General features: G+C 37.3%; 1 protein-coding gene across 1 annotated transcript; it reads left to right on the top strand.

The window, feature by feature from the left end:
* Nucleotides 1-24,903: 24,903 nt before the first annotated feature.
* Nucleotides 24,904-137,834, top strand: LOC145680283 (putative inorganic phosphate cotransporter). The gene is made up of 9 exons (XM_081750641.1): nucleotides 24,904-25,433; nucleotides 61,552-61,748; nucleotides 75,202-75,462; nucleotides 114,624-114,711; nucleotides 118,835-119,064; nucleotides 121,549-121,698; nucleotides 132,139-132,271; nucleotides 133,947-134,188; nucleotides 137,121-137,834. Exons 1-9 carry the CDS (start codon nucleotides 25,295-25,297, stop codon nucleotides 137,223-137,225), a joined length of 1,545 nt encoding a protein of 514 aa, XP_081606767.1. The 5' UTR covers nucleotides 24,904-25,294; the 3' UTR covers nucleotides 137,226-137,834.
* Nucleotides 137,835-144,179: the final 6,345 nt, after the last annotated feature.

Here is a 144,179-nt window from a genome sequence, read left to right as displayed (position 1 = left end):
ATGTGCATGCTCTCGAACATGCATTGGAGCATGATATTCATATGATTTGCCTTCTCCCACATGCTACACACAATGCAGTCCTTTGATGTTGCATTTTTTAAACCGCTTAAGCAGTATTACAATGATGCATCTAAGCTGTTCGTACATGCTCATCCAGGAAAACCATTTTTTTTAAAAAAATGGACATCTTTTCAACAAAACTTAGTCCAAAGCTGCGTGTGTTTGTACTGGTGTGAGTGGATTCGAATCAACAGGAATTTACCCACTAGATCCATTCAAAATTACAGATAGTGACCTTTCGCCATCGGTACCTCGTTCATTAAATGACAATCTTCAAAGAGACACCGTTGAAGGACAAGGACGCCGTGTTCCTTCAATTTCACAGGCAACTCCGTCTATTACTTTCTATGACTTGACCCGTACACCTACAAAAAACAATGACTCGTATCAAAGGAAAAAGGCAGCAAAAATAGGTTTAAATCAGGTGGAACAATAGTCACGTCACCAGAGTATATGGATGGTCTTCGAAAAATACAATCGCGCCCTAAGGCTAACCAGAGGAGCAATCGAACGTTTTATTTTCTAGACCGAGCTAACGAATCTTCGAAGCACCCCAATCCTTGCACAAACGCAATGACAACTACGTTTGTCCCATATGTAAGGTTGAATGCAACGAGAACCCTAACTGTGGGGACTGGGTACAATGTGTGGGTCGCAGTACCTGGTATCATGAACTACCGATAATGCCGATGACCCTTATTTTATATGTGACGATTGTCTGTCAAGTGATTAAAACAGATCCAGAAAGAGCAAACTTTTGTTTGAATTTTATTTGTATCCTTCCGATTAAAAAAAAAAAAACAACGTAAAAATGGCATAGCATACTTGTATTATTTTACTGTAAATTGTTACTTTTTCGTATACATTAAGATTATTTCATATGCTGCCTGTATTACATTAAAACTAAACTTTCTAAGCTATCGGTGTGGGTAACTTCGCCATGTTGCGTGGTTTATTTTATATTTTTTCGTCACAGTTGTGGGTGTGATACATGTACGGTTAACCTGTCATCCATTTGTTAAATAATGTACTTCAACTGCAAGTATAAAACACTGTTGTAAAGAATTGCACTTTTCTGTTTTTGCCAATACATCACTTACCATCTCGGAGTTCCCCACAATTCCCTTATATATATATATATATATATATCGTATGTTCCTCAGATCTTATTTTCATTGTTCGTCCTGTTTGTTCAATGTATGGATATGCTCAATCGACCTGTATATCTTTCATTTGAATTTCTCTATCGATGTAAAAATTATTCGATCACATATCCACTACATACATACCTAGTAACAGTCAGTGTTGGATCTATAGTTCTACAATAGGGAAGTCACATTGCCAGTGGCGGTCAAACTGGCTTTGCATTCCCCTCCCTCCCACGTTGTCACAAAATCGTCTCCTGGCTTTGGAACCATCAGTAATGTTTTACTTTGAAGACACTCTTTAAATTCTTTGAAAATTTTGTCAGGGTGGCTCAGTGGTAGAGCGTTCACCTCTTCTGCATGGGGTCCTTGGTTCGATTCCAGCTCGCACCAAGTGAGCTTTATGGTGGATAAACACCGTGTACGTTGGTTTTCTCGGGATTCTCCCGTTTCCTCTCACTTTCTTCATTCCACCATTTCATTCATTTCTCAACATCACCGTCTCCTTTAGCCTATCTTGCATAACAATGGAAAGTAAAACTTAAAGATTTCATTTCAGTTCATTTCATGAAAAGTTTGTTAATGTTCTATATCCAATATATCTTACTACATAATTATTTAACTTCACACACTTTACGCTTACTCAGCACAGATATTTCAAGTTATTCAAGAAGCGAAAAACAATTGATGCCGCCAACACTACTTAACTTATTTCTTGAAAGGAATTGTCTCAATCAATTCTGTGGATAAAACGAAATTTCTGATTTTATATCCTATGGTACTGCTTTTTATGCTAAAGGGAGACGGTTGAATTATAGAATGTGCATTATGAAATAATATGTAAGGTGAGAGTGTGGAAGAAAAGGGCGAAAAACGCGAGAAAACCCACGGACACGATGTTGACCAACATAAACTCCCATAGCCGTGACCCTTCACACCAGAGATAAGCACTCTACCACTGAACTACCGTGCTCCAGCCTCAATCCATTCTGTAAAAATCATTCCGTTACACACCCACTAACATATATGACACATACATAATCAAGAGTGTAATTTGATTATGAAAAAAAAAAATAAAAAACTACCGAGTGAAAAATTGAATAGCTTCGTTTCTCATATATTGATATTTATTAACTTGTGAAATAATGACTCAATATTATTTGCATGATGCATTTAAATGAGTATGGATTCCATTCAGATCGTTTCTGAAGCAAATAGAAAAATCATTTGGTCATTCGTTTTCAGCATTAAGGCATAGACATTTTGTTTAATGTGGAATCTTAATCGCATGCCAATTCTCAGTATTACCACTTTCAAAATTATATTTGCAGAAGGTATTAATATATGTTAAAAAAGAACAGAAACAAATGGGAAGTAATAAAACATGCGTATATAACCAGAAATGTGACAAACAAAAATTTAGAAATTTGAGCAACGACTAAATCTATAACTCAATACCAAACATATTACAGAGCATCGAAGATCTATAATGAACTCCCACTCCGAATCAAAGATGAAAGTAATTTCAAAACATATAAAAGGTTAATTTTACAATGGTTAAAAGAATTAAAAAGTGTTTAAAAAAACTATTGTTAGTTAAAAGTAAGAATAAACATCATATGTTACGATAAGAAAATAAATAAAACACGAGAATCAGGCTCACACACAAGCATTTGCTTATGTGAGCCATTTTCTTTTTTATTCTTTGCATAAAAAAATACAAAAAAATTCGCAATATTGAAATAAGTGCATTGAATTAAGTTACCCGACACTGGGAGATAGACATGACTTCTGAAAGTCCGAAGTCCTGTCATCTCTGAATACCGTGTACGTTAAATTCTACCAATAAAGGGAATCTAGCAAGTCCGATTTCCTTTAGAGAAGTAATAGCACTTATAAGTAGAAAATTTATTTGTTAATTTCTGTAGCAGTTATTTTTCTTATTCTTTTATTTTATTTCATTAATATTTTGTATATTGTTATTTTATAATTTAATATGTTTATGTATTTTTATGTATATTCTTTAATATATTGGATACATCCAATATATTAATTTTCTTCTTTAAAGAAATAAAATAAAATAAATAAATAAATAAATAAAATGTGGTTCTACCAAAAATTGAACTCTTTTATTCCACTCCGGTATCCGTTCAAAACAGCGCAAGGACAAAAACAGCACATGTACAGAAACCGCGCAAGGACAAAAACAAGGCATGCACATAACGCATGGACAAAAACAGCGCATGAAAATACCGCGTGGACAAAACAGCGCATGGACAAAAAAGAGCATACAAATACCGCGTGGACAAAAACAGCGTAAGAACAAAAACCGCGCAAGGACAAAAACAGCGCATGCAAATACCGCATGGACAAAAACAGCGTATGAACAAAAACCGCGCAAGGACAAAAACAGCGCATGCAAATACCGCGCGAGTGAAAACAGCCCATGGAAAAAAAAGATGAACATATTGGACTAGGTTCGGTCGCGCTCGAGCTCACTTCTTTCAACTGGGCTCGCGCTCATTCGTGCTCGTGATCACTTACCTCAATTGCGCTCTTGCTTCCGGTCACTTGGACTCGCGGTCACTTGTCTGAACTAAGCTCGCGCTCACTCGGACTCGCAGTCACTTCTCTCGACTGGGATCACCCTTACTTTTCTCAACTGAGCAGGCACTCGCTCGGGCTCGTGCTCACTTCCCTCAACCGGAATCGACCTCGCGATCACTTCTCTCAACTGGACTCGCGATCACTTCAACAAACCGGGCTTGCGATCACACGGGCTCACACTCAATTCCCTCGAATGGGCTCGCGCTCACTAATTCTAAGTGGGCTTGCGTTCACTCGAACTCGAGCTCACTTTTCTCGACTGAGCTCGCGCTAGTGACTACTTCTCTCAACTGGAATCGCGCTCACTCGAGCTCGCGATCACTTTCCCAAACAGCGTTCGCGCTCGCACTTTCATCTCTTGACTGGTGGAATGTTTAAAGCACAGTGGTGGCGAAAAGAACGTTTGATAGTTAACTTGACTGGAAGGTGATCGCTGCCAAGAGGGTCTAAGACTTCGATATGGCATTTGCCGGCAAGGGTAGTTGAGGTGATGACAACATCCAGTGTGGTATCTGAGAGAGGGCGTGTTGATTTTAGAAGTTTATGCAGAGTGCAAGGTATGCGTGTTGTAACGAAGTCCTGGTATAGAGCCTTCTGGCAAGCGGGTCTACTATGAATGTTAATATCGGCCATGATAATGAAGTGGAGAAAATTGTTTGCGATATACTGAAGAAAGGAGTATGGTATTGCATGGCCGGGGCGAACGTAGATGGTCGCCAAGGTGATGTATAAAGTCTTGAAATAGACGGTTGTGGTAAAATATTCTGGAAGGTTGGAAATAGGAGCTTGGAAAGCACGATAAGGTAACTGAGAAGCAAATCCAATGAGTACGCCGCCATTGGCGCGGAGGCTGGTGTTTGGTTGTCGTCTCGAAAGATCTGGTACCCTGAGAACTTAAGACATGCGAGATGTGAGATGCCTTTCGTTTAGTAGAAACGCTGATGCATGTTCTTCCAGAAGAAGTTGTGCGAAGAGAAGTTTATGTTGATTGAGGGAACTGATGTTGAGAAAGTTAATAACGATATTTATAAAGACATTCATAATCTTAAATGTGAAAGTGAAAGTGAACTCGTTGGCCTGTGTAGGTGGCATTGAAGGTAACGTTGAATATGCAGCGGGCAGCATACTGTACTTGTTGTAGTACATGCGGCCATAGAAAAGGTTGCACGTTTTGTAGCGTTAATGTAATGAACTGAAGAAGTTGAGATACTGTAACAGGCTGAGAATCAGGTGGTACATTGGAGGAAGGAGTGAAGTCGGTCGTTGGTTCACTTTGAGTGCGAAGTGGTGCCACTAAGTGAGGTGTATCCGGTGAAGGTGCGGGTCGAGCATGACACTTAAAGCTATAAGTCGGATGTTGTTCAGGACAAGCGGAGCACTGCGGTGGACGCTGCAGATTCAGACAGGTAAGTGTGGAATGGAGTCCAGCACAGTATCCACATTTTAAGTTATTCCTGCAGTTGGCGGTGGTGTGTGTGTTATATTCTTGACAACGCTCGCAACGGATTGGTACTGGTCGTGCAGTGCGTGGTGGCTCGACACGATGCCATTTGCGATATATATAAGCTCCGTTATCAAGTAGCTGGTTGATGGTGTCCTGCATTTGAGATAACAGTCGGACCATGTAAGTGGGACCTAGGTCGTTTCGAATACGGATGAACTTGGAAACTTTGTGCCCTTCTTTTGTGAGTTATTGTAGAATCTCATCGTCCGTAAGGTCAGGATTTATATCTCGTATGACCACGGAGAAAGCAGGCGTGTGAGGTGGCGGAGGCGGCTGTTTGATTCTTCGGTCAGTAAGTTTAGTGAGCTGTGCATTCTTGCCAAAAGTTTCATAACTGAACTTGTTACGAATAGTGGTAGCCAGATGCTGATCAGGAGATTTGATGATCGTGCCATTGCTGGGAGCAACAATTTGTGAGATTTGAGCTCGCCGATAATATTTAGTGTGCTGAAGATAGATGTGCTTTTTGTTCTGATATTTCGCGTCGAAATTTGAAGTAAGAATGAATAGATTGGTTCTTTTGTACTGTCAGATAGCGAAGGAAACTCCGTGTCGTCGATTCTAAGTCGCTCACTATCAGAGTCTGAGATGCTATGTCGGCGATGACGTTTCGGAGATGGTGTGTGATGGTGACCTATAACTGGAGATCGTGATCTTTCTGGGCTATTGTCGGTACAGTGTGAATCTCTGTGCCTACGTCTGATATCCGAATCTGCAGAGGATACGGTAGGACAAGCTATTACCGTAGGAAGTCCGACATGTCCTCCGGGCGCCAAATCAGGTCAACCAGTGATGGGCCCCAGGTCTACTGGTCGAAATGAGTGATGGGCAACAATGAGATGTGAGATGAGAAAATAAGATGAGTGTAATGAAGTTCAAAAGACAAGGAACCCTTCGAAAGCGATAACTTTCGTCTATCCTGAAGTGCAGTGTGTGTGTTATGCTCTCAGATACGTACTGCCCCAGACAGCACAATGCACGTACAGTATCCGTATAGCACATGTACAATTGCACGGATGCAACATGTGCATCATCTGTATAAATGCACGCCTGTACATGTGATGCACATATACATGCCAGGTCCTATTCAACATCTTCACGTGCACAGAACATGTGCAACGTACACGTCCTGCACAAGTGATTTACACCTACCGCGCAGGTGATTTACAAGTAGCACGTATTCGATTTACATGTAGTTCACAGGTGATTTACATGTAGAACAGCGGTGATTTACACGTAGCGCACAGGTGATTTACATGTAGCACACAGGTGATTTACATGTAGGACAGAGATGATTTACACGTAACACACAGGTGATTTACACGAAGTACCCAGGTGATTTACATGTAGGACAGAGGTGATTTACACGCAGTACCCAGATGATTTACATGTAGGACAGAGATGATTTACACGTAACACACAGGTGATTTACATGTAGGACAGGGGTGATTTACTCGAAGAACCCAGATGATTTACATGTAAAATAGAGGTATTTTAAACAGTACCCAGATGACTTACATGTAGTGCACAGGTGATTTCCTCGTAGTACAGAGGTGATGTAAAAGCAAATTCGAGATGCAACGAAAAAAAAAGAAGTTTATATATTTGGTGTCTTATGCAGTAACACAATCTATAACTGCAAAGACAACACCTTCAGAGTATATAACAAGTAACTAATAATTGTCAGTGAGAATTTTAGTTTTGGAGTTTATTATTTGCAACGAGCAAAGCTTTAGGTAGTATCTTTGACATGTTTGCCAAGCAACAAATAACGCAACATATTCTACTGTAATCGGTCACGAAAATAATTTTGTAAACCTATGAGCTGTCTGACAGTAGTTACATCAGTACAATGCTGCCACCTGTTGATATTGTATCCTAGCTCAGTGGACGTTATGGAGTTTTTACAATCATTCAGCTGTTATTCGTCGAAAAGTATCTATAACACCGCCTGGAGGAAAAACGACACCTACCAAAAATGGAGGTTACTTTCTGTTGATGAGAATGAGAGTAAAAGAATGAAAGTAAAAGTATACACTTGCACGGTATTATGGACGTCTCATACACACGTGCGGTAGCCGTGCAAATACCCATGTGCACACAACGGCTTAAGCACCGGTAATTTAAATGTGCTTCATCCACGCAAATGCACATGTCCAAATCCACTGCTCAAGCATGGGTTATGCACATGCGCTGCATCCGCGCAAAAGCACATGTGTACATAACGGCTACAGCACGAATTATATAAATGTGTGCTTCATCCATGCAAATGCACATGTGCACATAACGGCTTAAGCACGGGTTACGTACGTGCGCTGCATCCATGCAAATGCACATGTGCACATCCACTGCTCAAGCATGGGTTACGTACATGCGCTGCATCCATGCAAATGCACATGCGTACATAACGGCTTAAGCACGGGTTATATAAATATGTGCTTCATCCATGCAAATCCACATGTGCACATAACGGCTTAAGTACGGGTTCCGTACGTGCGCTGCATCCACGCAAATGCACATGTGTACATAACGGCAACAGCACGGGTTATATAAATATGTGCTTCATCCATGCAAATCCACATGTGCACATAACGGCTGAAGTACGGGTTCCGTACGTGCGCTGCATCCCCGCAAATGCACATGTGTACATAACGGCTTAAGCACGGGTTACGTGCGTGCGCTGCATCCACACAAATGCACATGTTTATATAACGGCTACAGCACGGGTTATATAAATGTGTACTTCATCCATGCAAATGCACATGTGCAAATAGCGACTTTAAGCACGGGCTCTGTACTTGTGCTTCATCCACACAAATGCACATGTGTATGTAACGGCTTAGGCACGGGTTATGTAAATGTGTAGTTTATCCATGCAAATGCACATGTGCACATGCACGACTTAATCACTGATTATGTACGTGTGCATAACCCACGTAAATGCACATGTGCACATACACAGGTTATGTATGTGTGCTTCATCCACGCAAATTCACGTGTACGGGTTATGTATGTGTTCATCATCCACACAAATGCACATGTGCAAATGTACGGCTTATGCATGGATAGTGCACATGTGTCGTACACGTACGTGTTGTCTGGGGCAATACCTGGTCCTCGCTGACACACTAACAAACACAAGACAGGCTAGATTTCTTGATGAGGTAAGTATGAAAACACCAAGCACATTGACTTCAGAGCATATCAGAAATACCTCGTTACTGGCTGTGAGTATTTGCATTGTTTTTTATTGTTTGGTATGAGCAATGCTTTGCGAAATATATTTCGCATTTATGGCAAGTAACTGATAACATTCTATGTTTTCTGTAATCAGTCACAATAATATTGTTGTAAACCTGTGAATCATCTGACAACAGTTACACAGATAACAGTGCTTCCATCTGTTTTGTTTATCTGTTATTCTTGTGTCTTAACACGTATGAACAGAAGACGGTAGAACTGTTGGCTATGTAACTTTTGCCAGACGATTTACAGGTTTACAACAATATTACTATCACAGATTATAGAAAACATAAAACATTATTCATTACTTGTCAAATATATTTCGCAAAGCTTTGCCCATATTAAACGATAAATACCAATGCAAATTTTCCCAGGTAGTAACGAGTTATTTCTGATATGCTCGGAAGGAGATGTACTTGGTGCTGGATTAACACACAAGCACCACGCTTAGTGATGGGCAAACCGATTCACCTCTGAGATCGCCGCTCAATAGTTCGCCCACTAAAATGAATCGATTCATTTGAACGACTCAGTGACTTATATTTTTTACAGCGGGGAGAGGGGGGAGTTAAAAACTAAAATTGTATTATCAGACTAAAAGCATAACATAAAATGAATTTAAAAGGTATAACTCCAATTTTGGATTACAAGCATACTGCTATTAACAAATTTAACTTGAAAAAATCACAGGAAGTTACACTTTTAGACTAATGCAAATTACAATTAACAGATCTAAAACACAAAAATGAAATTCAGATACAAAATACACGTGCAAATTAATGTAAATAAAATTACTATTAATAAGTGTGAAAATACATCACAAATGCAAAAAAGTTATATGTAAATTACAACCTAAACGAATCAAAATACGCAATGCAAACTATTACAACTTTAGACTTAATGCTATAGCAATACAATTTTAGAATTACTGCAAAAGTGTTACAACTTTAAATTCAATGCCAACAATATTATAATTGTATTACAACATCGTGAGAAACTAAATTTTTCCTAAAAATGTTGGCCACCACATCCCCCTTCGAATACACATTTTAATGAAAGTAACGAGTTCCCCCGTCGCTAAGCGGATAGCGTACGCGCCTTTGGCGTGGGAGATCCGGCGTTCGATTCCCGGTGGGAGCTCATGTGGTTCGGGATTCACGTTTTCAGTAGGTCCACGTCTCATATAGCCCCGCTGCCGAAATAAAATGAAATATTTTAGTTTAATGGCAAACGATTAAGCCCTGTAGGCTAAGGAAGACGATGATTAAAGCAACTGAATGATGATGGAAGAATTGATGGAATGAGAAAGTGGGAGGAAATGGAGTACTTGAGAAAACCCACGGACATGATGTCCACCACGAACTTACTTGGATGGGATCGAACCAGGAACCCCACGCACCAGAGGTAAGCGCTTTACCACTGAGCTACAGTGCCTCACCACTGAAAAGGACGCTAGACTCAAAACCAAATCAAATCGGCCCGTAGCCAGCCCAAAAATGTAGGGGGGCTCGGTGGATGCTAGGGAGGGCGATCCAACCATATTATAGTTTATCACCATATTATATAGGTCATTTGCAAGCCTACCGTCAAAATTTTAGGGAAGACAGTAAAAATTTAGAAGTGGCCCGGCCCCCGTGTCCCCCGTGGATACTGACCTGAATCAAATCAAGGTAACATGATAAAAACTGAATTCGAAGTAGGTGTTAATAACTATATCAAAACAATAATGTTTTCCCTTTTCGTGATTACAAGATTCTTGTCATTTTTATATAATAGACGTACTGTGTCGATAACATAATTAAGAACTTTTCTAAGTACAGAAAACCTTAACAAGGGGCATCGGTCCCACGCATCCCAACCCTGTGCTTCCATAAAATTCAGTTATGTTGTAGGTACAACTTACGGAAAATACGTTTTTAATTTTGTACATCACAGTCTTAAGAATTTCCATATAGGCCTATATTATAAAAGTATCTTAAAATACCCTTAAGTAGACCTTCGTTATTAAAGCTGAAATTACCTTTTGCAAAGAAAATAATGAACTAAGACAGTCAGGATCAATTCTTTCTATTATAAAATATATTTATAATTTACTGTAATTATTACGAATTTATTTGAATTACATATGCTCATTTTAACATACCATTTTCCTAGAGAATTGTAACACACATACTTTTGTTTAAAACTAACAGTTGCACAATATTGATGTACGAACAAACGCAGAGTGACTAATCAGTTCTTATCTCTACTGCTGGTGCGATGTGCGCTCTCGTTTCCATTAATTTCTCAACGGAATATTCAATTGTCTATGTGCGATTGCAGTAGCGGATCCAGGGAACAGGAAAGAACCGGCTCTTTTGGGCTTTTACGTACTTGACCTTCTCCTCCATTCTGCAGATTCGATTTTAATTGATAGTTAAAAGTTTACGCTTTATATGTAAAATATCAATGTAAGTCAAACTGCCACATCAAAGTGCTAAACATTTACATTGTTGGTACTCTTTTTAATTTATTCATGCCAGAGGTACACATACATTAAGGCAATGCACATTTGCCGAACTCGACTGAAAAGGCGCTCGCCATAATGAGAACCAGCGAAACTACCCCTCCAAAACAGCAACTGACTGAACCAACTAACAAGATTAAACAGCAAGAGGGCGTTTCGCGAGTGAGCGACGTACAAGATTCACGTTCTCCAAACATTATCACTCCTAAAGAATCGTCCCTTCCAGAGAACAGTGGTTCAAAAAGAACCATGATTCCTGAAGAACCACGACTCCCGAAGAACAATGACGGACCACGACTCCCGAAGAATCATGATTCCCGAAGAACCACGACTCCCAAAGAACAACGAGTCCCGAAGAACAACGATAGTCATTTTGTGGTGGTCATTTTGTGTTGTTTCAACACCTCATTTTTTACAGTGCAGAATAAACTCTGGTTGTTTTCCAACACACACTCCTGGAGGGGGAGCCTGGGAATTCTCGCCCGGGGCGCTTACAATTCACGCGAAGGCCCTGGCTATAATAATTATAATTTCACAACACTCATTAAACTGACACATCCATCACTCAAGTATAACTGAGACATGAACCAAACTTCCATAAATAATTATTAGTCCTAGAAATTTCGATACTACATTTGAACACTTCAATTATATATAACCCTGTAAGATTATTACTAGCACTAGCACTAGCACTAGCGGATTGTCCTGATTTAGTTTCTTTATTGAATTTTCATGTCCCCACATTAAAAGTACGTAGAATCACTGGTCTTTATTACTGCAGACAATCAAGAACTAATATAATGATGAAATCACTAATCTGGAGGACAACAGCTTTGTATAATAGAATGTGTAAAAATAACAATGAATTTGATATATGTGATATGTCGCCTAAGACATTCAGAAATGCCATTATCATGAGTTATCAAGAGTTGTGAACTCATGTTATGTTATCAAGAGTTATGGACATATAATTGCGTAATTTACAACACTGTAATTGGGCTACAGCCTGTTGTGTTGACAATAATTAAATAAATAAATAAACAAATAAATAAACCGCGGGGAGGATGAGGGGGACTGTCCCTCCTCAGTAATCCGATTGGAAATGTTTTTTTTTGGGGGGGGGAGAAATGTGATTATTTGTGTCCGATTATGTGGCACATGCTTAAAGTTGGAAGTCGAGAGTCAAGACTATTACAAGGAAAGCAGAAACACACATGCTCCCAAATCATTGGCCTCATAATGGTGAAATACAACAAAGTCACTCTGGTAAATATTCTTCACACACATGGAATTGTCACAACTCAAACAAGGTTGTGCCATATGCGAAGAACTGTAACTTCATTACTGTCTTTGGTTTGGATAAAGTCATCTAGGGTACTTCTGATAAAACTGATGGCTGATTTTGGAATCTTTGATGGTGGGCCAACATGGTTCCGTCGTCACGCCTTCCTGTTCCATCATCATACGTCACAACTCAAGCCAAACAAAATTCTTTGAGTTATCTTTGACAGAAAGGTTAACATCGGTTTGAGAGGGAGAAGACTTCGATTTTCAACTAACGATACTTATATCCGTGTGTGGAACATAAACTTAGATTTACATTGAACATGGAGTAAGTGTACGAGAAAACAACAATTAGATATTAGTTGCAATTTCCCTTTAATCTCTTATACCTGAACCAGCAGCTGCTGTCAACTTTGCAAAAGGAAATATGTTGAGTTCCATGAATTTATTATTGGATTAACAGTAGAGGATGAAGCTATAATTGTAAATATAAGTAAAGCAGAATTTACCATGACACACCTAGGGTGAAGGAAATCTATAGCTGCAATTAAAAAAAAAAAAAGTCCGAGAGACAAGATAATAGCTGCTAGCCTAAGGTTTATTTCCATTAATTTACAAAGGAAGCATTTGCTTTCGTTAATCAAAATGTAATTGCAATGTCGTTCCTGAAACTCATGGATTGTGACATAGGTGTAAATAATTAATGTAAATATCTTGGAAGGGTCGATGGCCATCTTGGTTGTCGGTGACAGCAAATGAGAAAGTGGGAGTTCTTCACAACCGGCAAACGAGGCTCCTCTTGTCCTAAATCCCAAGGATAGACATGCAACATTTATGTTTTTTCTTCCTTATAAACAGAACATTAGAGACAAGAAGTGTCAAGTATATTCATCGTTAGACATACAAATGTGAAGCTACCGTAATTACTGCCGATAATAGCACTTACCACTTGGTAGAACCTAGGCAGTAATAGCTTATTGATGAGACAGAAGTTCTATGAGAAAAGACATTCACGAGGTTACGCTGCTTTGAGCTTCTGTCAACACTGAATGCTTTATCTGTGAAGTCATTCAATCACATCATACAGATGATCTTCACGCCTTGTAAACGCCATCTGTTGAGTACTCGTAAAATTATGCGTAAACTATAAATCAGTATTTTCCTGATGTTTAGCGTCTCTTTTCAGGAATGCACCAATACATTTCTGCAGCCTTTATATGTGTTGTTCCAAATTAGGAATGATTTTTCTTAACCTGTTTAAACAACCTGTTTTTTTCCCTATTACGTAAATTACAACTCTTTTTAATATGAACAAAGAGAAATACTTGTAGCGCTTAAAATTCAGTTTACGCGTTTAATTTATAAATCACACATCAGTTTTATTTATCTGTGCGTAGGAGAATGAAACATTTTCTACACAAAGTTCCACCACTAAAAATAACATAAATCGTTGTAACAATAAAAGCAAATAAATAACTCAAATGATTAATTATATAAACATAAAAATAAGACAATTTCGAACATAAACATATGATACGTCAATGTATTTTCTATTATGAAACGATCTAGTTTTTACTTTAAATTGCAAAAATATACTCATATGCAGTGATGATTTCACACTTCCTCCAGATGTGCAGGAGCAAAAAATAACCACCTGCAAGATTTTGCCAGAGGAGGGGAAGCTAAAGATGGACACGGAAGCGAAGTTGGGTTGATTTCTATAGTACTTTACGTAAAATAACTTTTTTTATGAATATTTCATAACGTTATTAACTACAGTAAATATATGAAATATGTACTGTAGTGTGTAAGTAAGGAAATCAATATGTTATGAGAAGTATTACGAAGAACTGAACTTCTTTCGAAAATCCAGAGGGGGCAGCTGCGGATGGCTATGGCCAGGTGATGAAAATAGTATGGAGCAAAAATGTTGGTAGGCCTAACCCATGTTTTTTTTTTTTTTTAACGAACTTAAAAAGTTCGTTACTAATTCTCTATGTCTGTGTGTATTTGTGTGTAAAAAAAAAAATATGTCTTGCGAATTTTTCAAACACGTGGAAAAATTGTTAATACTCAAGGAAATTATAAATGGGTAAATATATTACAAGAATTGTTTAATGAGTATAATAGTGAAGTACGTAGAACAATCGTTATAAAGCTTGTAGAAGTTAATAAGAAAAGTCAATTTTTTAAAGTTTGTTCTGGCAATGCTCTTGGAGCATTCTTAACTTTGTTGTTGTTGTTGTTTTGTTTTTGTTCTTAAAGCTTAAGCCCCACTGTTGTGCTTCGAGGTTGAGGTAGATAGTGGTTATGATAATGAACAAGATTGTAAAATAAGGAATGTAATTAGAAGAAAATGTGCAAACTCCGAGAAAACTCACTGACACGGTGTTTGTCCACCACAAAAGCAATCTTCGTGGGAGCTGGAACCGAACCATTTAAATCTACGTTGAGAACGATTGGAGATATGCTCCTGGAGGAGATTTTTAGCTCTGGGAGAGGTATTCTCCCCGGACCAACAACTAAAATCATCACTGGCTACGTGGTAAAGAGTAAATGAGCCATTACTTATCTAATTGATCAACTGGACCCTTGGACCTTTCGAAAACCGATTCAATAAATATAGCTTGAACTTTGTTTTAATCTCTACCGCCGTTTAAAAAGAAACAGAACACCCCAGAATGAGACATAAAATAAACGGTAGATCTTTTTGATCTTTAAAAAAATCATAAGTGTGAATGTAAATCCTTTGCGTGAATGTAAATCCTTTGAATGTAAATCCGAGAAAAGCTATTTTAGTAAGCCTAAAACTTGATATGTATGATTACCTCGCGACCTATTAAGATGAAATGGATGAAATGAAACATTTTAGTTTAACGGCCCACGATTATGCTCTTTAGGATAAGAGAGATGTTAATTACGGCAAGTTTTTGATTTGATTTGAGTTTAGCGTCCCTTTCATACGGAATCGAAGCCTGGTATGGAAACTTAAGTGCTGAGTTTAAATATAAGCTCCTTGTTCTTCAAAAGAAAGTAATAAGATTAATAAAAAATGAACATTTTCTTGCACATACAGAACCGTTATTCCATGAACTGAACATATTAAAATTAGACCAACGTTATCTTTACAGGTTAAATTGTCTAATGTACAGAATCCTCAAGAAAGATGCAATATTTTCAACACAATTTGTTGAAATAAAACACTCAGTTAGTACACGTGCAAAGACAAACAAAGAACTTGTGAAACCAAAACCACGATTAAATTATGGCATCAAAAGAATCAGATACCAACGTATTAAGGCCTGGAATGCCCTTCCCCTAGGTATCAGAGAACTACAAACTTTTAGCAAATTTAAAAAACAGCTGAACGAGAATTTAAAAAAATGAGACAATACCATGTTAATGTGTCATTATTATTACTATTATTTTTACTATGAACTAATTAAGTATTCATAACCTCATGTAACTTTGTGTTATCTACATATATTAAGTATTTACCCGCCATCCTATAATATGTAAATAAATTCTGAAAGGGAGAACCACAAACAGCACAAGCTTGGCCTCTCCCTGAATCGCTATAAAGATTGTTAAGTAACTACTCATATACATATTAATAAATTCTAATTCTAAATTCTAAATTTCAGCAGCGAGGCTATATGAGACGCGGAACTACTGCTTAATGTCGGATCCGAACCACATGAGGTCCCACCGGAAATCGAACACGGGCTATCCACGACAAACGCGAGTACGCGAACCACATAGCCACAAGGAAGCTCAATTACGGCAAGTGAATGTTGATGGAAGAATTGGTGGAATGTCAAAGTGGGAGTAAACGGGAGTACACCAAGAAAATCACGGAACCGTTTCCTCTCCCACCTCATTCCACCATTTCATTCATTCTCATTGTCACCGCCTCATTTAGGATACACACGGCTAGGGATGGGCACGAACAAGTTCCAGCGAGTTTTCTTTGAAACTCGACTCGACTCGAAACAGGCATCTTTGAGCTCGAATCGAGAACTCGGCTTGAAAAATTTTTTCCAAGTCAACTCGAATTTGGGTCGGGTGTCGAGTCGAGTCGAGCCAAATCCTGTGTATAGTTTCAAGTATTCTCTATGTATCCTACAGAGACAACATATTTTTCTAATTATCAATGATACTACTACTACTACAAAATAATAAATATAATAATAATAATAATAATAATAATAATAATAATAATAATAATAATAATAATAATAATAATAATAATTGTTATTATTATTATTATTATTATTATTATTATTATTATTATTATTATTATTATTATTATTATTATTATTATTATTATTATTATACCACATAGAAAAATGAAAGATGGCGGTTTGTTTCTGAATACTAAAAACTAATTGACTGCCGACCTTTCTAGACGTGAAGTCTACGAGGCAAAGACGTCGTTCACGAGGTTCTTAGTTTGAGTTCCGGAGGAGCAAGTATTCGGGCTTGAGCTATAAATTGTTGAAAGTTATAGGGCGCCGGCTAAACATGTTAAAATCTGCTCGGCCCGGATTTAGGACTGTCAACAGCTCGAGTGGCTCGGCTCACAGCTCATTCACTATCGAGCCGAACCGAGAAGTGTGATCACCCAATCCTGACTGCCCGAGTCCTCACTTCAGTCCAATCGAGTTGATGGCTCGTCCCAATCGCGTCGGCTGGAGCCAAACCGAACCGAGCTCCTGGCTCTCACCAACCGAGCCGGCTAGAGCCATCGGCCTAGTTGAGCCGAGTCGCACCGAACCGATGGACTTGTTTCAACCGAGTAGGCTCGAGCCGATGGCTCACCTGAGCCGAGTCCAACCCAGTCGGTGGCTCATTCCAACCGAGCCGGCTCGACCCATCGGCACAATTTAGCCGAGTCAATGCTCATTCTAACCGAGCCGAATCGATGGCTCATTCCAACCGAGCTGGCTCGTGCTGTTCGTTCAGTTGAACCGAACCGAGCCGGTTGATATCACTACCCGGGTTGGGCTTCTGCTTGGGCTCAAAAATTAGACCGTGCAGGTCTCAGCCTTGAGGGTAAGAACTTTAGTATATACATGTACTGGTGCTCAGAACATTTGAGGCTGCCTCGTTATAAAACACTATTGTCGTCTCGTTATCAATAAGAGACGAGACGCGAGCAGTGTACCCTCTTATGAGCAACACTAAAAGTATTCCACGCTACTGTTTACATTTCTCATGGCTTTCGTTTTCCAGTCTAATCAGGCCATGATTTCAAAACGAGTTGAACGAGCGAACCATTCATCAAACTCGACTCGACTCGAAACTCGACCTCAAAAACAATGACTCGGCTCAGAACTCGACTCGAGGAAATTAACTTTGACTCAACTCGTACACAGAGAAAAATCCGTTCTCCGGACAGCGGTATATTGTACAAATATACGGAATACTCTTGCTTACTATAGAAATCAGCACGGAGCATATGTTATTCGTATGCTACATAGGCACTGCCCTTAGATGTTACATCATGCCGTTGCAGAATGTCTGACATCTAACAGTTTTCCGTATATCACATGCATATACTTATGTTACCTTCGCCAGCTATATGTTATATACGTCCATTTGTATGTGAGATCCTGACCGCCTACATTGTTTCATACGGAAAGTACGTACAGATGGAACACTTTTACGGAACGTATTATAAAACATGCGTTTTCAGTTATACGTCTGCTGTACGTTAAGTCCAAAAACTACAGGAATTACGCATGTAACCTATCTTTTTAAGTACGCCACCTACATTTTTTTTCTCAGTGTAGCTTGACTCGAATTCGAGTCGAGTCAAGTTTTAGCACGACTCTTGCCCATCGCTACACACAGCACAACCTCGGGGGTGTTAAATAATAATTTCATTTATATCTTATTAACCAGTATGTCTTGCTGGTATCATAATGAAAAGCTTAATTTACTGGTATCTATACTCCAGTAGCAATTTCATCTAGGACTTCACGGTGGCTCAGCGGTAGAACGCTTACCGCTGTTGCATGAGGTCCTTGGTTCGATCTCCGCAAAAGTAAATTTCTGATGTACAACATCGTGTCCGTGGTTTTTCCCCAGGTATTCCCGTTTCCTTTCACATTCTCATTTCACTAATTAGTCTTCCCTTATCATTCAATTGCTTTTATCATTGCCTCTCATAGACTAAATGGCATAATCGTGGGACGTTAAACTAAAAATTTCATTTTTCATTTTTATTTACCTAAGAAGCAAGGGCGCCGATTTCTCTGTAAATTCGGGAGGGCCCATTCAGATGCAGAAAGCATATATATATGAGGATTTTTAGGACAAATTGCATTCAAATTATACCAAATGTTGTATATTCTTAAATACAATAAGGGGGCCCACATGAGCTTTGGGGGGCCTGGGCCCCCTCGGCACCTCCAGGATCGGCGCCCTTGCTAAGAAGGGCATATACGTGAGCGTAAAATTAGAAATTTGATTTCATTTCATATTTCTCGAAGAAGACTTGAAAGAGTTAACATAATTATTTTGCAAAAGTACATTGAAAATGTAACATCTGGAAGGAAATGCAACTCCCTTGCTCAATAAATGAGGCCTTATTATGATCATAAACACACCGCATTTGGTTTTTATTTATTTATCTACATATTTTTATTTACGTCGCATTTCCATCCCTAAGATTAGCCTTTAGTGTCTGTGCTTTCGGTATCTATGGCCATAATATCTCATCACGTTTGAGAAATGATGTCCCTCGGTCATCAGACTGTCCGAGGAATGGGAAAAGAAGAAAGGAATGGGAAAAGAAGGAAGGGGCCTGAGACCAGGATGTTAGATACTATCGAATGATGTGAATGAGGAAAACGTTATTCAGGATGACTGATCTGGGAAAGCTTTCACATATTTTTCGACAGATTATCCTAATCGGGAATCGAACCTTGAGACCGCTCGTACCAAAAATGTGAGCTTTAGCGACTGCGCTACACGGAGTCACATTTTCTACCAGTTTGTGTTTCAATCTATGCAAAATTATTTTTAGTAAACGCTGTTATAAATAAGTTGGAAATTATGCTTGAAGAATTTTCTTTAGAACCATAAACTCTTTTATTAATACGCTAGGACTAATTGAAAAAAAAAATCTTTCACATCTATAGTCTGTAAAATTATACCCAAAGTACATAATTTATTTTGCAGCAAGCTATTCACTTGCTAGATTTCTCGTTATTCATCCTAAGCTAACACGACATTAAATTCTGGTGTGTGGGGTCCCTGGTTTGATGACTGGCATGGCCAAGTAAGTTTGTGGTGGAAAACATCGTGCCCCTCGGTTTTCTCAGAGTACCCCCGTTTCCTGCCACTTTCTAATTGAATCAAATCTTCCATAATCATTTACTTCCTTTAATCATCGCGTCCCGTATAGGGATGCGCACGAGGCAAGATTTATGGCTGTCTCGTCTCGAAAATGTGCTGTGAATGTGATGTCTCGACTCGAAAAAATGTATATTTCTCTATTGGACGAGTCGTGTCTCGACTCGAATTTTGTCAGGAAAATCCTGTCTCGACTCGTCTCGTGCGCATCCCTAGTCGCGTAGCCTGAAAGGCATAATCGGGGGACGTTAAACTGAAAGATTTCATTTCATTTTTGTTTTTACGACTTTCCATTTAAATATCTGACACACCCCAAAACAACACTGTTTTCAATAGAATTTCTATAATACATGCCCTAAAAGAGCATGTTCAGAATATTTACTATATTACTTCTGGTGTGATAGAACCTTTGATTCGATCTTGAGTCATTTAATATCTCATAGACAACAAAGGGTTCGTGAGTCATAATCGAACAACTCTCATTTGCAGTCACTCTTTTAACTGCGTCACGAGTCACCGGTGGCTCGTGCGATATTTCATTTCTGTGCGGTGTCGTTTTATGCATTGTACGTATTACCGCTGTACGTTTGTGGTATTTTCGTTTGTACAGATTCTTAACATTACCTAGCATCCACGTGCTAACCTTCAACGAGACACACGGTGACTTGTATAACACTGAGATCCAAACTCAGTTTTACACTGCCGTAGCGAATGTGTTAGCTAATTTTTCTCTCATCTTTTGTTTGTACTTTTGTGTATTTATAAGTTCCTCTTTAATATGCAGGGTATAACCACAGAACCAGGAATGGAAAATGAACCGGTTATTGTAATAACGCTCCGGGCAGGCTCCTATTTTTAGCATGGGTTCTTGGCGCCTGAACCGGTTCAAAAGCGGGTCAGAACCGGTTCTTTTCCTATCCCTGCACAGAACATTAAAATAACACATAGTTGCAGAATACAAACACTTTTGTAACACATATGGACAAACGGAACTGGTAGCACTAACTTAATTGTATTCAGTGATGTGATGCTTGAATTTTTGGTAGATATACACTCGACTTTTTTTCAAGAACATATCATATATGCACCCTCGTATGCGATCGTTCTTTTGTAAATTTATAGTGACTATGAAAACATCAGGTGGATATCTATACGAGGGTCACATACCTGGTTGTATTACGATGCTTAATTACAGTTTGCAAATAAATAAGTAACTAAATAAATAAATAAATAAACAAGCAAGGCTACTGAGGAGGTTACGAATTCGAATCTGCTGGTTGAATAACAATCCTGATCAATGTCTGGGCTTTTCGCATCTATGGCCATGTTAGCCCGATTTTGTGGTGGGCAAACACCGTGTGCGTGGGTTTTCTCGGGGTTCTCCCGTTTCCTCCCACTTTCTTCATTCCACCATTTCATTCATCTCTCATCATCACCGTCTCCTTTAGCCTAACCGGCATAACCGTGGGACGTAAAACTCAAAGATTTCATTTCATTTCCGACATGTATTCGTGATAACGTAACTCGGTGATCGCACTATCCGAGAAAAGGGAAGGAAGGGAGAGGCCTGGGAACTATATGCTACGTACCATCATTTGCCTGGTGGGAATAAGTAAAACCCAGGAAAACCTCACTCAGGATCGCTGGCCAAAAACAAGCTTTTACACTTTTTCGACCGAGTGTCTATTTTCAAATTTATTTCCGTCAGTATCACACTAGGAAATGCCAGAATGATAGCTTAAAATATAATTTAATTTCATTTTATGTTTCAACATCCGTTTCAGCAGCGAGGCCATGGGCGGCGATTAGGGGGGGCAAAGGGGGGCAGTTGCCCCCGCACTTTTTTGAAGTAACCCGTTAATGTATATAGTTTCATTTGGAAATGTAAAGTTTTTTGTATGTATTACGGGCTAATAGAAAAAAATGGTGCCATATAATATTTGCCGCTGCGTCAGTACGTTTTGGTTGTCTTTCCGTGGAGTTAAGGAAACTACAGAAATTGCGTTTTAATTGCCACAGAAAATATCCCCAGAAATTATCCTATTGGAGCACAACAATTCCAGCATATTTGCACTTCTTCTTACAAGGGCTCGATATGTTAGTCAGCCGCTTTGGATCTAATTGAGAGAACATTTCGCAGGAAAAAAAAAATCACAAATTATTCTTTAATTGCACAAAAATTGACAGTTCCTAAAATGTATTTTCTTCTTTCTAAAGTAAGGCATATTAATTAAAAAGAGAGTAATAAGAAACAACTTCTACCTTTTCCATTGTTTTGTAGTGTAATATACGAGTGAAGTGGTGTGTTTAAGGGTGTACGAGTGTATATACAATTAAATTTAGTGAATTCAATATTATTCTAGGTATTAGGATTATTTTGTATAACTGGAGTGTGGAGTGAATGTGTTAAAAGAAAGTGAAAACTACACCTAATGACAACGAACATGTTTCGGGAAGTTTCAAAAGCAAATATTTCTTTAAATGTCGTAGCATATGCTTGTAGTATTTACTGTCTTTCATTTTCTAAGAGTAATAACATACATTTAATAGCATGTGTGTAATTAAAAATTAAGTTGTTCATTAATCGTTAGTTTCAATATAACTTGCAGAACAAACATCATTATTCATTACTATGATTAATATTATCCTTTCTATTTATTTGTTTTGCTAATTTGTTATTAAATAATCTGATCACACAATTTTCCAGACAGAATTTTAAGATGTTCATGAGCAAGAAATCAAATCTCTTCTTACACTTTCGTTGTTTAAGAGTACAAATGGCTAGTACTTACTTGCGTTGCTCTTGTCAATTTATGAAACATGTGTCAAATATATGTCAAAATATGAAATACGAAATACGGTATTTTAACTGAAAAAGATAGTATCCTATTACTTATACAACCTTTCGTCAAAGTTTTAAAATTAACCAGGAAACTAACATTTACATACAAATATTCAGATCATGTCTTCCCCCCCACTTTTAACGTCCCACCGCCGCCACTGAGCGAGGCTATATGAGATGTAGAGCTACAGCTTAACTGGTATCCCGCCGGGAATTGAACAAGGGTCTACCATGCCAAAGGCACGCATGTTAACCCGTTAACCACGAGGACCTCGCCTTAAAATTTGGGTTTTGGCCGATTTTCGCTTCCTTTTCCCATTGTTATGGTTGTAACTAACTGTAATGACATCATTGTAAATTGGTATGGAAGACTGTATTTGATAGATCTATATATATAAAAGAGAACGCACAAATCCTTTGTGAACTCATCACGCTAATACGGCTGAACCAATTTCTTTCATTTTTGGGGGGTTATTAGGATTTGGACCCTAGATGGTTTTTATCATATCACTTTAATTTTTAATTACCAGTGTCTTGAGATAATTGACCATTCAAGTGTCCATACGTACAAATCCTTTGTTATTAGTTCATCATAGGTAAAAATAAACGTATTTATATGCAACCCGCATGACCATGTGACTCGGCGGGTTAACATAAATGACAGGCGATATAATTTTAACATTTACTGCAATTTGAAAGCGAAAAAGTAAAAATTATCTAAGTAACAAAGTTTATTGCGTTCCGGGGTGACCGCAGCGAAGCGGGGTGAACGCTGCTAGTATGTATAAATAAATAAATAATAAAACGTTTACACTCTCTTTTGTACACTCAATAAATACAATGTATTTGCTATTGAATGTGTAGTCTGGAATTTCACTTGCAGTGGAAATCCAGTACTAGCACCCAGGAAAATATCAATGCACGTGGCTGTAAAACGACGTAAACAGATATTTTAAACCGGTGATTTCAAAACATTTTGTTTCAGTGTCTGCTTAAACGTGTATTATACTAAACATTACAAGGAAATAAGATAAACGGTGTTCAAGGTTGAAATGTTGTCACAAAATAAATTCTGATATAAAATTCCGAACATTTAAAACGAACGTACATCTTTTGTCCAGTGATCTTAGATTCAGTTTATGGCAGCGTTTCCCAACCAGTGTACCGCGGTACACTGATGTGCTGCGAGGAAATCGTAACAAAATTATTAATTTTATAGTAATCAAATTACAAAATGTACGGAAAAATGTATATTTCTATTTTACATTACTGTAAACCTCTACTATGAATCTGCAATTTTAAGTTTCGTGCTGTGTTACTTTTCTGTACATTTTTAATGTTGAAAAAAGTATTTATCATTGTTATGACCATTATTGCTTTATTGTTGCAGACTATTTCGTAACTTGGAAATTGAAAATGTCATTCAATCTCTTCGACAAAGCAAACATGCATAAAAATTACCTACATTTGTGTTTTAAAAGTAAAAGAGATTTGTTTGTTCGTTCGTTATTTAGTGACCTTCCTTCTTAGTAAAAGGTTGGATACCGTTTCCGAAAACGAAAGCGTATTTTTAAAAACCCGAGTCCAATATTTCATTGCAATTGTCTTTTATTTTTAAATTAGAATGAAAACCAGCAATCGAGCTTTCTTCTCTGTGAGGTCAATAATCACAAAAAAAAAAAAATAATAATAATAATAATAAAATAAAATAAATAAATAAATAAATAAATAAACTGTATTTTATATTTACAAATAATAATATCTATAAGTGTGCCGCGAGAATTGAAGTTACACCCGTAGTGTGCCACAAGGTGAAAAAGGTTGGGAAACGCTGAGCTTACGGGCTTGAGCAAAATTTTTAGTTTTAGTACCTTTTTATTTGTTTGACCATTGCAAGAATAGCTTTCAGTCCCTGTTATAACATAACATCAATCATTACACCTGTGACATTGAGAAGACTAGCTACAGTTGAAGGTTTGTCACGCCAAAATGAAAAATGAGTTTCAGAAGAAAGGGGGAGAGGGATGAAGACGTGTAACAGCAAACACGAGTCAGAGAGTTCAATTATATAAACGGCTACGATGGACTTCCGGTCTTTCAAAGATAAACATGTTAGATAAACAACAAGTTCTCAAGCAATTTTATTATTCTTTGAATGACCATTATAATAATAACAATCAACGTTAACGCATCTTCTGGAGAAACCTATACGCACTCGTTTTGCGTTTGCAAACAACATTATCTTCTCCTTTTTGCTTCTTCGACTGTCTTTTGTTTTCAGTTCGCCATTTTATATATACATTCAACATATTGGTCACATTATACACAGTCGATAACGTATTAGTTTTTGTTGCATATGTCAACAGTATAATGTGTACCATAGAAAACATGAGTAAGTGTAACCAAATACATTGTGTTGGCGATAAAAAGCAGTTGAAAATTAACTGTTTGAGTCAGCTCTGATAGATTCAAACACAATATAACCAGACCTCATTGGCAACGAACAATAGCAAAAGAAAGAAAGAAAGAAAGAAAAAAAAACATTACTGCATTCAAGTTGACATGAGCCAATCCATATGACGTCTTCAAGTGTACCGATTATGTTTTTTTACTGTGTATGCCAGTTCAGCTGAGGACGTGAGTTGAGTCCTGTTAAAGAGGAAGCACTTGGAAGAAATCCTCTCGAAAAGACAACCTCTCTCTCGAATGACCACGAAAAAAAGATTGACTTTATTTTCAAAATGGTTGGACGGAAATTCAGTGCTAGCTTACCTATAGGGAGTGCTACGGGTCCTGACGAGCCTCAACAAAATGGGTCCAAAAGACCCAGCGCCGCTGAATTGGAAGAAATTCCGCAAGAAGAAGTTGAGAAACCTCAAGGTAAGTTACATTTCAGTATCTATATAGGTTATTTATGTTGTGGTTTGCTCAAAAAATGATTCACGGGACAATTAGTAGCAATAATAAACACAAGTTTTCCTCTTCCTGATAAAGGCTTGACTATGCACGGCCGAGATAATAGTTTCTAACAGCCCATGGCGATTTCCTTCCACGTTCTTTAAGAATATCCAATGGAATACCAAAATAAAAAAAGGAATTTGAGACTCCCTGTGATTGACTACCGGAATAATTGATTGAATTGAAATTGAGCGTCCATTTTCCGCACAGAGGCTAGCCTATATGAGAGATGGACCTACAGTTTAACGTGGAATTCGAACCACATGAGGTCCTACCGGGAATCGAACCTGCATATCGCGCTACAAAGACACATGCGGTAACCATACAGCCACTAAGTACAGTGGCTCTTCACTGTCCAGTTTCTACATTGTGATATTTTACTTCCTCACACACAGTTGCGTTTTTTAGGGGCTACCGGGCTGAACTCCCGCCCCTGCTTCCAAATAAAATTGTTAGTTTTTCACATTCCTCGTATAGCAATAATTCTTTTTTTCTTACCATTTCTACGAATTTCATTACCTTTCTTTTTTCTTTCTTTCGTCCATTTTACTCTTCTGTTTCTTTTCTTCGTTGTTACTTTCTTTCATTTCTCCTATCATACTTTCGACCGTTGTTAGTTGTGTTTCAAGTCTGCCGTCGTCAGTAACACCACACCTAAGAGGAGCTGATAAGCGAAACTGTTGTTCCACACCAACTTGTACGGATATCAACATAACGGGACTTTAGTTATTATAGCAAAAGAATATTTATCGTTTAGTTATAAAGAAAGGTAAATGTTTGAATTAAATAAAATCAAGAGAGAGGAATAGAGTAGCCTGGAAAGGTAGGTAGGCCAAAAAGATGCTTCCTTTTTCTTCTATGAATAGAATAAAAGGTTAAATTCTCTGCTAAATTTTTGTGCGTATCATATCACGTAAGATTCACCAGTCTGCAATTCTTGCCACTAGAACTGCAAGCAGTATATCTACTTCAACTTCAACTTGTCTCAATATTTTGTTTCAGGTTAAAACGCACATAAATAAAACTGAATATTTCAATTTTTTTTTTTTTTTTTTTTTTTTTTTGGTTCTAAAATGAAATCAGCTAAGTTGAAATGAGATTACAAATATTCCACGTGTGTTTGCAGGAGCGTCATTTCAGATTTGCCTGGAAGGTAAGATCCTCCACCGAAATACGAGTTTCACGTTTTTTCCCAGTATATTAGTAGACAATTGATTAAAATATATTTAATTCTTAAACTCAGGTGGGCAATTGCTTCCCCTGCTTCCCCGTGTTGAGCACAGCCCCCCGAAACAAAACAAAATCCTAAATACGCCACTACTCACACAGTATGGAATATGGAATATTACAGTGCGTAGTTGTTACATTTAATCAGAAACTTAATGAGTAACATGTATCTTTTGTTAAATAGTTTCATTAATTAATCTTAGATGACGCAAACAATTTGAACTTTGGATTTAAACATATGAGTATCGTAAAACTTTTTTTTTTTTAAATCACATTTTCGAATCAAGAAATATTACTCATAATAGGCTAAGTGATTTATTATAGATAATTCTTGATTTAGTACAAACTAATATTCTCTAGAGAATCGTTCAAATTCTCAATGTATATTGTTTTATATGGTTTTTATATTACTCATCTAAACTGTGACTGGCTGAAAAATCATACTAATGGGAGAAAAGGCATCATGACTTGTATTTTCACTTTTGTTTGAATTTCGGCTCTGGGATACTTCATTGCGATAGCGGACTCTAGCAACAAAGAGAGTCAATCGGTTCTCGGCAGTGATGCCCACCCGTGCGAAAAATCCCATTTTGTGGGATTTTTTGACATTTATTTCTCGAAGAGAGGGGGAGGAGGCAATCGGGGCGATCGCCCCTCCCAGAAGAGGAAGCTTTCTTATTTTATATATATAAATAAAACCCATCCCAAAGTTTGGAGCCCTTAAAAGTAGCAGTATGACAACCCACCGCCCCCCCAGAAGTCGGTCCTGGATCCGCCCCTGCTCGAAGAGAGATAAACGGAATTTTCGTCGAGATTGGCAACATACATATGAGATTTCTCACACTTGATGCTCAGCAATAACATTTTCTATTGTCAAGAAGTAGACTAAATGCAGTGCAGAAGTAACTTGTGATTCTCAGCAAACAAGCTCAAAAAACTCAAATTGTGCTGTAGTATTTCACTACTAAAATTTTAAAAAAGTAATGAATGGATGAATTAAAATACGAAATGAGAAACAACCACCATAGAAAATGTTCCACAAAAACTGACTGTAGAATAAAGTTCTTAGAATATCGTTACATTCATTAAAAGGTAATCTCACAGAAGCATAATCTAATAATAAACGCTGGCAAAAATGTACTTGCTCTCGTCCATATTTTCAATTTTCTCTTTTAATTAAGTAAAATACTTATTTATAAGCTATTTGTAAATGCAGAGATCGAAATTTACGAATAGGCTAGTTTACTTATATTTTGACGAAAGGAAGTAATATGCAATATTTTCCACTTATATATTCATTCTGTAATTAGTTTAACATGGGAAATTTAAAAGCAAAATGGGATTTTCTGCCTCTCTAGATTTTGGGATTTTGAACCATTTCAGGTTGGCATCACTGGTTCTCGGTCGACATACAGAATTACCAGCTTCACTTTCTACAAATCCAAACACTTCGCGTGCACGAACTACACACATTATACACATTGGACTTTCCAACTGCACTCGACACTTTTCTTGGGAGAGAGAACCAATAGCGACCGCATCTAAACTTAGAGGTAGGCATTCATCTACTGAATCCACGTAATCTCCTGAACGTGTTCGGTCACGTTCCCCTTTGACATCAATGGACATTGAGAATAATCCACAGAATACGAATACTACTGCGGGGCCTCAGGATCCTCTCTATCCTTTCACACTAACAGATTATAATAAAAATTCATAAATCCTAAAATGATATTTCGGCAATTCATGTAATACATTCCTATGGTATGGGATGCTCTCGTCCAAATAGATCCTACTAGGAATGGGTACTTTCTGAAATCAAATGATCCAAATTTCGGAATTAGCATTCGCAATAAAGCTTCCCGATGAAATCGGGAAGAGCAATAAACTCACAAAATTGACAGAAGTGCGCCAGAAGTAACCTCCACCAACTCGGCAACTACCATTTCTCTCTGTGGGTGTCTCCTCCGAACTAACTGACGCGGAAATTCACGAGGAATTAGCACAAGAAGGGATCTCAGTTGATAAATGCCTTTGCATTCATAATAATAATAATAATGGTCCTACATACATGGTATGCGTTCTTTGTATACGACATTACACTATTGGCCACTTCTTACGATTTGGCGCACCCATCTATAAGAAAATTCACAGAGGCGAGCCATGAAAAACTCAAGGACCATTGCCAATTTGTTGCGAAAAATGCCAGGTATACAAGGACCACGCTACCTCTAAGTGTTCAAATCCATCTAAATGTGGATACTGCTTGGGGCTACACGAAACCACAGTTTGTCCGAATCTTCGAGGACCACCTAAATGCAACACTTATGATAATGAGCTTCATCCCACCTGCAGCTATCGCTGCAAAGTCAAACGTGCACCAACTCCTGAGCATCCAGAACTAATTGTACAACAGAAAACGGCCGATACAACAACTCAACCGACTCAATCCATATTGCCTCCGCTAACCGTCGAAGATCTCCGCTATATCAATTTAGTGTTACAAAATATATATTTCCATTCCAGCGAACTCATATCTTACACCATTTGAGGAATACATTAATATCTTTAAATTTAACGAAACCTCTTTAAGACCGAATATGTTAGCCCACATTTCTGGTTATCAACTACAGCGTCAGAATTGTCACGATCATATGGCATAGGCTCAAGGCGGAGTTGCAATAGATTATTCTGCGAAATATCCAATTACAGCATACACTCCTAAAATTTTAGATGATCTCCGGAATACTTACTTTTCTCTTTATACTTTTCAACATTAATAGCTATATTCGACCACGCCAACCTATGCAACTAAAAGATTTTCGATGCTTAACCTATAACTTTCGTAATATATCATCATGGCGGATATTAATATCCATAGCCGTTGTGCTCGCAGAAAAGCAAATTTTCAGCCATATTTAACTGACAGACAATCTTCAGCTGCATCTTCATTTCCTTCCTACGGACACCAGATCAATCAGTTAGACTACACTGGGTGTTGTCATCACTTCCATGAATCTCCTTAATGACTGCCAGCTTGAAGTTCTAGATTCGATTGGCAGCGATCACCATCCAGTAAACTAACATTAACGCGAGGACAACCTCCACAACCTTAATTGCAGCATGACGTGTTCCTAGATTTGACAAAGCGAATTGGCTTCATTTGCGGCAGAAGATCCACCACTGTCTTTCTACTATAATACCTCCTGCTACCGAGCCAGAGTTGACTTCCCATCTTACTTCTCTCACTGAGACAATACAAACTAATGCTAATCACAACATTCCAACTGCTCAAGTGATTCTCCACAAACTAAAATTACTACCGACGTATGTCACTCTCATACAAAACGCTCGATAACATCTCTGTGAATGTCATCGAACAGGGAATGATGCGAATCTTCATCAACAACGCCAATGGCAAAAGCGGTTCGTAACTATCTTGTTGCGTGTAAACGTCGCGATTGGATTAGGACTTGCAACATTTTATCCGAGGAAGCGCATCCAAAGCGATTTAATCAACTAGTCGACAAGAACACCACGAAAACTTATCCTCTAATCGCAAATGACACTTTTCTCTTCTCAGATGAAGACAAAATCAATGCTTTTGCTACTTACAAGCGAAGTTCGGGAGAAAGCACTCGCCTCCAGATAAACTAAGCATACCATTTGAAAGACCAATTCGTGCTGATTACAACAAGCTAATAAAATTCCTATACGGTTGAGAACTTTTTGAGAGATTCAGCTTGGAATTTTATATGAAAAATGTGTATATATGCATTTAAACGCTTTAAGTACAACTTTATCAGCAACGAATATTAACATGATGGTTTGAACTTGCTAATGCTTGATCACTGGGGTCCATGCACAGACAAATTGTCCATTGCAAGATGGATGACGGATGACAAAGACGTAATGGTTGAAAATATTCTAAAGAACTGCACACGATTTGTACAACCATTTGATTTGTTTGGATTCCGACCAATCTAAGATTATGGCAGAAGATTTGTACATAATACGGAACTTCTTCATAGTGTAATGTCCTAACGAGACATTCAAATAAAGTCCGTGTCCATGCTAATGAATCAGTTCCGATCACAGCGATACATTGGATTGCTTCCGTTTGCGTTCCACAAGGCAGGTTAAGGAACACATTATAAACTTTTTGAATCATCTGCCGAATTTGATTTTCGCTTTTGTTATGCGAACTGTTCCCTTGACGGATGCAACGCAATTGCACATACAAAATGTTCATGGTGCAAGGAAGTCTTTTGCCTGAGTCATTTCTTCATAGAACATAAGAACAACAGTTATTAATTTTCATCTTTAACCTATCATTATTGTGAACAGTATGATGACTAATTTTAACTAACAAACCCGTTAGTTATTGAAAAACAGTTTTTTCTGTTACCTCCAATAGATTTCAACTTGTATGTTAATATTCATTGCTAATAATGTTCTACTTATGTGTTTAAATGATCATATACTCATTTTCTCATATAAACTTTCAAGTTGAATCTCTCGAACAGTTTTCAACCATACAGGAATTTTATTAACTTGTTGTAATCAGCATGGATTGGTCTTTCAAATGGCATGCTTAGTTTTCTTGCAGGCGAGTGCTTTCTCTCGAACTTCCCTTGTTAGATACGATCAATTTTTACCCCAACAGCTGCCTCTAAGCTCTCTGAACGAACAGATATTTCTTGCACCCTTGGTTAACAACTTTCCCCATGTCATTGATGCGGAACATCCACTCACTGCACCTATTACTAACGGTGAACTCCATACTGCCCTAAAGTGAGAAAAGAACATATTGTCCCTGGGATTGATAACATCCTACCGACATATTTAAGAAGCCCCTTATCAGTTCTACTACTTCTTGTAGCGATATACAACTTCATTCTGAGAATTGGTTTCTATCCTGCTGACTGAAACGTCTGAAAAATATGTTTCATAAACCAAAGAAGTCTGTACGTTCTGTTTGCTCTTACAGACCTATTCAACTCAAGTCAGTATTTAGTAAAATACTGGAGAAAATTCTTGTCTACCGATTTCATAAGTATCTTGCGACAACTATTCTGCTGCTCGTCCATTAAGCAGGTTTTCGGCCTATATTCTCAATAAATGACCAGCTACTTTGACTCAAAACTATAATTACTAATTAGTATAATAAAGCATTCCATGCTTGCCTCGTTGTCATGCATTTAGAAAAGGCATTCGTTAAAATTTGTCATTCTATCATTCAAGTTCCCATTTTACTATTTGAGACTAGTCTATTCTTTCCTTACAAATCGCATTGCTTATGTCACAGTTGGTAATGCTCTATCTTGACCTATTTTTCCGCTTACTGGAGTTCTTCAGGGTTCAGCTCTCAGCCCTTTATTATATATGATTTGCATTTCAGACACCCCTTCAGTTCCACGCATCTTTTTTTTCACATTTCAATATGCTGACGACACAGCTCTTGATAAAAATATCCAACAACTTAATACTCTTTTACAAAACACTCTCGATAATTACATCAAGTGGTACTAGAGATGGCATTTAACAATTAATACAGAAAAGACGCAAGCAATCGCATTCTCACCTCCGAACAGACGTTCCAGACTTTACAGAAATACAAATCTCTTGCAAGTAAGTGTTGATGGATACCGTGTACGCCCTACCCCTACTGCTACCTACCTAGGCGTGATTTTCAATTCAAAGCTCAGCTTGAGTGCCCACCTAAAAAACTAACAGCTAAGGCTGACATTCGTTTAAATCTATTGCGTAGTCTCACAGGCACAACTTGGGGTCTGAAACCTGAAGTGTTACTTCATACCTATATGGCGTTCTTCTGACCCTTCCTTACTTTTGGACATATCACCTGGAGCAATGTTTCTGCCTCATATTACGAAAAACTCTGTATATTGGAGTGACAGACCATTCGAGTAGGCCATTGGAGTGACAGGCCATCACACTAAACTTCCGTATCCCACATGAATATACGGAATATACGGACAGAGATTTTTCCTCTCGTGGGCAACGATATGTAGAGCTAATGTTAAGAAAAATGTACCAGCGAATCTTTTCCCCTAGGAATACTTAACCATATTTATTTAATAGATAAGAGGACATGGAAATAATTTAAATCATGTAGACACCATACAATATAGTATATAATAGATAACATGACAAATTGAAATAGAACGTATCCTATATACAGGAGTATATGTTACGTACTCCCTTCCTGTTTACCGTTCTTGTGAGATTTCCTCTAATTTTGAATTGACTTGATTTTAGAGTTTAATTTTTCCTTAGGCTATATGAGACGTGGACCTACTGATTAACATGACCTCCCGCCGGAAACCGAACCCAGGTCTCCCACGCCAAAGGTGCGTACGCTAACCGATCTTTAATTTTCAAGCACTAACATAATTTGAGATTTTACCAAGGAGGGAGAGGGGGCAGATTATCCATCAACATAAAAGTTTCATGTTTCTTTCTTATCTTAAGTTAGTGAGGAGTATGGTGGCTCAGTAGTTGAGAGCTTACCTCTGGTGTGTGTGTGGCCCCTGGTTTGATCCCCAACCAAGTAATCCGTAACTTTTCTTGTGGTACTCCCGTTTCGTCCCATATGCTCATTCCACAATGATTCACTTACCTTAATCATCTTCCTTAGCTTAACGAGTATAATGGAGGGGGCGTTAAACTGAAATATAAGTATTAGTATTTTAGTGTACAATTTACTAAAACAATGCGTTTCTCAAACTCAGGGGGGTCAATTCAGAGGCGGATCTTGAAGGCAAAAAATGGGAAGGGGAGCCAGAACTCAGATTATGATAAATACATCAGGGGTTTACTGTAAACTATCAAAAAAATATATAAATCATAGCTTAAATTATTTTTGTCACTCAAAAGCTGGGGAGGTATAGACCACCTCGGCCCCGGGCTAGTGTCAGTTGTTCCTCCATGTTCTCCCCAAATGACTAAATTGTATTAATAACAATAACAGTAAACAACTTCATCAATACACATTGAAGTCGGGCTTTTTAAAATCCCAGCAGAGCAACGTCAGGACGAGGACATTTTCTCTGAAATCAGAACTACTCCTAGAAAATCGGGACGTGTGGTAATCCCACAAATAAGAGACGGAAAAAATGAAATCTTTAAGTTTTACGTCCCACCGTTATGCTGGCTAGGCTAAAGGAGACCGTGATAATGAGAAATGAATGAAATTAAGAAAGTAGGAGGTAACGGGAGAACCCCGAGGAAACCCACACACACGGTGTTTGTCCACCACAAATTTCACTTAGTCCGAGCTGTGATCGAACCAAAGACCTATCACTTCTATCATTTTTACTAACTGATTCACCGAACGTGCCTCATTAACTTGCTTATCTACTTATTACTATAGTGCTGCCCAAATGTCTTGAGCCGTGGCAAAAATGCGGACTAAAGCATACTCTCGACACCCACGCGTTGAGCCAATAAGGGTTCAGCTGTTGCTCAGCAAGACAGCCTTGCAAGCGTCTACGCCAAAGAGAGTGGAATTCCTTCAGCCAATAGCAGCGCTTGGAACGGATGACTAGGTGTCAAGTCAATATGGTATATCTGTACTTTCTACTTAATTTTACTCGCTTTTTACTTGTGTAGCTCGCTTTACCAGTAACCTAGAACGACATTGACAAGAAGAGAGAAACATCGAGGACAGTTAAAACTGCAAAGGCTCTCCCATCGGAAATCGAACCCGGGACTCCGCACACCAAAGGTTAACGTGCTAGCCACTAGAGCAGCATGGAGGACTACCACTGAGCCACCACGACCCCCATGAATAAGAGAAGGATTTTTCACTCTAACTTTTGAGAACACTTTCTGATTTTCATAAAACGATTTATTCATCCCTATTTCATGAGGTTAACATTCGTGAATGCTGGAATGTATTTATCCTTACTTACATAGAAAAGAGAAAAATGTACTTTCAATGTGCATCGCAACATTAGCTAATAATAGCTGAGAAACAGCGCGTAGCTTTATTTTCTCCTTTTACAAAAAAAAAAAAGTACGTATATAAATTCTTTTAAGTATTGTGAAATAACCTGGATTTTTATGAAGCAAAACGGCTCAAAAAAAAAAGTATGAAATGGAATCGTAAGGAATTCATATCTTTTATACGGAACTGTAATTCAAAAGAAACATTATTCTCACAACTTTGATATGAATGAAAAAGAAACGTCCTTGAGGTACCGTGCATCGTACAATCGTTAAAACCAATTTAAAGAGAGACAAAGTTACTGATAAGCACAAAACATAGCATTATGTTACACAACAAAGAAAAAAAATCACAAGGGAAGTTCTCAACACAACACACATTTATTTATGTTATACCAGATATGTTTAATTCATTATTTTTTCTTCCTTAGAAGGAAGAGTTAAATTAAGTTCTGATGTAATTTAATTAATGGTCATTTTCAAGAAGGTGTCATTACACGTGGTTCTGATGCTATTTATGTGTATACGTCGACTTTTTTTTTTTTACTTTTATTTATTTAGTTATTTATTTATTGCATGGATGTCAATGACGACATCAGCTTTAATTTTTGGGAAGGAATCGGGGAGGCAAAGACAGTCTTTTGAAGGAAAGCCTTTTTTTTTTTTTTGTACACCGGAAATAATAGTGTTATAATCTTTGACCTACAATACTATACAACAGTGGTCGTCAAACTTATGAAAATTCTGAGCTACCGTAGCGTTTTAAAATCCTACTGTAAACTACCAACCAAAAGAATTACCAACATTTTTTTTAAAATCTTACATTAGTTTATTCCTATGAACATACATTTCTAGTAGTAAGTATGAAATCCAACTATCCAAGTTAGCAAATGTCTAATGTACACTCATGTCCAAAATTATTGTCGCATGTCTATAAATATGTTGTTCTAGGAATATAATTTGATAACAGATTTGCCCTGTATTACTTATAATGTTAGTATGTATGTAATCGGCAAAGACATGTATGTGGCAAATTGCATGTCAAAAGAGCAGTAAATAAGAACAGTAAAACGAAAACAAAATTTTCCTGTCCATTTAGCATTGTAATTTTCATATTTGTAATTCTTTTCCTATGAAATTTATCACAAATATACAATTCCCGGTTATACACGTAGTATCAATATTAAAAGTACCCTGCAAAATCATTATCAAATTATATTCTTACAAGAAGACAGTTATAGATATGCGACAATTATTTTGGACATGAGTGTACATACTAAAAGCATAACGTGCACACAACCACAAGCGTATACAATTAAGTGTGAGATAAGGTGGGCGTTCACCTGGTATACGGGGTCCTGGGTTCGATCCCAACTCGCGCCAAGTGAACTTTGTGGTGGACAAACACCGTGTGCAGGGTTTTCTCGGGGTTCTCCCGTTTCCTCCAACTTTCTTCATTCCGCCATTCTATTCATTTCTCATCATCACCGTCTCCTTTAGCCTAGCTAAGTGTGGGACGTAAAAGTTAAAGATTTCATTTCATTTTTCCGTGAGATGAAGCAGACGGGCAGTTGCGCGGGGAAAACAAGCAGTTGCTGTCATCAGCGCCCTCTGTTGTTAGCGTAAGCTCAGAGGAGGAATCACAAGGTTAACCAGACGGAGCTTTAATGCAGTCTACCCGCGAACTACTAGTAGCTCGCGATCGACGGTTTGGCGATCACTGCTATCCAACATGTCTGGGGGGAGGCAATTGAGGGAGCGGATGGTCACCACCCTCTTGCCCCTCTTCTGCGTCGTCACTGATAGGTATTTGGTATTTATAAGATAAATCACATCTTTTATCCTACTTTTTTTTTTTTTTTTTTTTTTTTTTTTTTTTTTTTTACAAATCTAATAGACCAGTGGTCTCCAAACTGGGAGGGAGCTTTCCTCTGAGAGGTGTAAAAGAGCACCAAAGAGGCAAAGGCTACTGAAAATAAAATTAGCTTCAAAATTATTTTTAAACTGCAAAGACATCAGATTTTTTAAAAAATTGATGTTTTACCACGATTACGTAAAATTTGAATTGAACAAAACTCAACCTAACAAACAAAATGGGATTTTGTTTTATTTTCATTTCAAATGTGTTTAGCAATGTTAGTCAAAGGAAAGTTAGAGAAATATATTAAAATAATAACTACAATACCAGTAATCAGTGGCGTATTTACGATTTTGTTTCGGGAGGGGCTTTGCTAACTTTCGGCGGGGGCTTTGCCTGAAAATGTGAAAATTCTGTAAGATATTTCATATACTTTACTATAGTAAGTAAGATTTCGGGGGGGGGGCTTAAGCCCGGAAGCACCCCCCCCTAAATACGCCACTGCCAGTAATCAACCTTCTAAAACATTTAATCAAAGTTCAGTGAAAACTATAGATGATTCAACTGTCATTTTATTTATTTAAGAAAAACTCAATTCCAATAAAAGAATCCTTACATTTTTCACGAAACCACATTAAACTCCAAAGTATGTAAAGTTATAATTATCCTGTCTGTAAAGTTATAATATCTGTGTGAAAGATCTTACAAGGGAACCTTCCGAAAATGATAGTTGCAGTGAAAGATGTGTCCTATGCCAATTGAAAGAGCTGTAACAGAGATTAGCATTCCCCAAAAATTAGTTGCCCATAGCAATAGGTTCAAGAAATATAAAGGGTGGAAGTTCGGGAAACAGCAAGGTTGGACAAGGGGGGGAAAGTGCAAATTCCGCTAAAAAGGGAGGCACGGCAAAATACAATGCTGACGAGTGATGTATAGAAAGAGACTTGCCACAATAGGGAACAAATGAAGGCCACCAGTGGGGTTAACAGTGTTGCCAACTGCAATGAAAAGTACATGTTTTGCAAAGACCACTATATGAAGTGAGTGCAATATTCAGTGACAATCTGTCATGTAGAACATAAGATATGACGTGTATAATCAGTGGTACAATCTAACAAAAGAGAATAGAAAAAACAGAAGTACGAAAAATACGGAAAAGACGAAGTTGGCCATAATGCGCCGCATTTGATCACGAGCTGTGCATATTAGAATGAACAAAACAAGAAATCACCAACTATGCAGAAAACCGACATACCTAGAGTCAAAAAGAAAAACGAGTTCCAAAGTTGGCAGCACTGGCCATGAAAATCCAGACAATTCGAATATAGTTAGGTCACTCGCTTCACAAAAAGAAAATTTCGGCAACAGGCATTAGCCTTCGCATCATTTGTACATGCTCGTCCACATTGTACGTGCAATTGTTCGATGAGACAATGGTCCAAACATAAGATACATTTGCAGTGAGCACAGCGGAATACTGCCAATCCGTCATACATGGTACAATGATCGCCTGTGAATGTCTCGAAACAGTACTCTAGAGGTGTCGGAACCTTTGGTGGTCTTTCCATCACATATCCACACCTGCAGAAAACAAACATAATCAAAGGCTTGATCTGCTGTGTGTTGCTGTCTGCAGTACTATCACCGCCTATATGATATATCCAGAGTGTCCCACCTAACTCTGCGACTGAAATAGTTTCAAAGCGAAAAAAATGTGACTCATCCAGTTGTGCAGGAATGTATCCATATCAGCGGGGGACAAACTTCTGTGAGACGCAAGTACCCCCAAGTCCCCCATCATAGTGTCCCAGGGGCCAACTTCAAAATTTCAAATAGCACCATCGGTCGAGTTATATTTCTTTCGATAAATCTTAGAATATGCAACAGCGCATATCAGAAATATTTACTATATGGGATTTCAAAATGGCCGCCAAAAATATCTGCTCGGCGACAAGAACAACGTGCATTTTTGGCGGCCATTTTGAAATCCGTGCTTCATATAGCAAATGTTTCTTATAGGCGGTGTTGTATCTATCCAGAGAAATATCATCCGCCCCCTGTTCCCATTTGAAATGTTGCAATTGACTCCACGAGCCTTATGATGGGGGCCCTAGGGAACTTGCTTCTTACAAAGTTTTCTTGGCCCTCGACATGAGTACATTCCTGTGCAATTGGATTTGCAACATCTCTTTTCGCTTCGCAACAATTTGAGATCACAGTGTTCGATGCCATGTTAAGACACAACATATATTTGTGGCGGCCATTTTGAAGTAGCAAATGTTTCCTATAGATGTTGTTGCACATTCCATGATCTATCGAGAGAGGTACCACTCGGTCCCTGCTGCCATTTGAAAGTTTGATGTTGGCTCCTGGGGCCCTATGATGGGGATCCTGGGGGCACTTGCTTCTCACAGACTTTTATCACCCCCTGACATTGGTACATTCCTGCACAACTGGATCCGTCACATTTTTGTTCGTTTCGCAAATCTTTCAGTCACAAAGTTTGGTGGGACACCCTGTATATTTCCACATACGACTCAACCATGACATAATGTTCACTACTTCTATTATCGGTTGTTGGCTCAACCCAACAATTTCATGTTCCCCGACTTGACATTGCTTCAATCACTCTAGCATTGATGCATTCCGAGTGATGCCTGTTACCGGAATTTCCTTTTTGTGAAGCGAGTGGCCTAACTATATTAGAATTGTCTGGATGTTCATGGCCAGTGCTGCCAACTTTGAAACTCATTTTTCTTTTTGACTCTAGGTACGTCGGTTTCCTGCATAGTTGGTGATTTCTTGTTTTGTTCATTCTAATATACACAGCTCGTGATCAAATGCGGCGCATTATGGCCAACTTCGTCTTTTCCGTATTTTTCGTACTTCTGTTTTTTCTATTCTCTTTTGTTAGATTGTACCACTGATTATACACGTCATATCTTATGTTCTACATGACAGATTGTCACTGAATATTGCACTCACTTCATATAGTGGTCTTTGCAAAACATGTACTTTTCATTGCAGTTGGCAACACTGTTAACCCCACTGGTGGCCTTCATTTGTTCCCTATTGTGGCAAGTCTCTTTCTATACATCACTCGTCAGCATTGTATTTTGCCGTGCCTCCCTTTTTAGCGGAATTTGCATTTTTTCCCCCTTGTGCAACCTTGCTGTTTCCCGAACTTCCACCCTTTATATTTCTTGAACCTATTGCCATGGGCAGCTAATTTTTTGGGAATGCTCACCTCTGTTACAGCTCTTTCAATTGGCATAGGTCACATCTTTCACTGCAACTATCATTTTCGGAAGGTTCCCTTGTTAGAACACATTAAAACTCTCGCCACACATCTGACATATATTCCGGAGACATCAATGTGTTGTGACACAACGGTTGAGAAACGCTGTTCTAAGGAAGAAAGATTGCTATACTGGGTGACCAAGCTCTATCAAGGACAGGCTCGGTTCGGTAACAGAGGCGGTGTTCCACAGCTCTGCACTGGGCGAGCTTTTAAGTTCGATTTACCGACTGTGTATCGTTGTATTTATATGTTTTAGTAAATACGTTATTTTAAGAAAATAACAGTAAACTCCGAGTTATTTAAAGATATAATTCTCTTGAATTACGCTTGTTTGTAAATATGATTATTATTATATTTTGTGTTGCTCGGTCCTCGGGGCATAGATGGCCATTTTGCACTGGGCTCGTGCTCACTTGTCTCAACTGAGGTCGCGCTCACTTCTATCAACTAGGCTCGGATTCACTCGGACTTGCGCTCACTTCTCTCAACTGGGTTCGGACTCGCTCCAGTTCGAGCTCACTTCTTTCAACTGGGCTCGCGCTCACTTAATTCAACTGGGCTCGCACTTACTCGGGCTAGCTCTCACTTCTCTCGATTGGGCTCGTGCCCACTCGGGCTTGGGCTCATTTCTCAATTGGGCTCGTGCTTGGGCTCAGTTTTCTCGGTTGGGCTCGATCTCACTTGAACTCGCGCTCATTTATTTCACCGGGGCTCACGCTCACTTCTCTCAGTTGGGCTCGCGTTAGGGCTTACTTCCCTCAGTTGGGCTCGCACTCATTTGGGCTCACGTGGACATTTCATTCTGAGTCGGACTCACTTGGGCTCGCGCTTAATTATTGAGACTGACCCCAGTTGAGCGAAAGTGTAGAACTATGACTCGAAGAACCATACAGTTCGTATTTATACTGAAAGAAGTTGAAATAGATAATGATGAAGGATTATTCAATGCATATGCATCCACATCCCTACAGGGGAGGAACCTGGAGTCAGATGTGCTAAACGTTTTTCATGACATGAAAATGCAATTTCAAAATCAAATCAAACTCGAAAATTTAATGGATGCTTGAGCCTCGGGTCACAATGTAGTCGGCCCATCTATAGTTGACCCTTCTTACCGATAACTATATAATTTAACCCTGCTTCTATCATTTTCCAACTGTTCAAAGCTAATGCCATAGATTTATGAATAACACCTTTGCTGTTTCATAACATTGATCTACGCCTAGAAATATTTTTTTTAATTTCCTCTTGTTTTGTAATAGTGAAAAAAGTAGAGATTTTTTTTTTTTTTATAAAAGGAGTATTTTAAAAATGGACCCGCTAAACATTTAGCTACAATGGGAGTTAGGAAATGCACATTCTGTGAAATTAATAAGTTCTTGTAACTTACTATAAAAAGTAAGGTTTGTTTCACAGATTATGTAATTTCAATCTTTTTGTTTCTTGACGACTTGAAGACTGCAGCACTTACAAAGCAAAGCCTCATATAGAGACAATCAATCCAGCTACAATCTTAGACAGTCTGTAAAATGACAAAGATAGTATTTTTTTTTTCTGATTTAATTTTCATTATCATACTTGGTCATATTATACCGATTTTCTTTTTTTTAAAATATGACTACTCAATACGAACAATAAAATATGAAACGGAATTGTACGTGTAGATTTATAAATGTAGTTGGACTTTCTATTTCATTAATAGTAGCTAATTATTTTTCGTCGCAGCTCAATATGCTACACAAAACATCTAAATTGCTAAACAAATTAAGTTTGTTTAGCGGACACGGTGGCTCTGCGCTAGGGAGCTTACCTGTGGTGTGTAGGGTTCATGGTTCGGATAATGGCCAAGTAAGTTTATGGTGGACAACATTGTGTCAGTGGATTTTGTCGAGGTACTCCTGTTTTTTTTCTTTTTCAAATTCTCATTTCCATCAATTATTCAACCATCATTTACTTGCCTTAATCATCCGTCTCCCTTAGCCTAAAGGATATAATCGTGGGACGTTAAAGTGAAATATTTCATTTGCGTTTGTCTAGCACTACGAAAATACCAAAATATAGGTTGTTTATTGACCGTGAGCGTCTCTGTTTTAGCTTCGAGGGAATTAGAGGTGGCCTACAGTCAAGGGTGCCGATCCCGGGGTGGGGGTAGGGCCAGGCCCCCCAAAGCTCATGTGGGTCCTCCTACTGTATTTATGAATATACAATATTTGGCATAATTTGAGTGCAATTTGTCTTAAAATCCTCATATATATATACCTTCTGCATCTGAATGCCCCCCCAAATTTTCAGAGAAATCGGCGCCCTTGCCTACAGTTGAAGATGAAATCCGAGTGACCGTAATGCATCGAATGCGCTCCCATCGAGAATCGAATCCAAGACACCTGCGTCAAAGGTTTACGCCCTAGCGACTAGAACAGCAGGGAGAGCACAAGGAAAATGTAGAAGAAAGATGATATGTATCAAAAAGAGAAATGAAATTTTTCAGTTTTACTTCAGGGTAATTGAAATGAAACGGTTGATTAATCATGACGAATAACTCTGAAACAAATGAATGGGAAAATGAAAACTAATTGAAATTTTACAGTTTAACATCCCACGATTATATCCTTTAGGCTAAGGGAGGCGCATCATGAAGGCAAGTGAATGATGATGGAAGAATTGGTGGAATGAGAATCAGGGAGGAAACGGGAAAAACCATGAGAAAATCCACGGTCACGATGTTGTCCATCACAAACTTACTTGACTGGCGATTGTACCAGGGACCCCATGCACCAGAGCCGCACCAAAGCGCTATGCCATTAAGGGGGCAGACTAGTAAATATTTTTGAAAAACTAATAATTTTTCTTTTTCCGTTTTTTGTAAGCCGAAAGAGGCAATAAAATGTAACCTACCACAATAATAGATAATGTTATTCTACACCTGAAAATACGAATCGGAAGACTTTTCAGTGTTGCCATCCATAGAAATTACAGTGTGACCAGAATTTGAATTACTCAAAAATCTAGGTTAAGGCAGCGACTAGAAAAATGAACTCAACGGGAATTGATGACTTATCATGCTGTCTATGTTCCTTGTTTACTACTTTTTAAATAATGTCTCTATTTATTTTGTAATAATTTATTTATTTTGTAATAATTTATGTAAGTTTTATGAAATAAATAGATATATTATTTAAAAAGTAGTAAACAAGGAACATAGACAGCATGATAAGTCATCAATTACCGTTGAGTTCATTTTTCTAGTTGTTGCCTTAACCTAGATTTTAGAGTAATTCAAATTCTGGTCACACGGTAATTTTTATGGATGGAAACACTGAAAATTCTTCTAATTCGTATTTTCGGGTGTAGAATAACATTATCTATTATCGTGGTAAGTCACATTTTATTACCTCTTTCCACTTACGAAAAACGGACAAAAGAAAAAAAATATTAGTTTTTCAAAAAATATTTAGTAGTCTGCCGCCTTAAGCCACTCAGGCACCCTAGAAATGAATAGAGAACTATGTGGTAGGAAATGAGAGAAGCTCGATTTAGTCGCACGACCACGGACATGATCTTGTGCACAACAAACTCGCTTGGTCTGGGATCGAACCGGGAACTTTTTAGTTATTAGAAAAAAGCAACCTCAATCGACTGTTACTTTTCTCTTTTTTATACTTTGGATTACTACTAAACTCAACAGGAACAGAAACACAGAAACACTTAAGGAAACATGCTCTTCAGAGGGACTCGAAACTTCATTAGATTTCGCCTCACGAGCGTCTGCTTAGAGTCTTAAACTGCTTAAGTACACTACAGTGTCTCATAATCATGTCTATAAACATATACAGTGGACGCTCGGATTCAAAAGAGCCCCTCACTTCGCGAAGAATTCGATTTACGAACAAGTTTTATGAACAATTATTTTCCCTCAGCTTACGAACAATATTTCGAAATATGAACATACACACACGAATGTACTAAAAATTCCACACGCCTACGAGTGGTTTCGCGCATTTGCCATAAATATTGTGCCAGAACCTTGTGTCCAAAACTACTTTTCGTTCTTTTTTTGCTCCTTTTGTGACTTTCTAGCCTTTATTTTATTTTATTTAGTATTTACTTACTTGTCTTTAAGGAGGTCATAGTGGTTCAGTGGTATGGTGCTTATCTTTGGTCCCTGGTTCGATCCCTGTCAAGTAAGTTTGTGGTTTAAAACATCGTGTTCGTAGGTTTTCCAAAGATACTCCAGTTTCCTTCCACATTCTCATTCGACCAATTCTTCCGCCATCATTCACTTGCCTTAATCATCCGTTTCTCTTAGCCTAAAGGGCATATTCTAATCATGGGACGTTAAACTAAAACATTTTATTTGTCTTTAGAAAGGATATTGTTGTTTGCACTCTGTATACTTCATCGTAGAGAGACATCTAAACATGTAAAAGAATACATACAGTATTGTTTCTTTGGAAAATGAAATGAAATTTTGAGTTTTACGAGTTATGCCAAAGGAGACGATGATGGTGAGTAATGAATGAAATGGTGGAATGAAGAAAGTGGGAGGAAACGGGAGAACCCCAAGGAAACCCACGCACACGGTGTTTGTCCATCACAAAGTTCACTTGGCGGGGGCTAGGGTCGAACTCGGGACCCCGAGCACCAGAGGTGAACGCTCTACCACTGAGCCACCGCGGCCCCTCTATTGTTTGTTTGGCTAGAATGGATTAATTGTATTTACATAAATATCAGTATGAAAACTAACTTCAGTTAAGGAACATTTCAGTTTATGAACAGTGTTTCGGAACGGATTAACTTCGTAACAATTGTTCCAGGTACATGAGACAAATTTATTATTGCAGAATTTGTACGACTTGAACTCCCGTCGTGAAAAACAAAGTGTTGTGGTTTCCTGTATACGATAATGATAATCAGCTTGTTTTCGAAGTAGTTATTCCACATGAACTTTGATCTGAACAAACATTTTTGGTTAAGTTCACTTGGAATAGTCCAATATCTTCATAAGTCATCATTGTCTTAACCACTTCATGACTGTTTATTTGCAATTTATTTATCGTCTGCTTTAAATTGTATAGTCGCATTCTGTTAAGCACACAAATTGACTAACATCGAATATCCTCATTATTGCTGTACAATTATTTCACTATAAGATGCGCCTTTAGAAATACAATGTATATAAATAGTTAACTGTGAAATTTGAAAGAAGTAGTATTTTTCGATTATATAGTGTTGTCTACTGAAGTTACTGAAATAGGAAAAGAATAACATTTTAAAAAATTTATCTAAAGTGTTACGTCTAGCTAATACCTTAAATTATTCGGAAATATCGAGTTTTTACTATTTCCTCGTAATTTATACTTGTTAACATTAAGATATTAATGAGAGCCTCATGACTGCGGGGCAACTAATGAGTAGACCATATATCATATAAATTGGGGATTTTTGTTGCCTTACCCTTGATTGCTTTCAATCTTAAATTTAAAAGAAAACGGGCGCCAAGTTTCATAAAAATCATAGTTTTAACTTAATATTTTCCCTAATATATATATTCTTTTGAGATGAATTCACCCCCTTGGAACCAACTCAAGGGCGCCCATGTTCTGGTTTCCAAGGGGGGCAAGTATAAGCGACGTTTCAAATATAGTTTCAAATTTTTCTGTAACTAGTGTAAAAATTCTATTGGGTTTTCAATATTCCCAAGTACAATTTCCTCTTAGGGGGGAACGCCCCACCTTGTCCCCCCCGATGGGTGCCCTTGAACCAAGTAATTTCATTCAGCCGTTGTGGTGGACAACATCGCGTCAGTGGATTTTCTCGGTGTACTTCCGTTTCCTTCCCCATTCTAATTCTATCAATTCTTCCATCATCATTATCTTGTCTTAGTCATCCGTGTCGTTAGCCTAAAGGGCATAATCATGGGACGTTAAACTGAAAGATTTAATATCATTTCATTTAATCCTCAACTACTTCGAGACAATAATTATCGTGTCTCAAAGTAAGAATACACCTACTATGTTTTATGAAAATTCACATTTTTTTAACTCAAGTGGTCTTGGAATGGAACTTTCTTTTATGAAAAAATTCAGTATTTCTTTTCGACCGATTTAGACTAAACAATGTGATCTCTTGGGCAATCTTAACCGTTTAATTGGCAAACATTGATAGGATTATCATTAAAATATTTAGTTTACTTTTATGGTTGAACCATGTCCAGGGTTGGCAAGGTAATTTACTTGTTACGTATTTTACGTAAATTACGCGTAATTTACTAGTAACATACATCATGTAGAAAACCAGTTTTTTACGCAGACGTAGAAAACTATATTACTTTCATTAAAACTAAGATCATTTTTAATAGTCGGTTATATTGTAAGCTTAGTTTTCTTATTTAAGCATTAAAACATTATTACCGGTATCTTCTAAACATTATATTTAAAAGTAATGATTTCATGCCAAATCATAGTAATAAAAGATAATTTTGGATAGCCCCTCGCCGGCCCACTACTACTTTCCACCTATTAGCGCACACACAAGCACAACCACCCAACATATAAGCACACACATTAAAAATATGTGTTGGTTCGGATATGTTTGAAAGTATCAAGTAACCTTTTGATTATAACAATTTATTGTTATACCTTTGCAGCTTTTAATATAAAACTCGAAACATTTCAGTATACTTTGAAACTTCTATTAGAAAAGAAAAAGAGATTGACTGTTAGGCTCATTTCACCTTCATATTACACACTAACACACACATAACTGACACGAAAAGTACTGATCAGAATATTGAAATAATGAAATTTTAGAATAAACTGATTTGTTTTTCTTCCACGTCTGAACGATACAAAATATACCACTTCACTTAGCACTGGGACATATTGAATTTTCGATGTAAAAGTTATTAGATTCTCATTTTAAACACACACAACTGAAAAATATAAAAGCACCCAACAGAACATTATACTAAATTTTTCGGAATGAACTCATTTATTTTGCTCTTTTCTTCCAAGTCCAACAACAGCACTTAAATAAATTACTTCCCTTAGCATTTGACTATCATTTGAACATTTAATGTAGACATTTTTCATGCTCATAATAAATAGACAAAACTGAAGAAAATACTCAACAGAATATTGAACTACTTGTTTCTTCGGTTTTTTTTTTTTTTTTTTTTGAAAGAAACAATTTGTCATTCTTCTTAGTTTGAATACTGAATATATTTCACTTGGTTCCAATAAAACTGCGTATATCATTTCATTTAAAACTTAGCCATTATTTTAATTCTAAAAAAAATGTTACATGCCATTTCCATTATAGTTTAGTACAATTCGAACACAATACTCTTAATCACACTAATATTCATAACTTGAGTGGTCTTGTAATTTGAGGGTGTAGTATATTTGAAGTAGTTTCTTCGAACGTTCGAAGCTGAGCCGGTTTCTTGTGACGTTATGGACAAAGGACCAATTTGAGAAAAAGTCTTTCAATTTGCGCTGAAGATGCTAGGATGTTCAGTAACTTCATAGCAAATTCCGACAACTCCTTATGTTACCGAGCAGCGAAATACCAGAATGTGCGTGGTGTTGTAATTCCCTTCTTCATAAGTTCTTCAAAATTTCCACATTTTCCCCGATATTGCTGGTAGCTAGTTATTCCTGAAGAGCCGAGGTTTTCCAACAGAAACTCCTGTACTTGTTCGTGATGCTTTTCTCAGACATCACAGAAAGTCGTCACAAATGGAGACCACGAAGGCTTACCATTGTTGTTATATTGCACAATAGTTTCTTCCATGGCTTCTCTGGCATAAAACTTTTCTCGATTAGAGAGGGTTTAAAACATGAAACATGATGAAATGGGTTTTGAACAGTCACGCGTGCAAACCGTATTATACAATGCTACTTTACAAAGCCAATACAAAATTCCCAGTTTATGCTTACGGATTAAGTTTTGCAAAATTCAGCTAGATTCCACACAATTTTAGGAAGAATTTTTTTAAAGCTCAGCGCGTAGAAAGTTTTCTTTTAATTTGTAGACCTGTTTCTAATTTTTTACGTACTTTACGTATTTTACGTAAATTACGCGTTTTTTTGCGTATTTTACACGTCACGTAGAAAACCTTTTTTTACGTGTAATTACCCAACCCTGACCATGTCTTCCTGACCGTAATTTCGTAATTTTTAAAGTATTTTAGTACTTTGGTTACAAAATACAGGGTATTTATTTCAAAGCAACGTTGATACAAAATAGGTCTTATGTGTAACTACTGAGCAGCATTGCCCTATTGTGGTCAAATATTATAAAAACACTCTCAGTAATTAACAACAGGTTCGTTGAAATAATTTCCTACAGAGCAAGAAACCATAAATAAAAAATAAAAAAAGAACTTTCGCAGAACGTATGAGATAAAGCTTCTACAATACCAAGTTTGTCTGTCCCCTGTTGACGAAGATTAGAAGCGACCTGCAAATCATGTATATGAATATTGTATGAAAGCAATAATGCCAATTAAATGATCACTGAAATTACAATTCGTACCGATAACGCAATAGAATGCGATGTTGCTTGAGAGCAACACTGCCCAATAAAGGGTTTAAAAAAGTATCATGTTGTTTTACCATTTCGGAGGTCTTTTACGAAAATTGTCGTGGAAAATTATTATTTTTTAAAGATCATATTTTGCATATGGACAAGCTTTTGACTTAAGGCGAAATTTACTTTTTACTGCTTATAACTTGTCATGAATTTCATACAACAATTTTCATTATACCAATGAAATAAAATTTAAAGAAGTTGATGTGAAACAGACGACGGGCACATTGAAATAAACACACATTGTGGTGATTGGTAAGAGTTTCTTTATGCTTAATTAAATATTATTGATTATTAATTATCAGTTACCGTCCCTTGCAGCAGTAAGGCTACATAAGACATTGACCTAGAGCTTAACGTGGGATCTGAACCACGTGAGCTCCTACTGGGAAGCGAAGCATTGTCCCCCACGTCAAAGACGCGTACACTGATCGCTTAGCCAGGAGGGTATTCCACTTCATTGAAGAAAACTATATTTCAAGTATTAGGGTGATGCTGTATATACCATGTAAAAAAATGGTTTTTTTCAACTTCCAATTTGAAACAGAAGAATAAAACCATGGACTAAAGCTCACACAGACCAGAGTTTATTTAGTTTTTTCTTATGCTCGAGGCCAATTGAGCCTGGACATCTATTTAAAAGAAAACGTGTATTCTATACAAATCTGCAGGAGTTTTATTTGTTTGGCGTGGTATTTTTTTTCAATTGGTAATGAGACCGGAAGTGCCAGTAGATTTTTATATTTCCGATTTTAGTACAGAGTTTAGAGTGGAGATGGAATATTTTTGGGGCGCTTAATTGACAGTGGAAAGCCGTTTTTACTTTAACAATCATCATTAAAACGTAAGTAGTTGCTTGTTTTTGCCACTTCCTGTTTTAATAGAGAGTTTACAGTGGAATTGGACAATTATTCTTCAGACGCTTAATCGATTACAGAAAACCGGTTCTCGCTATATATTATAATTTTTATTTATGGCGACCAAAGCTAAACCGGAAGTGATGCTGGAATTTTGCTACTTCCGGTTTCAATACGGTATTAAGAGAGAGAACATGGCCCTATTCTTAGAACGATAAATAGATTCAAGAAAACAGCTTTTTGTCGTCTATTAGCGTTTTAGCTCTATATAGATCATTATTGAAATTTTTAAATTTATAGTGGATTTTTACCAGTTCCGGTTTTAGTAAAGAGTTAAGGATGGAGGCGAAATGAATTCTTGGGACACCCAATCGATTGCAGGAAATCAGTTTTCACTATTTACTACCATTTCTTCCCCTATAGTGATCAAGGATGTTATAAAATAGAGGATCTGCCCATAGGTATCTTTATCCTATTAATTCAATGAAGCCAAAAAAACACGACTCGCTCGGGAGAGTAATACTTCCGCAAGTACGTTTTTTCGCGCGCTACTCTAGCCAGCTGTTTTACGCGCTATCCTAGTCAGTTGTTTTAAGTTGGTCACAAAATCTATATCGTTTAGTACAAGGGGAACAAAACGAGCCTTATATCATGGAGTACAAGGGCAACAAAACGAGCCCTGACGGGCTTCTAACACGTTCCTACTACTACTATTACTACTTATCTGCACAAAAGTAAGTAAATCACATTTTTGAGTATTATTTTCGTATTATTTTAATTTAAAAAGTGTTATAAAAATGTTAAAAAAATTCCTTGGGCCGGGTTTGAACTCACGCCAAAAGAGATTTTCATTACTAGCATATAGCGCTAGCCCACTCGGCCACGAGGACCGACAAGAGCAATCATCTGAATTCTGCTATTTGAATGCAACTTGGCAAGACATAGATAACGCCAACCAATCAGAACTGTGTTTTCCGTTCCTACTTCCGGGAGCATTACTCTCCTGAGCTAGTCCTAAAAAAAACAACCGAGCATGGACACGTTTGATCGGCTACTCTCGTTTCCACCATAAATGTCGGCTCAAAACATTACGATCTTATTGGCCGGAGGAGGCAGAGTGGAGAAGGCTAAACTGTGACGTATGGCCTCACGGTTTTGTTGTATAGGCAGATTCTCTATTTTATAACATCCTTGATGGTGATCAACATAAAAACAGTAAATATTTTCTAACCACTTCCGGTTTAAACATTTTTCTCAATAAATATGATTCTTAATTTTTCGCCCTCTACATCTTGAGACAGACAGATGGACACAAGGACAGGCTGAATATATATATTAGAGTTTTGATAAACCAAAGTCGTTGGTTGATAAACGAGTGCACACGAGCTATTTCAAGGTCACTTTATCGATTGAATGTATGTACGGGAGTACGGAACTGGATATAATGGTAGTTCTTATCGGACAATGAAACTTTTTATATTTTATAAACTCCGGTTTTAACTCTCTTAGTTTATGGAAAAGAAGAATAGAAGTTCTCCAACCATATTAACTGTAGCTAATTGCTTTAACGAGAACATCCCACAGAGCTTGATATACATAGATCGTAAACGACCATTGTAAGGAAAGCAATCAAGATATAAATGGAAGTGCAATAACCATTACCAAGAATCCATTGTATTTACAATTTACTAACGTCAAATTATATGTTTCCTTACTCAAGTGCTACATTAGTGCAATATCTTTTGAAAACAAAAATCTAACGAGTTTTTATTTATCAATTTGACAACGTTTTATGGTTCTGTTCATTCTACTTCCTAAGAAATCCATAGGTTCAACACCACAGAAACAAATACCCAAATATGTTTATTTGTTTGGTATTATATTTGGTGACAAAATACTGTATCGTTCTTGTACACTTACCACTTACTCAACTTGATCCACTCGGCTTTTTTTTTAAAGAATATCAAATAGTTTGTACTGCCACTTAGCTAAGAATCCATACATGTAAAGTAAATTGAGAGAAGATGTCTACTGGGAAAATTTCAAAACATATTGTACCACTATATGAAAAAAAAATCGCGTATCCTGTAAATGATGTTTTATAAAAAAAATACCTCCATTTTCTTTATATGTTTCAAACGTTTCAAGGTTTGAATAGGAGGAAACAATATTGGCGTATTTATTTGCAATGTTTTTGTTCAATAAGACCATAAAATAATTAAATTAGAAGCAAAGATTTAAATATGGGCTAATTTTCTTCCGCTGTCAATACTGCTACAAAAGAATTTCGTAAAGGGAAAATGGTACTATATTCAGCACTGACCCTTGGAACTTCATTTTAAAGAACAAGGCTATCATGAACTCAGACCTAAGTACGAAACATATTATTAAATATTATCATCTTTTTTTTCTGTCATAAAATTATTATAAATATTTGCTACAAAAATTTGGAAATGATTATGAAACAATTGTTCAAATTAAGAATGAAAAAGTAAACGGGAGAACCCCGAGAAAACCCACAAACACGATGATTTCCATCACAAGCTCACCTGTCCTGAGATCGAAATTTAATCTCTTATAGTTAAAAAATATACTGCTCTACATAACTTCAGCAGCTCGAAGGAATACCATTAAATGAAATGAAAATATCATTTTACAAGATAAAGAAGATACGGATATACAACACAACACAAATGAAAGACAACAATGCAGATAAGGTGATAGAAAATTTAGAAATACAATGCATAGACATGAAAAGCTTGAATGTGAAGTGGCACAGGCTGTCAGTACCGTGGAGTGCACTTAGCGCCCGTAGATTTAGCGCCCACATATAATATCGTATACTTAGCGCCCAGAAAATATTTGATGCTTATCAGTGTGCTAGGGTTGACCAAAGAGAGAACTAGTTTATATGTATAAATGTAGTTTCGTACTCAAATCATCTATCCCATCCCCTCTCTTTTGACGACTAAAGAACAAAAATTTTTCACTTGAAAGATCCTGCTATACTTCCTGCACAATTGTCATGTCACTTTTAAAACCCCTTAGGCAAGTTGAAAGAAATGTGTTCTTTTCTTCCTCCTCTGTTCATCACCGTCAGCTCTAACACTCTGACTTTTCATGTACATCTGTAATTACGTACAATTTAATTACGACTTAAGAGCATTACTATATCACCTATGAGATTTTCATATATGGATGTGAATTCATGTGCCAGCGTTATTTTAAAATTTATATAGTTTTAAATAATAATAATTACACGCACCTTAATGCAAATACTACTGCATGGAAAACAGCAATTATTTATGCACATTGCATAACTTCATTTCCTATCGTAAATACAGGGTGTCAAAAAATTCAAATACCAAAATTTGCTGGGTAATTCTTTATATCAAATGAAAATAAAACGTTCTAATGAACATGTGTCAAGTGTTATAAGCCGCCCTAAACGCAATCAATCACATTTTAAACCCTAGTTTAAAAATAATGGAACATATCGTAAGTAGTTAAAGAAATTCGGCAAGAACTAGTATTTCCTCTATCTAAATATCCATACAAGGATAAACTTTTAACCCTAGGACCACGGGCGGCGATTAGGGGGGCAAAGGGGGGCAGTTGCCCCTCCACTTTTTGAAATGATCCATTAATGTATATAGTTTCATTTGGAAATATAAAGTTTTGTATGTATTATTGGTTCATAGAATACAAATGGTGCCATAAAATATTTGCCGTTCCATGAGTACGTATTGGTTATCTTTCCGTGAAGTTAAGAAAGCTACAGAAATTGCGTTTTAAAAATGCCACTAAAAATGGCCCAAAAATTAAGCTGTTGGAGCGAGACAATTCGAGCGTACTTTCATTTCATCTTACAAGGGCTCAATATGTTAGTAAGCCGCTCTGGATCTAATTGAGATATAATTTCGCAAGAAAAGAAGTCCTTCACAAGTTATTCTTTAATTGCACAAAAATTGACAGTTCCTAAAACAGTTCTTTTCTTGAAAAATTGACAGTTCTTTTCTTCTTTCTTATAGTAAGGAATATTTTGATTTGATTTTTTTCAGTTTAACATTCTGTTCAGCAGCAAAGCTATATGAGACGTGAACTTAATGATTAACGTAGAGTCCGAACCACGTGAGCTCCCTCCGGGAATTGAACCCAGGTCTCCCTCGACAAAGGCGCGTACGTTGACCGCTTAGCCACGAAGGAGCTCATATAATTTTGCAGTGTAATATGCGAGTTTAGGGCTGTACATATACAGTTTTGTCATACAATTAAATTTAGTAAATTCAACATAATTCTAGGTTTTAGGATTATTTTGTATAACTGGAATGTGGAGTGACTAAGTATTGTTGAGTTTTGATGTATTCCAAGAAAATGAAAACTGTATCTAATGGCAACGAACATGTTTCGGGAAGCTGCAAAAGTATTTCTTTGAATGTCGTAGCATATGCTTGTAGTATTCACTGTCTTTCTAAGAGTAATAACATATATAATAACATGCGTGGAACTAAAAATATAAGTTGTTCATTAATTTCCAGTTTCAATATAACTTTTGCAGAACAAGCCTTATTATCCATTACTATGATTATTTGATTAATATTATCCTTTCTATTTATTTGTTTTGCAAATTTGTTATTAAATAGGTCCCTAATCTGATCTCACAATTTTCCAGACAGAATTTTAAGATGCATGATTTTATGATTTTTTGATTTCATGAGCAAGGAATCAGATCTCTTCTTACACCTTCGTTGTATAAGAGTACAAAGAGTTAATATATTGTGTTGCTCTTGTCAATTTACGTAACAAAATATGAAACAAGATATACGGTATTTTAACTGAAAAAGATAGTTATACAGTTATACAGCCTTTAGTCTATATAACAGCCTCCTAATAGTTATACAGCCTTTAGTCTAACAAAGTGTTACAAGCAACCAGGAAAAGTAACATACAAATACAAATACAAATACATACAAAAAGTAGTATACAAAGTGACATACAAATACTGTATTCAGATCATGTCTTGCCTCCCCACTTTTAACGTCCAACCGCCGCCACTGCCTAGGACTACCAGGTGGGTCCATTGCACTCGTACGCACTTTCTTTAATAATTACTAAGGCTTAGTAAGTATTGAGATTCTATGACATTTCCCTGGTTGTGTTCTTGTATTATGTTATTTAAGTTTTTTTTTTTTTCATTTCCGTGAGTTAAGTGATAGTTTTTAAAATTTATAGCATTGGGTACCGAGTGGGTCCATTAAACTCGAGCCTTAATGAAGAAATATGAGGATAGATTCAGAATAGATTGAGATTGTGGCTCGTAGCGGAGTGAACGTTCTGATAATCTTCTAACTGTCCCAATGAAGTCAGATATAACATATTGCAACTTTATGTGTTATTATTTAGTTTGATTGATTTAATTATTTGCAATTTTGCTTATTTTAGTAGCAGCTTTTCTTTATTTATTCACTTATATAAGTCCATTGTCAGAAGCATAATAGTTGCTTTCGTCTATCAAACTGTATTAATTTTTCCATTGTATGCAGTTGCGTAACCAGGGGGAGTTTCCCGGGATATGAACTCCCAAGAACCAAAATTTTAAAAAGTTGCTAGAATAAAATCTAAATTTGTGCTTTTAGTCTCCAAATTAACAAAAAAGTTTTCCGGAGTAGGACACTGACACCCCCCCCCTTCCCCGAATAGAAATCCTGGCTTTGCCACTGATTGATGTAAAGTTTGGTTTATTGTTAGTGTGTTTTGATCATTGCACATGGTAGACAAACAGATCACTAACAATACACGTCACTATTGATGGTAGAGGAGGAATATTTTTGGTAAATCAATAAACAATGAAGAAATTGATTCCCGACAGACGATAAGATATTAGCAGACTTATATACAAATGCAACTGAAGTTTCTTGTTCAGGTACCGATATTGAAATGAGACGTTGAGTAGTTTTCTTACCCAGAGGATTGGTTAGAAGTTTGAAGCGTAGCACCTATAGCTAATGCAAAAGCACGTGCTAATGCAAATGCAAAAAGCAAAACTCCGGAGAAAAGCGATTCTACATGGGCTGCCTTATGTTTTGATGACAACATCGGCGCTATTAGAATACCTGATGATGAACTGTTCCTAATTTGTGAAGTTGCAGATTCTTCACACACTCTGCAATATAATTTTATTCTTACATATAATATGACTGTAGACGAACAATTTCTCATTTTTTGGGTGCGCTGTCTCTTTTGACAATATATACCCAGTAAGATCACCCATTGCAAAACACAATGCACAACTATTCTGAAGTGGTCACTTCTAGAGCGGAGGAAAAACTCAAAGTTATCATATATTATAACAACAAAATCACACGTTCACACTAACAATCATATGGCTCGCTGTTAGATTACAAAACAATGAACAAAATGGCCTATGACAGTATTTTACATAACTGATGTAAGTGGACTCAACACTTATGGTATTGTGTCATCAAAGCGTAATTTCAAACGAGAAACAGACATTTAAAAAGTTTGAAATGCCGTAAATTCTTCATTTCGTCTGGTTAGCAGTTCGCCAACGTTGAGAAAAAATCACGGAGAATGGAAGCTTCCCTGCATACTGAAAAGAAACAGTCTAAGAAATTCTCTCCACCAAAGAGGGAGCACAAAACAAGAACTTTCTCCCGCAAATGCAAGCTACATGAATGTACTGACATGTAACATTTTCGAAGTGTAACACTCCGATTTTGATAAAATTTGGCAGGTAGATATTACACATGAAATAAACGAATACGTGTTTTTTTTTCTTTTCTGGAGAAAACTGTTTTAAGGGGTAAAAGCCTCCACCCAAAATTTGGAGAAATTTCAGGTCCGAAAGACAAGAAGAAGTTAGCCGGAGTGAATGAAATTGTGCACAGATATTATAAACGTTAAATGATGGAATGTATTTCGTATTTTCCTGGGAAAAGTGGTTGGGTGGGGCACAGACCCCTTCAAACCTTTGATCTCGAAATATCAAAAGCGCTAATAACAGTACGTCAAAAATGCCTACTGGACATGGAGAATGCAACGAAACTATGTTGAATTTCATCACGACTTATCAAAGTGCTAATTAGTGTAGTGAAAAGTACCTAAAAAGAGATGGAGAATTGTAAAACAATTACCTGTGACTAATTAATTTTTAAATTTTGTTACGCAGAAATAAGTTTTCTTCTTGCAAATTTCAATATTATACTTCTGAATAGTGTTTTACTTCATAACAAAACCTTCCTTTTGCAAATAAATAAATAAATAAGTAAATAAATAATAATAATAAATAAATAAATAGATTTGTATTTAGTTTTATGTCCCATGGTTTTGCCAGGTAAGCTAAAGAAGACTTGAATTTACTGATTATAGTGGAATCCGAACCACTTTGGTCATTCAATGGTCTCCCACCAGGAATCGAATCTTGAACCTCATACGCCAAAGGCTTGCGTTCTTGCCACTAGACCAGCGAGGAAAGATAAAACAAACATATATAGGAATATGTAAATTAAACTCACAACCAGACGTGGCTAGTGAGGGAAGTCGTAAGCCAAAGCGTTCCAGACAAGTCACACGAACACGAAGTACATACTGCAGCACTTGGGATTGGCGAATTTTTACAGGGAGAATGAGAAAGTCCGATTTCTATGGAGTGGTGGACGGATTTGTTTTCCTTCTCTCTGACAAGGGTCAGAAGTGATGGATTACTTACAGCAAATCGTACCAGAAGAAACTGAAAAATTCCTAATTTATTTTGATCAACATTACGCATCAGGTAGTCTCTGGAGTATGCGACTTTCATCTTACGGTGATCTTACGATTCAATTTCTTTGCTAGCCTCTTTTGTTTCCTCGCAACATACCCGTTCATATAGCAACATCACAGAAAGAGACACGAACGAGTAAATTGATAGAAGCTTCGAATTTGAAATTCCAAAAGGTTGAACCTGTCCATCCTTCCTTGTGGATGGACCAGTCTCGAGAGCAACAATATCCAAAATATACAAGTGAGTATAGTTTCAGACAGTGAAACTACAGTAGACTTCCAAGCTATGCAAATTGAATACTATATTGAAGACATGGAGTACATTCTTGGAACTGAATCGATTTCTGAGAAACCTTTCGCAAAATCTCTTACCGTTTTTGCTATATGAAAATCAACATTGAAACTGGACGTAGTACTGAATTTCTTCAACTTCCAGTTTTACTAAAATATAGGGGTGCAGATGGGTTATTTCCCTGAGACCATAAATTAATTTCCGAAAACAGTTTGTGGCTATCTATCACTGTTTTGAGTTATAAGCTTTACTGTTGAAAGCGGAAGTGGTCGATTTCAACCATTCCGGCTTAAGTAGAAGGTAGTCCAAGGAGATGGAAAATATTCCTGGGACACTGAATTGATTCCCGAAAACTGCATGACGATAGCTCTTGCCGTTTTTGCTCTGATACCTGTCAACCGAAGGACATAGCCGTTATATAAGACTGCCAACACTTATGCATAGTATAGTTTGGAAGTCTAATACTGGAGATCTTTTTCATTTTATAATTCCTCGTCAATATACCCCATTGTTGAACTCATCAAATGTGGAGTATACAGTTAGTTTATTGACTTAGAGAGTTTTGTACATGCAACTGCCAAAGGCTTGAGGAAAAAACGAAAAATCTAGTATCCCTCATGTATACCCCTATTAATGTTCTTACGTAGTTCATTATCGGATGGTATTTCATGAAATAACACTCCATTGTATTCCAACTTGCCTTTTCTTGCTTTGCAGAATGATACCCAACAATATAAGACCATTTTCTTTTCTAAACTATTGGAAAAGCGTGGTCATTCCTATGCAAACCATAAAGATTTACTCACAAAAAATGGGCAGTACGTGCTGCACTCTAGCGTCGAAATTAGAAAACAAGCGTTCACGCGGGAGACAATGGTTTTTGAAAAGAATGAACAGGCAGGTAAGTGAATCGAGGAGGCGGTGGGATGGACATTACAAAAGGATGAGGCCATGGTTTCAACTGCATCGAACAAGAGCAGCGAGATGAATTACCGAAGAAGAGGATAAAATGGAAGACGACTAGCCTTCAAAGGCGCGTGTTCAACTTAGTGATGGATTATTCTCAAAGAAACACCATACTCGTTCAATATCTGATTGGAATTGATTACTGCATAAGGCTGTGACTTTAGGGTATAATGTGTACAATAAGGTTCGTAGAGCGATTAACTTATTGGTTCGTAAAGCAACGTTCTTTTTATTATAGAACGTTACGTTGTTTTTCAGTGCTTGTAGTGTATAATATCAATTGCTTAACTATATAGATTTATATTACGCATAAAGTTGTGAAATATGTATCAGACTTAATGCGGATAGTTGTTAGATTTTTTTTTTTTTTTGAAACTGTGTAATACCATATGATAATTTGACTTTTTCTTTTTTGGTATCGATACCGATGTTGTTATATAGTCAGAGTTACCATATGTCAGGTTTTTACCGGGACAGTCCCGGTTTGAAAGCTCTTGAAATTAAACCTTGCGTAGGATGAATTGTGAGAATGAATGAAATGGTGGAATGAAGAAAGTGAGAGAAAACGAGAGAACTCCGAGTTTATCCATGCACGCAGCGTCTGACTACCACAAAGCCCATTTGACGCAAGATGGGATAAAACCAGGGATCACATGAACCAGATGTGAGTGTTTCTACCACTGAACCACCGTGACCTCCATGAAGACTCTTATCCCGGTGTTTCGCCAGTTTACATTTTGTCCGGGTTCTCAGTCGTGAGAATATGTTCACCGTTTTTTGTATGCCTTATCCTCATTGCGGTATTCTAGATTACGTCTGTTTTACATAGTTTTCACATTAAAAGCTAAATATGTAACCTTAGTTTATAGTACATTTAAATATTGTAGAGCATTGCATACCACGGAGTACAGTTACATACATGCATTACATGCATATATATATATATATATATATATATATATATATATATATATATATATATATATAACTACGTTTCTGCGTTTCACCCTTTCCCCCGGAGGTTATGACTCATTGAAGCGTCATAATCAGTGCTATTGGCTGGTCTCTCTGTCTCTCTCTCGCGCTCTCTCTCTCTCACTCTTCATAACAGTTTTACTTAGTGGACGCTAAGTACACGGGACATGGATGTAAGAAAATAACAGGAATTAACGACCTGTGGAAAGAGTGGTAAAATGAACTGGACATCCCTGATTGTGAGATAAAATCAATATAAAATTCCTTCTGTGAGCCAGAAACACTGGGCGCTAAGTCTACGGGCGCTACATGCACGGAACCGTCAGTACGGAATCTGAACTCTTCGAACAGACTCACAACCACGATATCTGGTCTCCATGCTGCGCATCAGATTATTTATCAATCAAATCTTGAAGAAAAAGGGAGTCATTTCTCTATTTGGGTTGTCGACAGTCCAGGAATTTTTCACGTCGGTGGATTGTGCTGCGGTATTTGTCGTCCTAGAGCATCCCAACCATGCTTGGTTGAATGCAAACCATTTGATTTGAGTAACGTCTTCTGTCTCCAGATAATCCGACACAAGATGCGCACTGTGTGGGCGTACAGTGTCATCCATAAAACGGAAGTCTGGACCAAATGCTCCATGGAAATTGCGAACAGGATTTCATTCCAATAACGTTGTGTCGTCAAATTTCCATGTTCTACAATATGGAGGTCCATTTTGTAATCAGCATGATCCTACTCCATACCATGATAGAACCACCTGCAAAGAAGGCCTTTCAGCGATGAAGTTAGGGTGATATCGTATTTCTGGCTCTCTTCACACAAGAATATCCGACCGGGATCGGACGACAGTCTGTATTGATTCCCATCAGAGAACATTATTTGTGCTCACTGGTTTTCTCTCCATTCAACATGTCGCTGACAACACGTGTGTCATTCATGTTTGAGCTTCCATTTCAATGGCACACACAGCGAAAATTTCCAGTTCACTTTTATTTAGACAACTACGAACAATGATACGACTAATACGTTCTTCCGTATGAAACACTACTTCACGGAATGTAGACTGGGAAAGTATTAGGCTGTAGTTTTTATGCTGGAATGAAGAAACTTTTCACTCTGGTTGCCACAAGATATTCGCATTGGCTATGATTTATCTATTTGTAAAAATCTCATACAAATGTTAGATGGCCAACGCACCTCTCCTATAGCACGTTATCTCAAATTGATTAAGTTACGTTCTGTAGTGTAAATCAGTTTCACTGTAAAAAAGTAGAATAGCATTTAAACATTTTTAGTACAGATGTTGAGGGGAAATATATCAAGTGTGTGTTTATAAAGTGTGCTTCGCGTGTCCAAAAGCGTTCATTCTTTGAAAACAGTATTCAGTATGATATATTTAAAACACTTCTTCTCGGCAAACAGTTTGAAAACAAAGTAATGACATACATTTTGTACATACATCTGGGACATACTTGGACAACACAGTATCTGAAAGGGGTGAATATGTATCATTCGGAGGCGTTAAAAGTATTCGGTAATGTATACAGTGTCCAACTGTATCTAAAAGTAGTCTCTGTATTTTTTTGTAGTGTTGAACATGACTTTTGACCATTGTTTAACGTGTCCAAATATGTCCTAAAGTATTCAAAACATGTCTAGAATGCCTTCTTACAGTGGTTAAGAGAAACTGCTTTATGAGTGTTCAAAATGTACCTGAACTTCTGATGTGTCGAGAGATTATATGGCAGAGAAATCACTAGGACACTTTAAACTTAGGACTACTTACAAATTTAGAAGTCGTTTCTACCTATATACCCATTGAACACATCTGAAGTTCATGTTAATCACTGTTTAGATGCATTCTAGGCATATTTTGTTCACTGATATAGGAATAAAATTTACATTTTTGACATTTAAGCACTTCTGAATATGTTAAGCAATGACTAGACAGAAGTTGTTTCTGAAAATGTCCAAAGACTGATTCATGTTTTACATTGTACAATAAGTCTTCTTGTAGACGTGGCGTGGCATCGCAATATTCAAAGAGAATAAAGGTTAATTTTATTTCGATATGAGTCGTGTTACGAAACACCAGGATTCCAAGTCGTAGCTGAGTTAGAATTCTCTGACAGTCAAGATTTTTTTAGTTTAGTCTTCTTGAATATAATTTACGATATATCATTAATAACATTTTTTTCATTTTTTTACGATTTCAGGATGGTTTGGAACGAGGCATTTTGTAACGTTTATGTTGTTCTTAGGCATGGCCAATGCCTATGTGATGAGAACCAATATGTCTGTCGCTATTGTAGCCATGGTGAATGACACAGCCTTGGAAAAAGATGCAGACGTTCTGGACAATGAATGTGAAAGTGTATATAGCAACTCCTCATTAGTAGATTCATTAACACAGGTAATATTAAATACATATTTAGTTCGTCAAGTGTATTGAAGCTATACCGTTTCGTATAGATGTTCAGAAATCTAGAAAACAATTAGTAACAGCATTGCAAGTATTTATGTTTTCAATTTATATAGAGGTGTACTAATGATACCTATTTCTTCTTGTACTCTCATCATTACATTTTTCATGGTTGACAGTTATTTCTTTTTCTAAAATGCATTCATTATCTATACTATTATTCTAGAGAGCGTCTTTCTATAGTCGTGGCTAAGAGAGCGGCGCACAGGCATCGCCAAATGATATTGGCAGTTGGTCGAAGATTAATTTGAGTGGCAATCTATAAGTACTACAACTATGGGCATATTTAGTATATTTTGCCGCTCCGGGCCATTAGAAAATGAAGCCCTCCTACGACCCTAGGCACAAGAAAATTTTATTCCCCCCCACACCGTATTTAGTTATGAGTAGGCAAAACGAACACAAAAACTGGCAAAGACAAAATGCTATAGATTTAAGCTGACAGTCAAGAGGCAATAACCTCCACTTCTAGCGCTAGTAGTGTCGTAACAAGAAAATTCACTTTCGCTTTGATACTGACATTATAATCAAGATAGATAAATAGATAGATAGATATAAATATAGATATATAGGCACTGTGTCCATACATACAAAAGAACGTTTGTTGGACTCATTTTTGAAACTAGGAGTTCCTTCGTGGCTAAGCGGTTAGCGGATGCGCCATTGGCGTGGGATACCCGGGTTCGATTCCCGGCGGGAGCTCATGTGGTTCGGATTCCACGTTAATCAATAGGTCCACGTCTCATATAGGCTCGCTGCTGAACGGGACGTTAAACTCAAAATCAACTCAACTCAACTCATTTTTGAAAATCAACGTTTTTCATATAAGAATGAGAAAAATCATGCTCTTGTTGACATCGAGACAAATATATTGAGAAGACAGCTACTTGGCCATAAACGATAACTAATGCTCATACAACTAGCGTCACGCTTTGTTTGCTGATACATTGTTTCAACGACATCTAGTGATGTGTGTATGAACCCTTCTCAATAGTTGACTTTACTATTTTCATTCGCGTGAACTAGTTCAATAGTATGAAGAACTGCAATTACTATAAAATGTGAAAGATAAACTTTTAACTAAGAGTTGAAGCACGTATTCTACAGTTACTTTGACAGAAGAACGCCATTCTCTGCGAAAACTCGTTCAGTACTTGGGTGGAGGAGTGGGTCGCATTCTTGAAAAATAGTCAGAAAGTGGTGTAAATGGTGGGGTGCTGACTGCCACGGGTGCTGACTGCCACAGCCAATTATTGGTGCCGATTGCCACGACTGGCGCTGATTTCCAATATCAAGGTGCTGACTGCCACGAGCCTGAGAGAAAGTTGCTAGACGTAACATTACCGGACGCCAAGAAGCATGAAAGAAACTAGACAAACTTTAGGATAGTGTTATTCAGACCAACACCTAACAAAGGTAAACAGGTCTCTGTATGTACACTCATGTCCAAAGTTATTGTCGCATGACTATAAATATGTTATTCTAGTAATATAATTTGATAACGAACTCGCCCGGTATTTCTTATAATGTTAGTATGTGTATAATCGGCAAAGACAAGTATGTGGTAAATTTCATGTCAAAAGAGCAGTAAATAAGACCAATAAAACGAAAACAAATTTTTCTCGTCCATTAGTTACATTTTATTTTACTCATTATGATTGTCGCATTTATAATTCTTTCCCTATGAAATTTACCACAAATATACATTTCCTGATTATACACATATCAGTATTAAAAGTACTCTGCAAAATTATCTAATTATATTCTTACAAGAAGACAATTGTAGATATGCGACAATACTTTTGGACATGAGTGTACTTCAGTTTTGTAAGGGAGCGGTGCGTACAAAATTGGTACGATTTATGTATTCTCACTTAAACTCCCTATGTCAGCATGAATTGTGTACAGCTGCGCAAATTGTTTCGAGCAGCTCTTGAAAGTTCCATCAGAAAAAGCACTGCTGGCTGTCCCTCACAAGGGAAGTTCAGGATAAAACACTTGCCTGCAAAGATACTAAGCATACCATTTAAAGTCCCAATTCATGCTGATTACAACAAGCTAATAAAATTCCTGTACGGTTGAGAACGGTTCGAGATATTCAACTTGGAAGTTTATATGAGAAAATGAGGATGCACGCATTTATACGCGTTAAGTACAACATAATTAGTAACGAATATTGACATACGAATTGAAAGCTATCGGAAGTAACAGAAAAAAAAGTGTTTCGCAATAACTAAAGGGTTTGTTAGATACAATTAGTCATTACATTGTTCACAATAATCATAGGTTAGAGATGAAAATTGATTACTGTTGTTCTTCTGTTTTATGAAGAAATGACGCAGGCAAAAGACTCCCTTGCACTATGAACATTTTATATGTGCAATTGCGTTGCATCCGTCAAGGGAACAGTTCGCAGACCAAAGCAAAAAGCAAATTCGACAAGTAATTCAAAAGTTATAGCCTATAATTTGTTCGTAACCTGCTTTGTAGAACGCAAACTGAAACAATACAATGTATAGCGGTGATCGGAAGTGATTCGTATGGACACGAACTTTATTTGATTGTTTCGTTGGTACATTATAGCGTCCAGCAGGCCCGTAGCCAGCCCAAAAATTTAGGGGGGACCCAGTAGAAGTTGGGGGGGGGGCGACCCAATCATATTACACTTCATCACCATATTATAGTTCATTTGAAAGCCTACCGTGAAATTTTATGGGGGCCAGCCAAAATTTAGGGGGGGCCCGGCTCCCTCTTGCCCCCCGTGGATACGGGCCTGGCATCCAGATGAAGATGTTTGATATTATGTACAAATCTGCCATAATCTTTGATTGATCGGAATCAAAACACATCAAATGGTTGCACAAATTGTGTGCAATTCTTTGGTATCTTCTCAACCATTAGGTCTTTGCCATCCGTCATGCAACTTGTAATGGACAATTTGTCTGTGAATGGACCCCAGTGATCAAGCAATAGCAAGTTGAAACCATCAGGCTTCGCCATGGGAGAGAATACTTAACGCATTGAAACGTGCATCCACTCATTTTCTCATATAAACTTCTAAGCTGAATATCTCGAACAGTTCTCTAGTTATAGGAGTTTTATTACCTGTTGTAATCAGCATGAATTGGTCCTTCACATGACATGCTTATTTCTCTGCAGGCGAGTGCTTCTCCCAAACTTCCCTTGTCAGCTGGCTTCAGACCCTCATATCCATTAAATAATGCAATAAAACAATTAATATAAACAATGAAATGTGCAAATTGTACATATAACAGAAAAGAAAATTCCTTTATAAACATCCAAGCGTATGTCGTTCCACTTAGTGAGCAACTTTGTAACTTATAGGATGCCACATAGATTTGCTGTGATGATTACTAAATTAATCCGTAATTATTCTCTACTAAATTAATTAATAATCATAAATTTACTATGAGGGATTAATTCCTCTCTTTCCAAATACAGTTACTCCCAGGCTCGTGGCAGTGAGCACGCCGTCGTGGCAGTCAACACCTTCATATTTACAATCAACCACAGTCGTGGCAGTCAGCACCTATCCGTGTAAATAGGTATTAAACGGAAAGGCACTGATCGTTTAAAACTAACAACTTCTGTTAAGGACAAGTTCACCGGACAAACAAACAAACGGAATAGACATTAACAGCTCCAGAAGAACCAATAGAACTTTGGAAGAATACAAGCTGCTAAACTTGATTCAACGAAATAGTTTATTTTGAATGAAACACAATAGACCAAGGATGTTATAAAATAGAGGATCTGCCCTTACAACAAAATCTTGAAGCCATACGTCACAGATTCGCCAGCCCTACTCTGCCCACTCCGCCCAATAGGATCGCAATGTTTTAAGCCAACAATCATGGCGGAAACGAAAGTAGCCAATCAAACGATGGCGCAAACGAGAGTAGCCAATCAGACGTACCGATGCTCGGTTGTTTTTCGGCTTCATCGATTTAATAGGATGACGATACATATGGGCAGATCCGCTATTTATAACATCCTTGCAATAGACTATCACAGAAAGCACAAACTTATTTACGGTGTATACGTATTGATTGAAGAAAACTGCAAAACTGAAAAATTGAATTGAGCCTACAATACTGAATAAAGTACAGTAACTATTCTATTATTGTTATATGTATGTATGTTATTATTGTAGAACACATAGTGCGGGTGATAACGAAAGCGACTCATTTATTGGAATATGGCTCATTAAGCCGATGGGCGGTCAACAGGGGAGACACTACTTATTACACTCCAGGATCGCAGCACACAAAAATGTATACTCCTTATCAGGGCTGCATCCAGGATTGTCTGAAGGGGGGGGGGGGGGTGTACCAATAACTACCAAAATAACCAATCATACTGAAAGTCTTTAAAGTGACATGTGAAAATATTCTCTACCCCTGACAATAATGATTCATAGAACGAAGAAAAGTATTTTAAAGAGGATGACAAGTGGAATGCAGGACAAAAATGTCCTTCTCTCCTCCTGCGTTTTGTTTTCTTCCCTACTTGACAATAATGTTATACTGTGTATAATTTGCTTGGTGAATCCTTTTGCTTCAATCTTCAGAAAATCGACTTAAAGTATTGCTTTTGCAAAGCTCTGCTTTCTTTTAAGCCCCATACGGAAACATGGTGGCAGAAAGTTTCGGAAAGTGTTGCGATTTTCACTGCTAGCTTCTCATTTCAGATAGTGTATAGTTTCAACGAAAGGGGGTGCACGTGCATCTTTACACTCCCCCCTAAATCCAGTCCTGCTCCTTATCGTTTCGAGCATTTCTGTTGAAGAATACGTACAGGATGGTGCATATTTATGTATATGATGTTTCAAAGACTGCTGTAAAGAAATTAGCAACATAACTTGAACATAAACACATTACTCCCATACTTTTCAACACAAGAATTTTAATCCTTGTTCGCCATGGCATGGTCCACCAATACAGCATCCATACCGATACATTCCTGGAGGCGAGGCGAAGGAATAGCAACATTGTCACAAGCAGTTTGACAGACTCATACTGGTATCCTGTGCAGCTCTTCTCTGATAGCTTTCCGTAGTTGCGTGTATGATGTTGTTACATTTTGTCCTTTAAAACCTCTCATAAGAAAAATATAGGTAGTGTCAAATCGGAAGATCAAGCTCCGTCCCACCTCCGCGTAATTGTTTGTTGCAGAATACAAACGCACACAACGCACAGCTGTTCCAGAGACAATCGTTATGCCATCCTGTCTGGCATACGCTAACGGTTCTAAGTCCAGTGACTGTTATTCCCACTCTCAGACTACACAGTGTTGCCATATCAAAACTTTTATTCAGAATTTCAATTTTACTACAGTCAGCCAAACATCACATAGATAACTACGGACCACCTTGTATATTTCAGAGCATGCTATTGTGCTTCGCGTGAGAGTAGAACTGTTTATTCAAAAGCAGAATGTGAATGCTTTCATTCTTTTAACATGACAGTAAAATTACATTCAAAAAGTAGTTTCCTCTTGCAATGTTTAAATCTGCATAAATTTAGGAATTTAACTGTTGAAACCTGTTATAGGAAACACCTGTTAAAAGACTAAGCTATATATAAGAAACCAATTTATGGTTATGTTTAGCCGAAAAAAGGTATCTTCTTTAGGAATCATAAAGATTTCTGAAAAGTAAATCTATTCCTTATGCCTTAGCACATCATGCTGAATACCTTAATCAGTTCCAATCTGATTTACTAACGTAAAATTACTTTAGCCATGTATAAATGAAATTATCATGATAATTTTTTGAATAAATATATTTCTATACCTTTGTAAGTGATTTTCTAAAGATGCTTAAAATCTTAAATTAGCTTGAGATTTAGTTTAGAAAATCGAACGAAAGGGACTCACATAAAGAAGCAAGATAGATTATTGCTTACAATAATGTGATGTCAGTTAAGGAAAACAATAGTTAACCAAATAAAAATCTACTAAAATTAGGCTAAACGTAATAAATCTAAACTGGCTTACCTAATCTATGCTTATCTACAATGGGATTCAGTTCAAGAGAGCGTCGGTTACTGAAAATGTTCAAGATTTTGTCTCTTGTCAACAGACCATAAATCTAAGAAAACAATAGATGACCCTCAGTTAGAAAGATGATTAAAAAGGTGCCAAACATTCTCTTTTCTCCAGATTTATTTTATTTAATTTATCGCGAAAAGTAATAATATTATGTCTTTATTTCTCACTTGTTTTTCTTTCTTTCTTGTTTTTTCTTCTACCTAATGGTATCGGACATCTCGTAACAACGCACCATCATATACCTTGCTAACAAGGGCTGGGTTTACCCTTTTGGTAGTGGTGTGACACAAAGCTCTTATGTTTTGAAACGGGCAATAAGTTACATTTACCAAACCTAACCTAAGGTTCTCGAACATATGCTAAGTTTGCATGCATATAACATAACAGTAAGATACGAGTATGCTAACAGTATCGAAACTGCTTCAAAGTGAAAATGCTGATCTTGAAAGAGCTCACATTCTTTTGCAACAAGCGCATGACAATCTAATATATTTACGAGAAAATTTTTCCTAATTCGTGAACGAAGCTCGTGAAATTGCCAAGACAGGATATAGAGTGTAAGCTCAAACAAAATCGTGTGCGAAAAGTAACAACATTTTATGACGAAATTTCTTCTGACTCTGCTATTTTGGACCCATTAAAGATATTCAAAATAGGCTATTCGTTTTCAACGTTGTGATTGATATTGTCCTGAGTCAAATTGAAAACAGATTCAATAGTCTGAATGTCATACTGTTTGCGTGTTACTTGCCACGGTGTTACTTGCCACTATTGGAATTTCGTGTTACTTGCCACGGTTACCTTATCGCATATTAATCTGTCTATGGCAGCGTGTCCGTTGCCACGCACCTGCATCTAGATTTGACCTTGAGGGGGTGGGAGTAATTTCCCAAGAAATTTTCAAAGAAAGGCAATCACCTGAAACACAAGAAACAAAGCAAATTTCTGATTTAAGAAATAGGAACCTTGTTACATTTATGCGTGTCACAAAACTCACAAAACTCGCGCGAAATACAAGAAACAAAACAAGATTCTGATGAAAGGAGTATTCTTGCAAATCTACACAACAATTGAAATTCTTCAGTAATTCGAGCGCTCATTTTGCCGTCTGAAAGCATGGAAGAAACGCAATGATTTATCTTTACATCACAAGGAACCTTGTCACTTGCGCGTCGCACGTCATAATGATTATGATTTTAAACATTAATTATTTACAAAATCCAACAGCATGTTCCCTTTCTTCGTAATCAACTATTCCAACTTTTGTACGTAACTCAAACTTCTGACACTTTTTTTTATTTTATTTATTTATTTTTTTTTATTTTTTAATCACAGCCTCTTCTCAGATTCTCGAGAATTCGTTGTATTCTCTCGTCAAGCTTTATAGAAGATACTTTTCTTCTCTTTTGCGGTATACCTTGCACTTGCTGTCTCATAAAGGCATGTAAACTAAATTTAGCGTCTTCCTTCAGCACCTTTAACAAAGATAAGCACAAACTTCAGACTAGCTGTACCACCTGAAGAAAGGCTAATAGTGACATTAAGGTAAGCATGGACTATGCGTGTATTAGAATGATTTACCTGTAACATAAGCATTAATAATAATTAGATGCCTATTGACATTGGTCCATTTACTTGTACTGTGATATCAAATTCAAAATCTAATAGGTTTCGGTGGTAAAGCGTTCACTTCTAGTGCATAGAATCCCTGGTTCGATCACAGCTCGCGCTAAGTGGGGTTTGTGGTGGACAAAAACCGTGTGGATGAGTTTTCCCATTTCCTCCCATTTTCTTCATCTTGCCATTTCATTCATTCTCATCATCGCCGTCTCCTTTAGCCTACCCGGCATAATCGTGGAACAAAACTCCAAGGTTTCATTTCATTTTCATTTCAAAATTTAATAGACTCCTGTGTAAATATCTTTTTTTTTTTTTTTTTTTTTTTTGGCTGGGAAGTTCATTCCAGTTTTTTACAATAGCGAAACACACTTCCTCCTGCAATTTCTTCTTTCAATTTAGTGTATATCTGAATATTCTTGATAACTTTATATATATATATATATAACGCTGGATGTTTCTCTATTTCATCAATTTTTCAAAATGTCTTTATCACTAATTAAAGACATACATGTATTAGCTTTCATTGCGAACACTTTTTTCATATTCTACACACAAAGCGAACTGTTATGTGAAAACTTGTAGAAAGCATCTATTTTTTTCTCTCTCTCTCTCTCTGCTTGGACGTACCTCGGCAACTTTTCTGTCGCCGTCGCCGCAGTGAGCAGACTCCCATAAGACTCAATGCATTTTTAGATGTTGTCCAACTGTTCCGTCGCCAAGCTGTTGCCTTAGGTCTACTGTTCACTGTCAACATTTTGTCGGACAACTATCTTGTTGCTCTGGCTAAATGCATTGAGTCTTATGGGAGTTCGCTCACTGAGGCGACGGCGACAGAATAGTTGCTGAGGTGTCACTAAGCAGGGCGACAGCAGGGCAACAGTTTGGCGACGGAACAGTTGCGCAACATCTACAAATGCATTGAATCTTTTGGGAGTCCGCTCACTGAGAAGACGGCAACAGAAAAGTTGCCGAGATATCTCCAAATAGAAAGGTAAAAAATAAATGTTTTCTACAAGTTTTTTCACGTAACAGTTCGTTCCGTGTGTAGCGCGTGAAAAGAAGTGTTCGCAATGGAAACTAATATATTCTTTGATTAGTGACTAGCATGTCTTTAATTAGTAATAAAAACTATGAAAAATTAATTAAGGAAATAGAGAAACGCCCAGCATTAAAGAAGAAATATATATAAAGAAGAATTTGTGGAAGAAAGTGTGTTTCGCTGTTATAAGAAACTAGAATGAGTTTTCCAGCCAAGAAAAAAACAACACAGGGAAATTACTCCCATCCCCTCAAGGTGAAATCTAGATGCAGGTGCGTGGCAACGGACACGCTGCCATAGACAGATAAATATGCGGTAAGGTAACCGTGGCAAGTAACACGAAATTCCAATAGTGGCAAGTAACACCGTGGCAAGTAACACGCAACGGTCATACTTAAACGTTTCTCATTTTTGTCTCCCAAGTGTTTGAAAGAACTGACTCGTCATAAAATTGCAGAGAAAACTCAAGCTTTCATTGACAAGTATAAGAATGACATTTCGGGAAATCTCTTAGATCAAGTATTAATATTCTGTTGCTTATTGTTGCTGGAAATATCTACCAAGAAAACAATTTGAAACATTGCAGCTTTGTTAATTGAAGAAAACAGTTGCTTACTAAGTAGTTCGCCGGACTTGACTACTGCCTTACAGCTGTGCCTCACATTTTCTGTCATAACTGCTGTAGCAAAGAGTTTTTCAAAATTAAAATTATCAAGAATTATTTACAGAGTACCATGACAGAAGGTAACTTGCGTGCACTTGGCATTTTGAGCATCAAATAAAAAAAAAAAAGGCAAATTCTTGCTCCTGAAGAACCGAAGGCTTATCGTGTACACGGTTCTTAAAAAAAATGTATTCTATTCGAAGTACGAGGGTCATTCCGAAACTAATGAAGATACATTAATAACAAAAGCACAGCTAAACAGAGCAATATTTCAGCTACAGACTGTCTTTCTCCACATAGCTCTCATCGTTCGTTATGCACTTTTGCCAACGATGAACCCGAGCCTAAATGCCGCGCTTGTAAAAATCGGAACCAGCTGAGGCTAACCACTTCCTTACAGCTTTGACAACAGCTTCCGAGTCTTGAAAATGTTCGCCACATAGTCCATCTTTCAGAGCCCAGCTTCATATTCGTCCAGCAGGTCCCGACAAATTTCCATTCGCTGAGTTTTGTGATCTGTAAGCATCCACGACACTCATCGCGCACAGACTTTCCGATAACTAAGATGTTCCAGAATTTTGTTTTCAAGCCATTACAGCCGACATTCTGCTTTGTTCTGCTTTGGTTTGCCTTGTTCTCTGGTCGTTATCCGGCGATCAACATGGATGAGTTGACCAAGACGCTCTTCATTGTGAGAGATGACAGCTGTGCAGGGTCGACCGTGCCGTGGCTTGTCATGAGCACCCTTTTCACCACCTTGAAAATGCCGTACCCATCGTCTTACATTGCTCATGTCTATTGTATCGTCTCCATAAACCTTTACCAAGCGTCGATGGATTTCAATGGGCGCAATTCCTTCAGCAGTGAGGAATTCAATCACACATCGTTGTTTTATACGCATGACCATATCAAGCTCCATTTTTGGAACACTCCTATGCTGGCGCCAACTACCGCAGAACAACGGGACCAGCTGCAAATAAAAAGGAAGGTTCAAGCATTAGCACTACACCAACGACATCTGGCACGGACATACAAAGTGAACACAAAAAATAGGAGGCATTAATTTCGGAACGACTCTCGTGAAATATAGTGATAGTGATGCTTACAATACCTCTCCTTAGTTTTATCGTGTGTGTTGTATGTTCCAGTGTGACGTTACAAGGAGAGTTTCGCTTCCCTTTTATTCTAGGTAATGAGAGTGCTATATTTATATTTTACATGAGTACACAGAAATATTCTACTTCAGTTTTCCTCTGTGTGGGTTGTGGTTACAGTATAGTTCCGATTAACCGAAACTCGAATTATCCAAATCAGCGTTTCCCAACCGGTGTGTCGCGGCACACTGGTGTGCGGTGAATGGGCCGCTGGTGTGCCGCGAGTAAATCGAAACAAAATTATTAATTCTGTAGCAATTACATTGTAGGGAAAAATGTATATTTGTATTTCATATTACAATCAACCTCTAATATGAATCTAGAATTTTAAGTTTCATACCGCGTTACTTTTCTGTACATTTTTAATATTGAAAAAGATATTTGTTATCATTGTTATGACGTTATGACCATTACCGCTTCCTTATTGTTGCAGGCTATTTCATAAATTCAAAATTTTAAAATATTCAATCCCTTCGACGAAACAGACATGCATACGAATTACCTACATTTGAGTTTTAAAAGTAAAAGATATATGTTTGTTCGTTCGTTATTTAGTGATCTTCCTTGTTAGTGACAGTTTGGATGCAGTTTTCGAAAAAGAAAGCGTATTTTTAAAAACCTAAGTCCAATAGGCCTATTTCATTCCAATTGTTTTTTATGTTTAAATTAGTATAAAAAATAAGCATAATGATTTACCATGGTGGAAAACCAGTGATCGAGCTTTCTTCTCTGTGCAGTAATCGCAGCAAAAGATACCGTGGTATTTTATATTTAAATATAATAAAATCTATGAGTGAGCCGCGAGAATTTAAGTTACACCTATAGTGTGCCGCAAGTCGAAACAGGTTGGGAAACGCTGATCCAAATCTACATTAAAAAAAAAAAAAGAAATGAACTGTACTGCATGGGAATAATTGCGAGAACGACAGCGCGCTAGGCTATGGCTATTTCATATGCTATAAAGATAAATTATTACAGTATTATCTATATACTATGTACATATACTGTAGTCCTAAAAATGTTCATTTAACTTTCAAAAACTGAAAACTAAAACCACTGGCGTAGCAGACCATAAGTCCTGAGCCTGCCTCAACGCCATGCGTTAACGACTGGTGGACCTACGTCCACCTGAGTGCCGAACACATGGTCAGCCACAGGCGTATCACTCCTCAGTTTGCCTCACGACACTGGGCAGACGCCAAAAATTTGGAGTACTCCAGCGGAGGATTGAACCCGAGATCACGTGGATACGACTCCAACGCTCTAACCGCTAGACTATGGAGCTCCTTTATTTTAATAAAGAACGTAAATGTAGCCTACAAGCCTACAAAGAGAGTTTTGAAGCTATTTGATCTTCAAAACATTTCAGATAAATAATAATAATAAAAAAAATGTAGTACAGGTCCGGTAATAGATGTCTATAACTTTAAAAAAGTTATTCGAAATAACTCCCCTACTTTAGTTCAGTTATCCGTAGGCCTGTATATTATTATTATTATTATTATTATTATTATTATTATTATTATTTGTAATAATTGTAATCATAGTGGTAATATAATACTAAAGCATTTTGGTAAAGGGCAAATAATATTTTATTAATTTTAACATTAATATTTTGTAAACTTTTATATATTAAATGCAAATAAAACTCAATTCCCAGTCTGGTGCTGTTAGGTCGTTCACATGTGTAAAGAAATTAAGGAAGTCTCGTAACAATTCAAAACTACTGTATGTCTAGATAAAACATTCTTTTAATAGGAAATATAACTTATGTTATGTAGCAATGTGTCAAGACAATAATAAACACTTTCTACTTCACGTTATGAAGTAATTCTAAAAATATAATTGTAAGCAAAAGAAATACGCTACCGAAAACTAGGAAAAAAAGGTAGGTGAACAAAAAAAGTAGTAAACTCAAAAAAGTTTTGAAGTGACCATTAAATAAAAACGATCAACCTCTTATATCTTCGCTAATCACAATCTGGGAGAGTACATGCTGGTTACAATTTAATAACACACTTTTATTATTCAACCTTGTCACCAAATTCGTTTAATTCATAACCTAGCTTCAAAATTCAATATAACAATTGTTATAGATTTTGACGTAAGGCCACAGTACCAGTTTTAAGTAATTATCTAATCTAATATCTCAACTTTTATTTCTGCAACCAAAACCATCCATCTTAACAAATTAATCACTCTACCTAAAAGTAAATGGTTAAGTTTGTTATTAAAAAAAAAAAAAAAAAAAAACTTTTATTTGCCCTCATGCTAATATGGTTATTAATACATTAAGTTATGTATAAATAAAATTGTATATGTCAACGTCCAAATTTCGGTCCAGTAAGTTAGCATATGTTATGGTGGAATAAGCACCGAATTTTGTGGCTAGCGCCCTTAAGTTGGCATATGTTAATACTGTTAACATTGTAAAATGGCACATTAGTTTAAAAGCTGTAAATGAAGTTCGAGTAACACTTTTTTTTTGTTCAGTTTTTGTGTGTGTGTGTGTGGGGGGGGGGCGAAGCAGGTATCGCTGCCACGGTGTCTCTCACCTTTCCCTCTTTCCGAACCTTTTTTAACACCCTGACTGCAGTTATAAATCCCTTCCTCACGTATATACAGTACAGGTAAATTTCCATGTAGCATTTTTCTATTCATTTTATAGATTCAGTGGTTATTCACCCTTCTTGTTTTATTCCTGTTTTTGAGTTAACCATGATTTCGAGTTAACCGTGAATATCTTCCCTTCTATTACTCCGGTAAATCGGGAGTCAACTGTACGTATATTATTTCACAACTTTGTATTATTTCTTATTTGATTTCTGTTTTCAGGCTAATAGTACTAGCAGTAGCAGTAGTTCAGGTACATTCGTATGGGACAGCCGAACGCAGGGTTATATATTAAGTTCGTTCTTCTACGGGTACGTCGTAACACAAATACCATTTGGAATCCTAGCCAAGAAGCATGGCGCCTTGAAGTTCTTAGGATATGGAATGCTGATAAACTCCATCTTCGGTCTTCTGGTGCCAATAGCAGCACAAACAGGGTATGGAATGCTTATCGCAGTTCGTGTCATACAAGGACTTGGAGAGGTAAGTTTAATTAATTGATTCTACTTTGGACTTTTCCTAATTATTTCATGTTTCTACCAATCACATTAGCAGATTATACCCGTTGTTGACAAATCATAAACTCACTAAACCCAAAGAAACGATTTCCATAAAGAGCAAGGCAGAGCCGTACTGGAACACACAGGCCCAGCATAAAGGTACTTCCTAGGGGGCCCACTCACATGTATGTATTTCCCACTCCCCATCCCCCGATAAAAAGGAGTCTGGGAGTGTCACTCGGAATGAGTGTTCATTTTTTGTTCCAGGACTCCGTGACCAAGGGGCCCCCAAAATTTTTAAAATTGACTGAAAATATTTTCATCCATAAAAGTTTTAAAAAACATGACATGAGTCACTTCTATATAATTTATGGACCCTTTTGATCATGTTGAGAGAGGGCCCATCATATAAATTTTTGATTGGGCTCCCTTGCATTTTCCCGCTCCAGGGTCCCCAATTGTCTTAATCCGGCCCTGTATATTTTCTATACGGAAAGCAATGGTGCTGTAAAATGTAAATTATTATTTAGTTTCAAGTTATGGCATCATTTGAGATTTCAATTTAGCTGAATACTTAAATATGAGCAAAATTATAAAGCAGAGTGGGAAATCAGGAATCATTCAAGGGTTAAATTACGAAAAATATGAAAGGCTGTTTTCATAACATCTGGGCTGGCAACGCTGGTCTGGGATTAGCTCACCGTATTGCCGGTACTAGTGGTGGGTAAATTCCCGGGAAGATATTTTTCGGGAATATTCCCTGGGAATATTCCCGGGAAGATTCCCAAAATGGGAATTTATCCGGGAATTTATGTACAATTACAAAGTAAATTGCATTCTATTACTATATTATGATTTCAAAGATAAATTAGTTTTTATATCACAGTATGTTATTACTGTTGTCCCCAGGGGAGTCTTTAAAATGTATATTTTGAACTACGAGGGCAAGTCAAGAAAGACTTGGACTGATTTTTTTCCCGGCAGTTCTGTTAACGCTGGAGCTTCATAGTTTGGCATACAAGTAGGGTGGGTCTTGCTGTGCATATATATAAAATGTTGTTAAGGAATCATTGCATGTTTGGTAACCACGACTTTTTATTGCAGGTGATGTTCTGCGCCGCCTCTAGAAGTCGCCTGTAGAAGAAATGGAGTCATTACGAGATGAACAATTTGCAGCTATACGGTTCTGCTATCGCCTGGGGAAAAGTGCAACAGAAACTCTAGGAATGTTGAGAGCAGCCTACAAAGATGACGCTCTGCCACGAAGTACCGTGTTCTGGTGGTTCAAAGAGTTTAAAGAGGGCCGAATGACAATCACGAAAGCTGGTGGACCAGGTGTATCAGCGTCTGCTGTTACTGAGGTGAACATTAACACGGCAGCAGTCATTGTTAGAGAAGATCGCCGCATCAGTATCGAGGATCTGGCAGCCGCACTACGCATATCTCATGGCAGCGCCTTCAAAATTTTGCATGACCACCTCCACATGAGCCGAGCGTGTGCGCGATGGATTCCGCGACTCCTGACACCAGAGCAGAAGGCCGTTCGAGTGGAGACTTGCAGGGAGCTGTTGCAAAGGTTTGAGGATGGTGGAGACGCCTACCGCACCGTGCGACTTTTTTCTATTCCCTGCCCTAAAATCCAGACTGCGTGGACGCCGCTTCTCCGATAATTCCGAGGTTCTGAAGGCATCGGAGGCGGTTTTGAAGGACCTCTCAAAGAATGGCCTGCGACACGTGTTTGAGGACTGGAAGACTCGAATGAAAAAGTGCATTCAAATGGGCGGGGACTACTTTGAAAAGGATCATGTGACTGTTGCTGAGTAATAATAAATTGCCTAGAAAAAAAATCAGTCCAAGTCTTTCTTGACTAGCCCTCGTATGATATGTTATTTTGTTAATATTCTATTATATTTAGAGAGTACGCATAAATGTATATTTATTTACAATATGTTCTATCAATTAAATATGTGTGAAAAAATTATATAGTAAATCCTAATACTTTTAAACCGCTAACAGTTTAAATTCATATATAAGTGGATTTGCTAAACTTGACTCTACTACTGATATTATAGACACTTTAAATTTATAAATTTTATAAACCAATTAGATTGGGTAAATGCCAGAAGATACATGTCTCACAAATTTATCAACATTTGCGCGTACATATTTATGTTCACAAAATTTGCAAGATACTTACTTATCTTTATAGTATAGCACCTAACGCTGCCATACACGACCTTTCATTCTACCTATTTCTCGAAATTGACATGTAATACGAGGGCTGTCTAAAAAGTATCCGACCTTTGGCCAGAAAAATAGTTGCGAATACCTGACAGATTTGGGACCCTAATCCCCTTCAAAGTATGCCCGTTGTGCTTCCACACACTTAGCCCACCGATCCTTCCAATACTGGAAAAACCGCTGGAAGTCTTCTTTTGGAATGTTGTTCAGCTCCGTCGTCGTGTTCCGCATTATGTCTTCTCTACTCTCAAAACGGGATCCCTTCAGAGGCGTCTTCAATTTTGGAAACAACCAGAAGTCACAAGGAGCCAGGTCTGGAGAGTAGGGAGGTTGGCGAACGGTTGTAATTCCATGTTTGGCTAAGAACGTGTGGATCAATTGGGATGAATGTGCTGAGGCGTTGTCATGATGGACGTGCCAGTTCTTCGCTGTCCACATGTCTAGTCTTTTGCGCCGGACTGCGTCACGGAGTCGCCTGAGAACATCTTGATAGTACTCCTTTGTCACTGTTTGTCCTTCCGGTGCGTACTCGTGATGCACAATTCCACGGGCATCGAAGAAAACAGTCAGCAACACCTTGATTTTGCTTCGCACCTGCCGCGCTTTCTTCGGCCTTGGAGAATCGGGATGCTTCCATTGAGACGTTTTTTGTTTTGTTTCTGGGTCGTACCCGTACACCCATGACTCATCTCCAGTTATCACGGAATTCAGATACCCAGGATCAGTGTTGGTGGTGTCCAGAAGGTCCTGTGCAACGTCAAAACGGGTGTCTTTTTGTTCCTGAGACAACAACTTGGGTACAAATTTAGCAGCCACTCGTTTCATGTTCAAATCGTCACGCAAAATTGCATGTGCAGAATCTTTACTCACTCCAACATCTTCTGCAATCTCCCGCACTGTCAAACAGCGATCTGCCATCACCAAATTTCGCACCCGCTCAACAACAGCTGCATTCCGAGCAGTTTGGGGCCTGCCGCTACGCTGCTCACTCTCGACTGATGTGCAGCCATCTTTGAATCGGTTGAACCATTGTTTAATTTGTGTTACACCCATCGCATCTTCTCCAAACACCTGCTGAATCTTACGAATTGTTTGGCTTTGAGAATCACCCAGCCTTTGACAGAATTTGATGCAGTATCTTTGCTCAATTCGTTCAGTCATCTTGCGAGAAACACTGAATCCGACGAACACTACCAACAGCACCTCACTTCGCGACCACCAGCTCACGACTGGCACACGCGAACGCGGTGAAAAAATTCAAGCATGCGCATTAAGGTTCCTCCTTCCACTGTGCACGGTGGCGCCGCCTGAGAATCACTACTTCGCGTGGAAAAAATTAAGGTCGGATACTTTTTAGACAGGCCTCGTACGTTAATTCACATGTAAGAGAAGTCTGAGTACCTCTTCAGAAATTAGAGTCAGAGATAGTGATTGGTAAATTCCCGGGAAGATATTTATCGAAAATATTGCCGTGAAGATTCCTAAAAATGGGAATTTTCCAGAAATTTATGTACAATCACAAAGAAAGTTGCATTCTATTATTATATTATGATTTCAAAGATAAATTCTTTTTTATATCACAGTATGTTATTACTGTTGTCCCCAGAGGAGTCTTTAATATGTATATCCTGAACGATGTTATTTTATTAATATTCTATTATATTTAGAGAGTACGCATAATGGATATTTATTTACAATAGGGTCCAATGAACGTAAATGTATTTAAAAAATTGTATAGTATGTCCACATACTTTTAAACCGCTAAACAGTTTAAATTTACATGTAAGTAGCATTCCTAAACTTGACTCTACTACTGATATTATAAACATATTAAATTTTTAAATGTTATAAACAATTTTGTCAACATTTGCGCATAAATATGTTTGTTCACAATATTTGCAAGATACTTTCTTATCTTTATGATTTTGCATGTTACATTGCCACACACGACCTTTCCTTCTGCCCATTTCTTGAAATTTCGTGCGTTAATGCACATGTAAGAGAAGTCCGAGCACCTCTTCAGAAATTCGAGTCAGAGAGAGGAGGCAGACCGACGTCTATTACTAACGGTGGTTGGGGTTTATTAATAGTACTTCATCTCTAGTTCTACATAAGTTTACTTAATTCTAAATTACTTTACAAAATGTTCCTTTTCATCATTTGTAAATTAGTACTTTGCTAATTTTGGCTGTTGATTAGCATTGGGGACCAGCTTTTGCACCTACTTTTTTGCGATATTCTATTCCAATGCGGTTGTTGTACGGTTCCATACGTTAAATTACGTTACCAACATTAAATTCAGACACCATTGCCGAGCGAGCGTAAGCGAGTGAATCCGGGTTATAGCCGCGCAGGGCACTTTGTTTTCTGTCTTCGTTACCAACAATTCAGTTTCTTTTCTCACATAAATCCCTTCCACTTACCTTTATGGTTTATACAAATATCCTACTGCCTTAAAAAATTGTGTTCGATACTTTCATGACTACTTGAAGATCACTATCAACTCATTTCTTCCGTAAATCATCCTACTTTTTGCTAGTTTTGGCCCCCCAATTCTAAACAATTAGCTTACTTTTTAGTGCAAATTCAAATGGAACTTTAATAAATCATATTATTAGTTATATAAAGTACAGTCAAAGAATTTTAAATTTTTAACCTCCAAATTCTTTAAAACCTAGAAGTAAATAATAATATATTAAAATAAAGTAATTAGTCATATGGTTCTTATAATTTGAAAGACAAAGTAAAAAGTTGGAAATAAATTCCTTCCCGGGAATTTATAGGTCAGGGAAAAAACCCGGGAATATTCCCATTTTTAAATTCCTTCCCACCGGGAATATTCCCACTGCCCATCACTAGTCGCTACTCGACGAGTTATCGTTCTCCATTCCGATACTCCCGTATGCGAGGAGTGCGTGACACGTGCCTTTTTGTACATATACCGCTAATTACGATACCAGGCGGAGGGCCCACTAAAAATTCACCGTCCAGGGCACACCGGAAAATTTTCTGGTTTCCCGCCTGGGCAGTACGGTCCTGGAGCAAGGTCATTTAGCTAAAAATCGATATGGAAAAGACGTAAGGGATTGCAAATCCGAGTGCAATCATCAGAAGATCTTGCATTGAAATTGAAAATAAGCATTAGTATTTAATTTGATTTGATATTGAGTTTAGCACCCCTTTCAACAGTGAGGCTACATGAGAAGTGAACCTACAGCTTAACGTGTGATCCTAACTCGCTTCTCCCACGTCAAAGGCGGTCACGTTAACAGCTTAGACATAGGGAACTCATAGAAATTAGAAGAAATGAATTCCTATATTTATCTTGGACAGGGGATATCCACAGATGTTAACATTAAAGAAAATAATAGACGTAATCTAAGCTGAAGTGCATTCGGAAGGAACAGTTGTATGTTAGAAAGTACTCGTAAAATGCTAATATATTGAGATTTCGCACTCCATCTTACGAACATGCTGCAGTTCGTCTTGCGAAGATATATCAAATAACAAGATAATATGCTTATTTAAGTGTTGTTGCATAAGGCTAACGGATTTCTGTCTTTTTCTAGATTATAGCCTAGAAGAATTAAGTAACTGGACCCCTTAATACACCATTTACTCTATTAATTCTATTTCTGAAATAATATAAACCAAAATCATTTCACATTGGAATAATTAATTTTAATTTCAACCAAAATCCAAATGAAGATGACACCGTGTCAAGTAAGTATGAATTAGCATGTGATAACAATTCGTCTGCCAATACTAAGAAACATACCATCAAATCATTTGTATGAGACACTGGATTAGCTATATACAGTTCGCCCTAAGCAAAGTCAATTCACCATTGGATATCCCACAGAATTCTCCAATTACATACATCAATTGTTTTCATTTAGATATCGCAGATAGATAATAAGTTTCATTATTTTCATAGCTTCTTGTTTCATTTGATATATCTTACATCTATAATAAAGATCTTACATCTTTACCATAAGTTGTATTCAAAAAAGAATATTTATTTGTTAAATATAATGATAAATTATTCATTATAGGTGACTTTAACATACCATCATTTACCGATACTACAACAAATTGGAATGCAAATGATAGCCATAGAGTTATATACAGGATATTTCGAAACAACACCGACAAAGTTTGCAAGGTGATTCCTGACACCAAGATAAGACAAAAAGTATAGACCAACCTGGGTGCACAAATGCTTCCTTTCGGAGTTACAGGCTGCCAAAAAGAATGGACTTTAAAGGACATGAAAAAATAAACTTTAAAGGTCCAAAACTATGGGATCTACAATATATAGGTCAAGACTTCACTTAGAAACTAATATGTGAGCTATGCAAAAAAAAAAAAAAATAATAATAATAAATAAATAAATAAATAAATAAAAATAAAAAAATAAATAAAATAAAATAAAAATAAAAAAAATTCATGTATCAGAATCGTAAGATACTCACGCACCAATTTTTATATAGGGAGTTTGGCTACGGCCATATAATTTGAAGTACTCACCTATAAAAATTGTTGCGGAAGTACCGCATGATTCTGAAACTTGGATTTTTGGATAGGGCACATACCAGTTCTTGAGTGAAGTCTTTACCCGACTACGGTAGATCTTATAGTATTGGAGCTATGGACTTCTAAACTTATTATTTTTTTTTCATGTTTTCGGCAGCCTATAACCAAGGGCGCCGATTTCTCTAAATTTGGGGGCCATTCAGATGCAGAAGGTATATATATATATATATATATATATATATATATATATATATATATATATATATATATATATGATAGGATAGATGGCTAGTGGTTAGACGTGCACGTATCGCGCTCCGTGTTTTTCATGCCATAAAGTTCAGTGGAAGAAGTGTTTCGCAACAATCTGTGTTTCCATAGTTCAGTTATAGATAGAAGAACAATATAACGTTTTCTTATCTAGTGAAAATCTTGTATAAATATTACTTTCCTAATTTACAGTTATTTTGTTTGTACGAAGTCTTCACAATACAATGGCTCCCTCTAAGGCTATCAAAGGGTCCCAAGGAAACAGTGCGCTCGAAGCAGAGAAAAAGGACTTCGTGCGGCAAATCTGCGAAGAAGTCAAGTCAGTGGTGCAAACCCCTGAAATTTTAAAACTAATCGTAGATTCAATAGTTGAATCAGTTACGAAAGTAGTGGTGGAAAGACTGGAAGAAACTCTTAAGTTCAATTCTGAAGAAGTGCATGACCTTCGGAAAGAGCTAAAGAACAAGGACGCAGAAATTAGTGGTCTGCAAGAGAAGATTGTGGAACTGGAGCAATACCAGCGGAGGGAAAACCTTCGGATCTTCGGAATACCGGAAGGAAGTAATGAAGATACTGACACTATAGCCATCAAATTGTTTGAAGAGCGGCTAGGTGTTCCCATGGACATAAACGACATTAGTCGAAGTCACAGGATTGGACCCAAATTAGAGGGAAAACCACGTCCGATAATTGTCAAGTTTGCAAGCTACCGAACCAGGGCTAAGGTGTTCAGCAATAAAAGAAAACTGAAGGGCTCCAACATCACCATCAAAGAAGATTTGTGCCATCATCGACTGGAATTGTTGCGTTCTGCAGTTCAGAAATATGGTTACAAGCAGGTGTATACTCAAGACGGAAAGATAGTTGTCCTTAAAAACGGAACTAGACATTTCGTCTCTACCAAGGCCGAACTTAACAGCTTGTGAGGACACAGAAATAGCGAATATCTCCAACAGTTAGTGGCATAATATCGCAGCACGGAACGTGTACATATTGTACTGTGTGTGATATGTTAGAGATTTGTTTTTCTTTTACTATTTTATTAATACATATATCCCCTTTTGTTAAATGTATATCCAAGTATGTATATTGTGTGCATCTGAATTGTTTGTGTGCGTGTGCGTGTGTTTCAACGTCCTATATCTATTTATGTGTGCATACTTGTCAGTGTTTAAATTCTACAATACACAGAAGCGATAACTGCAGTAGCTATGTGATTTATGAGCTTTATATTTATCTGACAATATTTTCAACAAGTATGGTGTGCTCGCTTTTTTCTGAAAAGTGTGTGGTTGTGTTGCTATTTTTATTTGTCGGCAATATTTTGTGTTGGATGTGTTTATCAAGGATGCGTTTACATGCATTTGTCAAGCTCAATACGAGTGTAGCTTCTAGTGATTCTAATGTGGGAATGGATACAAAAGTGTCCCCTCCCATCATCAGCACAGGAAGACCTCCCTGTCTCTGCGTTCTTTCACCCCTGTTGTTTCCAGTTTCGGCTCGCCTCCTCCTCAAGGTCAGTGCTATGTTTTTTATTTTCTTCTCTCTCTCAGCCCCCAAGTTACCAATAGCCACTCCGTTTCGGGAAGAGCAAGCAACGGCACAATCCGCATGTTATAAGGCAATGGATTTTTTTTTTTTTTAAACATAACCAACAAGGAAACAGTAAATCTCCATTCTATAGTCTTTTCGTTTTCTCTAGTCTTTCTGTTTTTTTGCAATACCTGCCATTGAAATATTCAATATTACATGAGTACAATGACTGACAATATAAGCAACAAACATAGCCCCTCTTCATTCGTTTTAACCAACCTAAATAAAATATGTCCCTCTGTTTTCGAAGACAATGAACCTTCACAGCTACCCGATCTCCAAGTGTCTCACGAAGGCCCTCAGTATTTATTGCAAACAGAACTTAATAAACCGAAGCTACCAACGTTCAATGCTGTGCACATTAATGCGCAGAGCCTTGTCAGACATTATACTGAGTTCGAAGTTATTTTTCATTCCGTTGAGAACTTGCATGCAATATTAGTTTCCGAGACTTGGTTAAAGCCAACTCTTTCTAATGACCTGGTATTGTTAAATAACTTCAAAATTATCCGAAACGATCGCATTAACAAAGGTGGTGGTGGGGTTGCAATCTTTCTGCGAAATGACATTGACGCAAAAATTCTTTGTCAATCAGGTGGTCATTATAGCTTCGAATCTGAGTACATCATAGTTGAGATATCTATTGAGAACCAAAAATTGCTTTTGGCTTGTGTGTACCGCCCACCAGGGGCGTCATTTAAGAATTTCGAAGAAGATATTTCTCGTATCTCACCACTTTATATGCATAGTCTCATACTTGGGGACATGAACTTTGATTTATTGTCCACTAAACGTGAAGTAGAAACATTCCGCGAGATTACTACATCCTTAAATTTTTCCATCTGTCCGCTCGAAGCTACGTTTCATACTACCACCTCAGATTCACTTCTTGACTTAATCTTAACTTCCGACATTGATAGAGTTCTTCATTTCGGTCAATTTTCAGTACCTGGCATTTCGCGTCATGATCTTATCTTTGTTTGCTATTCTATTAAGACTCCCAAATTCAAGCCTAAAGTTGTTTTATACAGAGATTTAGCCAACATTAACAATGGAGCACTCTTGCGTGATGCTGCGTTATTGCCTTGGCATCTAATAAGTTCTTTTCCTTCTGTGGATGACCAACTATCTTATTTCAATGAGTTAATATTTTATCTTCTGAACATTCATGCCCCTTTGAGAGAAAAACGTGTTTCTCGTTCTCCTTCGCCCTGGATTACAGATGAAATTCGAAGTTTAATGGCTTGTCGCGACAGAGCGTATAGTAAATTTAAGAAAGCACGTAAATTGAATCTACCCAACTTAAATGACAAATTTGAGGAATATAGGATCCTTAGAAATAGATGTAATCAAGTCGTGCGTAATGCGAAATTAAAATTTTCCTACACCCTGTTTGAGAACAAGAATCCCTCCCATCTTTGGAGAAATTTGAAGCTACTTGGCATTCGTAGCAGCAAAAAAGTCCAGCCGGATGTAGCTGCTCCTTTCTCTGCTGATTATCTTAACAATTATTTCTGTAGAATTGATAGTTCTAGCTCACAGATAAATGCAAGATCTGATAATACAGGACAAATCCCTAATTTCGAAGAAAATGTTTTCTCTTTCACTTGTGTCACCCCACATGATGTAATGAAAGCGATTAAGAGGATAAAATCCACTGCTATAGGTGCTGATGAAATAAGCATAACATTGATCAAGAAAATATTACCCTTCGTCCTCTCCCCAATTACCAATTTATTTAATCTTTCCCTTACTACCGGAACATTCCCAGTCTTGTGGAAGACAGCACGAGTCCTGCCTCTCCCTAAGACTAAGGATGTCCGATCTGCAGAAGACTTAAGGCCTATTTCAATATTACCTGCCCTATCTAAAGCTCTTGAATATATTGTAAGTGATCAAATATGTGAGCACCTTCGAACTTATAACCTTTTAGACACTTTTCAATCCGGGTTTCGTAAACATTGCAGCACTTCTACAGCCCTTACTAGTATTACTGATGATATACGTTCTGCTTTGGACAAGAGAGAGATAACCATACTTACCTTACTGGATTATAGCAAAGCATTCCAGTCAGTAAACCATGACATTTTGCTACAGAAACTTGTACAAAAATTTAGTTTCTCTACTTCAGCTGCTAAGTGGGTCCAAAATTACTTATGCGACCGAAAACAGTATGTGGTGGTTGCCAACTTAGTTTCTGGTCAGCGTAACCTTCCTTGTGGGGTTCCTCAAGGTAGTGTTTTAGGGCCTCTTCTTTTCTGCCTTTATATTAATGACTTAGCACAATCTCTAAAACACTGTAAGTATCACATGTATGCGGACGATGTTCAATTGTATCTATCTTCTTCACCAAAGCAAATAGATACTTGTATAACAAAGATGAACGAAGACTTGAGTAATTTGGCCAAATGGTCAGCAAATAATTGTTTGATTATAAATCCAGTCAAATCAAAGTCAATTTTAATTACTTCCAAACGTGCAACGACGTTAATAGATGCTTCACTTGTTCCCAATATAACTTTAGAGGGCATAAATATTCCCTTCTCTTCCTCTGTGAAAAATCTTGGCGTCATACTTAACAAATATTTAACTTGGTCCGATCAAATTAACGCATCATGCAAGAAGGCTTTTGGAATTCTTCATTCTCTCAGCAAATTAAAAAACTTTTTACCAACACAATTGAAAAAAACTCTTGTTCAAACCCTAGTGGTACCACATTTGGAGTACTGTGACACCGCCTTAACTGACGCTGATATACATTTACAAAAGCGTTTGCAGCGAGTACAAAATGCTTGTATACGTTTTATTTTTAACTTAAAATTCTCAAATCATGTTACGCCATTCTTTGAAAAGCTGCAATGGCTGAAGATGCAGCAACGGCGAAAATTGCACTCGTTGGTACTGCTGTATAAAACACTTACTTTTACAGAACCTTCCTATCTTCTAAAACATCTTAATTTTTTAAGCGATTTCCATGAGAGGGACACAAGATCACGTTTTAATAGCCAACTTGCAATTCCTATTCATAGATCAACTTATTCCTCCAAATCATTTATAATTTCAACGTGTCGTGATTGGAATACTTTGCCAACCTCGGTACGTGAGTCAAAATCTTTAGCATCTTTTAAAAGAGCAGTTTATAATTTATTGTTATCGAAGCAGGGTTGAATGGACACAGAGACAGAAGAGCCAATAGAGAAGCTTGTCATAAAGATATGAAACCCAACACTTATTACATATTATAACATGTATGTACTTTCGTGTAGCAGTATATTTGTGTGTGTGTTTGTGTGTGTGTGTGTGTGTGTGTGTGTGTGTGTGTTCAAGTGACAGTCTGTTTCTTGTGTGTTTTTTTTTTACTTTCTAACTTTTTTTTTCTTTTGCTATTCTTAGCTATATCCTTTGATTTTTCAATTTTGTGTCATGTTTAGGTGGTAGATAAGGCTACATATAGCCTTAACCTCGACATGTAAAATAAGTCAAAATAAATAAAATATATATATATATATATATATATATATATATATATATATATATATATATATATATATATATATATATATATATATATATATATGAGGATTTTAAGACAAATTGCATTCAAATTATGCCAAACATTGTATATTCATAAATAAAATATGGAGGCCCACATGAGCTTTGGGGGGGCGGCCCCTTCAGGATCGGCGTCCTTGCCTATAACTCAGAAAGGAACTATTTGTGCACTCAAGTTGGTCTATACTTTTCTCTTATCTTCGTGTCAAGTATTACCTCACAAACGTTGTGGATGTTGTTTTGAAACACCTTGTATATGCGATTTTCCGTCAATACAGGCACGCTCTCAAATTATCATAAATTTCCCAAGTTGCTAAATTGAGTCTTACTCCAGACAGAAGAAGACTATAAAAAGAAATCCTAGTCTTTTATTTTATTTTTAACAATTAGAGAAGCATTTAGATGAATTATTTTATGTCAGGTGATGTCTAAAATTATTGCTTTTTGTTGTCAAGTTAGCTATTAAACGTGTTGGAAATGTTTGTCAATTTATCCCTAAATTATCTTGCCTTGAAAGAATATCTTAATAAATTATCAATAATACAATATAGAACTTGTAGCTACAGCCTTCAACAACCGGATTAGCAGCCACAGATATCTTGAAAGATACATAAAAAGAAAGAAAATCACACCTCACACCAGGCCCGTGCTGGGATACTAACGAGGGCGGTGGACAAGTCTATCAAAAGGGCGCCCATACAAACGTAAATAATATTAGTTAATGCAGTAAACGTCGGGAGATAAAACGAAAAGTATAGACCAACCCGGGTGCAGAAATGTCTCAAAGCTATAACCAGCTGAAATTTTTGAAAAAAAAAAAAAAAAAAAAAATGCAAAAAGCAGCCATACTCGAGAATAAAATGTCGGTTCGAAATCGGTTAAAAGGGAACGTCCGTTATTTTTAGTCGTAGATTCCATTAGTGTACAATCGAATGTAGTGCAGTGGCGGCGCAAGGGTAATTCACAAAGATACTGGAGTATTATTTCGAATATTTTCTCAAACGTTGAACGAGGGAAATGAACAACAATCAAGTACAATATTTCAACAATCGCGGTGTTGAATACAGTAATAGTACATCGATCAAGTTAGAAGAACACTTAGAATTCTAAAGAAAGAGAGATACACATGTGTGATTGATTTATTTTGTCTCAGTACAGAATAAACTCTCGGAAGAACAATTTAAATGAAACGGAGTCTTTAGCATATCACAGAGTTATATCTTCTAGGCTAATAGTGACGAATGACAAATGAACTGCTTCCTGTCCAAGTTACAAGTATGTGAAAATGGGAAAAATAACTTTGATCCAGATCAGGTTTATAACGATTATGCATAAGACAGGTATGAAAGATCATATATAATGAACGAGAGTACAAGGGATTCTTCACATAACAACGATTCCCACAAATTATGTGGATACAGTTTGGGCGAAAGTAAGCTGCTTTAAAAGATTTCCTCCTCCTAATACGCAATTCCGTGGAAGATAATAATTCCAAGCACAGAAGCAATGAAACTCGACGAAACACAAGCTGTTGAGCGTGTGCCCAATGATACAAAGAAATACAGTTTCAAACAAATGATTTATTCTGTTTCGTACAAAGTAGGGTAACCCTGAAATAATCAGAGATACCTTGTATAGTATTTGTGCAATGCAGTTTGTTTATACGAGGTAGCTGTGAAGGATAACAGTTCGGAGTTGTCGAACAGCTGTCGACCGTTGACCGCATTGCAAAGATAACATCGACGAAGCAGTTTTCCGCGTGCGGTCAAACACACTTGAGATGTCGGAGATGACTGCCGCAGCAACAAGTTCTTCGATTCTCGTGGCTGGTGTTGCATACAAAAGGCGTTTCATACCCCTTCGCCAAGAATCAAGGAGCTTGAGGTAGGGTGAACGAGGTGATCATAACACAGGTCCTTCACTCCCAATTCAACGATCTGGAAATGTTTCGTTTAGGTAGGTCTGCATATTCCTGTCAAAATGTGTAGGTGCACTGTCATGCTGGGATCGCATCTGCTGTGTTATATTGAAGGGCACATGTTCGAACAATTTTGGGACAACGCTACGTAAAAATAAAAGATTCGTACTCCCACTAAGGCAAGCTGGTAATAAATAAGGTCCTACCACAAATTTATCCACCATATCGCATCGCACACACACACTATATCTCTGCTGCTGAGTGCTGTTCTGCTGTCACTTTTTTTGCATTTGGATTTTACGCCCTACACATGGCTACTGCTAGTTTTAGGGCGGTCAGCACTTTGTCTTCAAATGCAACTGTTCACATGGGGAGATTACTTCTGATTTCATGTAGGGGAAATTGAAGAGGTCCTATCTCCCGAAGACGAATTACAGAAAAATTACAGAAAACGTCACTCTTCTTTGAGGGCGACGGTCACGATATAGATGCCTCACCTCAGGGCTATTTTCCCTTTCCTCTCCATAGATGAGGTGCATATCTGCCAGCTTGTGGATAGGGTAATTTACCATGGCACAGATACGTACAGATTAACACAAACAATTTTATTTAAACACCAACGTATACACTTATACACGACTGCGAATGCCTGGACACAGCCCTCTACCGTTGGACGCAATATATATCCTGTTATACAGTAAACACCAAAGCATCGGACTATATACATCACTCATAAAAAGTTCGTAGATGCCCACTACAACACAGCCACTGCAATTGACGCCATTCCACAACAAAACTGCAAAACAGTCTTCTGCAAGCCACTCGCAATTGGCACGCAAGGGACGGTAGTTCCGTAGTGTGCGACCAAAACATCATGCCCTGGGCTACACTAGAACGCTATTTTGGTATATTCACAATAGCAATTTTGTAGCTCAACAGTAAGGATGGTTTGCCAAGAATTGGAGAAAGCCCTTCGAAAGTATCCCTGGAAGAAGATTCGCGTAATAGATAAATAAAGTAGGCTATACTGTCCCAGCGCATTTCTTTGTATTGTTACGCAACGTGTACATCATCTCGTGTTTCGTCCATTTTTGTTGCTTTTGCGCACAGAAGTATCATATTCCACATAATTACATATTACGAAGAGAATACCCTTTAATCCGGCTTACTTTTGCCCAATATATATTTACGCAATATTTGGGAATCCCTGTGTCATGTGGAGAATCCCTTGTACACTCGTTCGTCACCTATGATCTTTGCATTTTTGGATATTACATGTTTTTCTTTCGGTCCATGATATCCGCAGCATTCTGCGCCAACACCACATTTCAAATGCTTCCAGCCTCGATATTTCAGTTTTTCTCAATGTCCGTAAAGCGCCACGTTCCACACCAGGGTCTTAATAAGTCGTTTATGAACGTCCATCGATACATTTCTTGATGTTAGTATACCTGTTTTCCTATGGAGTGCTTATTTAGCCTGCGCTATTCTGGAACTTACGTCTTTTTTCAATTCTTCCGTCCGAGGATATTTGACTTCTAAATAGGGGAACGCCTTAACGTCTTCGATTTTCTTTCCATCTAGCCATACGTTTACCTATTCCTGTCCTCCTCTGGTGCACTTTATCACTTTGGTCTTCTTATTTATCTTCATTTTGAATGTTTTTTCCAGTTGGTTGTTCAAGTTTGAAAGTGCTTCCTGCAAGTACTCATCGTTCTCCGCTATCAATGCTATGTCATCAGCAAACCTTATTGTGCTGAAAACCTGACTATTTGCTTTTACGCCTTTCTCGTTTTTTTCCAAGAATTCTTTCATGGCCTCTTCTATATAGACGTTGAACAGGAGAGTTAAAAGTTCACATCCTTGCCTCGCTCCATTACTTATTTTTTTCCCCTTCTGATCTCTTCCTGTAACAGCTGTCTGGTTTCTATAAGGTTGGTATATTATTCTTCTGTCCCTGTAATCTACTCTCAGCTTCTTCAACGCTCTGTACATAATATTCCAATCTACGTTGTCAAAAGCTTTCTCTATATCTACAAATGCTATCACAATTGGTTTGTTTATTCTGATGTGCTGTTCCATGATCAACCGTAGACTCAGTGTTGCTTCGCTTGTTCCCCTTTTTCTCCTGAATTCAAACTGATCCTCCGATAGCCGTTCTTCGATTTTCCCTTCCATTTGTATGTACAGTATTTTGACACATGGGAAAGCAAACTTAACGTTCTGTGTTCTTCGCATTTCCGTGCGTCTTTCCTCTTCGGGATAGTTACCAATATGCTTTCTTCGAAGTTTCTTGGAATTTTTCCAGAGATGTACATTTCATTAATAAGATTAAATAGTTTTTTTCTTTGTTGCTATTCTGAGATTTTTAAACACTTGCGTTAGTATTTGGTTTATTCCTGAGTCTTTATCATGTTGCATTTTCTGGAAAGCATTGTCAAATTCGCACTGTAAAATTGCTAGTCCTAATTCTTTTTCATCGTCATCTTCTTCCTTCTTTATTTCTCCTTCGATCACTCTGTCTCCTTTGTAGAGTTCTTCAATTTATTCTTTCCATCTTCTTTTTATTTGCCCCTCTTCTATTAGCGTTGTTCCGTGTTTGTCTATGATAATGTCAGTTCGTTTCTTTTTCTCACTGAACTGTTTTCTAACTTTACTATATGCCGTTTGTGTATTTCCTTTGACGGTTTTTTCCTCAATTTCTTCGCACAAGTTGTTTATCCAGTTTTATCTGGCCTTCTTTACGTCTCTGTTGATGTGATTTCTGCACCTTCTGTATTCCTCTTCTTTGTTTGCTATCTTGAACTGTCTTCTTTGCTCCATCATTTCAAATATTTCTGCTGTAATCCGGGGTTTATGTTGGGTTCCCGTTTCTCTTTCTATATGTTCGTCGACTTCTTTTATAATCCCTGCTTTCGTGGCTTCCCATTTCGAGTTCCTACTAAAGCTACCTTAAACGTCTCTTTGTCTGTCCCATTTGCAAATTCCCTTTTCATATTTTCATCTCTTCTTAGCTTCATTGTGTTCCATCTTTTGTTTGATGCTACCACTTTTTTGTTCTTTAGTCGAAGTTCGCTCTTCATCATACTAAATTATGGTCTGAGTCAACGTCTGCTCTTGAGTAACTCTTAACTGTTCTTCACTTGATTTCTAAATACTTGTCAGACCAGTATATAGTCCATTTGGTATCTTTCTTTGCCTACTGGTCTTGTCTATGTGTATCTTCTTCTTAGTGGTTGTTCGAAGAGAGTGTTTATTACAGTCAGATTGTGACTTTTGCAGGACTCAACTAGTCATGCGCCTCTCGCATTCCTTTCTTCTAGGCCTAAATTCCCAGTTACATTCTATCTTTGCCTTCGGCGACTACTGCGTTCCAGTCGCCCATGATGATTAAATTATCCTGATCTTGAACTTTCATACTGCTTCTTCTATTTGCTCATATTTTTCTTCTACTTCCTCATCTGTGTAACTTGGTGTAGGCATATATACTTGGATTATGGTCATGTTCCCCGATTCGGTTGCTATCTTCATTACTATCTTTTCATTGTATCTCCAACTACCTACAACTTTCTGTCATATTTTATTATTCAAAACTAAACCGACTCCTGTTGTACCGTTTACAGCTCCTGAGTAAATCAAACTGAAGTCCCCGCTTCACATATCTCCTCCATCAGAACACCTAACTTCGTTAATTCACAAAGTATCTATCTTCATGTGTTCCATTTCTTTCTTCAAGTTTTCCAGTTTTCCATGCTGTAACAGCGATCGCACATACCCGGCTCATATCCTGCAAAGGTTTTGTTTGATGACGATCCTGCTTTGTTTCCCTCCACTGCCGGGGACGACCTTCTGTGAAACAGTAATGTCGTATTCCCTAATATTACAGTTTCTTGTTTCTCTTTCCATGTTGTTTTCTAGGGACTGAGTAAAATGGTCGTGTTCCTGGTTCTTCCACCTTGCAGTGAAACAGCCATAGAGGACATCCTGTCCCTCCGTGTTTTTTCCACATCTGAGCCTTGTCGATGTCAATCACCTTCAGCCTCAGTGTGGTAATGGCAGAGCTGCTGTTCACTACCATAATATCTCTCTTCGTCTGACTTCAATCCCTAAAGGCCTATCCGGCATGGAAAGCCCTCTGATAGCGAAGCTATCTCCGGCATAGCTCTTGGGATCATTAGGGTACACAAGCCTCCACACGACGGCAAGGTGGAAATATTGAGGGAAAGCACTGTAATGTGACATAACATATATATAACCTGTAAAATATAAACAGCGTTTAACTTAGAACATAGTTGGGAATGAGGCTGCTATATGTAGGGAATTTTAGTTCAGTTCTTATCTCTCTGTTATTATTAATTATTAGTAATTACAAGAAGTAAAGGTACTAGGTTTGTTACTTATTGCTTTCGCTTATACTGTAAAACGAGACAAATATTACTTTTTCCATCTACTCACGGGACAGCCAAGACACGTCCCTAAAACGGGACTGTTCCGGTCAAAACGGGATGTATGGTCGCCCTAAACATACCTAACAATTTAGCTTCGACCACTACATAAATATTTCCGTAAATAGTAAAGCAGTAGAAGGGAATTGCGTTCGTGGTTTCTATTGATTTTTTATATGAAGCATTTTCCTCCTTTTTCTCAGGGAGGGGAAGGAGATTTTTTAATGTTTCGGTCTTACTAATTTCTTCTTTATTTTTTTTAAAGCTAAGGGACATCCAAATAAACTTTTTGTATAAGAAATTAATAAAATCAAACAACTGAAGTTATCTCGAAAGAAACAAAAGAATACTTCGCTTTAGGAAATAGTGGGCTCATAAACCAGTATGTTGTTGTACACGACAACTTTTCAGATAAAACCACCAGGTGTTAACAACTACAATGAAGGTCAAAGTCATATCAATTATATAACGAGTGATTATTTTGTAGAAACAGAAGGACAGCAACAACAAATGTTTTCACAAAATAATATTATATCTGATTCTTCGGTTTTATTATGCCTGCTAGTTTGTTAGGTAATAGGTATTTTGCTACAAAAGTTCATGTAACACATTATCGCTTTAACACACTAGGAAAAGGTCCTTGGGAACATATTGTTTTCTTACTGAAATCAATAGTTATTACACACACAATGGAAAATACAAGAAAAAGTTTAGAAAAAAATATTAATTTACTTCAACGAAAGCGCCAAAAAAAGAAGATAATAAAGAAACACTAAGAAAAACAAACAATAAAATTTTAAGTTTAGCATTGTCTCCTAGGCTAAGAGAGACGATGATGGGAGCAAGTAAATGATAATGAAAAAATTGGTGGAATGAGAGTAGGAATTAATACATAGGCACGATGTTGTCCACCACAAGCTTACGTGGCCGGGGATCGAATCAGGGACCCCAAGCACCAGAGGTAAACACTATACCACTGAAACATCGTGCCCGTTTAAAAAAGCAAATAAAAATAATAATAATAATAATAATAATAATAATAATAATAATAATAATAATAATAATAATAATAATAATAATAAAGTACTTAAAAGCAGAAAATAATTCATTACCAATAAAAAAATCTTGAACTTAGAGGCACTAAAATATTTGGCTTAGCACAGGCTTCTATTTTTTGTACTAGATGGCCACAAAGTCCCGTTGCCCCTGAAAATAAGTAACATAAAGCAGTAAACTTACAAAAATAACTACATGGAAAGAACTGAATAACATAAACAACAAAGCTTTCGAGAAGTTTATTAAGAAAGGAAATATAAAGTGTCGAAAGGATCAGTCTGTCTACCGTCATTCACATGACAAAGGATTAGGGATGCGCACGAGACAAGATTTGTGGCTGTCTCGTCTCGAAAATGTGCTGTAAAAGTGATGTCTCGACTCGAAAAATGTATATTTTTCTATTGGAAGAGCCGTGTCTCGACTCGAATTTTGTCAGGAAAATTCTGTCTCGACTCGTCTCATGCGCATCCCTACAAAAGATAATACGCCGCCATGTTCTGTACGACACATGCCTCCACTCGCCGATCCATGTCTGCGTCCGATAATTTTTGCATGGGGATAGGTCGATATAGGTGCAGTAGTTTCATTTGGTTTTGCACAGTTGATCGAGATATACGCAGTTCCTTAAATCGCTTACGCGTCAAATTTTGCAGCGATCTCTCTTCGGACGCCGCGACGAAACGACACGTTAATGCTCGTGTGGACGGTCTGTCATTTCTTTCTTTATCCTTCACACTTTTTGTGGCGAATTGTTTCTGTTCTCATCGTAAATGTGTTTGTTTCGGCGGAGAATCTCGTTGAAACCTTGTCTAGGGATGCATTCGAGTCGAGTCGAGTCGAGATTTAAGCCTGTCTCGACTCGACTCGAGAAAATGTTGTCTCGACTCGTGTCTCGACTCGAAAATATGTTGCTGTCTCGACTCGTGTCTCGACTCGACAGTCTCTGTCTCGACTCGACTGGAATTCGAGTCGAGACGTCTCGAAATTCGAGTCGAGACAAAATATACGAGTTAAAATATACACACACATCAGCCAGACCGTTATGACTACCTACCTAATTGTTAGTATATCCACCTTTTGGCGTGAATAACAACGGCAGCGCGTCTTGGCATGGTCGCAATGTTCCTCGGTGGGTCGCTGGAGAGAGTTGGCACCACATATGCACACACAGGTCATCTAATTCCCGTAAATTCCGGGGAGGGGGTGATGCACCCTCACGTCACGTTCAATCACATCCCAGATGTGATCGATTGGGTTCAGATCCGGAGAGTTTGGGAGCCAGCACATCACTTGGAACTCGCTCCTGTGTTCCTCGAACCACTCCATCACACTCCTGGCCTTGCGACATGGTGCATTATCTTGTCGAAAAATGCCACTACCGATGGGAAACATGGCCGTCATGAAGGGGTGTACGTAGTCTGCAAGCAGCGTGCGATACCTCGGCCGTCATGGTGCCTTGCTCAAGCTCCACTAGACACATAGATGCTCACCTGAATGTTCCCCAGATAATAATTAAGCCGCAGCCAGTTTGTCTCCGTCCCGCAGTACAGATGTCAAGGAGCTGTTCCCTATGAACACTACGGATTCGCACCCTCACATCGTCATGATGAAGAAGATATCGGGATTCATCAGACAATGCAACGCTCTGCCATTGTGCCAAGGTCTAGTGGCGATGGTCACGTGTTCATTTTAGTTATAGTTGCCGATGTCGTGGTGTTAACATTCGCCATCGTTAGGAGTCTGTGTTCAAACTAGTGTTGTGAAGGTCTGTGAAAAAAACAGAAATTTTGGGTTAAAAAAACAGTTTTTTTTTACTGTTATTCCGAGCTGGGGAAAAAACGGAAAGTTTGGGTATTATCAGAATCATCATTTAATCACAGAATCATTTTAGTTAATATGTTAAATCAAACATATATTTCATAGAGATATCTTGATTGTTCTATGTAAAATTCCGGAAATTTTGAAACCATTAGAAAAAATCGTTTGTTCGGAAATATTGGCAAAAACAGGAAAATGTATTTTAAAAACTATTTGTTAGCCTGATGCTAGTAATCTTACTTGCTGTAACATGTCTGCAACATATACAGTGGGAAGTCGAAAATCCGAACTAATTGGGACCACAGGTATTCGGATTTTCAAATTGTTCGGATTTTCGAAAATGACCAAGAAAATGCCATTTAGGCTTACATACTGTACGGTATGTTCTTCTATCGATACAGTGGTTATTCAGTACATACAGTAATTACAATACCGTACGTAAGGCTACTTACATTTAATGTTTCTGCAGAACTTGCTTGTACTCTAAATAACACTGTTCTTGTAAGTCACACTTAAAACTTATAGGCCTAAGAAAAAATAAAAATAAAAATACATGACAAACAATTACATATAAATGAAATTTTGTAAAAACACTGACTTCACATAACGTCGATGGACACGCTATTGTTTGTTTATCGCTAGCGTTAAGACAAAATGTAAAAAGCTTCTAGGGACCGCATTCGGATTTTTGACGTTAGGATTATCGACGTCCTACTGTATATACAATGTATTTCGCTAACGGAAAAATACTTAAAGCAACAGGTTTTAATTCTACTTTACACATATATACCGCACAAGTGAGTAAATTTGAGCAGCGAGAAATATATTAAATGAAACTTCCGTTAGTTATTATCACAGACTAGCAGAATATCCATTCTTCGCACGGGGAGAATACGTTTCATTTTGGACACAAAGGGCACCAAAACTGTCATTAATGAACTTGTGGAGCCCCAAAACTATGAATTTGACATTAATATCGATAATTTTCAATTATCTTTACATGTCACCATCCTCCTTAGAGTACTAATGGGGCTGAATTTGTGGATTTAAACGGCATCTTCTGCTCATCTCAGCGAGTATGGATTCGAGGCCATTTTCGATCATATATATATATATATATATATATATATATATATATATACAGAGGCGGATCCAAGGGGGCTATAGCCCCCCCTTCACACTCAAGTATACACTGCATAAAATGGGCTTCAATCCTGCTTTACATTGGATAAAACTTCAAACTATGGTTTAGTCCCTCCCTTGATCATATCCTGAATCCGCCACTATATATATAATGCTCAAAAAAATTAGGGGTTCAGCTGAAATATCACACAAGACCTTAAGATAGTGTATGAATAAGCTTGTGTTTGACTCATATATATCATACAAGAAGGAATGCTTTAAGATACACTAGAAAAATGGGGCACATACTGGTGTTGGGGCACGGAAAACCTTGTTCACATGGCTCATGACACAAGACGGTTATGTGTGCATCTCTCGAACTGCCCATAAACAGGCAAAGCAACAACACTGATTGTTCCTTAATATGTCATATGATCACTTCGATTAGCCAACAGAGCCTCGCACCTGCGTGGCATGGATTCAATCAGATTATCGATGAGTTCTTGGGGGATGTTGTGCCACTCATCCAGAAGAGCGACTTCCAGCTCTGGAATGGTTGTTGGATTTACTGGCCTAGCGGCAATTCGTCTGCCAAGCATATCCCAGACATGCTCAACTGGAACGAGATCCGGAGAGCATGCTAGCCACTTCATCCGAGCGATACCCTCAGCATCTCATCCACTAACCGAGTTCTGTGAGGACAAGTATTGTCATCCATAAAAAGGAACGAATAACCAATGGCACCAGCATAAGGAAGAACAAGAGTTTTCATGATCTCATCCCTATATCTGAGAGCCGTCAAAGAGCCATTTCGGATGATGTGGAGCTCAGTACGCTCACCAATGCTGATTCCTGCCTACACCATCAGTCCACCACTATGATACTGGGATCTTTCTCGCACAAACATGGAATTGTGTCGTGTTCCACACTCTCTCCAGATGAAAACACGTCGATTATTAGGCTCTACACTGAATCGAGACTCGTCAGAGAACAAAACATTGCCCCATTCATTGCGTCCCCACCCACGATGTTCCTCCGCCTACGCTCTTCGATCAACACGGTGTCGTGCAGTTAATGGGACACACACCATAGGCCTACGTGCGTAGAGACCACCTTCTCGAAGGCGATTGCGGACCGTTTGAGTAGATATTATGCGTCCTGTTGTTGTTCGGAAGGCTCGCGGTAGCAGAGTTGTATTCTGGTTTCGACGGGCTGTTAACAACAGATAACGATCGTCCCTGGCTTTAGTTGCTAGTGGACGGCCCTGTCCTTGTCTTCTTCGAAAACTTCCAGTTGTTTGAAATCGATTCCACAATCGGGAAATCACACTTTGTGCCACTCCTATGGCATGTGCCACCTCCCGCCATGACTGACCAGCTTCCAACCTCATTGGGGGCCGCGGTGGCTCAGTGGTAGAGCGTTCACCTCTGGTGTTTGGGGTCCCGGGTTCGATTCCAGCCCCTGCCAAGTAAACTTTGTGGTGTACAAACACCGTATGCGTGGGTTTTCTCGGGGTTGTCCCGTTTCCTCCCACTTTCTTCATTCCACCCTTTCACTCATCTCTCATCATCACCGTCTCCTTTAGCCTAACCGGCATAACCGTGGGACGTAGAAACTTAAAGATTTTTCCCGGTCCGCATAAAATTATAGCTGAATTTGCATATCATCGCTAATGGAATTGTCACCATTGATTTCAGCGACTGCGAAAACTATGGATTTGACACTAATATCGGTCATTTTGGATTACTTTTACTTGTCTCGGTATCCGATCCCCCCGGTGACCCCCGGCCCGAATAGGGTGAATTTGTAAGTTAATGTGATCAGAGTTTTCAGCGACCGCGAAAACTACGAATTCGACAGTAATATCGGCCATTTTCTACCACTTTTACATGTCCCTGTAAGCGCCCCCTGAGACCTCCTGGTCCAAATTAAAAAAAAAAAGAATCGTCTTGGTCTGGGGCTTGGGCCAGGGTACCCCTGACTAAAATTTGGTAACTCTCGGTCCACTCGTCTGGTCCCCAGACCGCATACAAACAGACAAACACAAACAAACTATTTATTTTATATATATTAGACTAGATAGATTCTTGCAAATTATGCCAGATTTTCATATTATCTTTCCGAACTAATTTTAAAGACCCGCTCCTACTTATCTTTATATATATATATACGCAGTATCTTTATACATATCTATCTATATATGTATATAACAAACGTAGGAATTACACCCTCAATAACGCTCCTGGAGGACCCCTTTCTCAAAAAAAAAAAAAAAAAAAAAACTGGGGAAACACTTGTAGAAACTTCATTTTTCGTGCCAGACGATTACCGAGACCTGAACAAAAAAAAAAAAAAAAAAAAAATTAGCAATCGAGTTAAAAAAAAATAGTTCTCCATACTAGTATTCACTGAGAATAATGTTATAAAATTTAAATTTTATGGGTAAATCAGTAGACTTTGAATACATCCACATCGTATCCACTAAGTTGCGAAATTGTGTACCTCCAGACATGGGCGGCCGAAGAAAATTTTCTAGGGGGGCATCTTCAATGTTTGCTATATTAGTCTGGCATTTAATGTGCATGATTTGTTATATTACGTGTACATTTTCGTGAGCCAGGGAGGTTCATTCTTATCAAACACGGAGATTAAGAAGGAGCAGATCTACTGCACAAAATATAATAAAAACATCTCTTTCGGATTTCTATCATCCCGCAGTCCAACCCCGAGACGGATAGGCTTTTTGTTTTTAAACAAGATAACGTGCCTAGCGAATGCTTTACATTGTGAAGATTATATTAGTGAAAATTAAACGAATATAATTTTACAACTTAATATACATATCACTTAATGTTGAGCTCCCCGTTGCTATGTGGTTAGCGTATGCGCCTTTCTCGAACGAGTTTTGATTCATGGTAGGAGCTCATGTGTTTCAAATCCGACTTTAAACTGTACGTTCATGTCTTGTAGAGCTTTGCTCCTGAAAACGACGCTAAATTATAATCTAATTTAATATTACTAAATATTAAAAAATAATGACTTACCAAGGTGACGTCAATTTGGCAGTCATCAAATCCATTTTATACTTTCACTTAATCCAGTGGATATTAATATAACAATTACAAGACACACGTCATCATCTTCTCATGTATCTGCATTATTTGATTCATCCATAGATTTGTTATTTGTACGCATCATTCATTTTTGCATTTTCGGGAGGGTTCAGGGTTCTTTCTTCATTTAAAGGATCGGTTCTCTGTATTGGAAAGAGAATATATACAAGGGGAAGAAATATATACAAAACATGCCGCTTCCGTCGCAGCACTGAAGCATTTCTTTTAGCGGTCATACCCCCCTCCTCTCTCAAGTTGTAAAGTGAGAAGGGACAGAAACATCACAGACACTCAGGGTTCAGTTGACAATAATAAAACTATGGGTAAGTAAACATCTTGTACAGAGTCACGTTTTGCTTATTTTTGAACATTTCTGTGATTTCAACAATACAACAGCGGAAATACTAACTGGTTTTATTACTCCAACCATCGCTTCAACTAAGGGTAATTCCCAACGCTCAGTGAGCGATCTAAATTTTCGTTCTTTTTCTGTTCTCCAGAGGAAACAATGAGATTTTGCCAAGATGCTAAAGTCAAGATGCTAGATGCTAGATGGGAGTGAATTAAACTAGATCTAGCACCAAGATGCTAGATATGGCTTCACTGGCGGGCTTCGATATCTACAGAACTTTCTGCCAAAGCATACAAAAAAAAAAAAAAAAAAAAAACACAAAGCACAATAGTTTCGATAACATCTGTGTGGTCCTTCGGTAGGCTACACATCCGGTAAGAAGCTCAATCCAAAGAGTAGTTTGCACTGCACCCGTAGCCGGCTAACAAAAGACTCGTAGCCGGCTTGTATAGATAATTGAGTTCAAATTTTCAAGTATCCATTTACTGAATGCCCATATCGTGTATGCATGCATTTGCATGCATTATTTAATAAGTAAATAAAGTACACACACAATTAATTATGTCAGTGATAAACGGTGTTTATTGAAAAAAAAAACCTCTCCAAACAATGAAGATTAATCTTAGACTGGAGAAATGGTTATCCTTCGTTTTCATTATCATTTGGCCATGAAACAAACGCCTGACAGATATACAACCCCTATATACAACTATGTGATGTTGGAATATATAACTCGTAGGGTATGATGCTTTACTTTTTCAAAAATTTCAGTACTTCTAGTGAAATGAAATCTTTAGTTTTACGTCCTACGGTTATGCCGGTTAGGCTAAAGGAGACGGTGATGATGAGAAATGAATGAAATGGTGGAATGAAGAAAGTGGGAGGAAACGGGAGAACCCCGAGAAAACCCACGAGCATGGTGTTTGTCCACCACAAAGTCCACACGGCGCGATCTGGGATCAAACCAGGGACCCCATGCACCGGAGGTGAACGTCCTACCACTGAGCCACCGCGCCCCCACAGTACTTCTTGTGTACCCCTATAAATGCAATAAAGAACTAATGGCCATGTTTTTTTTTTTTTTTTTTTTTTACAAAAATATTCAATTAGAACTGGACAATTTACATCAAATTTGGAATCGACAAATGAAAACGGCACGTTTCTAGCACTTGTGGGTTCGAGGTCTCATTGTTGAAAGGATTGGAGACAAACATATAAAGTTTTCTGTGAGGAGAAACATATACGCGTAAATCTAGTATTTTAATATATAGATAATAATTGGAATAATTTTATTTTCGAGTGCTATTTTTTAATATTCGCAATATTGAAATTTTTGAACTTAAATTTTTCCCGTGTTTGAAAAAAAAAGATATCATTACTAGTAAAATTAACCTAATACAAACATATTTATTTTTTTCAATTTTTCCAGAAAATCAAAAAAAACGTTTTTTTAAAATACAGGTTCAAAATTTCCGGAAATTTGACTAAACTAGTTCAGATACACTTGTACTTTGCCCAGCATTAAACTCTGATCTTAGTTCCGACGCAGTTCGCCGCCTGTTCTGTTTTACCAATCTGCCCAGACTAGAACGTTCGACATCTGTAATGAGGTGGGGGCACCCAACCCCTCGACATTTGGACGTCTTTTCCCCTTGGTTTCGCCACTTGGTGAAGACAATCACCACGGCACTCCTCGAACACCTGACAAGTCCTGCAGTTTCCGAAATACTCGTGCCGAGTGTTTCTGAGCGAGCACTTTCTTCAAAATAATATTAAAAATTATAGAAAAATTTTCGAGACATTCGAGTCGAGTCGAGATTTTTAGCAGCTGTCTCGACTCGACTCGAGTCTCGACTCGAAAATTCGAGTCGAGAAATACGTTTGTCTCGACTCGTCTCGAATTTTACAAAGTGTGTCTCGACTCGAATCTCGACTCGAATTCGAGTCGAGTCGAGTCGAGATTCGAGACATGTCTCGACTCGTGCGCATCCCTAACCTTGTCCGAAAGTCTGTACGCACTTTTTCCAGTGTCTTAGCTGTTGTGGTTTCTCTCATGCACCCAACAACTTGCAATAACACGTTCTTCAATACTGTAACTGCAAGTATCAACCATTGTTCAGACAATCTGCAACAATGGTTTAGCATTTATAAATGAGAAGCGGGACTTTGTGGCCACCCTGTAGATAATAGTAATGAATTATTTTCTGCTTTTAAGTATTTTATTATTATTATTATTATTATTATTATTATTATTATTATTATTATTATTATTATTATTATTATTATTATTAATAATAATAATAATAATAATAATAATAATAATAATAATAATAATAATAATAATATTTGCTCTTTAGTGTTGTTACTTTTTTTTTAGCACTTCGGTTGAAGTCGGTTATCTCTTTTAAGTTTTTTCATTTTTTTGTTACCCAAGTAGTTTAGCTAGATACCTAATCAAAAGGTAGGACACTAACTTTCTATAAATTGAACATAGATTTCATAATCGCTCTAAACGTTACGTAATTATACGTGAACATACATACGTTATTAGTACCATGAGTTGTCGAGGAATTTCATTGTCTAGCTCCAAAGATTGTCCTCAGATACTGATAAAATTTAAATGGAACCTGCGAGAAAGTGCACTCTTTGAAACTAATTAAAAAGATTAATAAAAAATTAGCACATTTATGTTGAGGTTATGAGTGAACATGCACACAATGAAGTCAGTTTAATTACGACATTTAAACTGTCAGCCTATGAAAAGATTCATGGTCTAGCTCCAGAGACTATCATCCGATTCTAATGAAATATAGCCTATAAGAAACCACTGCAATAGTATAGTTTTTTCAAACAAAAATGTACATAAACAAAATTGGCACATCTTTGTCGAAGTTTATGTGTGATCATACGCACAATAATGATATGAACTTTGTCACCCGTTGAAGAGTTTCGGTATCTTGCTCCAAAGACTATTGTTAGATTATCATGAAGTTTATACGTGACTACCGGAAAGGAATTCTCTTTAAAGAAAGAAAGAAAAAACATCATGAAAATCTGTGAACTTACGTCGAAGTTATGCGTGCACATACGTACACACAAAGTAATTTCACAGTACATAGTGATGGTCTAGCTCCGAACACTATCATTACATCCTAACAACAGCGCAAATCTGTCTTCAACATTGGGGGGAAGGGACGGGTAAGACCGTTCCCATATTTTTTTTTTTTAACGATGTTCAAAATATTTATGAAGTTGAAAAACATTGCTGTAGAGAATCAGGGAGCAGAGTTATCTTCAACATTTGGAGGCGGCCAGATTAGAGGCTTATTCTGGGGGGGGGGGCATCAATTTCATCTAACTTTTCTTCGTTGCAATTGAACAGAAATCATCACATTTATCCCCATAAAACACATTTCAAATCGGATTTTTGGGGGAACAATACCCCCAGTTCCAAGATTGAAGGGGACATGATCCCCATCCTCCCAAGATTTGCGCCAGTGCATCCTAATAAAAATGTATATGGAACGACCGGGAAGGTATGCTATTTCGAATAAAAAAAAGAGATTAATCAAAATTTGTGCAACTACACTAAGAAAAAAACATTTGTGGCGTAAGTCAAATCGTAGGTTACATGCCTAAATCATGTAGCTTTTGGACTTAAGGTATAACCCTATGGAACATCCTGCAGCAAACGTATGTTTTATACTTACTTTCTGTATAAATGTTCCGAATAAACATACTTTCCGCACAAAACAAAGAACTATATACATAGTACACTTATTGAGGTGTTTCATGGTCTAGCTCCAAAGACTAAGCTTTTCACACTACACTTATTCAGGTGTTTCATGGTCTAGCTCCAAAGACTAACTTTTTCACACTACTCTTATTGAGGTATTTCATGGTTTAGCTCCAAAGACTAAGCTTTTCACACTACACTTGTTGAGGTGTTTCATGGTCTAGCTCCAAAGACTAAGCTTTTCACACTACACTTATTCAGGTGTTTCATGGTCTAGCTCCAAAGACTAACTTTTTCACACTACTCTTATTGAGGTATTTCATGGTTTAGCTCCAAAGACTAAGCTTTTCACACTACACTTGTTGAGGTGTTTCATGGTCTAGCTCCAAAGACTAAGCTTTTCACACTACACTTATTCAGGTGTTTCATGGTCTAGCTCCAAAGACTAACTTTTTCACACTACTCTTATTGAGGTATTTCATGGTTTAGCTCCAAAGACTAAGCTTTTCACACTACACTTGTTGAGGTGTTTCATGGTCTAGCTCCAAAGACTAAGCTTTTCACACTACACTTATTCAGGTGTTTCATGGTCTAGCTCCAAAGACTAACTTTTTCACACTACTCTTATTGAGGTATTTCATGGTTTAGCTCCAAAGACTAAGCTTTTCACACTACACTTGTTGAGGTGTTTCATGGTCTAGCTCCAAAGACTAAGCTTTTCACACTACACTTATTCAGGTGTTTCATGGTCTAGCTCCAAAGACTAACTTTTTCACACTACTCTTATTGAGGTATTTCATGGTTTAGCTCCAAAGACTAAGCTTTTCACACTACACTTGTTGAGGTGTTTCATGGTCTAGCTCCAAAGACTAAGCTTTTCACACTACACTTATTCAGGTGTTTCATGGTCTAGCTCCAAAGACTAACTTTTTCACACTACTCTTATTGAGGTATTTCATGTTTTAGCTCCAAAGACTAAGATTTTCACACTACACTTATTCAGGTGTTTCATGGTCTAGCTCCAAAGACTAAGCTTTTCACACTACAATTGTTGAGGTGTTTCATGGTCTAGCTCCAAAGACTAAGCTTTTCACACTACACTTGTTGAGGTGTTTCATGGTTTAGCTCCAAAGACTAAGCTTTTCACACTACACTTATTCAGGTGTTTCATGGTCTAGCTTCAAAGACTAACTTTTTCACACTACTCTTATTGAGGTATTTCATGGTTTAGCTCCAAAGACTAAGCTTTTCACACTACACTTATTCAGGTGTTTCATGGTCTAGCTCCAAAGACTAACTTTTTCACACTACTCTTATTGAGGTATTTCATGGTTTAGCTCCAAAGACTAAGCTTTTCACACTACACTTATTCAGGTGTTTCATGGTCTAGCTCCAAAGACTAACTTTTTCACACTACTCTTATTGAGGTATTTCATGGTTTAGCTCCAAAGACTAAGCTTTTCACACTACACTTGTTGAGGTGTTTCATGGTCTAGCTCCAAAGACTAAGCTTTTCACACTACACTCATTCAGGTGTTTCATGGTCTAGCTCCAAAGACTAACTTTTTCACACTACTCTTATTGAGGTATTTCATGGTTTAGCTCCAAAGACTAAGCTTTTCACACTACACTTATTCAGGTGTTTCATGGTCTAGCTCCAAAGACTAACTTTTTCACACTACTCTTATTGAGGTATTTCATGTTTTAGCTCCAAAGACTAAGCTTTTCACACTACACTTGTTGAGGTGTTTCATGGTCTAGCTCCAAAGACTAAGCTTTTCACACTACACTTATTCAAGTGTTTCATGGTCTAGCTCCAAAGACTAAGCTTTTCACACTACTCTTATTGAGGTATTTCATGGTTTAGTTCCAAAGACTAAGCTTTTCACACTACACTTGTTGAGGTGTTTCATGGTCTAGCTCCAAAGACTAAGCTTTTCACACTACACTTATTCAGGTGTTTCATGGTCTAGCTTCAAAGACTAACTTTTTCACACTACTCTTATTGAGGTATTTCATGGTTTAGCTCCAAAGACTAAGCTTTTCACACTACAATTGTTGAGGTGTTTCATGGTCTAGCTCCAAAGACTAAGCTTTTCACACTACACTTATTCAGGTGTTTCATGGTCTAGCTCCAAAGACTAAGCTTTTCACACTACACTTATTCAGGTGTTTCATGGTCTAGCTCCAAAGACTAACTTTTTCACACTACTCTTATTGAGGTATTTCATGGTTTAACTCCAAAGACTAAGCTTTTCACACTACTCTTATTCAGGTGTTTCATGGTCTAGCTCCAAGGACTAAGTTTTTTACACTACTCTTATTGAGGTATTTCATGGTTTATCTCCAAAGACTAAGCTTTTCACACTACACTTATTCAGGTGTTTCATGGTCTAGCTCCAAAGACTAACTTTTTCACACTACTCTTATTGAGGTATTTCATGTTTTAGCTCCAAAGACTAAGCTTTTCACACTACACTTATTCAGGTGCTTCATGGTCTAGCTCCAAAGACTAACTTTTTCACACTACTCTTATTGAGGTATTTCATGGTTTAGCTCCAAAGACTAAGCTTTTCACACTACACTTGTTGAGGTGTTTCATGGTCTAGCTCCAAAGACTAAGATTTTCACACTACACTTATTCAGGTGTTTCATGGTCTAGCTCCAAAGACTAACTTCTTCACACTACTCTTATTGAGGTATTTCATGGTTTAGCTCCAAAGACTAAGCTTTTCACACTACACTTGTTGAGGTGTTTCATGGTTTAGCTCTAAAGACTAAGCTTTTCACACTACATTTATTGAGGTGTTTCATGGTCTAGCTCCAAAGACTAAGCTTTTCACACTACACTTGTTGAGGTGTTTCATGGTCTAGCTCCAAAGACTAAGCTTTTCACACTACAATTGTTGAGGTGTTTCATGGTCTAGCTCCAAGGACTAAGCTCTTCACACTACAATTGTTGAGGTGTTTCATGGTCTAGCTCCAACGACTAAGCTTTTCACACTACACTTGTTGAGGTGTTTCATGGTCTAGCTCCAAAGACTAAGCTTTTCACACTACACTTATTCAGGTGTTTCATGGTCTAGCTCCAAAGACTAACTTTTTCACACTACTCTTATTGAGGTATTTCATGGTTTAGCTCCAAAGACTAAGCTTTTCACACTACACTTATTCAGGTATTTCATGGTCTAGCTCCAAAGACTAACTTTTTCACACTACTCTTATTGAGGTATTTCATGGTTTAGCTCCAAAGACTAAGCTTTCCACACTACACTTATTCAGGTGTTTCATGGTCTAGCTCCAAAGACTAACTTTTTCACACTACTCTTATTGAGGTATTTCATGGTTTAGCTCCAAAGACTAAGCTTTTCACACTACACTTGTTGAGGTGTTTCATGGTCTAGCTCCAAAGACTAAGCTTTTCACACTACACTTATTCAGGTGTTTCATGGTCTAGCTCCAAAGACTAACTTTTTCACACTACTCTTATTTAGGTATTTCATGGTTTAGCTCCAAAGACTAAGCTTTTCACACTACACTTGTTGAGGTGTTTCATGGTCTAGCTCCAAAGACTAAGCTTTTCACAATACACTTATTCAGGTGTTTCATGGTCTAGCTCCAAAGACTAACTTTTTCACACTTCTCTTATTGAGGCATTTCATGGTTTAGCTCCAAAGACTAAGCTTTTCGCACTACACATGTTGAGGTGTTTCATGGTTTAGCTCCAAAGACTAAGCTTTTCACACTACACTTATTGAGGTGTTTCATGGTCTAGCTCCAAAGACTAAGCTTTTCACACTACAATTGTTGAGGTGTTTCATGATCTAGCTCCAAAGACTAAGCTTTTCACACTACACTTGTTGAGGTGTTTCATGGTCTAGCTCCAAAGACTAAGCTTTTCACACTACACTTGTTGAGGTGTTTCATGGTCTAGCTCCAAAGACTAAGCTTTTCACACTACACTTGTTGAGGTGTTTCATGGTCTAGCTCCAAAGACTAACTTTTTCACACTACTCTTATTGAGGTATTTCATGTTTTAGCTCCAAAGACTAACTTTTTCACACTACGCTTGTTGAGGTGTTTCATGGTCTAGCTCCAAAGACTAAGCTTTTCACACTACAATTGTTGAGGTGTTTCATGGTCTAGCTCCAAAGACTAAGCTTTTCACACTACAATTGTTGAGGTGTTTCATGGTCTAGCTCCAAAGACTAAGCTTTTCACACTACACTTGTTGAGGTGTTTCATGGTCTAGCTCCAAAGACTAAGCTTTTCACACTACACTTGTTGAGGTGTTTCATGGTCTAGCTCCAAAGACTATGCTTTTCACACTACAATTGTTGAGGTGTTTCATGGTCTAGCTCCAAAGACTAAGCTTTTCACACTACACTTGTTGAGGTGTTTCATGGTCTAGCTCCAAAGACTAAGCTTTTCACACTACACTTGTTGAGGTGTTTCATGGTCTAGCTCCAAAGACTAAGCTTTTCACACTACACTTGTTAAGGTGTTTCATGGTCTAGCTTCAAACACTAAGCTTTTCACACTACAATTGTTGAGGTGTTTCATGGTCTAGCTTCAAACACTAAGCTTTTCACACTACACTTATTGAGGTGTTTCATAGTGTAGCTCCAACGACTAAGCTTTTCACATTACACTTGTTGAGGTGTTTCATGGTCTAGCTCCAAAGACTAAGCTTTTCACACTACACTTGTTGAGGTGTTTCATGGTCCAGCTCCAAAGACTATGCATTTCATACTACATTTGCTGAGGTGTTTCATGGTCTAGCTCCAAAGACTATCATTACATCTTAATGAAATTTATATGGAACCATCGGGAAGGTATGCTGTTTCACAATCAGGATCTCGCTAGTATAGACGGTCAACATCTCACATACAGATGGACGCATCAAACATATAGCTGACGTATGTAACAAACCTATACGTATGTAATATACAGAAGACGTCGTCAGGCAGCGGCATGATGTAAGATCTAAGCGGGAAAAAAGGGAAGTAGCTTATGGATAACGTATACTTCGTACTGATTTCTGCAGTAACATTCCGTATATTTGTACAATATACCGCTGTTCGGATAACGGATTTTTCTCAGTACAAACAAATTCAGTCAACGTGATATTTACATCAAAAGCAAAGAAAAAAATATTTTGCACTTTGCTTAGATAAATACACAAATTTTTGTTCTTTCCATACAATGAACACATTGACTGAATTTATTTATTGTCATAGTGTAGCCAATTTGGCATCATTATCACTAAGTTGCATAAAACTAACTGTATATCCGAAACTAGAAACTTGTCAGTAAACTGGAGAATAACCTTTTCTCTTATTTTGATGTAAGGAAAACTTTGACTGAGTTTGTTTATTGATGATCACAGGTAGCCATTCTGATTTCATTATCACTAACTTAACTAGACTGCGTGTATCTTCGAAACTAGGCACTTGAACTTTTGTCTTGTTTTGATGTGAGGTATTTCATGGTTTAGCTCCAAAGACTAAGCTTTTCACACTACACTTATTCAGGTGTTTCATGGTCTAGCTCCAAAGACTAACTTTTTCACACTACTCTTATTGAGGTATTTCATGGTTTAGCTCCAAAGACTAAGCTTTTCACACTACACTTATTCAGGTGTTTCATGGTCTAGCTCCAAAGACTAACTTTTTCACACTACTCTTATTGAGGTATTTCATGGTTTAGCTCCAAAGACTAAGCTTTGCACACTACACTTGTTGAGGTGTTTCATGGTCTAGCTCCAAAGACTAAGCTTTTCACACTACACTTATTCAGGTGTTTCATGGTCTAGCTCCAAAGACTAACTTTTTCACACTACTCTTATTTAGGTATTTCATGGTTTAGCTCCAAAGACTAAGCTTTTCACACTACACTTGTTGAGGTGTTTCATGGTCTAGCTCCAAAGACTAAGCTTTTCACAATACACTTATTCAGGTGTTTCATGGTCTAGCTCCAAAGACTAACTTTTTCTCACTTCTCTTATTGAGGCATTTCATGGTTTAGCTCCAAAGACTAAGCTTTTCACACTACACTTGTTGAGGTGTTTCATGGTTTAGCTCCAAAGACTAAGCTTTTCACACTACACTTATTGAGGTGTTTCATGGTCTAGCTCCAAAGACTAAGCTTTTCACACTACAATTGTTGAGGTGTTTCATGGTCTAGCTCCAAAGACTAAGCTTTTCACACTACACTTGTTGAGGTGTTTCATGGTTTAGCTCCAAAGACTAAGCTTTTCACACTACACTTATTGAGGTGTTTCATGGTCTAGCTCCAAAGACTAAGCTTTTCACACTACAATTGTTGAGGTGTTTCATGGTCTAGCTCCAAAGACTAAGCTTTTCACACTACAATTGTTGAGGTGTTTCATGGTCTAGCTCCAACGACTAAGCTTTTCACACTACACTTGTTGAGGTGTTTCATGGTCTTGCTCCAACGACTAAGCTTTTCACATTACACTTGTTGAGGTGTTTCATGGTCTAGCTCCAAAGACTAAGCTTTTCACACTACACTTATTCAGGTGTTTCATGGTCTAGCTCCAAAGACTAAGCTTTTCACACTACAATTGTTGAGGTGTTTCATGGTCTAGCTCCAAAGACTAAGCTTTTCACACTACACTTGTTGAGGTGTTTCATGGTCTAGCTCCAAAGACTAAGCTTTTCACACTACAATTGTTGAGGTGTTTCATGGCCTAGCTCCAAAGACTAACTTTTTCACACTTCTCTTATTGAGGCATTTCATGGTTTAGCTCCAAAGACTAAGCTTTTCAGACTACACATGTTGAGGTGTTTCATGGTTTAGCTCCAAAGACTAAGCTTTTCACACTACACTTATTGAGGTGTTTCATGGTCTAGCTCCAAAGACTAAGCTTTTCACACTACAATTGTTGAGGTGTTTCATGATCTAGCTCCAAAGACTAAGCTTTTCACACTACACTTGTTGAGGTGTTTCATGGTCTAGCTCCAAAGACTAAGCTTTTCACACTACACTTGTTGAGGTGTTTCATGGTCTAGCTCCAAAGACTAAGCTTTTCACACTACACTTGTTGAGGTGTTTCATGGTCTAGCTCCAAAGACTAACTTTTTCACACTACTCTTATTGAGGTATTTCATGTTTTAGCTCCAAAGACTAACTTTTTCACACTACGCTTGTTGAGGTGTTTCATGGTCTAGCTCCAAAGACTAAGCTTTTCACACTACAATTGTTGAGGTGTTTCATGGTCTAGCTCCAAAGACTAAGCTTTTCACACTACAATTGTTGAGGTGTTTCATGGTCTAGCTCCAAAGACTAAGCTTTTCACACTACAATTGTTGAGGTGTTTCATGATCTAGCTCCAAAGACTAAGCTTTTCACACTACACTTGTTGAGGTGTTTCATGGTCTAGCTCCAAAGACTAAGCTTTTCACACTACAATTGTTGAGGTGTTTCATGGTCTAGCTCCAAAGACTAAGCTTTTCACACTACACTTGTTGAGGTGTTTCATGGTCTAGCTCCAAAGACTAAGCTTTTCACACTACACTTGTTGAGGTGTTTCATGGTCTAGCTCCAAAGACTATGCTTTTCACACTACAATTGTTGAGGTGTTTCATGGTCTAGCTCCAAAGACTAAGCTTTTCACACTACACTTGTTGAGGTGTTTCATGGTCTAGCTCCAAAGACTAAGCTTTTCACACTACACTTGTTGAGGTGTTTCATGGTCTAGCTCCAAAGACTAAGCTTTTCACACTACACTTGTTAAGGTGTTTCATGGTCTAGCTTCAAACACTAAGCTTTTCACACTACACTTATTGAGGTGTTTCATAGTGTAGCTCCAACGACTAAGCTTTTCACATTACACTTGTTGAGGTGTTTCATGGTCTAGCTCCAAAGACTAAGCTTTTCACACTACACTTGTTGAGGTGTTTCATGGTCTAGCTTCAAACACTAAGCTTTTCACACTACACTTATTGAGGTGTTTCATAGTGTAGCTCCAACGACTAAGCTTTTCACATTACACTTGTTGAGGTGTTTCATGGTCTAGCTCCAAAGACTAAGCTTTTCACACTACACTTGTTGAGGTGTTTCATGGTCCAGCTCCAAAGACTATGCATTTCATACTACATTTGCTGAGGTGTTTCATGGTCTAGCTCCAAAGACTATCATTACATCTTAATGAAATTTATATGGAACCATCGGGAAGGTATGCTGTTTCACAATCAGGATCTCACTAGTATAGACGGTCAACATCTCACATACAGATGGACGCATCAAACATATAGCTGACGTATGTAACAAACCTATACGTATGTAATATACAGAAGACGTCGTCAGGCAGCGGCATGATGTAAGATCTAAGCGGGAAAAAAGGGAAGTAGCTTATGGATAACGTATACTTCGTACTGATTTCTGCAGTAACATTCCGTATATTTGTACAATATACCGCTGTTCGGATAACGGATTTTTCTCAGTACAAACAAATTCAGTCAACGTGATATTTACATCAAAAGCAAAGAAAAAAATATTTTGCACTTTGCTTAGATAAATACACAAATTTTTGTTCTTTCCATACAATGAACACATTGACTGAATTTATTTATTGTCATAGTGTAGCCAATTTGGCATCATTATCACTAAGTTGCATAAAACTAACTGTATATCCGAAACTAGAAACTTGTCAGTAAACTGGAGAATAACCTTTTCTCTTATTTTGATGTAAGGAAAACTTTGACTGAGTTTGTTTATTGATGATCACAGGTAGCCATTCTGATTTCATTATCACTAACTTAACTAGACTGCGTGTATCTTCGAAACTAGGCACTTGAACTTTTGTCTTGTTTTGATGTAAGGAGAATGTGTTAAGTTTGTCGGTTTTCTTCAGGAACACCCTATATATATATATAGGATACCGCTTTTAAAAGAACACTGGTTATATGGTTTTATATATATATGAACGAAATCGTCTGTTTTGCCGGGAACGGAGAAATACAATAAAAATAATCCTATTTAGTAATGTGCATGCATAGTCTATTTTTAGTTCATCTTTCATTTCATTTACTTTAGGCTTAAGATCTCTGACATATTGTCAGAGTTGTATTGTGATTGCATTAATACTTGAAATTATAAATGATTATTTCGTTGTATCGTGTGTTCATCCTTGGCATCTTTCACCTTTTATCTTCAAATGTCATTTCCGAAAACTTCGCACGATTTTCAGATTGGTTTATCCTCCTTTCATCTTCTGAATTTTACCGGTACATCTTTTACAGCAAGACTGCAGATAGATTAGCTAATTCACCTTAAAGATTTCAATCAATTTAAAATTAATAATAGTCAAAATTTTGTTGAATACTGTAACATTCTTTGAGGTAGTAACATGCTTTGTTTTATTTCAGGGTCCCATTGTCCCTTGCAGTCACACGTTGCTGGCAAAATGGGTTCCACCAAATGAGAGAAGTAGAATGGGCGCATTTTTATATGGAGGTAAGATTTATATAAAATAGGGCCTACCTTATAGCAAAAACTAATTTATAAAGTAATTTATGAATATGTTTTATCCAGGATGATAATCTGTGAGTTGGTTGTTTTTTCTTTTCATTTTTTTAAGTACTAATATCAAAGGTAATAAACTAACCAACAACTTCACTTCTTGCCGTCTGAATCTCAAATCTCATACTGATTGGTAGGCTCTAAAATAATGTATATGGAGTTTTAACCTTTTACCTTTTATTATAAAAATAATTATCTTATAAGAACTATACAAAGTTCTTGTAAGTGTTTTCTCTAAAATGTTTAGTGTACAGTAAGTTTGATGTTCCGCAGCACACAACGTCGCCTTGGAATAGAGAATAATTGTCTTACCTCACAGCGGCCTTAGATGGGAATCGGTTGAACTCCGTAGCTCATAGTAGCCACATGAAAAAGTATTATAGAAAGTCTCCATAGCCTATGGCGGCCTTGGAAGAAGGTTTTGGTAGGTGAGCGATCAGCGATGAACTGATAATTTCCTCGTCTCGTCGTATTCTTTTATAGCCATCTTCTTGAAGGGAGAACCCATGAAGGGGCAGTCGGCTTTCTTCGTAGTTTTCCGAATCCTCTTCGTTTCCGAAGATATAGTCTTCTTCGGTCGTCTGGTATTGTTTGTTTATGATTGCAAAATCACGTGTTCGTAATGAGAACATGTGGTTTGCTGTGCGTGTGGATATATGGATCCTTACAATATACACAATCAAGTACTTCTTATCCTCTTCTTAAACCTGGAAGCATCAATACATTTTGGAGCACGGAAAAGCTCTAGTTCTAAATCAAATCATCGCGATGACTAACGGTCTGAACCTATAAAGTTCTTAATTCATTTTCCTATAAATTCTCTCAAACTTTATTTAAACAGTCGACAGAACAAAGCGATTGCAAACACTAAAATGCACATGGCAATCCAAACACTGATATTGCATTAAACTCTTACATAATATAAGTTACCGTTGGTTCTTTCTTTCATCACTAAAAAGATGGACTTCAATTTTGTATGATTTGTCAATCAAGCAAATTCTTTTAATGTTGCCAATTTAAACATTTTATGGCTAAATCTAGCCATTTTCACATGCTGATTAGCTAAAAAGGAAATGTGGCTTAGCTATTACCTATAGTTTTTGGCTAGTTCTACGTCCATAATTGGCAAGATCTACTTATTTGATTTTAGCACTAATTAAATTTGTTTTCCAGTTAAAATTTCTGATAGATGAATTAGAACAAAATGTGACAATCCTTCTGCTTGGGGCAATACATTACTTGAGAATAGGCATCATACATATATCCCTCTCACCTATGCCTCAGAGTCTCACGGCAAATCGGGGTTCTGAAAACTCTTGTATAGACTGAAATAGTGTGACGTCACATCCTTTTCGTTGCTATGGTTATCGCCATTTTATTTTCTAAACAACAAGTAGCGTAAATGCTTAAATGACCTAAATGCGAAAACAGTGATGAAAGATTTCGGAATTCCAAACATTAGAGTGAATAAAATATTTGTTTCTTTTTAAATATTTCTAATCATGAAATTAAAAAAGCAGAGATGTAGAAAAAGTAAGAGAAAACAAATATACTCATCTTGTTCATAATCAGATATTAACTGTAAATAATTCTGAAAATTTGTTTATTCATTGTTGCATACGTGTACAAGATTAATGTTTAATAGATGTTTAGAATATATGCTGAACCATTCATAATTGGATGTTTTCTTATTGCACTGTTTCTAAAAGCTCTTATGTAAAAAAGAAAAGTTGATAGAGAATATAAGAAAAGATCTAACCTATGTTCAGTCATGGTCCGGATTGAAAATTTCCAAACGTTTTTTCCCCTTTCTTTGTAGACATTAATATTGTGCACTTACATTATCAAGACTGGACATAAGGAAAGTAAATATCCCAATTAAATTGTTTTAAAAGAAATTTTTCTTTTCAAAATCGTATATTTTTACAGTTTTCCTTGTGCTGTCAGTTTGTCAATCTGCACGTTACGAAGTTTATATTCTGTATAATTGCATCTTAAGGTGGATTACATGATAATGACGTACAGATGCAATGCTTTTAGAAACAAGTTCCTTAGATAGAACGGAAAGAAGATAGCCTTTTTTCCCATCTGTTTAGGAAGTCACAATTTAAAAAAAATCTACAGTAGGGAAAGAAAAATATTTACACAAAATGTAATAGTTCTACTCTTAAAATTGTACTGAACGACAAGAAAACAAGCTTCCCTCTTTTACATAGGAAGTTGCATTTCGAAAATACCCGTATAGTCTACAGCCCAGGGTGCGATGAAAAAAGATTTGAAGGTTGTACGGTGAGTAGTTTCGGAGATTTGTCGAGGGCAAAAATCATTGAAGCTCTCCCCTCGTTCTTAGCTTTAGGAGTTACAGTACATTAAAAAAAAAAAAAAAATACTGTCTTTTCTACAATATAGACTAGAAGGAGAACATTCATAAATAATTACAAAGTTCGCCTAATAACAGAGGGATTTGTTTATGAATGACTCAGTGAACGAATCATTGGATTTATACATATTACCTTAAATATCCCTTGTTCGCACGGGGAGAATGCGTTTTATGTTGGACATAAAAAATGCCAAAACTGTCCCCAATCAACTTAGGGACTGAAAATTATGAATTTAACTCTTTGTTTCTTGATTTTATTCGGTTTCCTAAACGCACTTCCAAATTCTAAATCTGTACCCTTTCTCACCAACTTTATTAGTTGTTAAAACATTTTATAATTGTAAATAAATTTACGGTCGTTTTCCTTGTTTGTACTACACCATTCGCTTCACGCGTTTGTATAGAGAAAAACATGGCAATCAATATGGTAACGGGAAGGAAATGACAACATCACCATTTCAGTCTATTCCCACAGTTGTGTATGGTTTGTTCAAATTGTATTTTTTAAAATTATTTTTTAGCTCCGACTGAGTTTGGAAACGAAGCGAAAGAGATTTTAAAGGATAGGAATGGCGAACAAAGCCTTTAGGAGGAAGAAAAGACTATTTTGTGGGATTTTGAATAAAAAGTTGAGAAAAAAAGACCCATGAAATGCTTCGTACTGTATGGGTCAGAAATATAGACTTTACGCAGAAATGTTGAAAAACGAGTGAAAGCTTTCGAAATGTGAGTGTGGAGAAGAATGGAGAGAACTAGCTGGGTCGAGCGAAAAGCGAATGAGAGGGTGTTAGAAATGGTGGGTGAGAAAACAACAATTTTAGATATTATTAAGAAGAGGAAGAGAAACTGGTTGTGGCATTAGCTAAGGAGGAACTGTATCATGAGGGACGTACTAGAGAGTATGGTGGTAGGAAAGAGAAGGAGAGGGCGAAGAAGACTACAATTCATGGAAGATATCAAAACAGAGAAATCGTATGTGAAGACGAAGTTAGCGGAAGGCCGTGGATCATGGAAGCTTCTCAGTTGCAGCAAGTTACCCAGCCAATAATGGCAGAACACTTATGATGATGATGATGATGAATGATAAGTGAAACGTATTGACATTTTAAGTATGAATGGTGAAAATATTTGACTTGAGAATAAGAAAAAATGCAGAATATTTTTAAGTTAGTATACTACATTTAGGAACTTTTTGCTTACTTTATTGTTAAAATTCTACTAACTTTAAATTTAGCTAGGATCTTAGGCAGGTTTAGCCATTTGTAGTTAGTTTCTTGGAATCAATTAGCTACTTTTTGGATGCACCTGATGCCAACATTAAATTTTTTAACATTCAATTATTGTAGCTAATTATCTTGCAATAAAGTAAAGCTACATCTCAAGAACGAAATGGTTGTTAAGACAAGATTGACTAAGTGGTTATAATGACACAAGCTAGCAGCACCTGAGAAAAATTACATATATACATTTCCATATACGTACAGTATATACAGAAGAAGTCACTCTGTATTCTTATAACATTGAGTCAAGGAACCACTTCTTTGACACAATTTAGATATCAACAAATTTTAATAAATTAACTTCTTAGTATACAACATACATTAGAACAACTTAATTATAAAGTTGACGAAATTTTAGTTGGCACTGCCTACTTATGTATACTATTTATTGTTACAGGTGCACAATTTGGAACTGTGATCGCTATGCCACTAAGTGGGCTTTTGGCAGAGTATGGTTTCGCCGGTGGTTGGCCATCCATTTTCTATATCTTTGGAATTGTTAGTATTGTGTGGTCATTGGCGTTCCTAATTTTTGTCTACGAAGACCCAGCGTCACATCCTTCTATGTCAGACGTCGAAAGAAAATTCATAACTACTGCATTATGGGGAAAACAAGGAAGTAGTACAGTAAGTTCAAGTTTTATAGGAAAGGTAATAGAGACTAGAATCAAAAAGAGAATATTAATAAAGAAGGCCACAGAGGCAGTAAAGACTGACAGCAAACAAGATAAGAAGAAAGTTATATTTATGAATGAATGGGTTATATATAATCACAATTAAAGTCACTGGCTCCATTAACGGCCTCGCTCGAGATGATTCCTCTAGCTATCTATTGCAGAAAAAAAATTTGAAAATTCGCTTTCGTTCAAGAGTTATCGTTAGAACAGAGATCGCCAAACTGTCGATAAGGAGCTACTAGTAGCTCGCTGGGACATTTTCGGTAGATCGCGTTAACGCTCCGGTTGGTTAACCTTGATTCCTTCTCTGAGCTGACGCTAACGACAGGGGGCGCTGACGACAATAACTGGTTGTTTCTCCCGCGCAACTGCCATTGTCAGTCTCATCTCACAGTTGATTGTATACGCGTGGGGTTGTACACGTTGTTTTTCGTGTGTATATTACACATTTGTTACCTATAATTTGATTTTATATTTACTACAAATGTAAGTTTTTAGGAAATAAACAAAAGTTAGATTTTTAAAATAAAAAGTTGGTAGTTCTTTTTGGTTGGTAGCTCACAGTAGGATTTAAAAACTGTACGGTATCTCAGAACCATCATAAGTTTAGCGACCACTGGTGTAGAGTAACGGACGGATGTAAGTCACCGTTAGTGGTAATATGTAACGGATTAACTCCATTAACTAACTCGCCCGAGATAATCGCTCTAGCTATGTATTGCATAAAACAGAATAGAAAAATTCGTTTTCGTTCACGAGTTATCATCTGTAGTAACGGACGGACTTAAGTTACCATTACCCGCGAAAACGAATTAGAATTGCACGGTTTTGCAGTAAGTTAGAATAGGTAACTTGAATGAGCTCAGCTAAGTCAGTAGCTTTGTTTGCAGACAAATTTCTTTCACAGACGTTGTACCTAGGTAAATAAGTCAGATATGCCTTCAGACTAGCACATTTTAACACGCACACTCACACATCCAAGGGTAAAGGAGCAAGTAAAAATTAAAAGAAAACTAAAACTGCAAGTTACATATTGACATCTGATTAGTCGAAAGTACAAAGTGTTCCAGGAGTACGGTACTGCTAGGTTTGAGTCTCACAAAGCAGTCTTTCCAATACCTTATCAAAACTAAAATTGTTCTGCGTTATACTCAAACCTAGGGGAACCGGGAGTTCTCGGACATCCTATAGAAGAAAGAAAAGTTGTTTGCTTTGCAGATCATTCAACTGTGATTGATGACAATGTAATATTAGTCAGTGTAGTAATGGTAGCACTGCTATCATGGCCACAGACAGCATCTAATATCCGTGCGTTCAACGTCATGTGAAGTATAAGCATTTCAGTTGTGATCCTATTGCTCGTGTGAGTGGTTGCAGTTACGGAGTGCAGGAACCGTTAGTGTCATTCGTGTGTGTGCACAAATGACCACACCATACAGGGCAAATAATGACACAAGTAATGATTGCGTTTATAGAGAGCACTTTGCCTTGGACCCTCCTTGTACGTAAAGCAGAAGCGTGCATTTACATCAGGATGTGCCAAAGAAGAGCCCACGTAGTGGATATAAGAAGAACACACGTCAGGAAACATGTGATGCCGTCGCTCGGTCGTTATTGCAGTCTGTGACCATAAAAAGCAGTGTTAGCAGTATCTTTCCAGAACTAAAATTACACTATTATATTCTAGCTTAGGGTATAGGGACTTTTCAGACACTGTAGAAAAAGAAATTAAGTTTGCCGATGTTACAGCTCTTATTGAGACAACTAAATTTAAAATTAACAAGATCTTACAAAGTATATAAAAAATTAGCTGTGACGGAAATGGGCTAGAGATAAGCAGTTAAGAAAAGAAACAGTGGTAAAATCTTAACAACCCACGATTATATCCTTTAGGCTAAGGGAGATGCATGATTAAGGCAAGTGAATGATAATGGAAGAATTGGTGGAATAAGAATGAGGGAGGAAACGGGAGTACCCAATAAAACCTACGAACATAATGTTGTCCACCACAAACTTACTTAGCCGGGGATGAAACCAGGGACACCACACACCAGAGGTAAACGCTCTAGCACTGACCCACTGTGCCCTCCAGGAAGCTGATGGGAAAGCAATAATTGTTAATCTATTCTTACTCAGTAATAATATATATTATATCAAGGAACCATCCTGATATTAGTCAGGATAGCTTGAAAAGAAAGTGGAATATCCAGTCAGACTGGCCAGAAGCGGGATTCAAACTAGTGATCTGCCAATCGCAAACCAGTTTGAATTTAGTGCGTATAAATCAATATTTTTCCACTGATTTCTAAAAAAAAAATATATTTTAACTCGCATCTATTTTAAAATATCTCCCTTAGTTGAAATAGTATATGTAGTTAAATATAACATCGAATCCAATGTTACTGCTAATTCTCATGTAATTCTTTGTTTACAGCCTGCGAAAGTTCCACGCAGAGAAATCATTACATCTATGCCATTTTGGGCTATTTTAGTTGCCCATGTTGGGCACAATTGGGGATACGAAACTCTAATGACGGAGCTGCCCTCGTATATGAAGCAAGTTCTTCATTTCGATATTAAACAGGTAAATTTAATAAGGAAGTTTTGTTACATTTTCTTTTCAGTTCTTTGAAAACGACAATTGACTAAACTAAATCAACGTTCTTGATGTCATTGTAAGTTCTTTCTTTGCAGCATTTATTAAAAGTAAAATATGATACTTTTTTCAAGTAATATTAGGGTAATGTCACATTGTAACTGTCCACGTCAAGCACTGTCAGTGTATTTGGTTCCTCTATTATTAAAAAAATAAATAAATAAACTTTGTCAAATGACACTAAAGAGGATCACAGGAAATGTACATTTATGATAAATAAATATGGCGTCAGGCTCCAGGTCGACGCAAAGTGTTTTTTTTTTTTTGGCCGCGGTGGCTCAGTGGTAGAGCGTTCACCTCTGGTGCTAGGGATCCCGGGTTCGATCCCAGCCCCCGCCAAGTGAACTTTGTGGTGGACGAACACCGCGTGCGTGGGTTTTCTCGGGGTTCTCCCGTTTCCTCCCACTTACTTCATTCCACCATTTCATTCATTACTCATCATCACCGTCTCCTTTAGTCTAACCGGCATAATCGTAGGACGTAAAACTCAAAGATTTCATTTCATTTTCTTCTTTTTTCTTTTCTTTCTTTTTTCTTTTTTTTCTTTTTTTTTTACCTTCTTTCGTGTTTGTATGCGTGCTCTGGTGTCGTCATATTTCTTCGCTTCTGTGACTTTTCCAAGTGAAGTGTTCCCAATGAAACATGGACTGAAGTGTAGTGAAAGATCTTTCCATTACATTGCTGCTGCTTGCATACCAAGAAGACCGCCATGTGCTTTCTTAGCTTCTGCTAAAAGTGACAGAGGAACTACAAGTGACTGTGTGACAAGGTAAGATTTTAAAAAAAAAAGAAAAAAAAAACAGTATCTCATTCTCTTTTGTCTTCTCTTGCTTTGTGGTGATATTCACATAAACCCTGGTCCATCTGGTTCAGACTCCACTAGTGCTTTTAATATTTATTACCAGAATGTTTGTAGTATTAAAAACAAATTACTCGAATGTTCAATCAACCTAGGCGAGATAATAGACCTGGATTGCCTTGCAGTGACTGAATCGTTGCTCAATGAATCAGTGAACTACAATGAACTTAATTTCTCAAATAATTTCTCCATCTTTTGTAAAGATCTCAACTCGTGGAGGTGGATTGATGATCTGTATAAATAATAAGTGGAAGAGCAAGAGAAGATTGGATATTGAACGGAATTGTGAACTTATTTGGGTGGAAGTTTTTATTTCAAAGTGTTGCTCTGTGTTTATTGGGTGCTTCTATAGACCGCAAAAGAACACTCCCCAGTACATCTTAGAAGCTTGCCATGACTCACTGTTACAAGCGTTGTCACTGGGTGACGTCATCCTATTGGGTGATTTCAACCTTTCCATCACGGGGCAGGACAGTAAGCATGGCATCGCGAAAGATGGAAATGACAATTATTTCATGGATAATTTTATTCATGGACTTAAACTGGATCAGCATAATACGCATAATACCCGTAAATATAGCAACTTGGACTACGTTCTCTCTAACTTAGAACTTCGTTGTATTCTTCCATGCAGAAATCTCTTTCCCTCGGATCACGATTCCTTGGGTGTTTGATTATATTTCTTCCCCTCCACTACTACAAACCAGTTCCTAAAAGTAGATCACAACTTCTTTGGATCAAAGCCCCCTGGGGTGACATCTGTCGGGCTATTGAATGCTAAAATTAAAAGCGTTACCAAGAAGGTTCAGCGACGTAAGTACTTTGAATACATGGACTCAATTGGCGATTTTACTGTTAGCAATTCTAATCTATTTTGGTCTGTAATTAAATCTCGATGGAAATATCCCGGCATATCAGCAACAGTTCATGATGAGAATATTGAGGCTAGTGATGGTCAAAGACCCGACCTTTTTAATGACTACTTCTGTAAAACATTTACTGCCCTTCCCCCTACAACCCATCTTCACCCTCTCCGCCCCATCTGTACCAACACCTTATCAGACTTCTCTACCATCCCGGGTGAGGTTTTGGTTCTCCTGCAGTCTTCTTCTCCACATAGATCTCTTGGGCCCGACAACATTGGCTCTCTCTATGTTAACAAAACTGCTTCCGATATTTCAGTTCCTCTATCCATCCTACTCAATAGATGCTTCGGAGAAAGATATTATGCCACCAGCTGAAAACTAGCATACGTGAACCCAATACATAAATCAAGATTTAAAGATCAAGTATCCTCTTACAGGCCAATATCTTTTCTTTCTGTAATATCTGTTATCTGCGGAAAAATAATCAAAGGCAGGCTACTCAAATTCATTTACATTCACACTTTTCAGCATGGCTTTCTACAGAAAAGGTCAAGTCTCAACTTAAGTCTCAACTCTTCTTTCCTGTGCAGTTAAATGTATGAATAACAATACTAAATTAGATGTCAACTATTTTGATCTCTCCAATGCCTTTGATACTGTCAGTCACATTCTTCTTCTCCACAAGCTTTCCAATAGGTTTAATGTACATGGTAAATTTCTCTCTTTAAACACCAGCTATCTGAAGGGCCGTAAACAAAAAGTTGTTCTTTCAGGGGCGTATTCTAACCCCCCAACCTGTGATCTCGGGGGTGTCTCAGGGAAGCGTACTAGGGCCCCTGCTACTTGTCCTGTATATGGACGATCTCTACTCTCACTTATCAGCTAATCCTAGGGGCCTTTTGCTTTTTGCTGACGATTGCAAATTATATAGAAAAATATCATGTTTCCATGACACAATGGTCCTACAGGAAGACATAAATTATCTTGTAGACTGGTATGTAATGCGGCAATTTAAGCTTAACAGTAAGAAATGTGACAATATTGCAATTACTCTGAAAACGTTTCTTTTTCCCTCCCAAATCCCATATTAACGATTTCCCTATGCCATATTCTGCTAGTCATAATGATCTTAGTGTCATCTTTGATTCGAAACTCTCGTTCTCTGACCACATCTCATCAATAGATAAGAAAGCAATGCGTATGCTGGGGCTTCTTTACAGATTCACTGAATTACGCACTGTGAAATCATTAGCAACAATCTGTAAAACTCAAATAGCTTCCCAAGATCGAATACTGTTCTCCTATATGGGCCATGGCCGCATCTACACGTCTCTCTAAGACTTGAGTCTGTTCTCAATTTTTTATTGCAATAGTACGCTTTCGTGTTTCCGCATTTCGAATATTACCTAAGGAGGAAATTTTGCTATATCTTAATATCCAGATACCGGGAGTACGCAGAAATAACTCTGACCTGAAATTTCTGTATAAGATAATAAATGGGAACTTGAGATCGTAAACCCTTCTTCAAGAACTATCCTTACGTATCCCTTCCCGCAAAACCCGGAATACCCAATTATTCCATCTTGCACGCCCTAGGTTGACAATTATACAGAGGTCTCTTTTTCACAAAATACTGAACTATTATAATAATCTAATTAGTGAGGTGGACATTTTTTCGAGCTACCCGGTGTTTGAATGAGCAATCAAACGCATGTTGGCTAAATAATATCACTTGTGCATTCTTTGTTGATATTATTGATATTGTTGTTATTGTTTTCGTTTATTTTTCTTTTCCTGCTTGTAACATTTACCTCTGTAAAATGGCAAAATTGTGCTGTAATTGGGAATTTGTTCAATAAATAAACAAATAAATAAATAAATACGTTTATTTCTGTTTGTAGAAGTTCAATTTTGGTCCGGTAGATGTCAGCCACTGAAGGATGTTTGTTGTGTAACTTTTATGATGTGACAATTAGACATCTATATATCTTTTCATTATAGGCAACCAATATCTTTGCTATTACATATACACTAAGGAATGTTGTAGGTTTTTAACTGGATATTGATAGCCATAATTAAAACCACCGTTACCCGTTAAGATGTTAACAGATTGTTTTCCTTAACTATCTCGATCAAGATAATTGCAATTAGAAAAGCTAGACAAGGTGTAATCAAGAACTACGATGAATGTAATTACTAGACTTCGGATTTTTGCATATTTGCATGTTTTATTCCTCATGTGATATTGATATGCTCTTTAAACAGAAATCCGTTTCAGGTGTTTTGGGGTAAAATAGCAGAGTTTTATAGTGCATATATTTGCATATTTCGGAGGTTAGTGCATGTTTATGTCGTTACTGCATATAAATGCATATCTAAAGGAACGATCAATTTGATAATTTTTTAACGTCCAATAACTTTCCTCATAAATGGAATTTCAAGTCTAATATAAATTAGGCTCAAGATCTTAAAATGGTTGATTGTTGTCGGTTTAGAATATCTTCCAAGGTCATGTGAAAGGAGAATAAGAAAAGGGTGAGTGATTCATCCTCCCGACAATGATGCGTGACTATCACCTTTTTGGAAGAAGATATAAATAATGGTGTCAAACCACCTACAACAAAATTTCCACGTTATCCATCTCAGAAGGTGGAAAGTTGCTATTGTTTTTTTTTTTTGTGTGTGTGTGTGGGGGGGGGATTTGAAATTGTGTGGTCTTGTGGCAGTATAAGAATGCCAAAAGAAAAATCTGGGTCCATTTAGTTGTAGTGCGACATCTCCAAATTCAAATTTTAACTAGCTCAGAATTTTGTTCAATTTTTGTGCACCAAGAAAGAAATTTGTACCATTGAAATAAACGAGGGAAGACCATTTGAAAATTTCACTTCAATCACCCGTAGTGAGCCATCTTAAAATTCGAATTTTAATTAGCTCAGAATTATGTCGAATTTTTAAACATTTTTGTACCACCAAGAATAAAGTCTGTTCTATTGAAATAAACCAGGGACGGTCATTTAAAAATTTGACCACTGAAATTACCTGTAGTGAGACATTTTCAGATTCGAATTTCAGCTATCTTGATGGTACAAAAATCTATAAAAAATAGGGAAAATTCTAAACTAGTTAGAATTCGAATTTAAAGATGTCATACTACTGGTGATTGAAGTGGCCAAAGCTTTGAAATGATCCTCTTTTGTTAATCTGAATGCTACATTTTTTATGATACAAAAATGTAAGGAAATTGGGCAAAATTCTCAGCTACTTAAAATTCAAATTTGAAAATGCACTACAGGTGATCGAAGTGGCCGAAAATTTAAAGGCCCTCTCTCATTTATTTGAATGGTACAATTTGTTTCTTGGGTGGACAAAAATGGACAAAATTCTGAGCTAGTTAAAATTCAAATTTGAAAATGTCGCACTACATGTGATCGAAGTATACAGGTATACAGGTATAACAATACACACTTCTCCCTCATACCTATTCTGTCTATCAATACAAAACTTGGTACGCACATTCCTTATCCCCTATACTATTTTTAGATATACATTTATATTGTCTACTTTTATCCGCGGCCACTCCAGAGGGGCCCAAAGTTGATGGGAGGGATTTCTGGAGGGAATTTTCCCAACATTCTCTCACCTGTTCAAATGCATTAGGGGCCCTAATGCATAGCACTTCTTGAAAGCTTGTTTCATGCGGAACAGAATGAACTATAAACCATGGTTTGCCAATGAACAGTGTTGATGCAATAGCTATTTCACTGCAATTTTCTTTATGCCAACAGGGTTAATGGACCACAGGCACTTACTCCGTTGTCCATGGCACCTAATTTTTTGTGCATGACATATCTTTATGTTTATCGAATACAATAGGTTTGATTCGAATGTCCGGATGACACGTTCATGTCCGTTCCTTGTTAGCTAGTTAAAATTCAATTTTGAAGATGTCTCACTACAGGTGATCGAAGTGGTCGAAACTTTTAAATGGCCTTCCTTTGTTAATTTAAATGGTACAATTGTTTTCTTGGGTGGACAAAATTCCTGAGCTAGTTAAATTCAAATTTGATGATGTTGCACTACAAGTAATCCAAATTTGTAAATGGCCCTGCTTTAATAATTTGAATGGTATACTTTTTTTCTTGGGTGGACAAATATTGACAAAAATTGAACAAAGGTGTCGCACTACAACTAAATAGGCCCGAAAAATCTTCTAGAAGTTATTTTCTGAAGCAATGGATTGAAGTTGAGAGACGTTAACAATTCAAGATGAAAATATATTTTGCTAAGTAAGTAAGCTTGTTTTCAGAAAAGGACATTACTATTTTGTTCGACAGCAAAAGCTCAAACTTCAGCAACGCTTTTTTTTGGGAAGGGGGGGGGGCTTGTTATATTTTCATAGCAATTTCGTTTGGTAAGAAGTTTATGCAACTATGAAACAGGCTAGATGTAGCTTTCTTTTTGCATACTTGACAGGGTTCATCCCAAAGAAACCGTTGAAAAATGTATTTCGGGATGAAATGAACAACCTTTTTTAAAAATGAGCTCTAAATATGAGAGTATTTAAATATAAGCTTGTGTTGCTTTCATACACACCTCTGTCTCTCGAAACGTAAATTCCCTACTCAGTCTTCAGTTATGTTTTCGATAACTTTACCTTCTTATTATTTATTCCTTGCTCAAATCATTTTATTCCAATTAAAGTATCAATATTATACATTGTAAATTATTGCTGTTTGACACGGACAATGTTACGGTAGAAGAAAATTGGATACAAAAAGTAATTTCAAGTGGATTTATTTTCTTTTAAACAAGAACTTAAGAGTTTTTAATATAGACTTTTGATGCAGTAAAAATTGCCTTCAACAGGTCCCTTCTTAAACGGAAATATTTCACGATCCCATGAATTTAAAGGTAAAATAAAATGTGTTAAATTCTCTTGATTCGGCGGAACCTGTGTTGCGAACAACAGATGTTAAAATACACTTTTTAACGGAAATTTTCAAGTTCCATAATGCAGTGTTTAAAATTTTTTTAGACATTCTGTGAGAGGTTAAGTATATGAACTACGTTGTCTGTAAAGGTCTTCGTTTACTTGTTACCCTACACATTTACTTTTTAGTCCACCACCATGTAAGGCCCTAGATACCGTGCGAGATTTTGAACGAAGTGCAATTTACACAGTTATCTCCAAATACCAATAACGCGTTCTCTAGCTGCTCTAGAGACAGGAACAAAGAGCATAATATACACAATAGATCAAAAGGGAGCCAAAAGTAGAGGAGGAGCGCTGAAAAGGGCATAGCATCTACTCTTGGTCTTGGGCTTTGAAACCGTATATAGGCTTTTTTTGTTTACTGAAAGTTTAATGTGTATTAATTCGTAGCACAAATAAATAAAACAATTGAATACGTTAGGCCTATATTCAACATTTTATTTTATCTTACTACGTACCTTATTTATTTTTCTAAGCATAGAGCTATCTTGATTAACTTTGAAACCTTTAACGGAAATATTTGCGAGTCCTGTTCAATTTCACTAGGCAGGTTTTATTATGTGCTTATGCCAGAAATGTTTATTTACTTCTCTGAGTATATTTATGCTTTATTCACAGATACTTGGCACATTATTTGTAAAACAATGGCGGATCCATGATATGATCGATGGAGGGGCTAAACCATAGTTTGTAGCTTTACCCACTGTAAAGCAGGATTGAAATACATTTTATCCAGTTTACATCTGAGCGTCAAGGGGTGTCCGCCAGGGGCGTCATTTCACACTTCGCTTGAGGGGGGGGCAAGAGCACCACCGACATAAGACTTTTACGTTTTGTACTAGTATATTAGTAGACAATCGATTAACCTATGTATTCCTCAAACTCTTGGGGGGGGGCAATTGCCCCCTCCTGCCCTCCCTAAATGACGCCCCTAGTGTCCGCATATACGTGAGGTGTTTGAACCCGAAGAAACCAAATTTATTTAACAAGCCTTGGATACTTTCGGAGCTGAAAACATTAAAAGCGACCTTGCGATTATCAATACTCATTTCAGTTCATAACGAGATTAGAAGAGCGATTATTAGGACTTTGCAGTGCATTTAAGCTGTTTGATTCAATAGCGAAGCAGACGCCCCCCAAGACCAATCGGACAAGCATTTCTTTGAAACGCACATTCAATAGACGGGAAACATCTGGCATAAAATTCTTGTCTAATGTGAATAAAGTGTTCCTGGGAACAACGACGCACGAACTTCAAATTTAACAGCAAGTAACATTGCTTCTTTGAAATATTGTCCCTTAACGACCCATGACACGGAAAGAACATTTTCGATGTACACTAATGTTTTAACTGATAAACGCAACTTTTCGCCAGAAAACACCGAAAACTACATACTTGTATATTGTAGCATGAATGCATCATAGTTATACATAAATATATGTAATTCAAGTAATACAGCTTTTTTCTCTAAAGATTAATTTCCTCATTTAACTTTAGCTTTTGATTGCTGCATATTTACAATTTTTAGTGCATATTTGCATATTTTGTGTGCATATTTTCGTGATTTTTAGCGCATATTTGCATGCATATTTTGCCGTTTTTTAGTGCATATCGATCCGAAGTCTAGTAATTACACAGTGACATCTGTCGATAATGTATCCACTTCAACTAGTAAGCCCGATAACTTAAATCTTTGGTACACTCACTGACGAGTTGGAACGAGTTGTAACATGTTAGTTGGCTTCCAGAAGCAGAAGAGTGAGAAACATGTTAAAAGTGCCTGTCGCGCGATAACATTAAGTTTTCTTCTAAGTTGCAAAAAGTGGCAAAGAAGCTTACGAAATGTCAAAATTAGTGTATGGCGATGAAACGGTAGCATTGGAAAATATTTACAAATGGTATGAGCGATTCAAAAGCTGAAAGAAGTCTGTTGAGAACGAGCAACAATAAAGACGTCTTTCGACGTTAAAAACACATGACAACATGCAAAAACGGCACAAATAATTTGTTCAAACAGGCGAACGACATCTCCAGAGCTATCCAAAGAACTAAACATCTCATATGGGTCCGTGAAAAGACATCTTAACCGCCGATTAAATGAGCAAATGGATTCCTTCTTCACCAGAAAATCGCGCCGTGCCACGTCTTGCTTTTGATCTTGGAGTTTTCGGCCGAAAATATATTGCTCTCTGTCTACATTCTCTGTGCTCTCCAGGTATAGCTCCATGCGACTTCTGACTCTTTCCGAATATTAAAACCAGGCTTCCAGGAAAATGTTCAGACACCATTCCTCACATTGAGAAGGCCACTACAGAGTAGCTGAACGCCCTTCCAAAACCTTTCAGAAATGTTTCCAGTCATGGTTTCAACGTTGGGATAAGTGCATTGCTAACCAAGGACCGTACTTTGAAGGGGATTAAATAAAATTCTATGTGAGCTTATTATTTGTAAAATTACTGTATTCACCGTATCTTTTGATCATATCTCGTATATCCTTTTATTATAGGCAACCAACATTTCTTTGCTACTGTACAGGTTGCATAGACGCTAAGGAATGTTCTAGGTGTTAAACGGGATATGGATAGCCATAATTAAAGTCATCGTTACCCGTGAAGATGTTAACGGATTGTCTTCTACAAGGATCTCGGTCAAGATAATTCCAGTATAAAAGGCTATATATATCCTTTACATATAGGCAACCAACAACTCTTTGCTACTATACAGGTGTCATAGACGCTAAGGAATGTTCTAGGTGTTAAACGAGATATGGATAGGCATCATTAAAGTCATCGTTACCCGTGAAGATGTTAACGGATTGTCTTCTACAAGGATCTCGGTCAAGATAATTCCAGTATAAAAGGCTATATATATCCTTTTAATATAGGCAACCAACAACTCTTTGTTACTATACAGGTTGCATAGACGCTAAGGAATGTTATAGGTTTTGAGCGGGGTATGCATAGCCATCATTAAAGTGTTCGTTACCATAATGATGTGAACGGATTGTCTTCATAATCAAACTCGACCGAAATAACTTAGTTCTAGCTGTCTTTTGGAAGAAACAGAAATTTAAAATTAGCATTGGTTCAAGAGTTATTGTATATCGTAATTCTAATAATATGAGAACAAGGCTCCTGAAAGGCGCCATGTTCACCGTTATCTTAAAATGGCACTAATATTAATAATAATAATTACATATAAAATATTTTTGTGCACTTGATATCTTCATTATAAAAGTAAGACGCATCAGTCTGTCAGCCACACTTGTAATAGTATACAGTGAAGGTAATAGTCCAAGTTAAGCCAATAGTCCAAGTCAACCTAATAGTCCACAGTCAGGCTAATAATACACAGTCAAGCTTATAGTCGAAGTTAAGCTAACAGTCAAGTCGAGCTAATAGTTCAAGTCAGGCTAGTAGTTCTCGCTATCTGGCCTGCCTCCTGTCTGACCTCAAAAACTACGCTAGCGTGCAGGAAACTCCTAGACGGGCATAAAAGTTGGTGGGGGGCAACTAGTTATACTAAATTGCATTGTAGTTTCCTTCACCACTTTAAGCTACCTAGATATGTGATAAATTAATGAACTAATTTTTCTAATGAACTAATGAATTAATGAACTAATTAGTGAACTAATGATTCTTTCTTTCAGAACGGCTTCTTATCAGCTCTTCCATATCTAGCGATGTGGTTGTTTTCTAACGCCATAAGCCACGTTGCTGATTGGTTGATCAGAACGCAGTATTTCACCCGCACAGCAACTCGTAAAATCATCAATACAATTGGTAAGTAATTTCTTTTGCTTTTATTAAATAAATGTGATTAAGGAATGTGGTATACTGAAAACTTTTATATCTTTATTCTTTCTCCGTCCGGAGACAACAAGTCTCAAAAACTACTTGATAGATCACAAGCTTCATCCCAGTGTGCAAAACTTAAGAACGAAAGCATGTTTCTCAATCTGTGCCACTCCGAAGTGGCTTAGAGTAATGAAATTAGAATCACACATAGCAAGTAATGCTACAGTATGATCCATGAAACAACAGAAAGAAACATGTGGTTAGACCAGTGATAGTCAAACCGTCGATCGCGAACTATAGTACCTCGCGGGGATATTTTCGGTAGATCGCGTTTACGCTCCGATTGGCTAACCTTGATCAGTTGATTTCATATTTACTAGAAATGTAAGTTTATAGGCAATAAACAAATGTATTTTTTGTTTGAAAAATGGTAGTTCTTTTGGTTGGTAGCTCAGAGTAGGATTTAGAAACGGCACGGTAGCTCAAAAGCTTCATAAGTTTGGCGACCACTGGATTAGATGAACAAAAATGACACTTTTATACAAAGGCAATAACTTACGCTCAAAGCACTGCGACCATCATATTCTCCATACATTACTGAGGGTGTCAAATATTCCTTATAGAAGTGTGTGTGATCATTATGGATGCATATTCTGCAATGTGCTCCCATGCTGCTCACAAAGTTGGTAATGATTTGTTGTGATATGGAGTTCCATTATTTCATCATCCCTTTTGACCATTGGCTAGTGATCGTTGGTGCATCTAAATGTGCTGTCAGACGTCTCCCCATAGCACCGTAAACGTGATCAATAGGATCCTAATTGGTGAAACAGCAGGCCTGTCTGAGTATCGTTTCTTTCCAAGAGCTCCGCCACTTGCGCTGTGTGATGCGATCGCGCATTGTCATCCATAAACAAGAAGATGTGGCCGACTGAACCTCCAAATACACATGTAAAAGTGTACAGCGACACAATGACAATGGCCAAGCAGTGTACAGCATTCAAAAATCGGGTGATCGATATGACTATACACCATTGTACGTCCCTACATAAGAACACTAGACTACTAAAATGATCATCGACAGTAATTTTGGATTCACCCCTTCGATATTCCTACCTTTGGATAGGTGAGTGTAAATCTAGAATTACTAACCGGCCTAAGAATGCTCTCATCGGAAAAGGGAACGCGACCCTCCCTCCTCTACTCTTAAGTTGCAGCGTCAAAGTGAAATGATAAAAGCCATCTCAGGCCCGAATCTCATTTATGTTGAAAATTTGATTGAGATCTGTCGTGTGGTTCAAGAGTTATTAACTTACGATCACAGCTACTTTCATCTTTTGATATATAGATATAACGACCTGTTAAAATATGTGATTGATAATTCTTCACGGATTTAAAATACGATCAATATGGTTATCCGTTAATCTTCAATGAAATCAAATCCTGATTAAAATGAAGAAAATTTTATGTAAGTTCTTGTGGAATTAACAAACAGGCAATTACAACATTGCAGGTTGAATCGGGTAGTAGATGCTCGCCAATGATTGCATTAATTAGCATTTAGTACGCTAATGATATTATAAGACACATTATTAAGTATATGTAACTGCACTTACGTTTAAATGAAGTTTTGAATGCCAACTGTGGTTTCGATTTACAGGACAATGGAGCCCAGCCGTTGCTCTTGTTGCAGCAGCGTATACAGGTTGTGATCCGATGCTCACGGTGGCCATTTTAACCGTAGGTGTGGGTCTAAATGGAGGTATCTATTCAGGCTTCAAGGTTAATCATCTAGATTTATCTCCAAGATTCGCCGGAATTTTAATGAGTTTCACTAACTTCACAGCTAATGTTGCAGGTTTCATGGCGCCCTTGGCAGCGGGACATATTATTCATGGCAGAGTAAGTATGATTTAATAAAAATTATTAAATATTGAAACTAGTTCAACAAACACAATTCCAGCATAGCTAAATTGTCAATAGGTTTCCTCTTTAAGTATGTAATTGCGAGAAGTTGTTGTAACAACAGCTACCAAGAAGTGTTGATGTTACAGAAGCGAAAGGAAGCAATAATCATCTTAAAATTTTTCCGCAGAAAACGTTATTTTTAACAAGTATAACAAACAGTGGCGTATTTACGATTTTGTTTCGGGAGGGGCTTTGCTAACTTTCGGGGAGACTTTGCCTGGAAATGTGAAAATTCTGCAAGATATTTCATTTACTTTACTATACTAAGTAAGATTTCGGGGGGGGGGGGCTTAAGCCCGGAAGCCACCCCCCTAAATACGCCACTGATAAACTATACAAATGATTTTAATATCACCATTACAGCCTGAGATATCAAATTGCTATAAACGGCATTATATCCCTACGTGTTTTGAAACCGATATTGGATAAACTCTAGTCAGTCCGTGATAATTGTACAATTTGAATGTGAAATTGTAACATGTATTACTTATAAAAACGAATCAAGGCTGTAACGAATAGGCCAAACACTGGAACAATAATTACACTAAGTTATTTGAATACAAATATATAAAACTTGTGTTGTATGAAATATTCTGGTTATATCGTGACAGTTCTGGTTATTTCGTGATAATTCTGTGATAGTTTGTGTTACTCCGTGACAACTCTGGTTATTCCGTGACACCTCTGTTTGTCCGTGATCTGTTCAAAATTTATTTATCTGATATTTTATTGGCTGTCACAATCACTTGCACAACCATTACACATAAAGGTAATGCCATTGTATAAAGTTTGCCATAAACAATGCTATCATACATAACAAAATCCATACTTAATTCATTTGGCATAATCTTCGTCACAAATTTTTCCACCAGATCTATAAACCAGATCTTCTTATTGTTTCCCTACATTTCATTTCATTTGATTTTTTTATAGTAGGACGAGTAAGCGTGGAAACATAGTCGTGGTTTGTGGCACCATAACTTGAGAACAGAGTAGCGAAGTTGAGGAAATCAGCTTTTGATCTTTTAAAGAATTCATTTTCCATTATCTGCGCTCATAACGTTTCCAGTACTCAAACCTTGCTAGTATTTTAAAGGGTAAAGTGAGAACTCTAATCACAACTGCACGTACCTCTTAACATCTAGCAAGGAGAAAGTAGACTTTGGTAAATGAACTTCGGAGACATGTTTTGTAAGGTGATAGTGCACATTTAAAGTGTTCATATTACAAACTGGTAGAGCGCAACGGCCTAATGTACCAGAGAAAAAGCGTCTTAAAGTTTTCGACTCGACACATATGTCGTACGTTGCACGAGTTTATCAAGTGACGGCGTGGCAGAATTAGTAGTATGTGTGACTCAAGTGAAAAGGGCTCCGGGTTCGATTCCCGCTGGAGTCACTTTTGATTATTTTTTGCTTCAACCAATAAAATAGCCACTTGTAGCTACAAGTAAAATGTTAATTTACCATATGTTTATAATCAATTAAAACAATAGAAATATTGAATTAGTTTTAAAATCTTTGAATGTTCCAAGTTAACTACCAACGAAATTTAATCTCTTTCGTAACTATATTAATATTACGAGTTATATTATTGTGTAAATAATGTGCAAATAATGTCATTGTGTAAATAATGTTCTTGACGCTACGTGTCTACATCTGTTCCAAATCTTATCTAATACAGCGCATATCCGTTTCCATCGAACGTGGTAACGTCTCGTCGGTCCTTGGCACTTTACCACCTGGCAAGGAACTGGATGAAGTGTTTATACTCTGAGAAGAATTCTTTTATATATAACAGTTCCTGGACAATAGTTTTTCTTTTGACGTTATAATTACATAATTATTTCTGATTTAATATTTCTTGTTTGTTTCCAACCATGAACCGACATTAATATGTTCTTTAACTTTCAAATACTATTTTATCTATATGTATAATCACTTCTGTAAATTATTTTATGTTTTGTTTTATACTCTCACATCAATATTATGTACATTGAAATATATATATATATATATATATATATATATATATATATATATATATATATATATATATATATATATATATATATATATATATATATATATATATATATATATTGCTTGGATTAAAATGAATAGATAAAAATGTGTATATATATAACAAAATATTATATTTCGTTGCTAGTTGACATTTAACATTGAAGGGTTTTACAACTGATTTGAATATTTCTATTGTTTCAATTAATTATAATCATGTGGTGAATTAACATTTTACTTTTAGCTACAAGTGGCTACTTTATTGGTTGACGTAAAAACGAAACAGAAGTTGACTCAAGCGGGAATCGAACCAGAAACCTGTCGCAGTTCAGTCACACATGCTACTGATTTTCCCACGCCGGCACTTGATAAATTTGCGCAACGTACGATATAAGCTGCGAGTCGGAAACTTTAAGACGCCTTTTCTCTGGTATATTAGGCCGTTGCGCTCTCCCAGTTTGTAATATGAACACTTTAAATGTGCTCTATCACCTTGCAAAAAATGGCCTCGAAGTTCATTTACCAAAGTCTGCTTTCTCCTTGTAAGTTTCAACTAATTTCCCGATAATTGTCAAGAAGAAACAGGTCAGTTTAAGGGGTGAGAAATAACTCACCGGATACGGCTTCATTCTTTTAAGAGAAAACGGAAACGTTATGAGCAAGGCTATTATGATTATACGAATTAACAAATTATAATATGCAAGGTAGAAGAAAATATTATCTGTATTTAATAATCTTTATAAAGTCTAATATCGAAGTGATTTGTTGTTTTATTCTGAACCTAGATCTTCTTTATTTCCTATTTCAAATAATGTTTTCTTTTAAAAAAGTCTTTGCTTTTACAGCCAACTCAAGCTCAGTGGCGAAAGGTATTCCTGATAGCAGCGGGCGTCTATTTTGCTGCCAACGGATTTTACTTGATATTCGGTTCTGGTTCCCGGCAGCCATGAGACACTGAAAAAAGACGTAAAAAGCAAAAAAGAAGTTGACTCAAGCGGGAATCGAACCAGAAACCCGTCGCAGTTCAGTCACACATGCTACTGATTTTCCCACGCCGGCACTTGATAAATTTGTGCAACGTACGATATAAGCTGCGAGTCGGAAACTTTAAGACGCCTTTTCTCTGGTATATTAGGCCGTTGCACTCTCCCAGTTTGTAATATGAACACTTTAAATGTGCTCTATCACCTTGCAAAAAATGGACTCGTAGTTCATTTACCCAAGTCTGCTTTCTCCATGTAAGTTTCAACTAATTTCCCGATAATTGTCAAGAAGAAACAGGTCAGTTTAAGGGGTGAGAAATAACTCACCGGATACGGCTTCATTCTTTTAAGAGAAAACGGAAACGTTATGAGCAAGGCTATTATGATTATACGAATTAACAAATTATAATATGCAAGGTAGAAGAATATATTATCTGTATTTAATAATCTTTATAAAGTCTAATACCGAAGTGATTTGTTGTTTAATTCTGAACCTAGAACTTCTTTATTTCCTATTTCAAATAATGTTTTCTTTTAAAAAAATCTTTGCTTTTACAGCCAACTCAAGCTCAGTGGCGAAAGGTATTCCTGATAGCAGCGGGCGTCTATTTTGCTGCCAACGGATTTTACTTGATATTCGGCTCTGGTTCCCGGCAGCCATGGGACACTGACCCAGAGGGGTCACGCAGAGGTTCGCGGCAATCGAGGAGAGCCTCCAAGATCAGCCAGCATGAAGAAGGAAGAGCTGTCTTCATCAACCAAGGAGCTAACTTTGAGGAGACAAGTCTTCGAATTGAGTCACCAGATAGAGTTAGAATATAAAATAAATATCGAACTTTCTTAACCTTACTCGTAGTCTTAGCTTTACCTTTTGTATGTATGTTTAAAAAGATGTAAAACAAGTATACTCGAAACTATGGTGACTCATTCATGTAACTTCATCTTCTCATGTTGCTAAACTTAGAGTAGCGTTTCTCAATTTGCGTTCTGCAGAAACCCAGGGTACCACGAGAACTTCTTAAGAATTATTTTAATTCATGGTTACTTCTTTGCCAACAGGTATTTTAGAATGGTTGCTGTGTGTGCATTTCATACGCATAATCTTTCATTCAGTTCACTGCAGACAAACAAACAAAATAAAGTTTTGGCATCATTTAGACTTTTAGTATCCTACCTGAATTAAAAGCTAGCGGAAAATGAAATGAAATCTTTGAATTTTACGTCCCACGTTTATTGCCGGTTAGGCTAAAGGAGACGGTGATGAAGAGTAATGAATAAAATGGTGGAACGAATAAAGTGGGGGGAAACGGGACAACCCCGAGGAAACCCATCCACACAGTGTTTGTCCATCACAAAGTTCACTTGGCGGGGACTGGGATCGAACCCGAGACCCCAAGCAACAGAGGTGAACGCTATACCTCTGACCCCCGCGGATATGTGGTGGGAGAATTGATCGCATTGTAAAATGATGCGTTATGCATCACTCAGTTAAACATGTGCAGTTTCTGATCGGTGACATTAAAAGACACGGCAGCCAAATTGGCGTTTAGCCTAGTTCAATGGGCGCGCGATGCGCTATTCCCGAACTTAGAGTGAGAATGCCGAACTGCTGATGTACTTAATACTTGATTACTTGAGATGTCGCCAGTATATAAAAAAATAGCCAATCGTCATTCTCTCAAACTTCTCGACGTCATAGAGTTACTATATCATTCACAACAAATACATGCGCTTTTCAATTATCAATCCTAGTTGGTAAAATTTTCTAATATTTCTCTGTTGCACTTGAACATTACGAATCATTCACAATTTTCAAAAATGTATCTACCCAAATCGATGTCATACTTACTGTATTTCTGCAGACATTCATCTATATATCCCTCAAATCGATTCGTCTTTAGTTACCACCACAATACCTTGCTCTGTATGACGATCAGGATATGTGTATTAAGGTGCATCGAAATAATCAAAAATTGTCTAATTAAATAGCACTAGGTCTCAAAAGTTGTGTATTGACTAGTATAACTTTCGTAAATTTTTTCATAATTTTTGTACTTCATCTTCATTCCCCGCAAGGGCCTGAAAATTTTGCAATTTTTTATGAAAATATTAATTTATTTGAAAATATTAATTTAAAAAAAACTGCCCAATGAAATCAAACTAGGTGTTAAAAGTTAGATAATGACTAGATTGACTACGCATCTTCATTCCCCGCAAGGTCCTGAAAGTTTGCAGTTTTTCTGGTAAATTTTGAAATTCTACTTAAAATATTAAAAAAAGTTTTAAAATCTGCGAAATCATTTCACACTTGCTTAAGAAAGAGTTGTGTTCACTACCACTACCATTAGTTTGAAATAATTTTTGTGCTTTATCTTATTACCTGCAGAAGCCTTAAAATTTTTGAATTTATACAGTAAATTTTAAAATTAATTGAATACGCTAACGATTTTTAAGAATTGTCAAACAATATCCTATTAGATTTCAAGCCCGGTGCGTGACTAGTATGATTTCGATTATTCTAAATAAAAAAAAAAAAAAAAATCCTTCATCTTTGTTACCTTCAACAAGTTTGAAAATGCAGTTTCATATTAATATTTAAAAATACATTGAGTATAACATTAAGATACATTATGTCAATTTAATAATTTTGCATTGAAATTATTTTTGATATGCACCTCTTTGCTAGTTCCCAGAAGCACCCAGAACTCAGTACGAGGAGGTGGCTGCACATAGAGTTCCGCCCATCCTCCCATCCCATCCACCCTACCTTTGGAAATTATCTCTTTAACTCACTCATTTGTATTCAAATTTGTTTCGAATTTGGGCATAATTGACATATCCAAAATTCTTGCTCTGATAAATCCATCTCGAGCTAAGACACCAAACACTTCAGACGAAGCTTCGGTTACGGTTTTAATGCACCTCTTTACTGCTTGGGTATGACACGGCAAATAGAAAACAGGCGGAAGGACAGATTTCTGTTACACATTTCTGTAGATACTTCTCCGACAAGTGTCTCGTCAGGGGTGACTAGGTTACTTCGCGTTCCTGCCAGTTCATTAGGTCAATGTAAGCCTAAGCACTAAAGTGGATTGCTGGAATATTGAACTTGCTACAGGAGGTATTTGGTTTGAGCTTTTGAGCTTGTGTCAAGGATTCTACGCATAACTAGTTCTCAAATATGCTGTCGATCATCGGCGAGCATAGATAACAGTAGATTCTCCGGATACGCGAAGAAAACATTGAATGAATTGTCCTATTTACAATGAGCTTCAGTTCACTGCTTAAGTACCGTGAAAAGGCTAGAGTTTGATATAAGTTCACAGGAGCATTCTTGATAGTAGGGTTACATTTAATATAAAGCCACATCAAAGCATACACTTTCATGATGAATGTAACGAGCTCCTTCAAGTTCGAAGATGAGTCAGTAGTTCTTATGTACACTGTAAGCACTACGTTAGTAGTAGTGATCCATCTTGCATGGGATAATTTTTCAGGACTTCTTGATGCAAGATTCGGTGAACACTCAACAACAGATATTGCTTGGCAAATATTCCACATATATCTTTGATCTGTGCTACGGTTTGACGTTTTTTCTTCCATGGCCGCGAAAGTTCCTTTATTCCTTGAAAACTAACGACTGGTAAATCCTCACAATTGGGTAAACTTTTTCCTATAGTTCCCGAGAACTTTTGTGGACCCACTGTTGAGCCATGTAAATGCTGTAGAATATGCTTTAGAATATACCATAAAAACTGTAAAATTTCAAGCCCTTGCAATGAATAAAGATGCAAATTATTTTAAAAATCATTAATGGTATAGTCAATCTAGTCATTATTCAACTTTTGACTCCTAGTTCGATTTCATTGGGCGACTTTTTTAAAAAATCAATATTTTCAAAAAAATCAAGTTTTCATTTAAAAAATGCAAAATTTTGAGGCCCTTACGAGGAATGAAGATGAAGTACAAAAATTATGAAAAAAATCACGAATGTTGTACTAGACAATACACAACTTTTGAGACCTAGTGCTATTTAATTGAACAACTTTTGATTTTTTCGATGCACCCTAATGTGTATAGACGGTTTCTGTGCATGAGACAACCCGAGGCACTCATATATTATCATGAACTCTCTCGTGGCTATTTGGTTAGGGTGTCCGCTTTCCTTCCGAAAGACCCGGATTCGAATTTCAGGTGGTTCGGATTCTCCGTCAGGCTTTAAGTCCACGTCTGATATAGCCTGTTTATTGAAAACTGTTTTGCTCTGACTAAACTAACAATCAAATTTCATCAGCAAATTCAGCGCACTTCCAGTGACGACATTCCAATACATGAATAGCACCAACGGATTAATATTTATTAATAACCATCTATCAGAGTCGAAGTATCTCCACGGTTTATTGCAAACAGTTCAATTCAATACACTTTGTATAGGAATTCTCTCAAACAACTTACCTAATTCTCATTAACAATAACCATCTTTTTTCATCTGAGGATGAACAAATGCTTCATCTAAGCATCTTCATTCTGAGCCAGAACATATGAATCACATTTATTCAGTCACCAAAGTAAATGTTGCATCTAAGTTCTTACAGCCAAACATTTCATCATCATAGGTATTCTGCCATTATTGGCAGGTTATTTGCTACAAATGAAATCTTCCATGCTCCACGGACTTCTACTAGCCTCTTCGTCCTGACATACGATTTCTCTGTTTTGATATCGTCTGTTAATTATAGTCTTCTTCTCCCCCTTTCTCTTTTTCCTGCTACCATATCGTCCAGCACGCCCTTCATGATACAGTTCTTTCTTAGCCAATGTCCCAACCAGTTTCTCTTTTTCATCTTAATAATATCACAAATATTTCTTTTCTCCCACACTATTTGTAACACGCTCTCATTCGTTTTCCGCTCGAGCCAGTTTATCCTCTCCATTCTTCTCCATACCTATATTTCGGAAGCTTCCAGTCGTTTTTGCGTAATGGCCATGTTTCTGACCCAGACAGTACAATACTCCATATGAAGCACTTTATGAGTTTTTTAATCAACTCTGTTCAAGGTCCCTCAATATATGTTTTTCCTCCTACAGGCTTCTTTCGTTATTCCTATCCTTGCTTTCATTTCACTTTCACACTTCATATCATCACTAATAATACTACACAGGTATCGAAAACTAGTCACATGTTCCATTTTCTCCCTTCTTACTTCTATATTAGACATCGACCACTTATTTCCAACGGTCATAGCTTTTGTATTTCTAACGTTTATTTTCATCACATATTCTTCTAAACCCTTCCTCAAGTTTTCTAATATCTTATTGATTTTCTCTTTAGATTCTGCAACTTACAAGGAGACTCACGGAAGTGTCGCACACCGATTTAAATGGAACTTTGCACACTTGTAGAACATCGAAAAATAATCAACACGTATTTTTTTCTTTCGGCAATGGTGAGGATTTAAGGATAAAATCCGCTCTTTAAATGTTAGAGGTAGTCTCTAAGTATAGATCGAAAACAACAATTTAATTTAGAAAAAGAACATACTGCCTGGGTTATTTTCTAGGACAGCTGATTCCGAATATGAATCCAAAATTACAAAATTCATAATGGCGGATCCATTATATTGATTACAATTACAAAAATGTCATATGGTTTGAAATTCTCTGCAGGTAGCTAAGAACAATTAGTTAGCAGGGTTTACTACGAGAAGGTTGCCGACCTTTCTGTACTTATTTTAACGGGATGCTTGATTAAAGTGAGTCTCTGCACCTCTCACTATAGCGTTTACAGAGACACAAACAGTAGAAAGTGTGGCACAGTGAATAAATCTATGATTCAACTACATCATACAGCCTTTAATTTCTAAAAATGGTGTTCTGTTATCACCGTTGTTAATTATTTTTCAGGAAAAAAATGGAACATTTGGCCCTGTAGTCCGAAACAACCTCTTTTAATCTGAAAATATTCTTCTGAAAGCATCAAATTTTGGAAAATTAACATCAAGGTTTGTGAGATTATGGTTTCAACAGGATTTCTCCCAGCCTCTAATGCAAAGTCCATTTTTTTTATTAGATTCGTGGACTGGTCACAATCAGCTTTTCAACCTATTTTACGAACAAAATAGTACCTCAAAATACAAACCATTCGGCACTAACAACTGGTAGGATTCAGCCTCTTGATGTGTTCGTCTTTTGGCCGTGCTATAACTTCTTGAGACATTTTATTGATATTATCCTCTACGACTATAACATAAATTTACATCTCCGTAATAATATAATTTAGGTCCAAATCCAAACCACTGATTCTTAATCAGTTTTCTTCTCCCAGATTTACAAATCTTATTAGATATACATGTTTGAAAAACAGTTATTTGGAAAAAGGTTGTGCTGCATTTTGTGATTTGTCACAGTTATTTCTGTAATAAGGTGAATCTGGTGTAAACAATATTTATGCATCACACATTTTTTAACGAAATATCATTACTGTAAAGTGTTTTCTCAATAAATTCATAATTATAACAATTGATGATATGTGAAGTTCTGACATAGTGAGAGGCAAGGGGACACACTATAAATAAGCACCGCGAATAGGGAAAGGTGCAGAAACTCATTTCGACCAAGCATTCCGTTAAAATAAAGCGGTTTCAAATCAATAGAAAGGGATTTGAAATCGGTCTGCAACCTTCTCGTAGTAACCCTGCCTACTATAATTGTTGTTGCTTAAGTGCAGAGAGTTTCAAACCAGAAGACATTTTGTAATTGTAATCACTATATTGGATCCGCCATTTTGAAGTTTGTAATTTTGGCTTCAGATTCTGAATCAGCTGTCCTATCCATCCCCGTGGCAGTATGTTTTCTTCTAAATTTAGTGGTTGTTTCGGTCTATGCTTAGAGACCACCTCTAACATTCAAAGGGTGGTTTTC

This window comes from Thermobia domestica, chromosome 3 (genome assembly GCF_964235325.1).
Source record: "Thermobia domestica chromosome 3, izTheDome1.hap1.1, whole genome shotgun sequence".
In the NCBI taxonomy this organism is placed as follows: Eukaryota; Metazoa; Arthropoda; class Insecta; order Zygentoma; family Lepismatidae; genus Thermobia; species Thermobia domestica.
Note: the sequence above shows the minus strand (reverse complement) of the source record. Positions and strands in the feature narration are given on the sequence as shown.

Bases quoted from the DNA above. Each gene is read 5' to 3' on its own strand.
- LOC145680283 (XM_081750641.1), top strand. From the start codon at position 25,295: ATGGTTGGACGGAAATTCAGTGCTAGCTTACCTATAGGGAGTGCTACG. The intron at 119,065-121,548 runs GTAAGTTCAAGT...CTTTGTTTACAG, and splicing joins GAAAACAAGGAAGTAGTACA to CCTGCGAAAGTTCCACGCAG. The intron at 134,189-137,120 runs GTAAGTATGATT...TTGCTTTTACAG, and splicing joins GACATATTATTCATGGCAGA to CCAACTCAAGCTCAGTGGCG.